Source organism: Sorex araneus, chromosome 2 (assembly GCF_027595985.1).
Source record: "Sorex araneus isolate mSorAra2 chromosome 2, mSorAra2.pri, whole genome shotgun sequence".
In the NCBI taxonomy this organism is placed as follows: Eukaryota; Metazoa; Chordata; class Mammalia; order Eulipotyphla; family Soricidae; genus Sorex; species Sorex araneus.
In genome coordinates, this window is record NC_073303.1 from 262,257,964 (window position 1) to 262,395,766 (window position 137,803).

The following is a 137,803-nucleotide window of genomic DNA, read 5'->3' on the forward strand; positions in this document are numbered from 1 at the left end:
CAGGGCCCCCGCATGCAGAGCTTGGGACCTGTCCCCAGCTCACCCCTGCCTTGAGCTGGATTGTCCCTCAGACACGCCACAGCAGAGAGCACAGACAGGGCCCTCAGCACCACCCGGCTATGCGTCCAGAGGTGAAAGGTTTTCTTTAGAAAGTTCACGAAGGGCTCCTGGTCAAGGCCCGGGGCTCCGAGCCAGGTGACCAGGGCAGAGATAGTGTGGACACCAAGCCCAGCACTGCCAGCTATGTGCTGTGTGACCCTGACCAGCCAGCAACCCTCTCTGGGCGTCCATATCCAGCCCAGCAGGGAGAGCCCAAGGGCAGTGCGGCCCCCTCAGGAGCTCTGGGAGGGGTCGACACGGCCCCTCCTGATGGCTCTGGGTGCGCTGGCTGGTGCAGGCACAGAGTGAGCCGCGCCCGGACACAGGGGAGGGGACTCAGGAGACGCTCCCCACACCCTTGGGGTCTCGACCCGCGCCTGCAAGGACAAGTGAGGACAATCTCTGCCCTGCTCCCTGCCCGGGACCACCGGCCTCCCTGCTCTGCCCACCTGCTGGCGCTGGCCTGCTCTGGCTCTCACTCTCCTTCGTTCCTGGCCAGGAGCGTGCCCAGAAGCCCCTGCACCGCGGCCACACCCTCACTCCCTGCCACGGGTCTGCCCGCAGGCACGGGCACGCTGCGCAGCCTCCTGCCCCGTCTCCCGGGACACACCAGGGCGGGCCTTCACTTTCCCTGCTGCGAGTCTGAGTCACGGCATCTTGGGAGGGGATTAGAGTTCCTGGAAGTCTGGGTGACCTTTGTCCACCCAAGTCGGGAGCACTGACACTCGGGAGCCCCTGTACACCTGCTTGCAAGAGGTAAGGCGTTCGCTTTGCGTGAGACCAACCCGGGTCCGAATCACCATCACCGCATATGATCTGAGCACCAGCAGGGTCACTCCTGAACCAGAGCCAGGAATCGTCCCCACACACGGCTAGCGATGGCAAAAAGTCTAATTCATTCATTAATTTAAAAAAGAGCAAAAAAGAAAACCTTCAAAATAGACCAACCCTTTGGCCCAGCAATCCCATTTGTTGGTATTTCTACAAAGGAATGAAAACAAGGCATCGAAGAGAGGTTTGCAGAGCTGCTCACGGAGGCTTTTTCTCATGAGAGCCAAGGAAATACTGCCGGATGGATGTATGGACAGGTGGATGGGTGGGTGGGCTGACGAATGGATGGACGTGTGCATGTGTGGGTGGGTGGGTGGATGGGATGAATGGATAGGTAGTTGGGTGGGTGGGTGGATGGACGGGTGGGTGGATGGATGGATGGATGGATGGATAGGTGGGTGGGTGGATGGGCGGGTGGACGGGTGGATGGATGGATGGATAGGTGGGTGGGTGGATGGGCGGGTGGGTAAATGGATGTGTAGAGGGAATATGTACGGATGGAAGGGTGGATGACTGGGTAGATGGATGGATGTTAAAAAGGCAGTGTGCATGTATGTGTGTGTGTGTGTGTGTGTGTGTGTGTGTGTGTGTGTGCAGGTGCGCGCACACACGCATACACTCTGGGAATCAACAGTAAAGAGGAAAGCAACCTGGAATGAACCTCGAGGATGTGACCAGTGACACAGGGCAGCAATGACCGCATGGACGGTGAGAACCCACACGTGTGAGGGTGTGCATCAGACGGCCCGATGGAACGAGGACAGGCCTCGAGGCTTGGCCCTCCACACCCGCACGTACAAGCACCCTGATGTTCCTGGGTTTGGTTTCAGTTTGGGAGCCTCACCTGGCAGTGCTCAGACCTACTTCCTGTTCTGTGCGCGTGGGACCCTCTCCGTGTTCTCTGGGAGAACACGTGTTCTATGTGTCCTATGTGGAATGACGGGGCTCCACTTCTTGCATGCCACGCGTGTGCTCAGCCAAGCAGCCAGTTTTTCTCATGTGTCTCTGACAGGGAAGAGAAAGCCGGAGCATGGCTGTGGCCGCAGAGCCCGTCCCTCCCCACACCTGCCCGGCGCCGGCCACACACACGTCCACACAGGCACAAGGGCATACGGCGCTCCCTGGACGTGGCCAGGGCTCTGTGGGCTGGCTGGGACTTCCGAGCTGCTCGGAAGGGCCGAATCGTTACCCACTAGAGCCACGGTCTCAGGACCCTCAGCGCCCCCAGCACGGTGTCTCCGTGGCCACGGAACCTGCTCGAGTGGGAGCACCTGTGGGCTTCTCTTTGTAGACAGAAGTCACTGTCACTGTCAGCGGCCAGTCTCAGGGTGAGAGCAACGGTCCCTCTCCGGCCCAGTGTGTCCTTTCCCTACACTCTGCACAGCCCCGCAGCGGCTGGGGGCGGGGAGCCGACAGGGCCTCAGGTCCCCGCCGTCCCCTCATCGCATCATGCAGTGCAGCCCAGGAACCAAGCTCAGGGCCTCTGGCTGGCCGTGGGCACCTCTCTGTGTTTTGGGTCACTCCCACCAGTGCTCAGGGGACTTGGGGTCTCTCGGGGGTGGAACCTGGATCCCTCCCAACCCCCTCAGGTGCTCGCTCAGGCGTCTCCCAGCACGTGCGATGTCTGGAACCATGGCTGGTGGGGTCATGACACCGTGAGAGAAAAGCCACACAACTGACCGTTAGACCCGCAAACTGAATTCTGGGGGGGAGGGACTCCCAAGCAGTGCTCGGGGACCCAGGGGCCCGGCCACGATGCTGGTGCCCTTCACTCAGAAACAGCAGCACTGCTCGGGCGCCACCGCCACGTGGGGGCAGGGGTCACCGGGTCTCCCGGGCAAACTGTGTCCCGGGGATGCAGCTGGCTCTGCTCTGAGCCCCAGCCCTGGCCACACTGTGCTCCCCTGAGACCCCCAGGAGAGATCCCTGAGCACAGGGCCAGGAGTAAGGGCTGAGCAACGCCAGGGGTGGCCCCCAAAGGGAAAAAACCCACAGTGGTTTGCCTGGGGACAAGGAAGGGGCAGGGGCCGGCGGGGGGGGGCTATCAGTGGGGGGGGCCGGCAGGGGCCTGTCAGTGGGGAGGGGCCGGTCGGGGGGTCTGTCAGTGGGGAGGGGCCGGCAGGGGGGCCTGTCAGGGGAGGGTCCAGCGGGGGGGGCCTGTCAGTGGGGGGGGCCAGCGGGGGGGGCCTGTCAGTGAGAGGGGCCGGCGGGGGCCTGTCAGACAGACCCCGCTGGACCTCTGGCACCACCTGTCCTCCCTAGCACCGCCGGGTCTGGGGGTGCCCCCGGGAAGCCCCACCCCAGAGTCCTCGTCCCCTCTGCCCGAGCTCGCCCGGCAGGACACTCCCCTGCCGGCTTCCGCGGTGAGTCGAGGCTGAGCCGGGGAGCGGCTATGTAGGCCGCTGGGCCCCGCGCAGGCTCCCGGCCCAGGAGACGGGCAGGAAAGTGGGGCAGGAGCAGAGGGGCACGCGGCCCGGCTGCAGGCTCTGGGCGCAGGCCCCGCGCCCGCCTGCCAGGCTGCTCTCTCTTCCCAGCCATCCCGGGGGGACCGTCCTCGGCTCTGGTCAGGGGGCCCCTATCCAGCCAGGAAATGACCCCCTATGTGTCTACTGGGGGTGTCTAGGGCCCAGCCTGTCCCTCTCAAGGCGCCCAGGGAAGGAGCACACAGGGCGCCAAGACCGGCCTCAGACCCTGGGCCGGGGGTGGGGTGGGGATGCGTGCCTGGATTCCTCTGGGTTTGCAGTTTCCTTTTTGGTCTCACCCTGCAGTGCTCGGGGCCACTTTTGCTGGGAGAACCATGCCGGACAGGCAGCCCACCCCACCCGGCCGGCCCAGCCCTGCTCCTCCTTCCTCCCTCCACCCCCACCCCTCCTTTCCCCACCCCTCCTCCCGCTACTCCCTCCATCCTTTCAACCTTCCTTCCTCCCCCCTCTTTCCCTCCGTCCTTCTTCCTGGCTTTGGGGCCACCCCAGCTGTGCTGCCCCCACTCTGGTTGGCTGGGGGCTCTGCCGAGAGGCCCCAGGCGCCACGCCCACTCCAGGCCTGCAGGCCCTTGCCCCAGCTTTGTGTGTTTGCTTTGGGTAGAGGGCCACACCCAGCAGTGCTCCGGGATCCCTCCTGGTGTCAGAGACTGAGCCTGGGGGGCCCCTGCATGGCCACGCCCTCCCGCGTCCTGGCCCTCCAGCCTCGTCCTGGACTCTGAAACAGACCAGGATGCAGACGCCAGATGGAAACGCCGCCCTTCGAGGCGGGCACAGGAAGGCTGCGGATGCCGAAGCAAGGAGAACACGTGTCTGGCGGACAGAACGCACACAGGGCGCGATCTCGGCCTGGAGCGCGGCCCTGGCAGGAGCTCGGGCTCCCACGCAGACGCGGCGGAACCCCCGTCAGCCCCGACACTCAGCCCAGTGCCGCCCAAGATTGCAGGCTCAGGGCCAGAGAGGTGGCTCGGGGCTACCGTCCTGCTCGGGTGAGGCCGGGAGTTTGACAGCTGGTGCTGGGAGGGCGGAGCCGGGAGGGCACAGCCGGGAGGGCGCTGGCCTTGCACGCGGCCCACCCGGGTTCGATCCCCAGCATCCCGTAGGGCCTTCCCAGTCCTGCCAGGACTGATCTCTGAGCACAGAGCCAGGAGTACCCTGAGCACTGTGGCCAACACGGAGGGGAGTGGGGGAGGGGGCTGCAGCCCCTGGGGCCAGGGCACTGCCTCCTGGAGACGGAAGGTAGCCCAGGTGACAGGGGCCACCACACGAGAAAATGGCCTGAAGATGCTCAGCAGGCGACCCGCCCCCTGTGAGCTGGCACAGTTGCAGCACATCCCGGGGAGGCTGAGGCTGGTTACCAAGGGCAGGCGGGGCGGGGGGCAAGGGCGGGCGCAGGGGCCAGCAGCTCCACAGCCCCCAGTGTGCTCAGGCTGACTCCAGGCTCTGTGCTCAGGGACCACTCTCAGTGGGCGCGGGGGAGCGGGCGGAAGCTGGGGCCCTGCATGCCACGTGCTGCTTCTCCACACACACAAATGCACAAGCAGGCAGGCACAGAGAAGCTCACTTGCACACACGGGTGAACAGACGTGGGCGACAGTACACTGGGGTTTGCCCTGCACCCCATAGGGACCCCGAGTGCAGGAGTTCCAGAGCCAGGAGTACAGCCTGAGCACTGCTGGGCGCGGCCCCCTCACCAAACAGTACAGATGTGCATGCACACGACACGTGTGCGCACACACATGCCGCAGGTGCACACACGTGCATGCACACGGCGCTTCGACCGGGTGTCCCTTCCTTGTGTGAGGCGTCTGGGAAACACCCTCCGGAACACGCTGCCCATCCCAGCCCTCCCCGCACCGGCCGGCTTCTGGCAGGGGACCAGCCCCGGCCGTCCCTGCCCGCACTTGGCTGACCACGGCCTGTCACGGCCCCGGCCACCACTGCCCCCAGCGCCCCTGCTCCGCGCTGCAGGCTCCGCTCCTCTCCCGGCCTGGGGCGAGCGGCCCCTCCTTGTGCTCCCCACCCAGGCTGTGGGGTTCCATCTGGAAGTTTCCAGGAAGCGGGAGGCTGGGGGTGCTGACCACAGCAGGGCTGCTGCTGCCTGAACCCCCTAAGCCACTGGCAGGCCGGGGGCCCCACCTCTGCACAGTGCTCACAAGAGCCTCGCTCCTCCTGTCTCAGAAGGTCAGACGGAGTCAAATCTCGACGGCAGCTATGTCCTCACACTGAGGCCTCTGGGAACGAGGGGCACGGAAACCGAGGGCCGAGGCACAGGGCTGGGCCTGGCCCCGCCCACACCCACAGGGCTCCCACCACCACCAGGGCCGGCGGGACTCACCGGGCAGCAGAAGGGGGCAGGACGGGCGCCTCCGGGCTGGCCTGCAGCTCCTTCCTAGGGGGCAACGCCGGCCTCCCGGGCCCTGCCAGGGCAGCGGAGGGCGCAGCCTCGCGGGAGGCTGGCGTGGGGCCCAGCACGGGAGGCAGCCTGCGGCCAGCACCTGCAGGACATGGGGTGTCCAGGCCCCGGCGTCAAGGCCGCAGAGCGCTGGGGACAGCGGCCAAGGCAGCTGCCTGCTGGCACCCGCCCTCACGGCACTGCCCAGGTCACATGGTGGCACATCCCCTCCCAGAGCGCCACCCGCGGAGAGCAGAGCGGCCACTCATTGGCTGGGTCCGGCCCCCCTCTCCACCTGAGAGGTGAGGAGCAGCCGGGAACTCAGGAGAGTAAACAAACCCAGCCCAGGGGGGGCACCCCGCAGAGCCCCCTGCTCCGAGCAAGTTCCCAGGGCCTGGGCTTCCTGCACCAGTGGGGGGTGGGGGCAGAGGCTGCGGCTGCCGGGCCCAAGTCACTTCCTGCCGCTGTCTTCCTTCCCCTGAGGGCGGGGCCCCCAGCTCTGTCTTTCCACCCCTCAAGCCCGGCCTACTGACCCACGGAGAGTGTCTGGGCCACGTGCCGCGGGCCACGGGCCTGCCAAGAGCCCCCTCACTGCACACGTCCCGCCCCCACCCCCCACCCCCACTTCCGGCCCGCTCACCCCCTCCTGCTTATTTGCATTTCCTGGTCTTTGTTGTTTTCTTTGGGATCACACCCAGCAGTGCTCAGGGCTGACTCCTGCCTCTGTGCTCAAGGATCCTGCTGAGGCTCCTGTGAGTGCTGGGCTTGGGACTGGGCCCGCCGTGGGCCAGGCGGGTGCCGTGACCCTGCACTCTCTGTCCTCAGCCCTCAGCTGCCGCGGCCGGGGATGAGGCCCGCGTGTGTGGACGGCGCGTGGGTCTCGTCCCGTCGCCACATGCCAGCCCCAGCACAGAGCCAGAGCCCCGAGGGCTGGAGAGAGTGCGCAGCCCCGGGCGGGTCCTCGGCGCGCGGCCCCACGAGCACTGGGCAGCAGGGCACCTAGGCTGGGGTCTCTGAACGCTCGTCCCACTGGGCCACGCGGTGGGCAGCAGTCCTGGGCCCCCCTGGCCACAAGACCAGGAAGCCAGTCACCGCTCAGGGTGCCAGAGGCCGCCGAGGGCCGGGCCGTGGCCGCGCAGGGACGGCCGCTGCCAGGAGCTGAAAGGAACATCCAACGGATTCGGCTCGTGTGTCCAGGTGGCCAGCGGCCTGCGTCCGTCCTTCCTGCCCTTCCTCCCCCCACTCCTTTGTTTCTTTTTGTTCGTGCGTGGGGGAACACTGGCAGTGCTCAGGGGACACTGCAGCACTGGGGACACAGCCGCATGCAAAGCCAGGGCTCAGCCCCAGCCACGTCTCCAGCCCCAGTGCTCACATTAAAAAGGGAAGAAACATGGCCCATCACCTCCGGGCGCAGTCAGGAAGCTCCTGAGAAGGGCTCAGGGAAGGGGAGAGCCCGCGGCTCTCCTCCGGGAGAGCTCTCAGCCCTGTGCCCCGGGAGGCAGGAAGCCTGGCAGTGTGAGGGAGGCAGAGCGGAACCCACCACAGACCCCCAGCACGCGTGGGGCTGGCGTGACTGGCCGTGCTGTGAGGCCTGGGGATACACACACGGCAGGGCCGGGCCCTCACATGCGATGAGGAGCACTCTCAGGCCCAGCTGAGGGCAGCTCCTGCACCGATCAGGGAGGTCCTAAAGGACAGGGAGGGCTCTTGCCTTGCATGTGGCCAGGTCTGGTCCCCCGGCAGCCCACACGGTCCCCCAAGCACTGGGTGGTTTCTGGGTGCAGAGCCTGGAGTAAGCCCTGAGCATCGCAGGATGTGGCACAAAAAACTAAAAGCAAAAAATCCTCCCGGGTGGGGCTATTTGAACAGGGCTTTAAGGAGTGTGTAGGAGCCCACAGGGGGAGAGGGAAGGCTTTGCAAAGGCAGAGCAGAGGCAGAGTTCCCAGGCATTTCCGTAACAATAAGCATTAAGCTTGTTCTGGGAACCAACTCTGGGTGAGGCTCAGCTCCTCGCTTGGGGGGGGGCACCTCCTTGCCCCCTGGAGGGGTGTGGTGCTTGGGGCTGAGTGCTCAGGGCAGCCTGCCCAAGCCGATTTCCTAGGAAGACTGAGCTGGGGCTCGGGCCACGCCTCTTCGGAAAGCCCAGCTTGGCCTGAAGAGGTGTGGGGGGCAGGCGCCCTGCGGGCCCAGGGAACAGAGGGGAGGGCCGGGGGGCCTGGGGACCCTCCATGCCCAGCTCAGAGGGAAGGTGGCAGGCTTGGGGTGTGGGTGGGCAAGGACACAGTGGAGGGATGGGCTAGTGTCCCAGGGGCCCGGCCTTCCCGGCAGGGCCCGGGGCCTGACCAGAGCAGGCAGGACTGCCGGGTGACCCCATCTGACAGGGCCCTGTGGCCAGGGGTGGGACAGTGGGCTACCAGTCCCAGGGCAAAGGTCAGCGTCACAGTCAGATGGCAGAGGCTGCACGGCAGATGGCATAGGCCACGCCCTGCATCCCCACGCATTCCTCACCCCACCAGTCCCCCGGGGGCCTCCCTGGCTCCCGCTCCAGGCTCCTGACCCCTGCAGGGCTGGGCTCTCGGCGGGGTGGCAAGCAGGGAGCCTGATCCCGGAACTGCACAGCCCCACCCCCAGCCTCTGCTGGAAGAGAAGGGGCCCCCAGACACCGTAGAGAGGGAGGGTGCTCCCCTGCGTGAGGCCAAGCTGGGCTGATGCCCCAGAGGGTCTCTGGGCCCGCCAGGAATGGTCCCTGAGTGAGTCCTGAGCACCGCAGGGTGCCCCCCTCACCCCCCCGCCAATTAAATACAAGAGGAGCAGCGCCGGAGATAGGAGAGAGGGCGCTGGCCTCGAACCGCTGACGCGGGGCCTACCCCCGGGCACCGCCGGTGTCTGCCGGCCACTTGCAGAGGGACAGGCCGGGGAGGGGCGCTCTGAGGGGCGGCAATGCGGCCGATGGCACCCGGCCAACACCGAGGCCCCGGAGAATCCTTAGTTACCCGGGCAGGGGGGCGGCAAGGGGGCTCCTGAGTGCCGAGCGCTGGCAGGGCCTCACACACGGGCCGTCTGCGGATCACAGCGGCTGGCTTGTCGCAGAACACACTGAACTCTCCTCCCTCGTGCCTCCGCTCCAGGGGTTCTCTGCCAAGAGCCGCCTCCCACTCACTGGGCCGAGGAACTCTCCCCCCAAGGGCCCCTCCCGGGCGACCCCAGGGATCAGCCCCCCTGGGTGGACCGTGGGCTCCTGAAACAGCCATCAGAGGTTGCAGCTCTGGGGAGAGTCGGCCCGGATGACTCGAGCACAGACTCAGTGCACGGGCGGATTTTAAATGACTTTCCCCAGATGCCTGGCTCCAACAGCGAAGAGTTTCAGAGCCCAGATAAGTCTGTAAGAGGAACTGACCCAGGAAGGAGGGGGAAGGCGGTCACGCGGCAGCCGGGGAAGCCGGCACAGCGAGATCAGCCTGTGGACTGCACCCGGGAAGGGAGCCTGCACAGAGGGCAGTCAGCTGACGCCCCCACCCCTGTGGGGCCTGCGCTCTCCTACTTAGGGACCCTCTGAGGAGAGGCTGGGTCAGGGGAAGGGCGGGAGACTGCATGGGGGAGGTGTCCCAAGAGAGAATGTGCTGCTGGATGACCCAAGAGGAGGGGGCCAGGGGGAGAGTGACCCGGCATAGTGGCCTGGCTAGCACCATCACAGGCCAGCACGCCGCTCCGGGTGGCATGTCCATGGGACCTGGCCCGGCACCTTCCAGAGCCACCAGCCTCAGAACAAATCTCCTTCCCCACCTCCCGCGTGAGGGAAGTCCCCAGGTCCTGGGGCAGAAGAGCAGGTGCGAGAGGGTGCTGGGCTCCCCCCGCCTTCCTGCAGCCCTCGGCAGCCCCTGGACACTGGCCAGTGCCCCTGCTCCCGCTCAGCCTGCGCAGACGTGCCCTCGGGCAGCAGGAAGCGTGAAGGACTGACTTTCCATCAGGTACGGGACAGGGCTGCCTGTCCCCTGCGGGAACTACCCTGAAGACCCCCGTCCTTTGCTCCTGCAAGGTGACTGACTGCTCCTGACCCTTCCGGGCCCCACACTGAGCCGGGATCGGTTCCACCACCGCGAGCGGGGACGATGCCTTGGGAGAAAGGGGGGAGGGAGGAGGCTGGGAATGTCCAAGTGACAGGCTTGGCAGGTCCGGGTGACAGTGGCCGGAGGCGCACCCCCCCAGAGGCACCCACATTCCTGGAAGCAGCGTAACTGCGGAGCTGGCTGTGCCCAGGAGACACGTGTCTGAGCTGCAATGCCAGTGCAGCACCAGCACTCCTGCAAAGCCCCTCGAGGGGCCCGTTGTGACCCCCACCGTGCCCCGCGCCTGGCCTACCTGACGGCGGGGAGCGCCCGGGCCCGCCTCCTGCTGTGGGCAGCGCTGATGGGGTGCCTGGCTGGGGGCCGCCTTTGTGTGCACGCGGCCGGCATGTGGGGCCAGAGAACCGGCTGGACTGCCCGGGCCCTTCCTGTCCTTGGGAATCCAGCAGAACAACACCAGGGGCTGGGCGTCCCGCCCCTGCTAGCGCAGGGGAGAGGGGGAGAGGGAGAGGGCACCTTCAATGCCACCCCCAGCCCCAGCAGCGCCCTCAGCTGCTGCCAGCCGCAGGCACCCCCTCACCCCCTTCTGTCCCCAGGCATGTCGTGCTGCCTGAACCCAGGTCCCTTCCTGTTCCAGGTCTCTTCATCGGGGGTCAATGGGCCAGCGGCCGCAGCTGCCCCCAGGGCATTCCCTCCTCAGGCCATCAGATGGCCAGCCTGCAGCGTCTGCCCTGTCAGGATCACGTTCGCCCCCACAGACAAAGCAGCCCACTGTCCCCCAGAAAACTGGCACTCCCCCCAGCTCCAGTGCAGACCGGAGTAGGCCCTGAGCACTGCTGGGTGCAGTGCAAAGATTAACCAAGACGCACACGCATATGCGAATAAAAGGTCAACACAGGATTCAGCGGATATCCCTGTCAAATTTTAGTAGCACTTGGATGTCCTCGATTCTATTGCTTTCCCCCCTGGAATGGAAACAGGAAGGATATGCTTCCCTGTGCCTCAGTTTCCCCAAGTCTCTGAGCCCAGGAGACCCTATGTGGTGCTGGGGATTGAACGCGGGTGGCCAAGTGCAAGACGCGCGCTCCTGCTGTCCTCTCTCTGGCCGGCCCCACCTCAGGGTCAAGGCACAGATACCCGAGGGCAGCCAGCTGCAGGCAACAGCGTCTCCTTCCTGCGGGATTCGGGTGTGGGATGGCGAAGACAGAGGGCGCGGGTATTTGTATATTCAACTCTGTTTTTGATCGTCGAAGGCCCGGGGAGCTGGCTCAGGGGCTGTAGCACGTGTGCTGAGTACAGGAGCCCCGGTTCCGTCCCCAGCACCCCAGAACACGGTCCCCAGACAGTGCCAAAGGTGTCTGTCCAGGAGGAACGCTCCCCGCTGGGCCGGCTACCCCTCACGCCAGCACAGAACCCTGAGAAGAGCCGGAGCAGTCCACTAGGACAGTCCAACAGTGACGGCGGCTGACCAGCAGGTGGCATCAAGCATCCTGGACACGGAGCGGAGGTGCCTGGAGCAGGTGAGGGTGAGGGGTCTCCACGTGGCCCCCGGCGCCCTCCAGGACCAGTGGGAGCCCTAGGCCCCTACCGTGAGGTGCAGCGGTCTGTCTGATGGCCTGGCTGGGGCCAGGCCCTGTCCGTGCAGGATCTGGCATGCTCTGTCCTTCGTCTGCTGCCTGGCGTCTCTCCTTCCAGCAAGAGACATACTGCCCTGAACACACCCTCGCTCACTGCCAGGAACCGGTTCCCGGAGTCTCTTCTCTGGATCTGTTAACGAGTCTCTTTAGATGGTGCCGGTAAAGATCCCAGTTGCGGGGACAGAGGTGTCCAGGCGTCTTTCCTGTGTCAGCTGAGCCAGGGGGGCCAGGAGCGGTGAGCGGCAGAGGCAAGAGCACCGAGAGGGCGAAGGCGGTCCGACGGGCACCTGTGAAGCCAGAGGATACCCTGCCAGCTGCTGAGTTTGTTCTCGGGACCCCAGCATCCCGGAGCTGCAGACTCGCCTTCTTGAGGCGAGCACAGGCAGCGGCGAGCAGGCGGTCTGGAACCCTCCGGGGAGTTCTTCCCGCGCACTCGGGCCGCAAAGCCAGGCCTAGGGCAAAACTGCGCGCTCTGCCAGGCCAGAGCGAAGCGTCCCACCAACCCTGATCCAGAGCGAACGGTAATTCTCAAAATTTCCAAGAAGTTTCTTTCCAAATAATTTATTAGTCGGAACCAGTGGGCAGAGCCGGGGGACCTTGAGGTCAGCGCCACGCAGAGGCGGCAGCAAACGGACGTCCTGGGCACGAGCTCAGGCATTCGGCTGGGCGTCCTGGATGAGCGAGAGCTGCAGCACGGGGAGCAGCAGCTGGAGGGCGTCCTGGACGTAGGAGGCGCTGTTGGAGGCCTGCGGGGCAGAGGCAGGGGCTGAGTCTCTTCCAGGGGAAAGGGGGCTGCTGTGTGGGGCACGGGGGGAGGCGGGGCCTGGTCCCGGAGGCCCGTGGCCTAAGCCCCGCAGGCTGTCCACAGCTGCGACTGCTGCCCACCTGGCAGTGGACCTCCACCAGAGCAGCAACAGAGAGCCGGTCACAGCTCAAAGGGCCACCTGCAGGCTTGGCACTCGGGAGGCCCAGGGCCCAGGTCCACCCTGCTGGGAGCAGCCCCCGAGCGCCACCAGGTGTGGCTTCAGAACAATACCACCAAGAGTCACGTCGAGGACAGAACGTCCAGTCTCGACCCCCAGAGTAGTGAGGACGGTGGCTCTGCTTCACCCCACACAGTCAGAGATGGGGGTCCGAGACATGGGGCACCTGCCCGGGTGGGCGTCCTCCTCCCGGGGCAAAGCACAGCAAGGAATTCAAGGCGTGTTTCTCTTGTGATGACTGCAAAAGCCTTTGGAACAGGCCAGCAGTCCAGGCTTTCTGGTTCCTCTATGAACCAAGCCCACCCAGACTTAAAGGGTTCAGACAGGTCACCCAGCACCCCGGTGGGTCTGCACAGCACAAGTCCAGAGTTCTCACACCGGGGCCAGGCACCGTGTGAACACAAATGAAACAGACCCGGGCCCTGCGTCCTCGCTCCCATGGACTCAAGCTGCCCACCTCTTTGAATCCACTGGACTGATAAGGACATGGACTCCCAGACAGTCCTTTGACAAAGCGAAGCGAGTTTCTGGCTTTGCGAGGAAAAGAGAAAATGACAAACTGTTCCATCTTACTCGGTAACAGCCGTCAAGCAAGCTCCCCTGGGGTGGAGAGACAGCACCACAGGTAGGACCTGCAGTATCTGCATCCCACAGGGCCCTGAGCACCTGCTCTCCCGGGGTGGAGAGACAGCACCACAGGTAGGACCTGCAGTATCTGCATCCCACAGGGCCCTGAGCGCCCGCCCAGAGTAATTCATGCAGAGCCAGGAATAAGCCCTGGCACATCGCTGGCTGTGGCCCACAAACAAAACCAAAACTCACGTTCTGTAGAAACTCTGAGAGCAAAGTCTGCGAGCCCGGCTCACCCCAGACAGCACTTCCTGACAGAGGTCAGCGCCAGCCCCAGGGCCAGGCCAGGCCAGCACCTCTCCCAGCCCACACTGCCACTGCACACCCAGCTCCAGCTCCCGGCACGCACGGCCCAGCAGGCATCCTCACGGCGCAAAAGCCGAAAGGCCAAAGACAGAGGCTTCGGGAGGGATCAGACCTGGAGACTCCAGTCTCAGACTCACCTCCAGAAACACTGCGGTGATCAGTGGGTTCAGGACGTCAGCCTTTTCTTCCACCTGGAGTCAAGGACACGGCCGAAGGGGAGGGCAGCGGGTCAGTCGCCCATGTCGAAATACACCCACATAAACACACTTGCACAGAACCACACTCATACAGAATCATACACACCCACACAACCACACTCACACACAGAACCACACTCACACAGAATCATATACACCCACACAACCACTCACACAAAATCACACACCCACACAACCACACTCACGCACAGAACCACACTCACACAGAATCATACACACAATCACACTCACATAGAATCATACTCCAAGAATCACTCACAGACTCACACAGAACCACATACATTCACAAAGAATTGGTTACATAGAATTAGTCACACACATCACACAGAATCATTCATACAGAATTACATGAATCAGACACAATCATACCCACAGATTCACACACATAATCATACTCACAGAATCATACACATACAATCACATATACACATTCACAGAATCACACTCAGTCACTTACAAAATCACACACACAATCATATATTCACGCAAAATCACTCACAAAGAATCACATATATTCACTCACACAACAGATCCTAGAGTCACTTATACAGAATCACTCACACGTAACCACACAGGCACAATCACAGAATCAATCACAGATACACAGAATCCTACATGGAAAAATTCTGTGGAGAAAACATCTACCTATCAAAAAACTATACAAATGGGACCAGAGAGATAGCACAGTGGAAAAGGCGTTTGCCTTGCATGCTGCCAACCTGGGTTTGATTTCCGGCATCCCATATGGCCTCCTGGGCACCGCCAGGAGTCATTCCTGAGTGCAGAGCCAGGAGTAACCAACCCCTGAGCATCGCCAGGTGTGACCCAAAAAGCCAACCCCCAAAAACACAAAACCATACCCAAAAATATAAACTACTCTCACAACTGAGTGGTACTAAAGAATAAAAGAAACTGAAATAAATGACAAGTAATATAAATACTTGTAAAATAACAAAAACCAATCCAGCTAAAGACAGACAGGCAAAGGTCTTGGAGGATGTTTCTCTCAGGAAGACAAACAACTGGCCAGCAAGGCCCTGAAACGGTCAACAGCATCACTGGCTGTGGGGGAGCTGCACACCAGGCCCCAGGGTAAAGGAAAAGGCGTGCAGAGGGTAACAAGCGGCGCAGGCTGTGGCCACACGGGCGCCCTCTCGCACCTGGCCTGCCCTGTGACCCCAACTGTCAGCAGAAACAGGCCCCAGGGCAACAAGTGAGGGCCCCACCGGGGGAACCAAGCAAGCCACTGCGCAGGGAGGGCGGGCTCGGGAGCGGGGCCTGCGCCCGTGAGAGAAAGCTCCTCCTGCCTGCTCCCATTTACATGAAACAGCCCGGAGAGGCAGGTGGATCAGGGCGGCCGAGAGCCAAGAGTGCAGAGAGGGGGAGAAGGGAGACAGCTGACAGGATGAGTCTAAATTTAGATGGTGGGGAGGGGGTGCAAATCTCTACAGAGCCCTGGGTGAGGCGCCAGCAGCGGGCCAACTCCGGGCTCGGAGCTGTTTCGAGACAGGCCGCGTCCTTACCCCTGCAGCCGTCAGGCGGGTGGAGAACTCCTTGGCCAGCGAGGACAGCTCCTTGCACAGGACGACCGTCAGCCTGGGGAGAGGGCACAGGTCAGGGGCACCCAACGTGCCTCTCGCGCTCGCTTCCGGCCTGACAGCTGCATGGAGCTGTGGCCAGAGGAAATGAAGGGTGACGGGGGCCGTCAGGGGAGCGGGCAGCTCGGACCGTCTCCCGCTCCCCGAGGCGGCAGCATGGGGCCACACGCAGACATAAGCTGGCACCGTGTGAAATCCGGGGAACGGCTACAGCACTTTGACCTCTGAGAGACGCGGGGTCCCTAAAAGATCCCACTCCACTTACAGCAGAAACAAAGACACCGACATTCGCTCACTGGACAGGTCCCAGAGTCCCCTCTGCGCCACGTCAGAGCGGAGCGGATCCAAATACGGGGCCAGCGAGCGGCGGGCCCTGCTCCAAAGCCCTTAGTGGCTGAGCCGAGTCCGGCTGCCTGGACACATCCCTGCCCTGCCGCTGCACACGTGGGGGTATGGGATACTCAAGAATGGAGGGATGAGGCACGCGTGGACATGTGCAGACAGACACGGGGACTCGGCCACGACACAGCTGCACGCGGGCACCAGTGCTCACGCGTGCACAGGAGCCTGGGCTGGCACGGTGGGCTAAGAAGAGCATCAGCATCCAGGGGAGAGAACACGGGAGCTGCTGCCCAGGGGAACCTGAGCTCAGGCGGCAGGCAGGCAGGCAGGCAGGCAGGTAGGCAGGTGGTTACTGCTCTGCGTCTGTCTCCTCATCGGAGGGCTGGGCTGATGCCAGTGTCAAACGAACACGACCGACGTCAGTGCCTGCACAAGCAGCACCTGCGCTACTCCTAAGGAACCTGGGCCTCGGGCGGGCGAGAGCTCAGCAGCTGAAGGACTCTGAGTGGGGGGCCCAGGCTGCACGGTGTGGCCCCAAAAACCCAGAGAAGAACTGTTTCACTAACGATAAATGTGGTTCCCTTTAAGGCGGTAACCTGAGAACTGGTGTCTGCAGTACAGGCCAGTCAGGAAGAAGCTGAGGCCGGCCGAGGAGAAACCAGGCCCTTCGCGCTCCACAACCCACACCCAGAACGAACACCCTCTGCGCTGAGGAGAGTCAAGAGCCTAGAGACACTTGGGGAGACTCATGTCACTTACTGGGACAGGGCTTTGCTCCTCTCGAGGGCGGTGACTTCCTGCTTCCCACCGTGCAGAACCAGAGCGGCCGTTTTGTGGAAGAGTTCAATGGAGCAGGCTGTCAGCTCCGCAAGGCTCCGGATGGCAAAGGCATGAATGTCCTGGCCGGAAAAGCCAAAAGAAATATCAGGGAACCAGGCACTGGGCTTTCACCCGGGAAACACCCCTCCTCTCTTCTCTCCCATGGAGGGTTGCAGGCATGCAGAGGCTGACAGAGGTTCCCTGCAGGCAGGTGGGCAGCTTCACCTCCATGCAGGCACACACACGCTACACACAGGTACGTATACACAGACGCTCATACAAACACGCATAGGCACACACAGACACAGACACATACATACAGACACAAACACACGGACACATAGACACAGACACCACGAACACACACACACACACAAACACATACAGACACACAGATATACAGAGACACATATTCACAAGCACCACACATACACACACACACACACAGAGAAATGGTTGCTGCTCTTGGTTACCTCTATGGACACCTCAGGGATCTGCTCCGTTTTCTCCGTCTCCGGCTGTCTTTCTCCGCCCTCCTCGGCCGGGGCCGGGGCCCGAGGCATCCTGACCCACTCGCAGGCCGTGTTTCTCGCCTACATCAGACAGACGAGAGGCATCAGCAGGTGACTGTGCCCTGCCAGCCTCAGGCAAGCACCTGGCACTTGGTCTTCCTGCTGCCCCTCTGCTGCCCAGCACTGAACTGACCACTGACGCCCCACGTACTCACTCCTCAACCTTCGGGTCCTCTGGCCCGTGCAGAGTTCATAGCGTGTCTCAGGCACACTGACACACGCATGCTGGGATGTAGGAAAAGCCAGAAATTGATTTATCCAGATCAGAAAAGAAAACTGGCCTGAGAGAAGGCCAGTGAGAAGAGAGCGAAACTGACGGCTGATGCAGAGAAGAGCTGAGTGGAAAGAAACCTCAGGCTCAGCTGCTCCTTACGCGAAGCCCCGAGGGAACCAGCCAAGCCCGCGAACAAGCCCATCTCTCTCCACGCAAGCTCCACGGCCACAGCAGGCGCCACAAGAAGTGCCTCAGAGACAGCCGCTGAACCGCTGGGGAAGGTTCTTTACTGGGTGGCCTGGTCCACAGAAGCCACGTCCTTGTCACGCCCAAGTCCCTAGCACCTCGCAACATAAAAATCCTCAACACCAACAGTCAGGGATGGGGCCTCTGTGGGACCACTGCAGCGGGGAGGACGCAGCCTTGCACGCAGCCGAGCTGGGTTCAAGCCCCGACACCCCACTGGTCCCCCAGCTCTCCCGAGTGAGCCCTAAGCAGCCCTTGGGTGTGGTCCCCCAACTAGTAAGTCAGCACAAGCACTCACCCAACCCCTACCTCGCAGGCAGAGAAACGGGGGCACAGAGGAAAGGGGAGGCTGGGAGTTTAAGGGCCCGCAAAGCCCAAACAGCCTTGAGAAATGGGCAACTCAGAGGGGTGAGATCCCACTTACCTGCCCCCCACCTGTGAAACAGAGGCCCAGGGCGCCTAGGCCACGGGGTCTGAGGAGACCCGGCCCAGCTGGGGTCTGCCAACACCCCACAGCCCCCCCCCCCCTCCCGGGGCCACATCCCCGGTCTCGGCACAGGAGGGAAAACCGCACCTGGCGGAGCTTACCCTGGTGAGCTTCTCTGGCCTGGAGGAGACTCGCAGCTGGGAAAACAGCTCTGTCACCTCGCGGGTGAAGTCCTCGTCTCCTAGGACAGAAAACCACAGGAGGCCCGGGAAGCTGCAGACGGGGAGCCAGGCTCCAAATGGGCCAATTGGGGCGACTTTACCCACCACTGCGTTGGACCATCGGGTCAAACGTCAGAACAATTTTCCAAAAAGCCAAGTCACATCTCGGTCTTACGGTACAGAGGCTGACGCGTGGCCTCCCAAAGGGGCTCCAGGGAACCCGAGGGTCTACACACCACACCTGGGGGCACTGCCGTCGACGGACGGCGGCTCCATGTGTCCTGAGGGACCAGAGGGACTCTTCTATCGGAATGGTCTCTCACACACACGTACACGTGCACACGGACACACACGCACATACAGCATGCATATGCGCACATGCATGCACACACACACTATCACACATTAGCATTCACACACACACACGCACAACCCCCCAGTTAGTTCATGTTTATCAAACAAATATTTCCAGCAAAAATATTAAGGTAAAAACAATTCAAACTTAAAACTCATTTCCCTCCAGTGACTCTTCACTTCCTGATTTTGTAGGCTGAATGCCTCCCCGTCCCTGGCCTGCACCAGAGGCCTCTGAAGGAACCGTGACGCAGGACAATCCTGTACTCACTGACTTCCTGATTTTGTAGGCTGAATGCCTCCCCGTCCCTGGCCTGCACCAGAGGCCTCTGAAGGCACCATGACGCAGGACAACCCTGTACTCACTTACTTGGTTGTTTTTTGTTTTGTTTTTTCCCTTTTTGGGTCACACCCAGCGATGCTCAGGGGTTACTCCTGTCTCTGCACTCAGGAATTTCTCCTGGTGGTGCTTGGGGGACCATATGGGATGCTGGAGATCGAACCTGGATCGGCTGTGTGCAAGGCAAATGCCCTCCCCGCTGCACTATTGCTCTGGCCCCTACTCACATACTTGGAAGGCACAGAGAGACGCAGCTTAGATGATCTCATCACGAGGAAGAAACTTTAACCAAAAATGAAGAAAAGAGGGCCAGAGCAATAACACAGGGGGAGGTCACCTGCCTTGCACACGACCAACTCAGGTTCTGTCCCAGCACCCCATGGGGCCCGAGCACTGCCAGGAGTGGTCCCTGAGTGCAGAGCCAGGGGTCACCCTTGAGCCCAGCTAGGTGTGGCCCCAAAAGAAAACAAATAGAAGACCAGTGTGGCCTCTCTCTGACCACTGCAGGAAGAAGGCAGTGGACGCCTGTGGAAACACAGGGGTCTGGGCAGGACACGTGGGGCCTGGGCAGTGATGGTCTGTCTTACCTTTCCGCTCTTCTTCCTCATCCTCGCAGAAGTCCTCCAGGGAAAACGCTTCTTTGAGTTGCTCCAACTCAAGCTTCAGAGTCTCTGAGTCCTCTCCACGCAGAGAATTCAGGATAGATTTCACCTAGACGGACAGGACACCACAGTTCCATGCTATGGATGGAGGATGAAACAGCCATCCTTGGAGGGATCCCGCCAGGAAGGAATCCTGAGTGCCACTGGGTGTGGCCCCAAACAAAACCAAGCCGTCGAGGAATCAGGCCGAGCCTCAGTCTAGCATGAGACAGGGTGCCGCCGGGCATGTCTTTGGAACAATGTCCTCAGCGGCCCGCCGCCCCCGGGGGACACTTCATCCCCAACCACGCCGTGCAGGGGGGTCTGGCTCCAATCACCTTCACTTCGCTCTCCCGGGAAAGCATCTCCAGGGCCTCCAGATGTGAAAGGCCCTGGAACTCATCGAAGAGTAGCCCGTAGTGAGTCCTCCTGTCCGTGTCCACGCTGACCTCCCCGGCCGGTCGGAGCTCTTCATTCTCCTTCGCCTCCCGGAGAACCTGACAGCGAGAAGGAAGAGTCGGGAACAGCAAGGAACGAGGGCCCTGGGGCTCGGCCAGGCCTGCGAACAGTCGGGGCACTGTCCTTCGAGCTGGCATCGGACCCAAATAAGGAGGTCAAGAGCCCTGGTCCTAGAATGGACAAACTGGGGACAGGAGGGGGCACCTCTCTGAAGCAAGCAGGCAGGTGGCCAAGAGGGGGCCCAGACAGTGTCTGGCAACCCGGGCTGTGCTGATTGCAGGCTCTACGGGAAGGAAAGAAGCAGCACACAGGAACCTGAAGCCTTAAGGCTGCCACTGCCACAGGAAACAACGCGGAACCAAGGAGACCACTACCCACATCACTGACAACCCCAGACCCCCACCCACATCACCGGCCATCCCAGATCCCTGCCCACATCACTGACCATCCCAGGCCCCTACCCACATCACTGATCATCCAGACCCCTGCCCGCATCACTGACCATCCCAGGCCCCTACCCACATCACCAACGACCCCAGACCCCTACCCACATCACCAACGACCCCAGACCCCCACCCTCAACACTGACCATCCCAGATCCCTGCCCACATCACTGACCATCCCAGACCCCTACCCATAACACAGATTATCCCAAACCCCTACCCACATCACCAACCATCCCAGACTCCTACTCACGTCACCGACTGTCCTAGACCCGTACCCGCGTTATTGACCATCCCAGACCCCAGCCCACAACACTGACCATCCCAGACCCCTACCCAGAACACAGACTATCCCAGACCCCTACCCACACCACACCACATCCTAGACCCCTATCTGTGTCACTGACCATCCCAGACCCCTACCCACAACACTGACCATCCCAAATCCCTACCCGCAACACGGACCATCCCAGACCCCTACCCACATCATCAAGGACCCCAGACCCCTACCTGCGTCACTGACCACCCCAGACCCCTACCCGTATCACCGAGGACCCCAGACCCCTACCCACAACACAGACCATCCCAGACCCCTACCCTCAGCACTGACCATCCCGTTGGAGGGTCCTGAGTAATGGGAAGCGAACACGAAGGGCAGAGCCAGGAGCCGTGCAGGGGAAGCAGACCCGTGCATGCAGGCAGCCTTGGCCCCACCCCCCCGCACCATGGTCCCTGAGCACCATGGGGTGCAGCCCTGGAGTCCCGACACCTCCTGGAGCTGGAGGGCTGGAACACCACCACATCCTGTCCCTACACCGACAGAACCGCTGGCTGAGATGGCCGAGACCAACGGGAAGGGTCCCAAGGGGTGTCCGTCCCCTGACCCCACACCCACGCTGGGGAGATCAAAGCAGACACAGGCACCTGCGACAGTGTGGAGTTGCGGTACATAAGGCCCTTGGTTCTCCGAAAGCCGGGGTCCCCTTCAGCGATGACATCCATGGTCTTCTTCCCAATGAACTCCAGAGCGTCCAAACCCCCACTGATGACGCTCTTCCCCTGTCGGAGACACGCAGCCTCGTCAGCACTGCAGGGACCCAGTGGCGTACTGTGACACAGAAGAGCAGGGCTTAACCAGGCCAGGGACGAGCAGGGACGGGAGCAGCTGAAAGTCACCCGCTGCTCGGGGACACGAACCGGAAAGAAGTGATGGGGCCAGAGCAAGAGGACAGAGGACAGAGGGTACCTGCCTTGCACACAACCCTCTGGGGCTTGATCCCCAGCATCCAATATAGGCCCCCAAGCACCGCCACGAGTGGCCCTGACTGCAGAGGCAGGAGTAACCCCTGATCACTGCCAGGTGTGGCACAAAAACGAAAAAGAAGGAAAGAAGAAAGAAAAGAAAAAAGAAAAGGAAAAGAAAACCTAGAAGGCAGAAGGGCTCCAGGAAACAGACACCTCCTGAGCCCGCCATGGCTCCCCCCTGGCTCCTCACTCAGACAGGCAGACAGGGCGAGGACATGCGAGGGTGGCATTCGGCACGGCTCGACGGAAGGTCACCCGTGGGGCATCACAGAGAATATACTGCACAGACCAGACCAACAGACCTGCGCAGAAGGGCCCCGAGACAGAGGAGGCGTCACTCAGGACAGCAGAGGCAGACAGAGGAGGTGGGGAGGGTCCCGGCAGTGAGCCCCCGCTCACGGCCCACCTCCCCACCTGCACGCCCTACTCAGGAACAGAACGGGCAAGTGCAAGCCAGCCCCACATGAGGGGCGCATTATGCTTCCGAAATCTTTGTTTTTTGGGCCACACCCTGCAATCCTCAGGGCTCACTCTGCCTCTGTTCAGGAATCACGCCTGGTGGGCTTGGGGGCCACGTGGGGTGCCGGGGACTGAAGCCAGGTCAGCAGCATGCAAGGCAAGTGTCCCTGTACAACGCTGCACTGTCACAACAGACCAAAAAACCAGAGCTTATAAGTGCTCCTATTCATCTACAGTTCTATGGGTATCACAGACGAAGCAGACGCCCCCTTCGCCCGAGAGACGAGGAGGTAGCTGTGACGCGGGAACGTGCTGTCCACTGCCTTAGGGATCCCCGGCCCAGACCGCTGTAGTCCGCCTCAAGCCCCACTTAGCCCTTTACAGTGTCCAAGAAACCTGGGAGCGTCCCCGCCCCCATGGAGGGTGGAGCGTCAAGCTGGGGGGACACTCACTGTGCTCTGGACGGCGGTGGAGATGGTGGAGAACATGCCCAGAGGCCCAGCCGCGGGGGAGGAGCTTTCGTTCTCTTTGGCATCCAACCCACCTACGGGAGGGAACAAGCGAAATGAAGAGGCGCCGCCTGAGTCCTGACCGACGAGGATCTATAGCCACTGGGTCTATAGGAACTTTTGTCTTTTAGGCCACCCTGGGCAGTGGCCAGGGCTTACTCCTGGCTCTGAGCTCAGGAATCACCCCTGTAGGCTGCGTGCCAGGCGAGGGTCCGACCTGCTGTACGGTCACTCTGGCCCGGACCTGCCCCCGTCTGTCAGTTAGACTCTGCTTCCACAAACAGAGACTCGGCCCTTTTCACTACTTGGCGCTATTTGCTTCTTTAAAACCACTCGCCTACTGAAACCGAGACAGGCAGCTTCTTGACACCATGTAGGCTCAAAAACGTCAGTAGCAGCGCTGGGGACAGCTCGGTGACATTAGTGATGCCAGACCATCCTCACCAGCCTCCTGTCTGCTGCAGGGCGAACACAATTGGAGCCCGAGGACCTGAGCCCCAAGCTAGGCCGCGGAGAGGTCTCCGTGTCGAAAGGACAGTAGCGATGGGGAGGAAGGAGCACTTCCACCAGTGAGCACAGATGCGTGAGAGGCAATGCTGCAGTGAGGTACCTGACATCCACTGGGCCAGAGAATCAGCACCAACTCGCTTCAGTGAGCCACTCAGGCACCTGCAAACTGCTGCTCCTGGAGCACTTGCGAACAAGGGGAACGCTCTCACTCCTACAGCAGTTCTGCCCGTGAGCAAGGAACACTCTCACTCCTACACCGTGTTCTGCCTGTGAGCGAGGAACACTCTCACTCCTACACCGTGTTCTGCCTGTGAGCGAGGAACACTCTCACTCCTACACCGTGTTCTGCCTGTGAGCGAGGAACACTCTCACTCCTACACCGTGTTCTGCCTGTGAGCGAGGAACACTCTCACTCCTACACCATGTTCTGCCTGTGAGTGAGGAACACTCACTCCTATACCGTGTTCTGCCCGTGAACGAGGAACACTCTCACTCCTACACCGTGTTCTGCCCGTGAGCGAGGAACACTCTCACTCCTACACCGTGTTCTGCCTGTGAGAGAGGAACACTCACTCCTACACTGTGTTCTGCCTGTGAGGAACACTCACTCCTACACCGTGTTCTGCCTGTGAGCGAGGAACACTCTCACTCCTACACCGTGTTCTGCCTGTGAGCGAGGAACACTCTCACTCCTACACCATGTTCTGCCTGTGAGTGAGGAACACTCACTCCTATACCGTGTTCTGCCCGTGAACGAGGAACACTCTCACTCCTACACCGTGTTCTGCCCGTGAGCGAGGAACACTCTCACTCCTACACCGTGTTCTGCCTGTGAGAGAGGAACACTCACTCCTACACTGTGTTCTGCCTGTGAGGAACACTCACTCCTACACCGTGTTCTGCCTGTGAGCGAGGAACACTCTCACTCCTACACCGTATTCTGCCCGTGAGTGAGGAACACTCACTCCTACACCATGTTCTGCTTGCAGCCGTGGAGCTGACAGCCATCACACGTCACAGCGGGCCGCCCCTGCTGTGCTACAGCAGGTCCTCCTGGGTCAACACAGGCTCCAGAATGAAGCTTTCCCTCAGAAAGAAAGCAAACACATGCCTAAAACATTGCAGTACTTTTTATGCCATGACAGACTCAGGCCAGGCTAACTTTCACGGGGTCTTACTTCTCAGGGTCCACCAAGTTGCAGGCAACTTCCACAATCCAATTTCAAGCACTTCTACCGAAGGTCTGTGAGAGTTCCTTCAGAAATAAAACATCCCATCTTGTAGGTGAGGAGGGGAGGGAGGAGCTGCTCAGGACTACGGGACAGACCTCTGCCAGCTAACCCCCACGCCTGCTGCTACAGCCGCCTCGCCGTGCCCCGGCATCAGGCAGCACCGGCAGACGTGCGTTTCCACCCTGGGCCCCAGTCCCAGGTCTCACCGTTTCCACACTGACCTGCAGCATGTTGGGCTTCAGCTGAGAAGTCACTGGGACTAGGGATCCCCAGGGAAGTCTCTGCCTTCTCGATGACACTGGAAATACCTTGTCCTAGAGAAAAGGAACATGCTGACATTTGGATGCCATCGCGGTTATTTACCCAAACTGGGCAAAGCAAGCCCAGGTTCAAACCTGCAGATTTAAAAATCATTCCAGCCTTCATTTTGACCATCTGTAACCAATCTTTGAGACTGCATCCTTACGCAGAATTCTCAACAAAGAATTTTCAATAAAGTTTTAGGTTATCAAGTTCAAGGGTCAGGGAGTTGGCTCAGGTGAGAGCCTACTTAAGTTCGAGCCTTGTTACCATGTGACTCCCAAGAACAGCATGAGCAGGGTCTCAAGTCAACGTCAGAAGTGGTCCCCATAAAAGAAATACAAGATGGGCCAGAGAGAGAGTACATCGGGTAGGACGCTTGCCTTGCTTGCACCTGAGCCGTGTTTAACCCCCAGCTCCACAGAGGGGCCCCTGAGCACACAAGGAGTGATCCTTGAGAGCAGAGCCAGGATTAAGCCCTCAGCACTGCCAGGCGTGGCCCCCAAACAACAACAAAATTTTTTGGAAGGAATAATTTCCAAACACCCATGTTCTCACGAGGAAAAGTTGTCACCTGCAGAGGCAGTATTAATCAAACTATAAAAATGGAGTTTGACGTTAAGCTATTGTCAAACTACAGAGCCTTGAGCTCTGAGTGAATGAGGACGACAGATTAGCTGTGCTGTTCCTAACACAGATCCCAGCATGTGCGCGTACACACACACACACACACACACACACACACACACCACACAGAAGCGAAAGACGGCCTTACCTACTGTGGCTACAGTGGCGGAGGCTGAGGACAGTAAGGACTTGCCCCAGCTGCCCCAGTAGCCCCATCCAGTCAGGGGTGCGTCTCCGGAAACACATTCCTATGTGCCCCAGAAGGCAGAGAGACAAACGAAATTAGGAACATCAGAGCAGAAAGAACATGGATATTAGGTTATTCGGGAGAAATATGGATGAACAGGGGCTGGAGGGAAGGAACTGGCCCTGCATGAGGGTCCAGTGGCCGCAAGCCTGGTTCAGATCCCCAGTACCACACACGGTCCCTTGCGCAGTACCAGGGGTTACTCCCGAGCACAGAGCCAGGAAGAGCAGATGTGGCTCAAACCTCCCACCAACAACAACAAAGTACAGGTGGACAAACGTGGTGTCATTTGGCTGGAGAAGTGCACGCTCGGCTGAGGACTCGTGCAGTCGCAAGAGGCACTGCGGGGCAAGGCCCAGGGCATCTCGAAGCTTCCCTGCATCGGGAGCAGCGCAGGCTCCGTGGGTGCTGCTCCTGGCAGCCTCAAGGCTGGGTGCCATCTGTGCCCGCAGTACCTGAGCAGGGAGAGCGGCGGAAGCCACGCCGTCACCAGGCGGCTTGGACTCAGGTCTTCTCCGAGTGGAAGCTGCGGGTTCTGATCTAGCCTCTGGCTTGGCCCCCTGGTCCACAGACACGGGGTTCTCAGTGGGCTCCTGGTCTCCATCTTCACGGCCAGGGGGGGCTGCCGCCATCCCGACCGTCTCAACACCATCTCCGTCTGCCATGACTAGATCATGGCCTGCAAGGACAAAAGCCTAAGGGCAGTGGCCAGGGCAGATTGCTGGGGAACATCGCTGGTTTAAACTCTCCTGAGAGGAGTGTCGCTCCACACGCAGGCGTAGGGAGTAGCAGAGACAACAGGAACCACCGGTGTGACTATGACCTACAGCACATGTGCAGGACGGAGGACACGGCCCACTGCCCGCCTCTTCCACAGAACATGCGATGTGCAAGTGCATGCACCCGCCCTGCACAGCCCTCACCCACACACCCCTGCACACCTCACCTCACACACCCCTCACCCAGACAGCCCTCACCTCCACACCCCTGCACACCTCCCCTGCACACGCCCCTCACCCCCACAGCCCTCACCCCCACACACCTGCACACCTCACCTGTACACGCCCTTCACCCCCACAGCCCTCACCCCCACACACCTGCACACCTCACCTCACACGCCCCTCACCCACACAGCCCTCACCTCTACACCCTTGCACACCTCACCTGTACACGCCCCTCACCCCCACAGCCCTCACCCCCACACACCTGCACACCTCCCCTGCACACGCCCCTCACCCCCACAGCCCTCACCCCCACACACCTGCACACCTCTCTGCACACGCCCCTCACCCCCACAGCCCTCACCCCCACATGCCGGCACACCTCCCTGCACACGCCCCTCCCCTGCACACCCCACCTGAACACCCCCACCCGCACACAGCTCCCCCACACACACCTGCGCGCCCCGCGGGCACACGCCCGCACTCCCCGTCCACTCCGCGGCACACCGCGGCCCGCCGCCCCGCCCCGGCAGGCCCCCCCAGGACAGGGGCGCGAGCGGGGCCGGCCGGGCCGCGGTGCCAGGCGGACACACCAGCACACGCGGGCGCGGCGGGCTCCGCGGCAGGACACCCCCCTCCCCCGCCCCGGCCAGCGCCGCCCCCGGCCGGGCCGCGTCCTCACCCAGCCGCCGCCGCCCTCCGCCGCTCCGCGCCCCGGAAGTAAACCTTCAGCGGCGCCCGCCCCGGAAGCAGTGCTCCTCCGGGCCGCGCCCGCCGCGAGTCCTTCCGGGTCAGGAGCGCTCCGGGCCGAGCCGGCGCGTCAGGTGAGCGCGGGCGGGGCGCGGCGGCGGGCGGGGTGGGCCCGACTCGAGCGGGGTCCGAGGGGCCGGTCGGGGGCGCGGGCCCGGGGGCGCGTCCTGCGGGGCCTGAGGGGCCGGGGCTGGCCCGGCCCGCCCGCTCGGGCCCCGGGGTCACTTCCGGAGGGACCCAGGGGAGCTGCTCGTGCCTTGGCAGCGGGAGGACTTTTCTGGAAGCAGAGCCGGCCCCTCCCCGCCTGTTGTCCTCCCGTTGCCGCCCGGGCCGTGGACGGAGCGAGGCGGGGGTCTCAGAGTGGGCTCGCGGGGCCCGCGGAACCCTGCCGGGGAGGGGAGAGCCGCACCTGGAGGGCTCCCGGGCCGCGGCCTAGCGAGGGTCTCGCCCGTCGTGCCCCCTCATAAGTGCTCAGCGTCGCAGCTGAACCCGGCCCTGGCCGCAGCGGCCCCGCCCTCTCAGGGCTCGGGTCCGGGAGGGGCTGAGAGCGCGCCAGGGGCCGCCAGGGGGCGCCGCGGCGCGGGAGTTGCCCGTGCTCGTCCGCAGGGCTGGGGTAGGGGGGTGGCAGCAGCTTGTCTTGGTGTGGTTCCGGGGGTTGGTTTTGGTGGTTTTGGGGTTTGGGGTTTGGGGTCACACCGGGCAATGCTCGGGGTTGCTCCTGGCGGTGCTCGGCGGACCCGGTGGGATGCCGGGATCGAACCCGGGCCGGCCGCGCGCACGGCGAACGCCCAGCCCGTGGTGCTGTGGCTCCGCCCCTCTGGGAGCCCGTGTTTCGGGAGCCCTGGAGACACTCGCGTGCTGGACTTGGGGGCTTGGGATTCCTGCTGCCGTCCCCTTGGATGGGTAGTGGGTCGAGACTGGGGGCCAGGCTGGGCTCCCGGGGCCTGCAGACTTTGGGGCCTCGGAGGTCATCAGCCACGACCCTCTTGGCTCAGTGCTGGTCTGGTGGCCCCTGTCGTCCAGTATTCTCCACGCTCTGGAGATCCGTCCCACCCCTAACTTTCCTCCTCAGTGGAAACTTGACGTGCACCCGCCCGTTTCGCAGAGGAGCAGTGTGGGGTGCTCCCGGCCTGGTCCCCCCGATGCGTGGGATGGAGGCCGGGGGTGGGGGGCACTGGGGCTGGGTGGAATCGGAAGAGAGGCAGAGAGTGCCAGACCCTGTGCTGCCAAGCAGCCTGGAGGTGTTAGCAAGTGGCCCCCCACTGCGACTTGGTCCAGCTGCAGAGGCAGAAGTTGGCCCTGCTCCAGCCACCACGGGGTCACCTTCGCCGTCCTAGCCAGCAGCCCCTCATGCCCTCCCAGAACTCGCCTCCTCCAGCCGCCACCCCCATCCAGCCTCCAGCCCTGCGCACCCTCGACCCATTCTCTCAGGGCTCTGTGTCTGTGATGGCAGCCCCTGTGGCACCTCTGAGCACTGTGGGGGCGAGCAGAACTTGGGGTAAGCATCGATGCAACTCTCTTCCCTTAGTCTCATGTCCCGTGGGGAGAGCAGGGCAGGAAATCAGAACCCAGGTAGCTCTGGGGAATTTTGCGCTTTGAACGTAGAAAAAACAGAAGTGAATGGAATTTGGGGATTATGGGCCCGAAAGAAGCCTCGGGAAACTAATTCACCTGGAAGTCCGGAGGGTGTGCAGTGCTCTCTCCGGCTCCCGGCCAGCCGCCGGGCCAGCATGGATGGAGGCCGCCTGTGCCGCTGTGCCAGTGTGTGGGCAGAGGGGACACAGGTGGGCGCACTGTGCCACTCCGGCCCCAACCCTGGCTCAGGGCGTTGGAGGAGGTCCCAGGGCCCCGCAGCCCTGCCCCCAGAGAGCCCGGAGTGTCCACTGCACACGCCCCGAGAGCGAGACGTGCCCGTGTTTCTGAGACGCCTTCGTTCCAGGGTTCCCGTACTAGAGGCGTTTTACCACCAGAAATAGGGGTGGGGGAAGAAATGAAAACAAATAAATCAGATTACCATAGTCACGTAGGCACTTAGATTGGGATATTAATTTGCCTTTTATTCATTATTTTACTCTTTTAAGTTTGGCAATATTTTATATTTGCATTTTTTTCTATTTAGATAATTAAAGCTGTCAATCCCTCTTGCTAATTTTGTGGACGGAGCTAACAATGGTGATTTTACAGGCTTTTGAACAGTGTTTTGTCTTTTTTTTTTTTTTTGGGTCACACCCAGCGATGCTCAGGGGTTACTCTTGGCTCTGCGCTCAGGCTGGGAATTGAACCTGGGTTGGCCGCGTGCAAGGCAGACACCCTACCCGCTGTGCTATCGCTCCAGCCCCAAAAAGTTTTTTTTTAATGATGAAGGAAATATGAAAGGAAAATTCTTTTGTCTCATATTCTTGTCCAAGAGGGACAAGGTTCTAGCTTTCATATTCAATAACTATTTTGGTTTACGTGACACTATTCCTTTTTTTTTTTTTCTTCAGATTTTGGGCCACACCGAGCAATGCTCAAGGCTTGCTTCTGGCTCTGCACTCAGAAATCACCCTAGTAGTGCTTGGGGGACCATAGGGGATGCCGGCAACTGAACCCAGATAGTTTGCCTGCAAGGCAAGTGAACTACCTGCTGCACTATGTCTCCAGCCCCAACAGTATTCAATTTTATAATATTAAAAAAAGCTGGGGCCAGAGCAATAGTGCAGTGGGTAGGCAGATGCCTTCCACGTGGCCAACCAGGGTTCAATTCCTGGCATCCCATATGAGCACCGCCAGGAGTAATTCCTGAGTGCAGAGCCAGGAGTGACCCCTGAGCATTGACAGGTGTGACCCAAAAAGCCAGAAAAAAGCTTACACGTACCTTGGATTTTACATCTGACATTCTTACGTACTCGAGTCCCTGTCCTTTGCTCTTCGTGGCTCTGGTCATGCCGTGCTGGTGACAGTCCTAGTGTGGTTGTAAGGAGAGATGTTGAGTTGTGTGCCATCCAGCCCCTCAGGGACATTGCCTGCCGGCTGGGCCTCACTTTCCTGTGCAGCGCCCCCTGGTGGCAGTGCCGGGCACCCTGCTCATCTCTAGGACACGGCGCTCAGTCTGCACGCCCCTGGCATGGCTCAGCCTCTTTCTGGCTTGCTTTTAGGTGGGTGGCCACGCACAGGCTTCAGGGCGCCCCTGGCCCCGCCACGTTGGGAAAGTGCCCGGCACCCAGCGTGTGAAGCCTGCCTGCCCCATGACGCCCCGCTGCTGCCTCCTCTCCTTGGTACTGAGTCTCGTGCCAGCCACCCTGGCCTTGCAAGATGGCGACTTGGGTCAGACGGCGCAACAGGGAGAGAGTCGGAGCCCTTTCAACGCCTCGTTCACCCCGAGCTTTGAAGTCTCCTCGGGGCCCCCGTCGGGGGATGTTGTCATAGCCAAGGAGGGGACGAGTGTGTCCATGGAGTGCCTTCTCACAGTCGGCCACCAGGAAGACGTCCACTGGTACAACTCCAAAGGACAGCGGCTGGACGACACAGGCAGAGGTAACTGGGCCGGGGAAGTTCAGCCACTCGACTTGTTCTGGGATTTCTTTCCACTTGGTTTGTGCATAACCTACAAGAAATGCCAGGGCAGTCGCCAGGGTGAGGGCTTGAGTGACAAGGCCTGGAGTGTCTGTCCTCCAGGCGGAGCCGGGGGCCAGAGATTAAGGGGGCAGTGGGCTCTTCCTTTGTCCTGGGTGGGCGCTGCCAGGCGGCTCCGTCTCACTGTGCGCCACAGTGCCACTGCACTCTCGGAGACCTGAGCTTTGGCTCCAAAGAATTTGAGGGTGTCGCAGTCCATCCAGGATGTTCTTGACGCGGTCGTAGATCTGCATCTGGATGTCAGTGTGTGGGAGCATGTGCAGGAGCTCTGGAACCCTTCCAGCTCCTTTCTCCCCGCGTCTGGAAGTTCAGTCACACACAGGTGAGTGTGTCTGGTCTCTTGTTTAAACTTTAACAGTCATACAAGTTTGGGGCTGGAGCAATAGCACAGCGGGGAGGGCGTTTGCCTTGCACACAGCCACCGGCCCAGGTTCGATTCCCAGCATCCCATATGGTCCCCTGAGCACCGCCAGGGGTAACTCCTGAGTGCAGAGCCAGGAATAACCCCTGTGCATCGCCAGGTGGGACGCAAAAAAAAAAAAGTCATACAAGGTCTTTTCTTGGACAGAGTTTTATTTTGTTTTGCTGCTTGCTGGGCTTGTGAGCACACTAGAATACTATTTCCTAGCAAGTTTTTGTTAAAACACACATTTGGAAAACTACTTAGCAATTGGTGCACCTCAAAAAGAAACCATGAGGGGCTGGAGCAATAGCACAGCAGGTAGGGCATTTGCCTTGCACACAGCCGATGCAGGTTCAATTCCCAGCACCCCATATGGTCCCCTGAGCACCGCCAGGAGTAATTCCTGAGTGCAGAGCCAGGAGTAACCCCTGTGCATTGCCGGGTGTGACCCAAAAAGCAAATAAATAAATAAATAAATAAATAAAAAGCCATGAGGGCCGGAAGATAAAATAGGGGTGAAGGCCTTGCATGCGGTTAACCTGGGTTGATCCCCAGCAACACATGGTCCCTCAAGCATCGCCAGCAGCAGCCCTGGTGTCCCTCAGGAACCATCGGGTGTGGCCGCCTCTTCAAGAATCCTGCCAAGAGGGCTCCCCAGTCCTCCAGAGCATCACCTGGGAGACACACACACACACACACACACACACACACACACACACACACACACACACACCAGAAAAGCTCTAGACCGTGACGGTTTAAGGTCTGAAGAACAGATTCTGGGGTCCTTACATATTGCTTCCAAGGGGCTCCCTGTCCTTCCTGGAGAGAGGCTGGCGTCCTTACTGCTTCCCAGGGGCTCCCTCTCCTTCCTCGAGAGAGGGTGTGGCTCCATCCAAGGCCTGTGGTTGCGGCTATCAGATGGAGAATGGGACAGGAGACAGGCAGGGCTTCATCTATGAGGTCTGTGCCGGACACTGAACTGACCCTGGGGCTGCAGGTTCTGGGCTTTAGAGGAACAGTGTGGACTGTGGACCTGCTGGGCGAGTCTCGGGTGGGGCCTGGCACTCTGTCTCAGACATAATTTTAGGGTTCCACGTGTGGACTCCTTAATGAGACACCATGGTCTGGCCCACCCATCGGACCACTGTGGATGAGCTGCACCGCGGTTTGGGTCAGGAGGGACCTGCATGGGGACAGCCTCCGGCACTCAGGACTCTGGCGTCTGTCCTTGCTGTTCTCCTCGCAGCTCTGGAAAGCTGCCATCAGCGGCGAGACTTTCACGCGACGGGCTTAAGGCGCATGTTGGTCTGCACTAAGGTTCACAGGCCTTCAGGTGAGCGAGTCTGTGAGAGCCAGAGTCCAGGACAGTGGTCGGGCGCAGGCTGGGTTCCTGAGCCCTCCCGGGTGAAGTCTGGTGGAGTCGCGTCTATGTCCATGGCTCCACTCCCCGCTCCTCTTCCTGAAGTAGGAGCCATAAAATCTAGACAAATTCTGCTGGCATTAGAATGGGTACAATCCAGAGTGCTTGGTAAGTAAAGATGTTTCCACAGTCACTCAGAAGCATGGACTTTCCAGGGCGGAGAGACCTTGTGGGTCAGGCACGAGTAGGGCACGTGTCTCCCTCCCCCCGCACCCCATTCTTGGCATTCACATTTTGTCTTTGATTGGCCTTCAGCACTCAGATAGCACGGGGGTGTCCCCAAATGAGAAGTGTACAGAAGAGCAGGTGGAGGCACGTGGGCAGCGTGCCTTGCTTTGCGTAGTCTTTTAGGTGTGTGCGTGTGCGTGTGTGTGTGTACGAACACAGATGCATACCAAGGCCCAAGCCTGAGCCTTGGATGTTTTTTCGCATTCGTGTTTTCTGAGAGGAGGTTTCCTTTTGCACGGAAGGGAGGCAGCAAGATGTTACTTTACTCACTTCCGAGACTGTCTTTTGGCTTGAACTTCACTAGCTGGCGCAGCAGTTAAGGTCATCAACAAACTTTTGCACCAGCCCTTCCTCCCGTTTGCTCAGGGCTGCTTCATCTTCCACCTGGACAGAGCAGGCGCTCCTTCCTGCCGCGGTGGGCTGGATAGTGCGGGGGGCCGCCAGGCAGAGCGCCATAGACACGCAGGTGCGACAGTCCTTGATGCTGTGTTGTTCTGTTTCTCTTGGATCATCAGGTGGAAAGTGGTTGGTTTCTGATAACTTCCTGAATATCACCAGTGTAGCCTTCGATGACCGCGGGCTCTATACCTGTCTCGTCTCCTCCCCCGCCCGCGCCTCCTACTCTGTCACCCTGCGCGTGGTCTTCACCTCGGGGGACATGAGTGTCTACTACATGGTGGTCTGCCTGGTTGCCTTCACTATCACCCTCATCTTGAACGTCACCCGCCTGTGCATGATGAGCAGCCATCTCCGCAAGACTGAGAAGGCCATCAACGAGTTCTTCCGCACGGAGGGGGCCGAGAAGCTCCAGAAGGCTTTCGAGATCGCCAAGCGCATCCCCATCATCACCTCGGCCAAGACCCTGGAGCTGGCCAAAGTCACGCAGTTCAAGACCATGGAGTTCGCGCGCTATATCGAGGAGCTGGCCCGGAGTGTCCCCCTGCCGCCCCTCATCCTCAACTGCCGGGCCTTTGTGGAGGAGATGTTTGAGGCCGTGCGCATCGATGACCCCGACAACAGGGGTGAGAGGATCAAGGACAGACCCGCCTTGGACGCGCAAGGTGCCGGCATCTACATCATTAGCCCAGAGGTGGGCCGCAGCGAGTCCCCAGGAGGAGACTCGGATGACGGGTCACTGAGTGAGCCAGGCCAGGAGATCGCTGTTCAGGTTTCAGTCCACCTCCAGTCAGAGACGAAGAGCCTCGAGACAGACTCTCAGGACAGCGGCCACCTCAGCCCCCCTGATGATGTGGCGTCCGTGGAGCCAGGTTTCCCCTGCAGAGACGCCACCTGTACCTCCTGCCCGCTTTGAGGCAGCTCACCAGCGGCAAACTGGCCGCGTGCAGGAAGTGACAGGATCGATCATCGCGACCGTCTCCCCCCCGTGCTCCTCTGAAGTGCATTCGTCAGAGGTGAATGTTGCCAAAGTAGCATCAGAATCAGCCTCTTTCCTCTCTGGCGCTCCCAGTCATTTCCCTCCAGACAGCCTGGAGACAGCGCAGTCACGGGCCTCCAGGGCCGCAGCCGTGGGAGCGTGAGTGGCAGCGCCCCTGCTCTCTCTGAGGACTTGTCCTTCCTAGCCCTAAAATGCCCTTTCCCAGCGTCAGCACCTCTGGGTAAGCCCCTCCCGGGGCGCTTGTCTCCCTTGTGAGGGCCCCGAGACGGCCCGGGGCCGGGTGCCACACACTGGCAGCACACAGCAGCGCCCAGGCGCCTCTCTGGACCGGCCTGTGTTCCGTGCACTGTGCCGTGCACTGCTTCCCCGGGGGCTGGGTGCTTGTCTGTCAGCTACCTTCTGTTCCCATTTTCAGACTGGCTGGAGATCATTGAGCTCACTGAGCCGGCAGTGATTTCCAGCCACTTGTCGCAAAGGAACGACCTTTTCTGTGCGTGCATCAGGCCATCCGGGTCTGGGAGAGCCTGGGCTTCAGCATCTCTGAGTAGGATTTCCTGGGTGCCAGGCCCCGCTAGGGAGTGCTTCTTGGAGGCCTGCCTGGGCGTGGGCGGAGCAGAGCGGGCTGCCCACTATTGTGCTCCTTCCTGGCTGGGCTGTGGTATGGGGTGTTTGGTTTCCGAGTGTCTGTGTGGTGGCGTGCCTGCTCCGTGCACGGGCACACACACCACAAAGGACTTGGCCCTCCTGAGAGAGAGCAGTCGCACGAGGTCACCCTGCGCAGGGGCAGTCTCTGTCACCTGTCCGAGCGCCTTCCACCGGGCTACATTGGCTGCTTCACCTGTCATGTCACTGCCCAGGCATTCCTGCACTCCCGGTCACTGTGGGAGACGCTCAGAGGAGAGTCTGTCAGGATTTGAATGCCAGGTTCCACCTAGAGGAAGACAGAAATGAAACGTGTTGGGGCTGGAGCAATAGCATAGCAGGTAGGGCGTTTGCCTTGCACGCGGCTGACCCGGGTTCAATTCCCAGCATCCCGTAAGGTCCCCCAAGCACCGCCAGGAGTAATTCCTGAGTGCATGAGCCAGGAGTAACCCCTGAGCATTGCCGGGTGTGACCCAAAAAGCCAAAAAAAAAGAAACGAGTTGCCAGGAAGAACCCGGGCCTCCCTCATTCCAGCTTCTCAGAAGCCGTTTGTGGGGAGACGTGAGCAAGCCAGTGTGCAGCTGTGTCAGCGCCACGCAGGGAGAGACGCGCCCGCTCCAGAGCCAGACAGAAGCTGCTTATCATTTCTCCAGGGCTCACTTAGGCACCTGGGCTGTGTCTCTGTAAAGAAAACTATTTTCGTACCCTAGGCTAGGAGAGCAAGGGCTCTGAACGTGGAGAATTATTCCAGATCCCAGAACGCTTTTCTGAAACAGTTTCTGTTGAAAAGTTCAATCTTGGGACCAGGGAATAGCACAGCGGGGAGGGTGTTTACCTTGCACACAGCCGATCCGGGTTCCCATATGGTCCACCATGCACCGCCAGGAGTAATTTTTGAGTGCAAAGCCAGGAGTAACCCCTGAGCATCGCTGAGTGGGACCCAAAAAGCAAAAAAAAAAAAGCAAAGTCCAGTCTTCAGCGGCCTTCCCGAGGCCTGTGCCTGGGTGCCAGTGGGAGAGACACAGAGCACTGCTCCGCCTGTGCTCACAGGGGCGCCGGGGCCCGGTGCACACAGCGACCAGCCAAAATCCCAGGAGAGGCCTGTCAGGGTGGGAGGACACTGCAGTGTATATGCATATATAGAGGCAATCCTGGATTAGTTTGAAAACATGACAACAACTGAATTTGGTGTTCAAGTAACTGGTTTACTTTGAATGCTCCAGACTGTGCCATTAGAAAGAGTTAAAGTAGGTCGAAATTTCATCAGCATTGGTATTACTTTTTCTGGAGTTAGTTTTCAAGAGGAATAAAACCATACTTACTAGTATTTTCTTCAACGTAATATTTTTCATACAATTAGTCTCATGACACCTTTTTATAAACGCCTTAGCCTTTGGAACTTGAAGTCTAGTTTTAAAAGTCTCTTGACGGCAACTGTAGTTGAATAATCTGTCAGTTTCATGGTGAGAGAAGATCCTTTCATTTAACCAAATGTATTTTACGTAATTGGGTCATCTCATTTATACATTTTGAATTGTGATTTAATGAACTTTTCTGTCCACATGAAAAGCTGTCTTTGTGAAATAAATCTACCAAGAGCTACACACGGGAACATTTTTACAGATTTCTTGGCAGCTGAACCCAGACCGACCATCACCTCTTGAGCCGACTCTGTCCTCACGAGGCTTCTGCTGAGGACTTGAAACCTTGAAACCTTTGCACGGGTGCTGTGAATTCGTGTCCTCGCTGCTCCGAGGCCGGGACAGCTGAGGCCTGGCTGCCCGGTTGCGTGTGGGGTGCTCCTGGTCCTGGCCCCATGCAGCCTGTCAGCATAGGCCCTGCCTGCCTCCGTCCACTGGCGTCACGGACCCCTGGGCCCAGGTGCTGCCGAGGGGGCCCAGGCCCGTTCCCGGGGATACTCGGACCCAAGCCGTCCCGGTGGTGCTCAGTGACCTCCAGGCCCACTCCTGGCGGTGCCCAGAACCACGTGGTGCCAGGGTGCAGCTGCCCCGCCCATCCTTGCAGCTAGGCCTGCAGAGCCCGGCGTCACCTTGGCCCCCACACCCCAGCCCTCCTCTCTGTCCCCAGCAGCCTCTGCAGAGGCCCAGGTTCTTGGCCTGTTTCACAGGCCTGATGAGGAGGACGTGGTGTCCGGAAGGTCCTAGTCGTGATGAGCCCAGTGTCATGCTGATCTCATTAAAGGTGTTCTGAGTCTGCACCTGCATTTGTCTGAAGTTTGTCTGCAGACCTGTTGTCGTGGGTGGAGCTGGATGGTTCGGGCAGAGTGAATTGGAATTCAGCTTGGACTCCAGCTTCCCTTTTTTTTGGGGGGGGGCACACCCAGTGATGCTCAGGGCTTACTCCTGGCTCTGCACTCGGGAATCACTCCTGGTGGGGCCCAGGGGGCCGGGTGAGGTGCCCTCCCCATCACCCCGGCCCCCACTTCCCTTTTACAAAGACCTCCCAAGTGTTGTGTGTTTTGTGCTGGGAACCGTGCTGAGACGGGCGTCCTGCCCACAGACTGTCACCACTGCGCCCTGGCCTCGGCTCCTGCTTCCTGCCAGTGAGAGCCGAGCAAAAGCCCTGTTCTCTCCGCGCGGTGGGAGCAGAAGGCCCGGGGAGGCCGAGAGGGGAGGCGGAGAGGGCGGCAGTGTGGCATGGCCGATGCCGCAGATGGACGCCGTGCGCTGTGGCAGCCTCTGTGGACTCAGCAGAGCCAAGTGGATCAGCCGTGTCCCACACGACTCGGACAAGGAGCCGGCGCCGTGCTCGCCTGGGGCAGGGGCCGAGAGCCCGGGTGCTGGCTCTGGCGGCCACACTTGGACCAAATTCGGGCTCCATCCGGGTCTGTCTCAGCACACGCACTGGCAACCCGGCCAAGAGCGAGGAACGTTTCTTTCCTCAGTTTCCGTTCAGAGGCTGGCAGCTGCGGCCTGAGGCTGGCTCCGGGTGCTCCTGCCCGCCTGTCCTCCACGCTGACCCTCTTCCACTGGACCCTTCCCACTGAGACGCCACCACCCCAGGCCAGAGGGCTGCAAACCAGGCACAGGAGCCAGACAGCAGCGTTTCACACCCCTCTTACGGGTGTTCTTTTACGGCCACGTATGTGTGCGGTTGGAGCCAGGCTCCAGGGTGGGGTGTGGCTGGCAAGGGTCTACAGGAGCCCGTCCTGTGCGCGCGGGTCATGCTGGGTGGTCCCCGGGAGGGAGAGGATGAGATGGGGATGCTTGGCTGGGTGGGGCACCGCTGCAGGCGGCCCGTCCTGAGGGGACATTGGTGCTCTGTCTGCCGCAGCCGGTGGGCTCAGCCCTCCCCTTTGTCCCACCCGAGGGCCGCGGAACCCGGCCTCCCCCCAGCTGCCTGCACAGAGCTAGCATCCTAACCCGGGAAGGCAGGACAGGCTGCCAATACCTGCCACGCCCTCAGCTCCGGCTCCCACAGGGCAGAAGGGGGCAGCGCCTGCACCTTTGGATCCCGGAAGGTAGGAGCTCGGCTGCACCCCCTGCCGGCAGGTGCCACGAGGAAGGGTGGGCGCCCCGTCGTGTCCTTGCACGATTCAGAAAGGACAAAGGATGGGAGCTGTGGACAGCGTGCAGCCAGGTCACGCTCTCCGGGGCCAGTGTCGGAAGCGGTGCTGGCCTGCGCGTTTGCAAACTGAGTTGCTTGAAGACCCCCTCGCACACGGGCAGAGTAGGGCCAGAGGCTACAGTAAGGTCAGCTCAGGTGGCTGGCCACTTCCAGGCCCCCAGCCTCCCGGAAGGATTGGGGGCCGGCTGTCCACTTGCCAACTGACCAGTGATTTCAATCCATCAGGCCTCTGTAATGGGGCCTCCATAGAAACCCAAAAGCAGGACTCCAGGTGGGCTCACCGTGGCCGTCGGGGGAGATGGTGCACGAGGCTGGACAGGGCAAGCAAGTCCCCTCTTTCCCCGTTCCTGGCAATCGAGTCAGTGAAGGGGCTCCTGGATTCTGCTTGCTGCTCTGTGGTGCACGGGGAGGGAAGGCTGTGGGGACCACAGGTCTGTCGCGGGCAGGCCACCAGCACAGCTCACCTCACCCGGCTGGGCTTGGGAGGCCCGCGGCCACGGCTCTGTCCTTGGAGCCTGAGTGACTGTCCGTGTGGGAGGGCCTCGGGCCAGGGGACCCTTCCACAAGCGCTCTCTCTCTCTCTCTCTCTCTCTCTCTCTCTCTCTCTCTCTCTCTGTGTCTCTCTCTCTCTCTCTCTGTCTCTCTCTGTCTCTCTCTCTCTCACACACACACACACACACACACACACACACGTGGTTCCAAAGCTCCAAGGCCACACCGAGGGCCGCAGACGTCAGAGAAACCTCTCCTGGAAGCACAGTGCGGACAGGGCAGTGGCCGAGCTTCCCACTGACCACGGGCTCGGCCCACTGCAGACCCCAGAGCAGGCCGCCTGGGAGGTTCCTCTCTCCACAGCGAGGCCGCCTGTCCGTCCAGTGCTGTGTGTCCTGAAGCTACAGCCCAAGGAACTAAGCCCCTTCAGAGCCCAGGAATCCCAGTTCCGTCGCTGAGTTTTCGTGTTTTCGCGGGAACCTGTTGACTAGGAAAATGCCTCTGTGCATTCATGGACGCCTCAAGGCGGCGGAGTTCCCAGGAGCCGGGGCTCTGCCCTGCCCCCTGCGCAGGGGCCACGGGAAAGCAGGGGTCAGCGGAAGGAACTCCCCTCGGGCGCTTTCTCCTCCTAAACTGCAGGCCCCAGGGGCCCAGGCCTGAGGCGCCCCTGCTCGCCTGAGCCCTGGGCCCAGGCACCCCTCAGACCCGGCCGCCCAGCCTCTCTCAGCCAGGCCTGTGACACGCTCACGGGGCCCAGGAGCAGGGGGCCAGCCTTGGGTACCCAGCCCAGGCCCGGGCAGGGAGCTGGGAGGCGAGCCCTCCAGGGTGGGGGACCCGGGAGCCCGAGACTACCGCCCCATAGAGGAGTCAGGGAGCTCCCCCCAGCTCAGTGGCACCCCTGGGGCCTGGGAGGGGAACTGCGGCCGCTGCCCAGGCCGGCTTGGTGATGAGGATGGGGAGCAGGAGTAAACCGGCTGCTCACGGGCTCAGACCACGTCTAAGCAGAGGGGAGGCGGCTGCCAGCCCCGCGACCGTCCCCAGTCTCGCCCCGGGCTCCCCTCGTGTTCTTTGCCCGTTGGACTCTCCTGGCCGCTCGGGGAGCAAGCGGGGAGGGAGGCGGCACCCTGTAGCGGGGACCTTCCTGGAGCCCCTTCCTGTAGGGGAGAGACCACAGTGTGTGTGTGTGGGTGGAGGGGGGGGGTTGGCCGCAGCCGCCAGCACCACTTTCGGTTGGTGTGTTAAAGGCCGCCTGCAGGGGGCGCTGAGAAGCTTTCCCTCCGGAAAGGGGGCGGCACCCCGGAAGTGTGGGGAGTCTGTGACTAGCACCTGCGCTGCCCCTCCACCACCCAGAGGCAGCACCCCTGTGACGGGCGTGCACCCAGTCGCGTCCTCCCCACGGGGCGCCTCTGGCCAGCCTCAGAACCAGGGTCCGAGCAAGCCTGCATCTGAGCCCTGGTGATGACCTGGCGCAGAGCGGTGCTTGAGTCTCCTCTCCAGGGGCTCAGGGCTGGTGTGTGTCGTGGGTGAGGGCCTCCTGCCGCGGGGCTGCTTCAGGGCAAGGAAAGAGGAGATCTGTTCCTAAGCTTTACGATTCTTTCCCAGGGCTCCTCCCCTGTGTGCCTACAGCAGATGTCTGTATGTGCATGGCGGTCACAGTCAGAGCAGGGCAGTACTGGGCGGTCTTTTTGCTTATTTTTGCTTGGGGGGGCCACACCCAGCAACGCTCAGGGCTTACTCCTGGCTCGGCACTCAGAGATCACTCCTGACAGGGCTCAGGGGACCCTATGGGATTCCGGGAATCAGACCCTGGTCAGCCGTGTGTGAGGCCAGCGCTCTCCCCACTGTACTATCATTCCGGCCCCCGGATGGTTGTTTTTATCAACTGCCGTGTTTATCATCTCGCTGCCTCACTGGGAACATTGTGAAAACGAGACTTTATCTCTTTCCATCCCCCGTTCTGACCCCAGCACCCCAAACTCGCTGGGCGCCAAGTTGCTGGCTGCATCCTGGGTGGGCGGATGCAAAGACTGTTGTCTGAACTCTTGATTCTGCAGTGGCACACACACACACCGTAGGTAGAAGATAATACACTATCTCCTTGGAACACGGGGAAGTGGCTACAGTGAATGGGAACGCTGAGACTCTCCCACTGGTTCTGAGGGAGGACCGTGGGCCAGTGCTGGGGGGCCTCTGTTTCCCAGCCAAGAGCTCCCGGGCATGGAGCAAGGTGGGAGAAAGTGAAGCCTGCTTGCCCCCAGAATCCATGAATGAGGCAGTTTAGCGAGTCCACTGTCAATGATTTTTATTGAGCAGAAAAAGGCTAAGTGTTTGCGTTTTCCCCCAGTTAATGTCCCCATTGTATGCAAGATTCTTTTTTTTTTTAACAACCATTTTAATGGAAATAGTTTTCAAATAAATGTTGGTGGCACCTCCCCTGGTGACCTGGGAACTGCATCCTGTGTTGGGGGAGGCCCCCCTTTCTTAATCAACCTGCTTCCAGAACGCTTCCAGAACACTCTCCACCCCACTCTTCTCCGTGTAGCCCATGACGTTGTCTCTGTTTTACACAGGTAAAATTATACTGCCTTCCTTTTGTGTGTGTGTGTGAGTGTGTATGTATCATCATCATCCCGTTAATCATCAATTTTTTTTTTCTTTTTGTGTCACACCTGGCGGTGCATAAGGGTTACTCCTGGCTCTGCACTCAGGAATCACCCCTAGCAGTGCTCAGGAGACCATATGGGATGCTGGGAATTGAACCCAGGTCGGCCACATGCAAGGCAAATGCCCTACCCGCTGTGATATCTCTCCAGCCCCAATCATTGAATTTCTTGAGCGGTCTTAGTAAGGTCTCCATTCGTCCTAGCCCTGAGATTTAGAAGCCTGTCTTTACTCGTCCTTCCCGATGGTGCCGTATTGGAGGCTCTTTCAGGGTCAGGGGAATGAGACCCATCATTGTTACTGGTTTTGGCATATGAATATGCCATGGGGAGCTTGCCAGGCTCTCCCATGTGCAAGAAAACTCTCAGTAACTTGCCAGGTTCTCCCAGAGAGAGAACTAGGCTATAAGGTGTTGTGTGGTTGCTTTGCCGGGAGCTTGGTTTTATAGTCTCTGGATGTTGGCCGTTGGTGGGATTACAGGGTGCCGGGGCCAGTCCCTGGGTGTGACCGCCTAGCTACTGGAAAATGGGAAATCTGGGCAGAAGAGGCCCAGTCCCGATCCAATCAGGCTTGGAGGTCTCAGCCCTGGGTCCCACACACCTGTGTTCCTCTGCCGGTTCCTTCATACATGAGGCTCGTCTGAACATGTGGAGAGGGACCTCGAGCATGACTGTGGCTAGGCTCCGGAGGTCTTTAGCTGCGGGAGCTCTGCTCTGGGCGGGGAGGGAACTGAAGCCCACCCCCTCTGAGGGGCCCTGGGAAAGACAGGCACGGGGGCAAGAGACTCTCTGTATGTATATATATATGTATTTGTTTTGGGGCCACACCCAGCAGTGTTACTCCTGGCCCTGCACTCAGGGGTCTCTCCTGCTGGTGCTCAGGGACCATGGGAGATGCCAGGGATGGAGCCCAGTTGGCCATGTGCAAGGCCCTTTGTACTATCACTGGGCCCCTTGGGTATAGATATTCTTATCATTGGACTTACTCTACACACAAGGGACCGATTTCCTGGCCATGTCCAGGGGGCTCTCCACTAGGCATCCCCTCCTCCTGGGGGTACTGGCCGGCCTGCTGTGAGCAGGTTGACCCCCTGCAGCCAGCCTCTGTCGGTCAGTGCTCTAGATGTGCTCCAGCCTTCTGCTCTCACCAACATGTGTGGGACTGGCGTCTCCGGACATAGGTCTGCGTCCAGAGAGCTCGGGCCTCAGGTCCCAGGGTGGCGCCCTCCCCCGTCTCCCCTCCTGGAAAGCCGCCTCTTGGGAGACCCGTCAAGGCAGTGCCGCCCTCGGCTGCCCCGGGTGCCGGCGCTCACCTCCCGGCCTGAGGCTCACCACAGTGCCAGCCTCTGTCCGAGTCCTCCCCGCAGGGCTGCGCTGCCTCCCTGGTGCCCGCCTCAGGCATGCCCTGTGAGGGTGGCGGTGGCGGTGGGGCCACACAGCACAGCCCATGTGGGGAGACAGTCCAGGGTCCCGCTCCCTGACCCGGCAGGTGTCCCTCCCCGGCACCGTGCCTGCTCCCCCGAGCTCCACGGCTTAGCTGCACATCAGGGGCCCAGAGCAGGGCCGCACCCGCCTGAAGACCTTGCCCTCTGCTGGGCGCCTCGGCTTCGGGAGCAGCCGCGTTCTCTGGCGAGCACTGAGAGTGACGTGGGGCTCCGTGGGAGTCACGCCCTCCTCCCAATCTGTGTGAGCCCCTCTGAGCTAGGTCCCCCTGCACTGGCCTGTTCCAAACAGTCATCATGGTGATGTGATGGATCGCGAGTTTGGGGGCTCTCAGGGTGTGACCTGCCATGGTCGGGTCCATCGGGCAGTGTGTAAAAATAAAAAGAAAAGGCGCGGGCGAGGGAAGAGATACCTCACCGCACCGAGCCAGGCACAGGGCCTAGGGCAGTAGCTGTCTCTCCCGCCACCCGAGTTCGGTAGCCTCCAGCCGCTTTCCCACCCCGGGGAGGTTGATGGCGAAGATGTGGCAGGCGAAGGAAGGAACGGAGCCAAGATGGTTGGTCTCACTTGTAGTTTATTCCAATCTTCCCTCTATACACTCTCCTCTGGAACTCTCCCCTACCCCCTCATACAGCTACCTTAAATCTCCCCGTCCCCCAGCAGCCTGGGGCTTATCTAAAGGTGTGGTTACAATCCATAGGGGGTATAGTTCTATCTCTTAGGGGAATGCCTTCACTAGGACAGAATCTCTCTTTCAGCAGGAAGACCCACCCAAGGGCAGAGTCCCATGAATGTGTTTCTCTTCTCCTCAGCCAGCAAACATATAAGAATTCATAATATTAATCATTTTGTATGGACACAATAAGAGATGCATTAAAGCTTATAGAATTGCTCTCCTGGGGCCATCTCAATCTCAGACTACAGTGCTCAGGCCAGATCAGTCTTTCCTATCCCTGGCAGGGTCCCAGTCTCATAATTACTATTGGATCATGACAGCATTTGTCTATGATCAAGCTCTTAACTTATAGTTAAGAATTAGGCACTTTGGCCAGGCCCATCTCGATGCCAGGGTAGCACATAACTCACCGCTTGCCCTGGATCCTTCCCGTCCCACGTCGGGGACCCTACTTTGGGGTGCTAGGAACTGAGGGCAACTGAGGCTTAAGTGGAGAAAGCAGATGCCCAGGAGGGAATATCGAGGCCAATTAAGTCTTAAGTTATAAAAACATAATATTGTCTTCTTGTGTCTATACAAAAAAGACATAGCTTTAAATTAAATTATTCAAAAGGCATAAAGAGGAGAGAAAGGCAATGTTATAATATTCAGTGTCCTAGAAAGTTCTGACCTTACCAATTAACAGAGTTTGATTAAGGGAAGAGCCGATAAGCTGATAGAAATGGTTACAGATGAACAAAGGAATGGGAGTGACTTGGGAGCACTTTGATGGGTGTGACTGATAAACCTAAGCTCCTAGTGGCAAGGGGGAAAGGACAAACCAATGATATCCAACAGGGCAGTCACCCAGCTGGCATGGAAACACAGTTAGGTGGCCACCACCCCAAGCTCGACCGCCAACTGAGGCAGACAGAGACAGGACAGATATCTCAAGGTTTTATCCACACACCAGAATACAAGGGACACATACAAGGACGTGACACTGAGGGTTCACAAGCCTAAGAGACTTGGAGCCTCGATCGCCCTCAGGGAGAAGTTTGTAAGCCCTGTGCCCTGCCTGCATATCTGGGTGCCCCGCCACGGGCCTTCTCCGGCCTCGAGCAAGCAGGCGGAGAGACAGAAGCAAAACACGTTCTGTCCCACCGGCTTGAACCATCCTTGCTTCCTGTGGTCAGAGGTCTGGGTGTCTGTGTCCATGCCGTGGGATCTGGCCTGTTTTCCTCACGAGGTGGTAGGCTCATGCTCCGAGGCACAGCGTGGAGCCTGGGGCCAGAGCCTTAGCACAGGGGAGGGCACTTGCCTTGCACGCGGCCCACCCAGGTTTGATCCTCAGCATCCCATAGGGTCCCCTGAGCACCGCAGGGAGTGATTCCTGAGTGCAGAGCCAGGAGGACCCCCTGAGCACTGCTGGGTGGGACCCACAAAGCAGAACAGAAACAAAACCCAAAGACACCAAATGGAGTCTGGCTTTCCCAAACAGAGTCGCGGTGTTCCTTCCAGACACGAGGGTCGTCTGAACACGTGGGGGACACGGGAGGGCAACACACCCAGCTGAGGGGCTGTGGCTTGGAGGGAACACAGAGGCTGGTCAGGCGGAACCAGGCCTCCTGCCCGGAGATGTCAGGGCAGCTCTGCGGGGACTTCCCAGAGGCCACGGAAGCCACATACGTGTGTGTCTGTATGTGTGCATGAGTGTGCATGTGTGTGCTCACGTGTTTACTTGTGCACGAGTGTGCTTTTCCCCCACTAACCCCCAGGAGCTGAGTCTGATCTGTGCTGAGCCTGCAGGGAAATCCTGCCGGTCTCTCTGTCCCTCTGCTTGGGGGGCGCAGGTGACCCCTGGACACTGTGGGGTGCCCTTTGCCTCTGGGCTGGTCCACGTTGCTTCCCTCACGCCCGGGTGCTGCAGCTGTGCCCTGCCCCCTGTAAGGCGGAGGGTGACGCGAGCCTGAGTCCACCCCCAGGCCCACTGTCACCCTGGAGCACACCTGGGCCTGGTTCTCTGCACACAGGCCCGTCCCCTCCCCTGTGCCCCCCGGGAGGGAACTACGCTGTTGTACTAAGGAAAGCCAATGGGGATCGGGAGCCAACTCCCCCCTCGGTCCCTCCTCCCGAGGCTCCTCTGGTGGTTCTTTCTCCCTCGGCTCCTCCTCCTGCAGCTCCCACTGTGGCTCCTCCTTTGGCCCCGTCTCAGGGCCGCTCTCTGGGACCCAGGACTCCAGGGGCCGAGCTGTGACCCCACTCTCTGAGCGCCTGCCACGACAGCAGGGCACGAGCGACTCACCGCCCACTGCTTTTCGCCTCCTTCTTCCCTGGACAGGTGTGTGCCTGCGAGACCCTCCTTCCCCTGCCACCAGGTGACCTGCCCCAGCAGGGGCGCCTTCCCCACCCCACCGAGCCTGCGCTGAGCCGGCCCAGAGTCTAGACGGGTGTTTCTCACGCGGTGCTTCCCGGAGAAGTGCGGTATTACGCTATTAGTGCTCTACTGCAGATGAGTCTGATCACACCGAGTGGAGCCGCACGAGTTTCAGGAGGGACCCAGGCGGAAGCGCTGAGAAGAGAAAGGAGCCGTGGGAGGCGGCGGGGCCGGGAGCAGGGAGGGGCCTCCAGGAGGGCCCAAGCGGGGACGGAGAAGGAAAAAGGCTGGGAGAGCCTGGGGGCAGACCACGGCACCCACCCAGTGCCCTTAGAGGTCTGACGTGGTTTCAGGCACGATTCTGTGAATCTGGGCCCTGTGTGACCCCGAATGGGCCCCTTCGAAACACCTGATCTCCCTGCAGCAGACAGCGATGGCCAGGCCAAAGGCAGCCGAGGCCACGTTCCTTTTAAATTTAATTAATTAATTTTATTTATTTATTTATTAATTACCTTTTTGGGTCACACCCAGTGATGCTCAGGGGTTCCTCCTCACTCTGCACTCAGGAATTACTCTGGGGGTGCTCAGGGGACTCTATGGGATGCTGGGGATCGAACCTGGGTAGAATGCGTATAAGACAAATACCCTACCTGCTGTACTATCACTCCAGTCCCACGTTCCTTTTTTTTTTTTTTTTTTTTTTTTGCTTTTTGGGTCACACCTGGCGATGCACAGGGGTTACTCCGGCTCTGCACTCAGGAATCACCCCTGGCCATGCTCAGGGGACCATATGGGATGCTGGGATTCGAACCCGGGTTGGCCGCGTGCAAGGCAAACGCCCTACCCACTGTGCTATCTCTCCAGCCCCCCACGTTCCTTTTTAAAAATAAAAATTTGGGGGTGGGGCTAAACCCAGAGATGCTCAGGGGTTACTCCTGGCTCTGCGCCCTGGAATGAGTCCTGGCGGGCTCGGGGGACCCTAGGGAAGGCTGGGGATAGGGTCTGGGTTGGCCGTGTGCAGGGAGGGCGCCCTTCCCGCTGTCTGTCACAGCCCCGTGGCCACGTTCTTTCCCAGCTTCCCGACAGCCCCCACCCCAGACGTCTGTGTCCGGGACTGTCCAGGAGCTCTGCATGTCAGCACCTCGGACAGCGCATGGCCCGTCCCGCCCAGGCCTGGGAATGAGGGGTTCAGAGTGGTCCCAGGGCGAGGAGGGAGGTGCTGCAAGCCGGCCGGGGACGCCTCATGCCGCGCCCGCTCTCCTCGCCCCGCTGAGCAGGCACGTCAGTGCCCTCGGACCAGCGGACGCTCTGAGTGCCGCCCCCGGCACGTGCACGACGCCTGGCTGAGCGAGCAGCATGCAGCCTGTCTGTGGCGGGGGCTGTCCGCCGAGACTGGGCCCCTTAGCCCAGAGCCTTGTTCAGGTCAGCTGACGTGCCGGAGGCACAGCACCGGCTCAGCTCTGTCCAAAGGCTGGCGCCGTGGGCCTGCAGTCGGGCGGGCAGACCCGGAGGCATGGCCAGCCCCCCCGCCACCAGCCAGGCAGCCCTCCCTCCCTCTGCGCCTCTGGGTGACAGCCCCCCTCGAGTCTCGGAACCCCGACATTAGAGAGAGCGCCTGTCCCCGAGCTCCAGCCTGGCACCCACTCCCAGCAGCCCGGTCGCTCCCAAGGGTCCCACGGCCGTCCCCAGTGCAGGCCCTGTGCCCGCCCTCGAGGGCAGAGTGGAGCAGAGCAGGGTGCTGTCTTCTGCCCTCAGGCGTGGAGGGCACTGCCAACCCCTGGCGCCACACAGGGTCCCTCCAGCGCAGCCAAGAGTGAGCCCCGAGACAGCGGAGCCTGGCCCCGACAGGCGGGCGCAGGGAGGGGACACCAGGCCTCCCAGACAGGAGCCGCTGCATCTGCCTGAGGAGCCCGAGTCTCAAAACAGACAGGTCCAGGGGCGATAGCCCAGCAGGCGGGGCCCCTGCCCTGCACGCGGCCGACCCAGGCTGGACCCCCGGCACCCCAGACGGTCCCTCCAGCACCTCCAGGCGTGATCCCTGGCCACAGAGCTGGGTGTGACCCCTGAGAATCACCAGGTGTGGCCCAAAAAGCAAAAAGTAAAACAAAGCCCAGACACACCCACTGTCCAGCAAGGCCCGTGCCGTGGACTAAGAAAGGATGAAAAGACCCAGTGGCAAGTGCTCGGGGGCCCGCGGGGGCAGGAACCAGTGTTTCCCTTCTCTGCAGGGCTGCAGAGCCCGAGGGGTCCTCACCCCGGCCTCACTGTGACAGTAGCTGGTCCGTCCCACTCCCCCCTGCGTGTGAGAGACCCCTGCAGACCTGCTCACCCGAGTCCCCCGCCGGGGGGCTACACACAGGTCACACAGGAGGGGCGTCCTGAAGGGCCGAGTCCCGACTGAGGCCCCCAGGAAGCCCACCGCCCAAAGGCCGAGCCCGGCAGGCGTGCAGGTCTCCGCATGGCTCGCTGGAGAGCACGGGGGCCGGGGAGGACCCCACCCCTGACACCACGGCCGGCAGAGCCCTGTCGGGCCGAGCCCCGAGCTGCAGTGTCCCCCTACCCCCCCGGAGCTGCTGAGGCACCCGGTGCAGCCCCAGATCCCCCACGGGCCATCTGGACACCCAGGGGCACTTTTTCTCTTTATTTATTTTCTGGGATGGGGAGCCACACCCGGCTGTGCTCGGGGCCTGCTCCTGGCTCTGTGCTCAGGGATCCCTCCTGGCGGGGATTGAGCGGCACCGGCCGCATGCAAGGTGAAACCCTGCCCGCAGTGCTGTCTCTAGGGCCCCAGCGGTATTGTTCTTCTTTAAAAAAGAAAATCTTTATTATTATTTTTAACTCCCTGGTCTTTATTATTATTTTTAACTCCCCCCCCCGACACACACACACACACACACACACACACACACACACACACACACACACGAACACACGCGTGGTGTTGGGCATGGCCTGGGCACATGTGTGACACCCGTGTCAGCTGGCCAGGGGGCCTGGAGGTGACAATTCATTCTTTCACAGCTCCTTGAGATCCCCTCAGTGTGTCTCCTCGGCTGCAGCCCGGGAAGGCGGGCAGCAGGCAGGCTGTTGCCATGGAGCGTCCAGAGCCCGGCCAGAGGGAGAGTGAGGTGGGGGAGGGGGCGCCCTGCTCTGCCTGCAGGGGTGACTGAGTTCCCTGCCCGGAGCAGAGCCTGTGGCTCTCTCTCCCTCTGTGGCAGTGCCTGCCGGGCCGGTTTGCTCCTGAGTCGAAAGTGAAGGACGCGGAGAGCTGGGACCGGCAGGCCTGCCCTGAGGGCAGGCGAGTGCAGGGCCGGGTGCTGCGGTCAGCTCCGTCCTGTGCAGATGGCTGCAGCCCTTCCCTTGCCAGCCCTTTGTTATGAAAGCCAGACCACCGCGTGTGTGTGTGTGTGTGTGTGTGTGTGTGTGTGTGTGTTGGTGTGTGTGTGTATTGGTGTGCGCTGAGACGGGACCATCTCACCTGTCACCTGGAGAGACGCCTTTCGGGGAAAGACTCTTGGTGTCTCTGCTGTCGGGCAAGTGGCCAGGGACAGGCGGCCAGAGCTGCCCACACCGAGCTGGGGCGGGGGCGGGGTGGTCAGAGACAGAGTCAGGCCCCAGCCACCCTGACTCGGAATTGGCAGAGCAGGCTGGGGGGGAGCCAGCCCCTTCACGCAGACGGACGGACTGGCAGAGAGGGAGAGAGAAGGGTGTCTGTCAGGCCGCGAGTCGGGGGACGAGTGACTGGCATGGGGACTCCTCGGTGGCAGCGGCAGCAGCAGCGTTGCCCTCCCTGCCCCCACAGCCGTGTACCGGGGAAGCGGACCCCAGGGGGGCCAGCAGCAGCGGGCTCTGCGGGCCCTCACTGTGAAGGGCCACGTGCTGGAGGGCTCCAGCCACCTGGGGTCACTTGGCTTCTCTCCGTGCTCCTGCAGACAGCCGTCCCCCTGCCTGTCTCTGACTTCGGCCCTGCGTGGGGCAGGTGCCAGTCTGCCGTCCTCCTCTGCACAGACGGGGCCCCATGCCAGGGGCTCCCCCGGGAGCAGCTGCTTCTCTCTGCTTCTCCCAGGAGGTGAGGCCCCGGGCCTCCACCCCTCCTCCCACTGACTCCCCTGGGGATGCCCCCACCAGCCTGCCTGCCCGCCTCCCGCCGCCCGAGCTGCAGACTTGGTGCAGGGGCTCGGGCCTGGCAGGTTGCTGGCCCTGGTTCCATCCCTGGCACCTCATAGTCCTGAGCCCTGCCGAGTGTGACTCTCCCCCGCCCAAGCACAGCCCCACCAAGCAGGGTGGGTGCCGTTGGGGAGAAGGCAGGGCCCCCACGAGGCCGGGCTGTGCACTTCCGCCCCCGTGTCCCGCCCGCGTGCTTGTGGACCTGACTCTTCTCTGTTCCAGGGTGGGCACTGGCCCACCAATTCCTGCTTTGGCTCCTGGTGCCCAGTGCTCTGGGGTGATTCGTAAGGGGCTCGATGAAACAGTGGCCACGTCCACGCTCTGCTTTGGAGACCACTGACGGGGGGCCCGTGTGTCTGAGGGGCTGTGGGCGGCCCTAGAGCTGGGGAGTGCAGAGGGACACCTGGGAGTCGGAGGCCCCCCGCTCCGAGGGACAGGTGCTGGTCGTGGTCCTGTCAGGTGCCCGAAAGCCAGACCTAGAGCCAGACTGCAGCCACAACAGGCCGCAGCTAATGATAAGTTTGACCTGCAATTTCTGGTAAACTCCCAGTCGAGTAGCATGTTGCACTGTTGTCCCATTGCTCATGGATTCGCTCGAGCGGGCACCAGTAACATCTCCGCTGTGAGAGTTGTTACTGTTTTTGGCATATCGAATACGCCACAGGGAGCTGGCCGTGCAGGCGGGGTACTCTCAGTACATTGCCGGGCTCTCCGAGAGGCCCAGTGGAGTACCTTCCCCAAAGAAGGAACTGCCAGATTATCTGACTGGCATGAGGGGTCACTATGTCCCTCGTTCAGAACCACCACAAACTGACTGTTATCAAATGTTGACTAATCGCTGACAGCTGTTGCTTGATCACGGCTCTCATGGTGCTTGCTCAACCTCAGAACCTATAAGCTGCTTATACTCGGAGGTTGGGGTCACTCCCAAGAGACCATGTTGTGGGTGATAGTTGGCCCCAGATAACTGTAATAAAACTCTTTTGCACTTGCATTATGGTCTGTGACTCTGTCTGTTCACACCGTGACCCGAAAACATGGGTACAACATTCCCAGGGTGAGAGCCAGGCTCCCCTCTGCCGGCACACGCACCAGGACACATCACCGGGTCCCAGCAGAGTGCCCGGTGGCCTCTGTGGGTGGCTGGGTGCTGGGCTGTCCGTCTGCGCCCTGAGTGAGCATGGAAAGAGCCTGGGATCTGAGCAGGGGCCGGGGGGCTCCTGGCACAGCCTCCCAGAGCCTGTGCCCTTGCTGACCCCAGAGAGATGCGCTTACCTGTGTGTGCTTCTCCCCTGCATCCCATCCTCACCCTTCACCTCTACCCAGCACACACACGTGCACGCGCACGCACAAACACAGATATGCATACACACCCACAGTCACACACGTGCAGTTATATACACAGTCAGATACATACAGACATACACACACACACACACACACACACACACACACACACACACACACACACCCCGCAAAGGCAAGCCCCTTTGTTGTTGCGGCCTGCTCACGCGCTCTCCCTGCAGGCACCGCTCCCCTCCGCCCTGGGCCTGGGCCACCGAGAAGCCGCCTGCGTGCCCGTCCCCCTCTGTCCAGGACACCCTGTCGTCCTGACTTGCACTTGACTGCAGCTTGAGCTGGGGGTGGCGCCCCCTCGTGCCCTGTGCCAAGGACCCTCTGCGCCACGCCTCTGCCCACGGGGTCCTTCTGTGTTTTTTTTTTTTTTTTCCCTTTTTGGCGTTTTGGGCCATACCCGGCACTTACTCCTGGCTCTGCACTCAGGAATTTCTCCTGGTGCTCCGGGGACCCTAAGGGGTGCCGGGGATCGAACCCGGGTTGGCCGTGGGGAAGGCAGACACCCTACCTGCTGTGCTATTGGTAAGGGCAGGTAGACAGGGAAAGGCCCTCGGCCATGAAACTTCGGTCAACCAAATTTCTGGCAAGGAAAGTTCTAAGGTTGATCCACCCTGTGGATATGGAGAACAAGACCGATAAGACCTTCAGCAGACCCTGAGGAGATTGGACCCTCCCCAGAAAGGAAATCCCTGGAATACCCTCGGATGCGGTGCATCCCTTAATCTCCCCAGGAAGGAAATTCCTGGAATACCCTCGGGTGCATCCCTTATTCCGATTAACTTGAGTGATTCAGCCCAGGGAATTCTCCACAACGTTCCTGACCAAGACAATGGAGAAGAGCCTATAAAACGCAGTCCAAAGGCCCAGGCAAGGCTCTCTCCGCCCTCAGGGAAGCCCGAGTTCTTTCCAGCGCCTTACTCTCTCACTCTCTTTCCCCCTCCGCACCTTCAAAAGCCCTCCAAATAAAATCTGTTTTACTTCACTCCTTGTCTACTCCTGGAATTCTTTACCTTTTTTTTGGGGGGAGGGGTCACTCCTGGCTCTGCACTCAGGAATTACTCCTGGCGGTGCTCAGGGGACCATATTGAGGTAGGCAGGTAGACAGGGAAAGGCAACAAAAGTTAGGTCAATAGAACTTCTGGGAGGAAAATCCTAAAACTGATCCGCCCTGTGGATACAGAAAACAGACCTGATAAGACCCTCAGCCGACCCTGAGGAGGTTGGACCCTCCCCATGAAGTTCCTCAAACCCTCCGACCTCTCCCTTAATCTGGTTAAAATGTGGTCCAGCCCCGAGAAGACTCCAGAACTTCCAGATCAAGACAACCAGAGAAGAGCCTATAAAAGACACCTTGAACAAAGGAAGGGCGCGTATATGCTGCCCGAACCACGTGCTGCTTGCACCCATATGACCGAGCACGTGTCGCCCGAGCACATGTGTCACCCTAGCACATGCGTCGCCCGCATTTCCCTCTTGAGATGTGTACTTTCATGCTTCTGTGTCTAGTGCTAGGATGTATGTAGGGACTCTCTCCGCCTTTGGAGAAGCCCGTGTTCTCTTGAGTGCCTTACACTCTCCTCTCTCTCTCTCTCTCTCTCTCTCTCTCTCTCTCTCTCTCTCTCTCTCTCTCTCTCTCTCTCTCTCTCCCCTCCAGACCTTAAAAATCCTCCAAATAAAATCTATTTATTATTTATACACTGCTTGTCTACTCCTGAAATTCCTTTCTTCGAGGCAAGACAAGAACCCAGTAACCTGGGTCCCGGGTGACAGAAGAATTGGGGAGAAAGTGACCGTCTTTCTCCTCCCTGCTTCACATAAGTCACCTGTGGGGCCCACCGACATCAATATGGGATGCTGGGAATCGAACCCGGGTTGGCCACATGCAAGGCAAATGCCCTCCCCGCTGTGCTATTGCTCCAGCCCCGGGAATTCTTTTCTTGAGCAAGATAAGAACCCCCAAAAATCCTCGGTAAGACCTGGGACTGGTTTCTCCTTTCCTGCAAAAAGCAAATCCTCGCTCCAGTGTGGCTCCCCAAGAAATCGGGTGGCGGGGACCAACTCCCGTGGCTGGCAGACCAAGCGGACCTCAGGTGTGGCCACCTGGTGGGGCTGTGGGGGGCTCAGGCCCATGCCTCAGGGGCTGTCGAAGGCTTCCCCGTCCTAGTCTCCCCAGAGGCAGGTGGGAAACGGTGACCCTCCTTCTTTCCGCCCCCTTTGGGTTCTGTCCCTGCCCTCCTCCTGCTGTCTGACTGGGCTCCTGCGGGGCCCAGAGCGGGGTCTCTCAGCAAGCTGGGCCCACCCTGCTCCCTCCGCGGGAAAGGAAATGAGCGTGCGGGCACGTGTGTGGAGGCTCGTCCCCAGAACCCTCCTCACTCCCCGGCCTCCTGCGCCTAGAGGAGCAGCGCCGGCCAGAGGCCCGAACAGGCGCCGCCTGGAAACACTTGTCCCGGGGCCCTGCCCTGCGCAGTCCCCGGATCCGGCCTGCCAGCGTGGGGTCTTCGGGCCCGAGTGCCATCCTCGGACCCCCCACGGCTGAGCACAGCCCCAGAACACACGTGTGGGCCACCCACGCTCTTCCCAGAAACAGCAAGGCCACGGGAAGGCCAGGAAACAAGGAAACACAAAGGTTTGGGTCAGAGTCAGCACCACTCACCTCCAGACGCAAGCCCCCCAGTCCAGACCAGCCCAGACCAGTCTAGATCAGCCCAGACCAGCCCAGACCAGCCCAGACCAATCCAGACCAGTCCAGACCTGTCCAGACCGGCCCAGACCAGCCCAGACCAGCCCAGACCAGTCCAGACCGGTCCAGGAGGCTGTTTCCTTCCCTCCTCACCCAGACTCCAGCCCTGACCGAGGTCCGCAGGGCGTGTCAGGACCATCTCTATGGGCCAGACCGCCCCTTCCTCTCCGCTTCTCCGTGCGTGGGGGTAATATTTCTCAGAGCACTTATTATGAAAGAAAATGAGTCATTCCTGTAACAGTCTGCCCTCTAGTTGGTGCCTGGTGTATGGTGTGACGCCGGCAATCACGGTTATTAAGGTAGAATGACGGTGAGAACGGTGTGATCGTGGCGATGACAGTGACGCGGTGGTGGTGGTGGTGACCTGTGATACGCACAGCACTTCCGCGTGGACTTGTCCCCCAGAGACCTGCCTCAGAACTGTCCTTCACGGACCCCGTTCTTTGCTTAGCTTGGGGACCATGCCCAGCGGAACTCAGGGCCTACTCCCGGCTCTGCACTTAGGGGTCACTCCCGATGGGCTCGGGGGCCATGGGGATGCGGGAATAGAACCTAGTCTGGCCATGTGCAGGAGAAGTGCCGTCCACTGTCCAGTCTCAGATCTGACCTCACACTCGGGCCACCCTTGACTGCACGGCAGGACCTCTGCGCCCGAGAAGCAAGTGCAGTCCCCTCCACGTCCTGTTCTCTGTGAGGCCTTGGGAACCGAGAGCTGCCACGGGCTCCATCCGCGGGGCGTCCTCCCGCTCCCACCCTGCACTTCCTGGCGTGCCCCCTCCCGCTCCCACCCTGCACTTCCTGACCGGCCCCTCCCGCTCCCACCCTGCACTTCCTGGCATGCCCTCATCCTGCCCCATTAGGCGGCATCTCCATAGCCAGTCAGGACCCTGTCCTGCCCCGAGAGTTCCAGCTCTCTGGACAGAGGCTGCTTTGAGAGTGGGTGTCTGAGCCACGGGACCAGTAGCCCATCCTGAGACTCTGGCTGTGCTGTGGAGAAAGAGGCTCGTTTTCAGTGCTCAGCTGGTGCCCCGGGAGCCCGGGTCTCAGGCTCAGAGCTGCCTGGGATGAGGCGGTGTAGCAGAAGCAAACCGCAGGCAGAGCTCAGTGCCGGCGAGGCTCTCGCTTTGGGCTGTGGATTACCCTCGGCCTTCCGGTCCTTCCACTCGTGCCTTTGTTCTTTCTCAGACACATCCCGCACCCACCACCAAGGGTGCCGCTGACCATCCGCCGGGGAGCCAGAGGACAAAAGCGTCGTGAAGGAGGTGGTGCAGGAGGCGCTTGAGCCCTTCTGTGTCCAGCAGTCGGGGGCAGACAGACTGACCGGCCCTGTCTCATCTGCCCATGCTGGCTCCCACCACTCCGCCTTGCTCCCTGCAGCCACTCCCACAAGCCCTCACCGACGGGCTCCTCCTCCCAGCTGTGCCTCCGGGGGCAGCCCTGGCCTCACACTCGGGCTCTCGGCCCTCGCTCCGCCTGCAGTGACCACGCCTGGTGGGTCCCTGAGAACCCCAGGACAGGTCCCCCTTCATGCTGAGGGATGCGTGCAGGTTCCGAGGGGCCGGCCCCACCCGGCCGTGCTCAGGAACCGCTCTGGGGTGCCGGGGGTTGGACCTGGGCTCTGTGTCCCTCCCGCTGTGCTCTGTCCGGCCCGGGCGCCCGCCGCGCTGCAGTGACCAGGCCAAGGGCCTGTGCGTCGGGCATCTACACAGGGTCTCGGCCTCGGCATGGAGCCTCCCGGGATGTACTGCGTGTGGGGCCCGTGTGAGGCCCCGTGGGGCCCCGTGAGGCTGTGAGCTGTCTGTGCGGGGCTGCTGTCTGGGGGCAGGTGCCAGGGCCCTGACCTGCACCCTGCCCGGGGGCCTGTCCTGGCAGGACTCGTGTCTCCGGGCCGCCATGCGAGGTCGGGGCAGGGCACAGGCCAGGTCAGATGGTCCCTGGGCAGACTCGCTCCCCGGGACCAGGGAAGCCTGGGGTGGCGTGGGAGACCCTCTGGCTCAGCGACTCTCCTTCCCTCTCAGACGTTCCATCAGCCCAGGACGGCTGCTCAGCGCTGACCCTGGAGAACGAGCACTGAATCGGAGCAGCGCCTGGCCAGCCCCCAGCCCCTGCAGGCCCAGGACACTCACGCCACGGCCCCTCAGGGCGAGTTGGGGCGGGGCGGGGGAGGCTGCTGCGGGTTCCCTCTGTGGGGACCCCTGGGTGGGCAGCCTGGAGGGGTGTCCCAGGTCATGGCAGGGTGGGGGGTGCGATCCCTTCTCACCCGGCGCTGGGACAGCAGGAAGGGGGCATCCCGGGAATGGGGGCACAGGACAGGCAGATGGAGGGGGGAGGCCGGGGACCTGCAGCCCAGGGTGAGGACCCCCGACCCCGCATCAGAGCCCGGCCCGGCCGTCCAGTGTAACCGGAAACGAAGCTTCTGCCTGGCGCTGCCCTCCCGTGGAGTGCCCGTGCGGAGTGCTCTGGGTAAGCTGCGGCTCTGCCAGCTGGCCCGGCGCTGTCTGTCCGTCCATCCGCATCGGCTGCCAGAGCCTCACCCCGGGCCCCAGAAACGCTTCCTAAGAAGGAATGGAGGGAAGGAACCGGTGGAGGCGAGGGCTGGACCAGCACACGGTCCTTCTGGAAGGGGCTGGGGGCCCAGGTGTCAGGTGGGCCTGAGATGGGGCAGGAGCAGGCCCAGGCCAGGCCGCCTTGGGACACGGGTGCAAAGTGTGCCCTGCTGCAGGATGTGCGCAGGGAGTCGGGCCCCGGCCTCAGCCCCCGAGAGACTGTGCCTGCCCCGCAGACTGAGCTCCAGGCTGTGGGACGGGCGGGGCAGGCGGCTGCAGGGAGCCGCGGCAGAAACCCTCAGCGTGTTGCACGGGGCCCTCGGGGACCCCAGCACGGGGGTCCATTCCCAGGTGTCCGAGCTGACACACGGGCAGGGCCCACTCGAGGCCAGGCGTCTGTCCAGCTGTTAGCTGGGGGGTTAGCGTGTGCGGGAGGCGGGCAGTCCCCGGGCACCCGCCTGGCTCTCACCGGGCTGGACAGACTCACCCCCTCAGTGCTCTGTGGCTCGCCCTCCTGGGGTCCCCTGAGCCCAGGGCGTCTGCTTCTCCGCGCGGGGACAGCCCGGCGGGTGGCCCTGCCTTTACTGGCTACCCGTCCCCCCACAGCCCTCCCGGCTGGACTCGGGCTTCGAGGACAGAGGCAGGGCACAGCGGCCTGAGTGTGTCCCTGCGGGGTGGGGCCCCTCTGCCACCCCACACGAGGACCCAAGGGGGCAGCCGAGGCAGGGCAAAGGTCAGACCGGGGCCTGGTGCTCCGGAGCCCCCTCTGAGTGCCCCTCCACCCAGCTCAGTCGGGGGCTCCCCACCCTCCTGCGGCTCCAGGGCCACATCCACTGCTGGGGGCTGCTCGCGGCTCCCACCCCTTCTGTCCTCAGGGCCAGGGATGGACTCCGTGGGCCCCGCCCCCAGGCCCACTGGTACCACCCGCCTGGGAGTGCGGAGGCACCACCTGGTGGGCCCAGGGGACGTCACCAGAGGAAGACACCCGGGGGAGGGGCTTCCGGCCTGGGCGGACCCTGGGGGGCTGCGCTGGTTGGTCTGGGGGGCGCGGGCGGGGAGCTTCCGACAGGATGGCTCTGGCACAGCCCGTCCCGTGCGGCAGGGGGTGCAGACCCGCCCCTCCCCCTGCCCGGGGAGGGCGCCTCGCCGAGCCGGTGAGGTCACGGATCAACGCGGCGCCGGCCCGGAGGAAGCAGCCCTCCCCCGCTGGCTCAGAGACAGCAGCCCGGGAGTTCTGGAGAACTGCCTGGAGGAGGTGGCAGTCCCCTAGCCCGCTGTCGCCAGACAAACAGCATCACCCCCTGGGGGCCGCCTAGGCAGGGGCCACCGTGTGTTCTGAGGAAGGCCCTCTTCTCTGCTGTCCACCAAGCCCCCAGGAGGGGAGCTCCGGGGAGGGGGCCGGGGGGGACAGCCGCCAGAGGGGTCGCTCGGGCCGGGGCCCGCGCCCGAGGCTGTCCAGGCACTGCCCGGGTGCCGAGCCCACAGACAAGGCCCCGAGGGGCTGCAGGGGGCCGCGGGCGGTCAGGCGCGGACAGCAGCCCTGGACACCAGCCCCTGGACACCAGCCCCTGTCCACCCGCGCGCTCAGAGCAGCGGGGTCGGGGGGCGCCGCCGGGGGTCCGAGCAGGGCGCGAGCCTGGCGCGGCTCCGCTCAGCCGTTGGCGCCCGCCGCGCGGGGGGCAGAGCGCGGGGCGGGGGGCGCGGGGCGCGGGGTGCGAAGGCGCTGGGTGGGTGGGGGCCCGGCGCATCTGTGGCGGCGGGGCGCGGGGGCGGGGCCGGCGGCCTCGTTGGCGGGGGCGTGGCCGGCGGTCTCCTTGGAGGCGGGGCGGGGCCGGGGGCGGGGCCGGCGTCCTCCGTGGCGGCGGGGGCGGGGCCGGGCGGGCGGGCGCCCCCTGGCGGCGGCGGCGCGCGGCGGAAGTGCGGGCGCTGGCGCGGGGCCGGAGCGGCGGCCGCGGGCCGGGCGGGCACCGGCCCGATGCGGCGGCGGGAGAAGCGGCTGCTGCAGGCGGCGGCGCTGGTGCTGGCGGCGCTGGTGCTGGCGCCCAACGTGGGGCTGTGGGCGCTGCACCGCGAGCGGCGGCCCGACGGCTCCCCCGGGGCTGCCCCCCGGCAGGTGAGTCCCCGCCGCGGCCCCGACCCCCGGGAGCGCCCTTCTCGGCGCGGCGGGCGCGGGCGGCCGAGAGTCCGAGCGGCCCGAGCGGCGACCCGGCTCTCGGGGGCCGCGGCCAGGCTGGACGTCCGGCGCCCGCCCGGCCCGCCCTTCCCGCTCCCGGCGCCAACTTGCTGCGGGTCCGGTTTCTCAGCCGCCACCCCGCCGCGCGCCGCCTCGGAACCGCGCAGCGTGCGAGCGACGCGTGTCTGAGGGAGGGTCAGCCTGTGCTGTGCGGGCTGTGTCCTGTGAGGGCTGTGTCCTGTGAGGGCTGTGTCCAGTGTGAGCTGTGTCCTGTGTGAGCTGTGTCCTGTGAGGGCTGTGTCCTGTGAGGGCTGTGTCCTGTGAGGGCTGTGTTCTGTGTGAGCTGTGTCCTGTGAGAGATGTGTCCTGTGTGAGCTGTGTCCTGTGTGAGCTGTGTCCTGTGTGAGATGTGTCCTGTGTGCACTGTGTCCTGTGTGAGCTGTGTCCCGTGTGAGATGTGTCCTGTGTGAGCTGTGTCCTATGAGAGCTGTGTCCTGTGTGAGCTGTCTGTGAGAGTTGTGTCCTATGAGAGCTGTGTCCTGTGTGCACTGTGTCCTGTGTGAGCTGTGTCCTGTGTGAGATGTGTCCTGTGTGAGATGTGTCCCGTGTGAGCTGTGTCCTGTGTGAGATGTGTCCTGTGTGCACTGTGTCCTGTGTGAGCTGTGTCCCGTGTGAGATGTGTCCTGTGTGAGCTGTGTCCTGTGAGAGCTGTGTCCTGTGTGAGCTGTCTGTGAGAGTTGTGTCCTATGAGAGCTGTGTCCTGTGTGCACTGTGTCCTGTGTGAGCTGTGTCCTGTGTGAGATGTGTCCTGTGTGCACTGTGTCCCGTGTGAGCAGTGTCCTGTGTGAGATATGTCTTGTGTGCACTGTGTCCTGTGTGAGCTGTGTCCCGTGTGAGATGTGTCCTGTGTGAGCTGTGTCCTGTGTGAGCCGTGTCCTGTGTGAGATGTGTCCTGTGTGCACTGTGTCCTGTGTGAGCTGTGTCCTGTGAGAGCTGTGTCCTGTGTGAGCTGTCTGTGAGAGTTGTGTCCTGTGAGAACTGTGTCCTGTGTGCACTATGTCCTGTGTGAGCTGTGTCCCGTGTGAGATGTGTCCTGTGTGAGCCGTGTCCTGTGAGAGCTGTGTCCTGTGTGAGCTGTGTCCTGTGTGAGCTGTGTCCTGTGTGAGCTGTCTGTGAGAGTTGTGTCCTATGAGAGCTGTGTCCTGTGTGCACTGTGTCCTGTGTGAGCTGTGTCCTGTGTGAGCTGTGTCCTGTGTGCACTGTGTCCTGTGTGAGCTGTGTCCTGTGTGAGCTGTGTCCTGTGTGAGCTGTCTGTGAGAGTTGTGTCCTATGAGAGCTGTGTCCTGTGTGCACTGTGTCCTGTGTGAGCTGTGTCCTGTGTGAGATGTGTCCTGTGTGCACTGTGTCCCGTGTGAGCTGTGTCCTGTGTGAGCTGTGTCCTGTGAGAGATGTGTCCTGTGTGAGCTGTGTCCTGTGAGAGATGTGTCCTGTGTGAACGCTGTGTCCTGTGTGAGCTGTGTCCAGTGAGGTCTGTGTCCAGTGTGAGAGATGTGTCCTGTGAGGGCTGTGTTCTGTGTGAGCTGTGTCCTGTGAGAGATGTGTCCTGTGTGCACTGTGTCCTGTGTGAGCTGTGTCCCGTGTGAGATGTGTCCTGTGTGAGCTGTGTCCTGTGTGAGCTGTGTCCTGTGTGAGATGTGTCCTGTGAGAGCTGTGTCCTGTGTGAGCTGTTTGTGAGAGTTGTGTCCTATGAGAGCTGTGTCCTGTGTGCACTGTGTCCTGTGTGAGCTGTGTCCTGTGTGAGATGTGTCCTGTGTGCACTGTGTCCCGTGTGAGCTGTGTCCTGTGTGAGATGTGTCTTGTGTGCACTGTGTCCTGTGTGAGCTGTGTCCCGTGTGAGATGTGTCCTATGAGAGCTGTGTCCTGTGTGCACTGTGTCCTGTGTGAGCTGTGTCCTGTGTGAGCTGTGTCCTGTGTGCACTGTGTCCTGTGTGAGCTGTGTCCTGTGTGAGCTGTGTCCTGTGTGAGCTGTGTCCTGTGTGCACTGTGTCCTGTGTGAGCTGTGTCCCGTGTGAGATGTGTCCTATGAGAGCTGTGTCCTGTGTGCACTGTGTCCTGTGTGAGCTGTGTCCTGTGTGAGCTGTGTCCTGTGTGCACTGTGTCCTGTGTGAGCTGTGTCCTGTGTGAGCTGTGTCCTGTGTGAGCTGTCTGTGAGAGTTGTGTCCTATGAGAGCTGTGTCCTGTGTGCACTGTGTCCTGTGTGAGCTGTGTCCTGTGTGAGATGTGTCCTGTGTGCACTGTGTCCCGTGTGAGCTGTGTCCTGTGTGAGCTGTGTCCTGTGTGCACTGTGTCCTGTGTGAGCTGTGTCCCGTGTGAGATGTGTCCTGTGTGAGGTGTGTCCTGTGAGAGCTGTGTCCTGTGTGAGCTGTCTGTGAGAGTTGTGTCCTATGAGAGCTGTGTCCTGTGTGCACTGTGTCCTGTGTGAGCTGTGTCCTGTGTGAGCTGTCTGTGAGAGTTGTGTCCTGTGAGAGCTGTGTCCTGTGTGCACTATGTCCTGTGTGAGCTGTGTCCCGTGTGAAATGTGTCCTGTGTGAGCTGTGTCCTGTGTGAGCTGTGTCCTGTGTGAGCTGTGTCCTGTGTGAGCTGTCTGAGAGTTGTGTCCTATGAGAGCTGTGTCCTGTGTGCACTGTGTCCTGTGTGAGCTGTGTCCTGTGTGAGCTGTGTCCTGTGTGCACTGTGTCCTGTGTGAGATGTGTCCTGTGTGAGCTGTGTCCTGTGTGAGATGTGTCCCGTGTGAGCTGTGTCCTGTGTGAGATGTGTCCTGTGTGAGCTGTCTGTGTGAGTTGTGTCCTGTGAGAGCTGTGTCCCACGTGCACTGTGTCCCGTGTTAGCGGTGTCCTGTATCCGGGGTGGCATGTTAGTCCCTGAGTCCGATGCTTTCCCCGACAAGGCCCACACACGTGGCCCCTGAGTGCTGCGGGCGGGTGGGCCTGGGGACGGGTGGCGGCGGCGCTGGGCCTGTGTCTCGTCTAAATGTCTTGGTCACTTGGAAGAAGCCCCGGGTGCTGGAGCCTGGGATGAGCAGGCCTGAGGCCTCGGGGCCTCCTCAGGCCTGCCCCCCTGCGTTGCGCCTCGTCCGCATTGCCCGCTCCCTCTTCTGCGTCCTGCCGTTGGCAGGGAGCCCCGCCACACGCCGAGACACCTGTGCCCCTCGGAGCCCCGCCACACGCCACGTTCCTGTGGCTGTGTGTGCGTGCCCGGACTGACCCTCTGGAAGGTGGAGCCCACGGCCCACCTGCTGCCCACTCAGCGGGTCGCCGTCACATCTGCGGTCCTGCTGTGCCCCGAGGCTGCCTCTCCTCCTGCCACCCAGAGGGAGGTCAAGGCTGGCCGCCGCCGGGCGTGCCTCCCTGGCCAGTGCTCACCTGCACGCTGGTCTCCAGGGCCGGGCCAGTGCGGGCAGACAGGAGGGGCCAGCGCGTCTCTGGCTCGGGGAGGCCGTGGAGGCGGGAGGAAGGAGCGAGGGGGTGTGGGGTGTGGCGTGAGCACCTTCCTGCCGTCCAGGAGCCTCTGCGGCGGGCGCGGTGCACTGTCCCCGTCCCTCCCGTGGGGCTCGCAGCCGGTGCTCGCCCGCTGCCACCCTGCCACGTGCTGCCAAGTCCGCACACAGCCCCTTTGTTCAGCGCCTGCAGATGCAGGTCCTGGGCCTGCGCCCCGGCCCTGGCCACGGCGTCCATCAGCTGGCCCTGGCCGGATGCCAGCCCTCCCGAGGCCCCTGTCAGGGACGCGCCGCGCCTGCCAGGCCAGGCCGCCCCCAGACCTGGGATGTGCTCTGCGCCCACAGAGGACGGGAGCCGCCTGGCGGTCCTCCTGGTGGGAGGGACTGTGGGGCTCCGGACTGGCCCCGGGGGACACAGCTGTTCTGGGACCCTGAGGGGCATTGCCTGAGGGTGGGCGCCCCCCCGCCCTGTGGCCCTGCGCGGCAGGAGCCCCTGACGCCCCGCTCCTGAGCCTGGCCCAGGGGCCTGTCGGGACACCACTGGCCCGCGCTGCTGGCTGGAGGACTTGGCTTCAGAAGGACACTCTCCTCTCTCTCAGTCTTGCTCGGGGCCCGGTTCTCCCCCACCCACTTCAGTGCTGGACTTCGGGAGCAGAGACCTGAGGGCCCTCCCCTGCCCTGAGCTTTGCTGTGTGGCCTCAGGAAAGCCCACTAGCCTCTCTGGCCCTGGGTCCCGGCAGTGTGGGGGCAGGGGGGGAAGGGAGCTGGGAGTCTGAAGTGGCTTCCTGAGGGAGGGCGCCCCTCGCAGGCAGCCATAGGGCCCCCCCCCCAGTCGGTCCTGTGTGACGGTGACCTTGGGCCGGCCCTGCACCCCCTTCTCGGCTCTGGCTAATGCGGGCACACACCCTGGCAGGGCTCAGGGTGGCGAGGATGGGGCGGGGGCAGCGGGGCGCAGAGACCCCTGAGCTCACTCCCGGGAGCCCCGGGGGCTGCAGGTGGGGTCCTGGGGGCTGCTCGGGCAGGTGGGAGGGTGGGTCCTGCTCTCCTGCGGGGGCGCCTGCCTGCCTGTCTGGCTCAAGCCCGGAATCCCCGCAGGAAGGGGCGTGGGCGACCCCTGCCCCCTACCCCCGCCCCCTCCTCCCGCGCCTCTGTTCCTGCCATCTGGACCGTCCGCTTAACCCCCAGGACAGGACCTACCTCCCCCACCCATCTTTAAGCAATTTTTTTTTTTTTCGGTTTATTTTGCACTTTCATAGATACCCTCCCCAGGCCCTATCCTTTCACAGCGGGGCGGGTGGGCTCGTGCCACTCGGGGCTTCCCCAGCTCCCTCCCAAGGGTCCCGGTCTCCGAGGCACCCACAGGCTCCAGGAGGGGCTGCCGTGGGCATGTCCCTGGGGCCCAGGTCCTGCTGCAGGTCCTGTGGGTGTGGCTGCTCCAGGGTAGCAGCCAGCCAGTGCCCAGTCCAGAGGTGAGTGCTCAGCCGCACCCTCCAGCCGTGGGCCTGCCTCCGCCAGCCACGTCCCTCCGAAGGGCAGCGGGCCCTCTGCCGCTCGCCGAGAAGTGGGAGGAGCTGGAGGTGATGGCCCCTCGTGGCATTTTACTTGTAGTATTATGGACCATGCCGGGCTGTGCACAGCGCTTCCTCCTGGGCTCCTGGTCTGTGCTTACATCATAGCCATGGGCTCAGGGGGACCCAGGGGGTGTTAGCAGTGGAGTCTGGGCCGGCCTCCCCGCTGTGCTGCCTCCCCCGGCCCAACTGTGGGGTCTTGTAGGCCCTGGGGGTGCAGGTTCTGGCTCTTCCCTAGGCAGCTCCCCTGTTCTGCCCCTCTGGCTAGGCTGCTGGGCTGTGCCCGGCCTGTCCTCCTCAGGGTCCAGCTACTGCGTGGGTCAGCCTCAGCCCTGTGTTGTTCGGGGAGGGCCCTGATGGGCTGAGGGATGGAGGCCATGTGGTAGCCCTGGCCTGCTGTGTGCGGGTCCCGTCCCTGGCTGCCTGTGTGTGGGCCGTCCCACGCCCTGGTCCCTGGCTCTCTGGTCCCTGAAGCAGGGCCGGGGTGTCCCCGGCGTCCTGCCTTGGAGATGGCCCAGGCCCTCTCAGCCCCAGCCTGCCACATTCAGGAAGTTTTCTTGGATTGCTCGAGCCCCAGGAACTCGATTTCACCATCTGCCCACTCTCTGAGGCCCCAGGGAAGGCAGGTGGGTCCTTCCTGTCCTTCCAAGCCTGCTTCCCTGCTGCATGGCCCCCACCTGGTCCTGCTGGTCCGTCTCTCTGGGGTCCCAATACCCCGGTATGTTTTTAATTGAATCGCCGTGAGAGACACAGTTACAAGATCGTTCCTGATTGAGTTTCAGTCATATCGTGTTCCAGTACCTGTCCCTCCACCAGTGTACGTTTCTCACCACCGCTGCTCCCAGCTTCCTGCCTGCACCCTCCCAGCAGCCTGCCTCTGTGGCAGACCCCTCTCTGTCCCTCTCGCCCGGTGCCCCCCAGCACCTCCACCTCTGGGTACACCCACACACTGGCTGCCTCCTTGACTGCAGCTGACTGCCCGCCCTCTGCGTTGGTCCGTATTTGTCCAGGATGTTTGCTGGTGTGAGCGAGGCAGCGCCTGTGGGTGCGTGGGGGGCCACAGTCCTGAGTAATGGCGTTTCTGAAGTTCTGGGGTGCCGCACCCCCGGGGGCCAGTTAAGGACAAACTCCAGGGCATGTGGTTAGAAGGTCTGAGAAGGGCGTGCAGGCGTGATTGGGGAGGGGGCTGTGCCGTACTCTGGGCATGCTTTCCCAGAGTGTGTGTGTCTAGGGTTGGGCTCTGGGGCCAGCGACACCCAGGCTGCATGTCACACCAGCTGCTCAGGAACCGGGTCAGGATCTGGGTTGGCACGCTGGCACTCTCTGAAACCGCCTGCCCTGGGCTGTGCAGATCTGGGCTCCGCGATGGGGGACTAGGGGAACTCCAGGGAGGCCCAGAAAGATGTGTCTTGAGTTCTGGTGTTGACTCTGAAGCTTCCTGTTCACTGTGGGGAGACAGGGCGAGGCCCAGCAGGTGCCACTATCTGGCAGCCTGGGGAGTGGGGGCGGGCATGCCATCTGTTCTCAGCAGAGCTTTGCACTGGTGGCGGGCACCCCTGGCAGGGGCCGTGTGTGAAACTACTTCCTGCTGTCACCACCCCTTGGCACTTGCTGAAACTCAGGGACCCCCTGGGGCCGTTCCACCCAGCTGCTGGCAAAGCTTGTATGCATGTGTATGCATTGTGTATTTGCATGCCTGTGCATTGTTCATGTGTGTGCACATGTGCTTTGTGCATTTGTGTGCATAGGTGCGTGTGTTCACAAGTATGCATTGTGCATGTGTGTGCAATTTGCATGTGTGTACACGTATGTGTGCATTGTGGAGTATGTTTGCGTGTGTGTGTGTGTGTGTGTGTGTGTGCACAGCTGCCGTGTCAAGGTTTCCACAGTGGGGACCCAGACTCTGTGCTCAGAGTGGCACATGGGGTGCTGAGCATCACACTGGGGATGCCATGTGCAAGGCTTCCTACTCATTTCTGGCTCCTGGGGGTGCTCCATCCAGGCTCTTGTGCTTTGGACTGGGGTCCGGCACTTGCTGGGCAGGCGCAGGGCCTGCCGCCTCTCCTCAGAGACCCAGGAGCACGTTCTCGGCTGAGCTCAGGCCCTGCAGGCTGGAGCCCTGGTCTCCCCACATGTGGCACAGGGCTGGGAGTTTGCCCCCAAGTCCAAAGCACAGACTGGCAGCCACAGAGAGCCTGGCCTCAGCCGCCGCTGTCCTCAGGCTGGAGACGACTATTTCCCGGGGGGGTGCAGGGCGGGACCACGCCTGCCTGCTGCCGCTGCCATGACGCCTGTTTTTATCCAGAGGAGGCTGTGGAGATGCACGGCAAGCTGGGAGTGCCAGGGGCTGCCCCAGGAGTGTGGGCGCCGCTCGCTCTGCACAGGACACAGGCCAGGAGGCAGGGGAGTGGGACAGCAGCCGTCCCGCTCAGCCAGCCTGGAGCAGTGCCTGCAGAGGGGGCCCCACGCTGCACCCAAGGGTCACCCGGCTCAGGCCGGAGCTGAAAAGAAGTCAGCCCTGGCCTCTCTCCAGGGCCCCGGGTTGGCATTGTCCAGCCTTGCAGAATTTCAGAAGGCGACGTATCGTGAAGTTAGCGGTTGTATTTCAAGACCTGTCTGAGAGCACATGGACTTCCCTGCAGGGGGACAGCCACAAGGCCCTGGTGAAGGAAGGGGAGCTACAGGCGGTGCCGAGCTGCGGCCGCCCCCGGAAAGGGATGTATGTGCTGCTCGCCTTTGCAGCCGCCTTTCTGGGTTTTCTCCCCAACCTCAGTTTGGGAATTTCTCGTAGGTGGGCGTCGGCTGCAGGGCGTGGTCAAGGGGAGATCTTTGAACTTCTGGGGTTCCCTTCCTGCGTTTCTGTCAGTTTCTCTCAGCTTCTCCATGCCTGCTGGAGCTCCCCCCTCCTGAGGGGCTCAGACAGCATCGGTGCCAGTTAGGGCCTAATCCAGCCTCAGTTTCAGGCTTGCGAAGGGCCCAGCGTCATGCTGTGGGGGGCTGCTCCGGGGTGATACAACTAAGTCACATCCTGGTGAACTTCGACCCGCCCTGCAACCTGCCTGCTTTCACCCACACTGCCGGCTCCAGCTGGACATGGACTGGGGATAGGAAGGGGGGTCTCCTCCGAGAGGGCTCAGTTCCTGCAGCTTTGATGCTTACACAGAGAACTCTGTGGGTTGGAAGGAAGGCAGAGTGGGGTCTGGGAGGAACTCCCAGCATACGACCCCGTTTGTGCGTGCCCGCCCCCACCTTTCCGCCAAGCCAGAGAACGAATGCCCAATGCCTCAGAGATATTCCAGCGGAACTGCCCTCTGGGTCTGTCCCAGGATGTTCTGGCCCCAGGCTGGCCTCCAAGGGCAGGGTGGACCTCGTGAGTCAGTGGCAGGTGAAATGGGGCTCAGGTCCTGCTCAGCCGGTTGCCTGGGGGGCACACACCCATGCCAAGATCTTTGACTTGGACAAGAGATGGGCACTGGGCCTACTCCCTGAGTGCGTAGGCCCTGGGCATGCTCCTGTGAGATGGGCACTGGGTGCACTCCCATGAGACGGGCCCTGGGCACGCTCCCTGAGTGCATAGGCCCTGGGCGTGCTCCTGTGAGGAGAGGGGCCCTGGGTGTGTTTAATGTGGTTTGAACCAGACTTGACCACGTGTCCCCACTGGCCTCTGTCAGTGGCCGTGGTGGCATGACCTTCTTCCTCCCACACTGCCCTGAGTCTTCATGTTCACTCCAGGCCCGCCCCCCCAGAGCCACGCTTGCTTTTCCCATCAGGACTCCTGTGGGGCCCAGAGACGCAGCGACCACAGGAATGCAGCCTGAGGTCTGGCCAGGATGGCGGGACTGGGCTGATGGGCCTTGGGGCGGGAGTGGATGTCCAAGCCTGTGGTCATCTGCAGACCGTGCTCCCTGCAGGGGCCTGTCTGCCCGGCTTCCGGCCTTGCCTCCCCTGCCAGCTTGCCCCGCTGCAGGAATGGCCTTCTCACACTCAGTGCAAGGATGCTGGCACTCCGTCTGTCTCAGCAGGCGGACAAACTGTTGGTGGTGGCTGACTGCCCCGTCTTCACACCTCTCCTCACTGCTTTATGCCTCTGCAGAAGCTTGAAGGCGAGGCCATCCAGGAGGGCTCCCCCTTAGCCAGTGTGACTGGGGGTGCGAAGGTGACACTGGTCAGGCCCCCTGCATTGCCCCTGCTGTGTGAGACCTACTTTGTTCCCCTGCTCTGAGCACCCACGACCTGTGGTGTGTGCCCTGGCTGTGGGGGAGAATACTGCACATGAGGCTCTCTGTGGTCATGAATTTTGTTCTTAACTTTATACCTGAGAAATGGGAGGGAGGGCGCGTGTGCAAGGTCACTGTCATTGTCATCCCATTGCTCATCGATTTGCTCAAGTGGGCACCAGTCATTACTTACAGTAATAAGTCTTATTACTTACAGTAATAAGTCTCTCCATTGTGAGACTTATTATTGTTTTTGGCATATCGGATATGCCACGGGGAGCTTGCGAGGCTCTGCCGTGCGGGCAGGATACTCTTGGTAGCTTGCCGGGCAAGGTATGGGCTCAAATTTGTGGCAGACTGCCAAATTGTTTTTTTCTGGTCTGATTCCGTGGAATTGGTCCTTTTCTGGAGCACTGCTATGATTTTGGAGCACTACTGCGATTCTGGAGGGTCACACCCTACAGTGCTCAGGCCTTACTCCTGACTCCTTACTCCTGACTCTGTGCTCAGGATCATTATTGACAATTTGGGGAACCATGTAGGGTGTGTGCAATTGAATGTGGTTGGCCATATTAAAGGTAAGCACCCTACCAGCTATACTACTGCTCTCGCCCCTGAAATTTACATTTCTTGTGAGCAACACGTTTCTCACATGCAACTTATTTCGCATAGGAAATTTATATTTCTCACATACAACTTACATTTCTCACTGGAAATATACATTTTTCACACTGCAACTTACATTCTTACTGTAAATTAACATTCCTCTAGGAAATTTACATTTCTCAGTGCAACTTACATTTCTCACATACAAATTACATTTTTTACATTCAACTTAAATTTCTTAGCTTACATTTCTCACTGCAACTTGCACTTTTAACAAGCAGTTTACATTTCTCACAGGAAATTTACATTTCTCACACACAATTTACATTTTTCACAAGCAATATACGGTTCTGACACTGCAACTTACATTTCTCACTTGCAGCTTACATTTCTTATGGGTAACTTATATTTCCCTCATGCAACTTATATTTCCTCACACATAAGTTATATTTCTCACGCTGTAACTTCATTTCTCACACTCAAATTTACCACATGCATCTTACATTTCTCACACTGCAATTTGCATTCTTCACATGCAGTTTAAGTGTTGACAGGAATTTACATTTCTCAGATACATTTCTCACAAGAAAATTATATTCTCACATGCAAATTTGTATTTCTCCCATGCATTTACTACTGTTATTTGTGACTTACACTTCTCACAGGCCCCTTACTTTTCTCACATGAAATTTACAATTCTCACAGGCAAATTACAGTTTCAACTGTAACTTGCATTTCTCACAGGAAACTTACATTTCTCACACTGCAACTTGCTTTTTTCAGACAACTTATATTTCTCATTGCAGTTACATTTTTCACATGCCATTTACATTTCTCACATGCAACTTATATTTCTCAAAGGGAACTTTTATTTCTCTGATGAAATTTACGTTATTGGAACAAGGTTTTTGAAAAGGAAAGTGATGGTCAAACGGTTACATGAAGCTTCCAACATGGGAAGAGATGTTTTAATAACACTAGTGATGTTAGGGTGGAGCAGATCTCTGCCCACGGGAGGCGCGGAGGAACAGGCCGAGACAACTCTTTCTGCAACAGCAAGGGGATTTATTCAGACCAGCATGCTGGGGCTCTCACTCAGCTCTCACTCCTATGCAGAGGAGGGTTAGAGAGAGAGAAAGAGAGCCCCGTATACAGAGTTCAGGCTCTTTTTATACACCTTAGTAAATAAGATTACTTTGATCATTATTCTCATTTTTCTCATTTTTCCAAGGTTACTTTGATCAACATCTTCATTTTTCCCAGGTCACTTAGATCAATATCCTCATTTTTCGGAATCAAGGGAGGGTCATCAGTGACATTCTGCTTTGCTAGAGTAAATTTCGCCATATGTCCGTGCCTTTCCTGGGCATTACCAGGCGTCTGGGCAGTTTCATTTCCTGAAACAGGTCCTTGTTTTGTGTAGCTTAGATCATACTGCAAGGTATTGTTTTACAGAGATTGATCAAGCAAGTTAGCAAGTTACAGAAAGCAATCAAGCAAGTTAGCAAAACATTAACCCAATCCTTTGCTGCTACATGGCCCAAACCGTTCAGTGAAAGCCATCTTTCATGGGAAAATAAGGGAATTTCTCAGAACTGTACTTTTTATGCCATTAATGAACCTAGTGGAAATCTTGGGCCTCCTTTTCTAACACTTGTTCAGCATCAAGGAACTTGCCCGTGAAAGGATTCACAGCTTGGCCTCATGCAAATGCTCAAATGCTCAAATGTTCAAGGTATAAATATCTATTGGTTCTTATTGATAGTTCAGTGGATGGGCAGAAGCTTTTCTAATCTGTACTGAGAAAGCCAGAGAGATGACTTGGTGTTTGTGTCCTTTAGAATCTGGACACAGGTGGGGCTGGAGTGATAGCACAACGGGTAGGGTGTTTGCCTTGCAAGCGGCCGACCCGGGTTCAAATCCCAGCATCTCATATGGTCCCCTGAGTACCATCAGGGGTGATTCCTGAGTGCATGAGCCAGGAGTGACCCCTGTGCAATCCTGGGTGTGACCCAAAAAGGAAAAAAAAAAAGAATCTGAACACAGGAAGTCATTTTCTATCAACTATGGGTGAGTCAGTTATTCCTTTCTTTGCATTATTTTTATGAATTGAAATGGGTATGGTATTATGTTAAGGACTGAAGGGATAGCACAGCAGGTAGGGTGTTTGTCCTGCACGCAGCCGACCCGGGTTCAATTCCTTTGTCCCTCTCGGAGAGACCGGCAAGCTACCGAGAGTATCCCACCCGCACGGCAGAGCCTGGCAAGCTACCCGTGGCGTATTCGATATGCCAAGAACAGTAACAAGTCTCACAATAGAGATGTTACTGGTGCCAGCTTGAGAAAATCGATGTACAATGGGATGACAGTGTTACAGTGCTAAGGTCAATTTACATTTCTCTCAAGCAGTTTATATGTTTCAGTGGAAATTTATATTTCTCACTGGCAAGTTAGATTTCTTACAGGCATTTATATTTCTGACACTGCAACTTACATTTTTTTACAGGAAATTTACTTTTCTCACAAGCAACTTGCATTTCTCACACATTTCTCACATGCAACTTATAATTCTCACAGAAGATTTTATATTCTGAGAAGTGTATATTTTAACATGCAATTTACATTTCTCATAGCAACACATATTTGTCACACTTCAACCTAGGTTTCTCATAGTAATTTATGAGATTCTCACAGCAATTTATAATTCTCACAAGCAAATTACATTTTTCACAGAAAATTTACATTATCAGACTGGAACTTGCATTTTTTTTTTTTTTTTTTTGCTTTTTGGGTCACACCTGGTGATGCACAGGGGTTACTCCTGGCTCTGCACTCAGGAATTACTCCTGGCGGTGCTCAGGGGACCATATGGGATGCTGGGATTCGAACCCGGGTCGGCCGAGTGCAAGGCAAACGCCCTACCCACTGTGCTATCGCTCCAGCCCCTGGAACTTGCATTTTTCACATGCAATTTATATTTCTCAGAGGAAATTTACATTACTCTCACATAACTTACAAGCTCACATGCAACTTATATTTCTCACAGGTAGTTTACATTTTTCACACTGTAACTTGAATTTCTCCCACACATTTTATATTTTACAAAGTTTTGTTGTGAAAAATATTTGTATTTTTTCACAAGCAACTTAACATTTCTCACACACAACTTACAGTTCTCACAGGCAATTTATATTTCTCACAGGAAACTAACATTTCTCCACACAATTTATGCTACAGTGCAACTTGCATTTCTCACTTGCAGTTTATATTTCTAAGAGCAAATTTGCATTTCTCTCACTGCAACTTGCATTTCTCACAGGCCATTTACATTTCTTTCACAATTTACATTTTCATAGGAAATTTACATTTCTTGAAGGCAATTTGCATTTCTCACACAGGGGCTTAACATTTCTCACAAGCACCTTATAATTCTCACAGAAAACTTACTTTTCTCAAGGAGAGAGAGATTTACATTTTTTTTGTTTTGTTTTGTTTTTGTTTTTTTGGGTCACACCCGGCAATGCACAGGGGTTACTCCTGGCTCTGCACTCAGGAATTACCCTAGCGGTGCTTAGGGGACCATATGGGATGCTGGGATTAGAATCCGGGTCGGCCACGTGCAAGGCAAACGCCCTACCCGCTGTGCTATCGCTCCAGCCCCGAGATTTACATTTTTTCCCCTCTTTCTTTCCTTCTTTCTTTCCTTCCTTCTTTCCTTCTTTCTCTCTTTTTCTTTCTTTCTTTCTTTCTTTCTTTCTTTCTTTCTTTCTTTCTTTCTTTCTTTCTTTCTTTCTTTCTTTCTTTCTTTCTCTTTCTTTCTTTCTTCCTTTCCTTCTTCCTTTCCTTTCTTCTTTCTTTCCTTCCTTTCTTCCTTCCTTCCTTTCTTTCTTTCTTTCTTTCTTTCTTTCTTTCTTTCTTTCTTTCTTTCTTTCTTTCTTTCTTTCTTTCTCTTTCTTTCTTCCTTTCCTTCTTCCTTTCCTTTCTTCTTTCTTTCCTTCCTTTCTTCCTTTCTTCCTTCCTTCCTTTCTTTCTTTCTTTCTTTCTTTCTTTCTTTCTTTCTTTCTTTCTTTCTTTCTTTCTTTCTTTCTTTCTTTCTTCCTTTCTTCTTTCTTTCCTTTCTTTCTTTCTTTCTTTCTCTCTCTTTCTTTCTCTCTCTCTCTTTCTTTCTTTCACTCTTTCTCTTTCTTCCTTTGTATAATAAGTTTTATTTGGAAATTTTGAGGAAGCAGGGAGGGAGAGTTAGAGAAGAATATAGCAGAGAGAATGCAGGCTTCTTATTTTTTTTTTTAATTTTTATTTTTTAAAAAATTTTATCACCATGTGGAAAGTTACAGAGTTCTCAGGTTTATGTCTCAGTTATACCGTATTCAAACACCATCCCTTCACCAGTGCCCATATTCCACCACCAAAATCCCCAGTATACCCCCCGCCCCCCACCCCAACTGTATAACTGATGAATTTCACTTTATTTTCTCTTCCCCTTGATTACGTTCCATATTTCAACACAAAACTCACTATTGTTATATCCCCAAACAAGATAACCCTAATAAGGAGGCATTTGATAATTAGTTTTCCATTAAAAGATTGTATGTTTTCAGGTTTTAGAAAAGGTCGAGTGGTCCCTAATCCTGGAGCCGTGTTAGTTGCAGAGAATGCAGGCTTCTTAGAGTGTAGAGAGTATGAAGGTATGAAAGTCTACATCTCAAGAAGGGAGATGTGGACAATATGTGCAAGAGCACCACGGCACAGGCAGCACATAGCCAGAAATTTAGTATTTCTCACAATTTACATTTCTCACAAGCAACTTCTATTTCTCACATACAATTTAAACTTTTCACAAGCAGTTTCCATTTCTCACAGTGCAATTTTCATTTCTTACAACTTAAATTTCTCACATGCAGTTGCAACTTTTCTCACAGGAAATCTACATTTCTCACAGGCATCTTACTTTCCTCACAGCTTACATTTCTCAAAGGTAATTTACATTTCTTACACTGCAACTTACATTTTTCACAGGAAATTTACATTTTGCACATACAATTTGCATTTCTCCCAGGCAGCTTTCATTTCTCACAGGCAATTTACATGTCTCACACATAACTTACATTCTTCACAAGAAATTTGTATTTTGGGGGCTAAGTGATAGTACAGTGGGTAGGGCTTTTGCCTTGCATGCTGCTGACCCGGGTTCCACCCCCAGCATTCCATATGGCCCCCCTGCACTGCCAGGAGTAATTCCTGAGTGCAGAGGCAGTAGTAACCCCTGAGCATGGCTGGGTGTGACCCAAAAAGGAAAAACAAAAAAAGAAATTTGTAGTTTTGAGGGATTGAGCCATAGTACAGCCAGGCGCTTGCCTTGCACATGTGGCCAGCCCTGGTTCGATCCCCTGCATCCACTATGATTCCCTGAGCTCTGCCAGGATGTCATTCCCGAATCTAGAGCCAGGAGTTACCCTAAGCATCTCCAGGTCTGACCCAAAAAGTGAAAAAGAAAAAAAAATTATATTTCCCGCAATTTACGTTTCCCACACAGTTTGTATTCTTGCCAAAAATTACATTTTTGGGGGGTATGGCAGGCCTTTGTTTCCTCTCTGTGGCCACTTTGTATCTCTAGTGGGGCGTCTGTTAATTTCTCTCATCAGTTTTCCAAGTGTTTGTCTTACTGCTACTGAGTTTTAGGAATAGTCAGTTTTCCTTTTTCTTTCTTTCTGTCACATTCTGTGATGTGCATCTGTTGTCTGACCCATGCCTTGTGATTCAATTCTCCTGCACGTAGTTGTGTTTTGTGGTCATGTCAGAAGTACCTAATAGAGGGGGCAGAGTGATAGTACAGTGGGGAAGGCATTTACCTTCCACGCGGCAACCTGCTTCGATCCCTGGCAACCTGTACGGTCCCCTTGGTGTCGGTGGACCCCACAGGTGACTTAAGTGAAGCGGGGAGAAGGATGGTCTTTCTCCCCATCCGCCTCTGCCCCCCAAGGGCGGAGAGAGCCCCTACACACTTCCCAGCATTAGACACAAAAGCATGAAAGTACACATCTCCAGAGCGGAGATGTGGGCAACATGGACTGGAGTGCCACGTGTGCTCGGCCACACAAGCGGCATATGGGCTCCCGCAGCAAAAGTGTGCCCTTCCTTTAAGGTGGCCTTTATAGGGGTTCTCCACCCTGTCCCCACGTGGGGCTTCTACCTAGGTCAAAGTCCATTGCTAAGGAGGTTACCAAGGGGGTTGGGAGTGGTAATTCCTTTCCTGGTCTTTTGTTTCTGCAGGAGCTTCTCTGGGTCTGTTGCTGTAGATAGGTGAGGGTCTTTTCAGGCCTTAGTTTCTATTTTTCCTGTTTTCTGCTAGGTTGGCTTTTGCCATTGTCTTGGGAGGGACCTTCCCTATACTGCCTACTTCACCCTGAATGATGAGTAACCTGTGAGCATTGCCAGGTGAGAGCCAAGAAGCAAGAAAAAAAAAATAGTACCTAGTAGAGGGGCTGGTGAGATAGTGCAGTGGGGTGCTTGCCTTACGTGGCCACCCGGGTTCAATCCCCGGCACCCCATAAGAATCTCCGAGTACCTCCAGGAGTAATTCCTGAGTGCAGAGCCAGGAGTTAATTGCCCCAGAACATTGCCAGGTATGTTCCCCCCCCCACCACACACACACACAAAGTACCTAGTAGAATAAGGTGCACTTGAGGTTCCCAGGGATGAGGAAGACTTTGCATGTTGAGCAGCGTTCACTTTAAGACTGGGTATGGTCGGGGCTGGAGCTGAAGGTCTTATCAGGTCTCTGCTTTTCGTATCCACAGGGTGGATCAGCCTTAGAATTTTTGTTGACCTAAGTTTCATTGCCAAGGACCTTTTCCGGTCTATCTGCCTACATCATAACGACGCTGTAGATAGGGAAGAAATGTTGACACTGTAAGGGGGGGGCGATCTAACTATGTGGAGGAAAGAATGATGCTGTAAAGCAGAGAGCCCTAATTGTGCTGGGGAGGAAATAACCACGCCGTAAGGATGAGGACGAGAACGGGATAAACGGTCCCTGCCTACCAACCAGCCCGGGGCCCTGTTTCTCCGTTCCCCCATTCCCCGTCCTTCGTCCATCCGTCGCTGTGGGCCGGCCAGGGAAAGTGTTCTCAGCCACCAAACGCTCGCATCCTGCGTGCCCACGCTTTTTGAGACTCGCAGAACGTCGTGAGCATTTGTGACTCCAGCCCCGACATCTCAGGCCTTTCCCACGGTCGTTCCTTCCTTCCTGCTGGCTCAGCCCCCCACTCCTGCTTCCGGGCCTGGGGAAGTCAGTCAGGGTCATTACCCTAAGAGAAACGCGCCCTGCCCCTGGCTGCGCGGGAGATCTCAGTCTCTGGTCCCGGCTCCACAGTTTGGTTCTGAGGGGGATCTTTGAAGACACCTTGGTGGACGTTCAGTCTCAGGTGGCGAGTTGCACGTGTTTGAAGCATGTGGTTGGGGGAGTTCTGACACGTGGACACTCAGGCAACATGACCTCGCCCCAGTTTACCCAGGCCCCCCCGCCCTTCCAGCCCTTTCTCCACCACAGTAGGTCAGCGTTGCTTCTCCTAGACTCTGAGGCCAGCCGATCACGGTGTGTGCTCTGTGCTCCTGCCGTTTCCTTGTTTGTAGGCCACGCCCAGTGGCGCGCAGGGCGCTGGGGGGACGGGCTGGCTGTGGTGAGGTGAGTGCCTTAAGCCCTGGACTCTCCCAGGAGCAGGTGGAGCCGGGATCTCAGTGCTGAGCGAGCCCGGCCTTGTGACGGCTGCTGTCAGGAGCCTCCCGCTGCATGTGTGTGTGCGTGTGCGTGTGTGTGTGTGCGCGTGTGCAGGCATGCACACTGCCCTCACCCTCTGCACCGGCTACCCCGGCCCTGGCCGACACGAGGCCCCAGGCGTGTCATTGAGAAACTTGTCTCTGGCTAGAAGCGGCGAGTCCTTCTGGTTCTCCGTGTAGCCCGTGTCAGACATTTGGCATCGGTGACCTGCCACCGCCACTAGCCAGCACTGGGAAATGCCCCTGATGTGTGCTGGGACCGTCCGGTTCCCGCCTCAGGAACATCCTGGTTAGCCCCGGCGCCTGCGCAGGGGTGGGGTGGGCCCGGGCGGCCGGTGCTCTTCAGCACATCATGCAGCAGGCAGAAACGCGACTGTGCCTGCTGCTCGCTGCGGCCGTGGGTGAGGGCACGTGCAGGCAGGCGCGCCCCACATCCTCTGGGTTGTGCGGAGCTGTGACCACCCTCCAGCCTCCCGCACACAGCTGCCAGGCGCGCCTCTCACCACGCTCCCCGTCTCCCGCTGGTGCCAGGAGTCTGGCGCTGAGCCCTGGGACGCCACGGCACGGAGGACTGGCCCAGCTGTCTGGGCAGGGGGCTTAGGGATCGGAGCCCGTCCGTGGTTTGGCTGCTCGCAGCCGCCCCTGCTGGAGAGGCCCAAGGTGACCCACTGACAGGCAGAGCTGTCTGCGGCCCGGACCCCCTCACTGCCCTCCCCCACCCGCTCCCAGGACGGACCTAGCAGGCAGACCCCCACAGCTGCAGGATGCATGCCTGACACCCCCGGGGCTCTGGTAGGGCGGAGGAAGGAACTGGAGCACCCTGAGGTGGAGCTGTGTGCACCAGGGCCCCTGGCTCCTGCTCCCTCCCCAGCGCAGGGCCCCTGGGATGGCTGAGCCTGGTGTCCTGCTGTGTCCGATCCCACCTGTCCCGGGGCTGTGGTCCTCATGGGATGATCCCACTGCCCTCAGCGTGGCTGCCGCCCCCCAGGCTGTGGGGGTGCAGGAACCTGGCCGCTCTGTGGACCCACCTGCCCCGTCTGGGTGTGTCTGATTTCTCTGGGATGGGTTGGACACATGGCGGGTGCCCCCACCCCGTGGCTGGGCCCTGCACGGTGGCCCTTCCCCCTCTGCCGGACGGGCCAGGTGTCTGGTGGGTGTCACCTTATGTGGCAGGAGCAGACAGGCCGTCAGGGTGGCTTGTGCCCCCCCAGGGCGGGCCTGAAAGGCGGGTGTCACACACAGACAGGCCCACGAGCCCCCGCTCTCGGCTCATCCTGAAATGGAACCTTCTGGAGGGAGGACATGGGTCTGAGGGCATCTCCCTGCGAGCAGAGCGGACGGTGGGGAGGTCCCGGCTTCCTGTGGGCCCCTCCAGGGGGTGCCCAGAAACACTTGGGAGGTGGACACGGGCCTGGCCGTGAGGTGCTGGTGGCATCAGTCCCAGCCCTTGAGCCCCCGCTGGCGCGAGCCCTCCCTACAGGCTCCCGGCTCCGATCTCTCGGGCCGCTCACTGCCCGCCAGAGGAGGGACTGTGCCAGATGGGCAGATGTGTGGCCGGCAGCAGGGAGAGAGTAGAAGGACGGACAGGCAGATGGACAGATGGGCATGTGAGACCCAAGTGAGCATTATCCTGTTTTTTTTGCTCTTGAGAGAGGGAGCGAGAGGGAAGGGAGAGGGAAGAAGGGAGCTTGGGCGTTTTCTCCAGGGATTAATTACAGTGCAGGTCGCTGCCTCCAGAGGCAGAGAAGTAGCCGGAGGCCTTATGCCCTTCAGATGATAGACACTAAGGGGACATCTTGGCTTTCTCTCTGCTGCGTAAAAGGCCCTTTAATGAGCTTCCACACCAGCTAATGGCCTTTCCTGAGTGGGCGGGCTGCCAGGCAGCTGTCGGGTTCCTGGCTGCCCACACGTGTGGCCAGGCAGCTGTCTGGTCCCTGACCGCCCACACGCGTGACCCAGCAACTGTCAGTGCCCTTGACCGCCCACATGTGTGGCCTGGGCAGCTGTCAAGGCCCCTGACCGGCCACACATGTGACCCGGCAACTGTCGGAGCCCCTCACCACCCACACGTGTGGCATGGGCAGCTGTTGGGGCCTCTGATGGACCACACACGTGACCAGCCAACCATTGGAGCACCTGGCCGCCCACACGAATGGCCAGGTGACTGTCCAAGCCCCTGACTGACCATGTGCAGCTCCCGCCATGGCCTTCACCCTGACTTGGCTCGTTCCTGGCCACGAGAGGCGGTTTTTCGAGCAGCAGCTGAGGGGGCAGGAGGTGGGTCCGGTCGGCCGCTGAATGCCAGGGTCACCGGTGGCTGGAGCAGAGCAGTCCCCCTGCCCCCTATGCCCAGCCTGGCAGTGTGACATGCATGGGGCACGCATGTGGCTTGTGTGTGTATCGGGAAACACGTGCTGGCAGCTGGAGTCCAGCTCCAAGGTGGGGCTCCAAGTGAGTCGAGTGCGGGAGCCTCTGGCCAGGACCCCGGCATGCTGACGGCCCACATCTTTCTCCGCGACAGTTCCAGGCTGGCCTAGTGGCCGTCAGACACGGGGTTAAAACCCCAGTGTGTCGAGTGCCTCTGGGCGTCGGGGTGCACTCAGCTGCTCCACACCTGTTCCTCACTGGCTGCTGAGTGGCTCCGCGCCCTGCCACCCTCTCCCCAGCCTGGGGCATGTGGGTCCCTGTCCATCTGTCTGTCCACCTGTCATGGGGACAGTTGCGGCCTGGCGGGATGACAGCTGCGGCTCTGGAGCTGGAGCTGCCCGGCAGTGGGGTCAGGAGCCTGCGGCGGGACGCAGACGGCCGTGGGCACAGGCTCCACCCGGCTCCCTGTTCAGTTGGAGCCGCTTCTTGGCTGAGGAACCAGAGTGACATCCCCTAGGCCCGTGGTCTCCCGTGGCGAGGAAACTCTTGTCCTGTGGGCAGCTGGGGCTGGGTGGATACGCAGGAGCAGGTATGAGTCCAGGATGGGGGGTAGACACGCGGGAGCAGGTGTGAGTCCTGGGGGGATACAGGCGGGAACAGGTGTGAGTCCTGGGGGGTACAGGCGGGAGCAGGTGTGAGTCCTGGGGGGATACAGGCGGGAATAGGTGTGAGTCCTGGGGGGTACAGGCGGGAGCAGGTGTGAGTCCTGGGGGGATACAGGCGGGAGCAGGTGTGAATCCTGGGGGGATACAGGCGGGAGCAGGTGTGAGTCCTGGGGGGATACAGGCGGGAGCAGGTGTGAATCCTGGGGGGATACAGGCGGGAGCAGGTGTGAGTCCTGGGTTGAGAGGGACACGTGGGAGCAGGTGTGAGTCCTGGGGGGATACAGGCGGGAGCAGGTGTGAGTCCTGGGGAGATACAGGTGGAAGCAGGTGTGAGTCCTGGGTGAGGGGGAGCAGATGTGAGTTCGGGTTGAAGGGGACACACGGGAACAGGAGTGAGTCCCGGGTTGAGGGTGTGGGCTCTGCTCCCTGCCGCCCCCAACTACAGATGCCCTGAGCAGCACCGGGAGGTCAGGCCCATCCCTGGCCCTTGCGCCCCAGCTCGGGCTCAGCTGTGCCCTTTCCTTCTCTCACGGTTGTCCGTCTGTCTCCCAGGGTTCGCACGCTGAGCGGAAGACGATGGGAGCAGGGCTGGCCCTGAAGGACTGGCACGACCTGGAAGCCATGAGGGCGGACGCGCTGCGCGTAGGTAGGCACCCGGGCCTGCTCCCACATATGTGTACGCACCAGACTGTGGTTGAACATGCGTGTCCATGTGTGTGTACCGTGTATGTGCCTATGGTCGAACAGATACATGCATGTGCGTGGTTGAGTGTATCTGAGTTCACGTGTGATTATGCATTCATGTGTATTGTGTATCTACGTGTGTGTGTGCGCTCGAGTGGGTGAACATGTGCATGCATGTGTGCTTGTGTGGTTGGGCTGTGTGCCCTCCTGGTTGAACATGTGTGATCACGAGGTTGAATGTATGGACCTGTGTTCAGGCATGTGTGTGCTTGTGTGGGGTGAACATGTGTGTGCATGTGTGGTTGAACATGTGCGATCACGTGTGGTTGAATGTATGAACGTGTGTTCAGAGGCATGTGTGCTCTGGTGTGTAGTTGAGCATGTGTGTGTGCTCTGAGTGGGGCTAAACATGCATGTACATGCATGTGTGGGTTTCCCAGGTGTCTGCACCCCTGATTCTTGCCCCCCTGCATCTCACCTGCTTCCATCATGGTTTGCCCCCCATTTGTGGGTGACAGGAAGCGTCTCTTCTCACAGATGTTTCAGCACTAAAACCAGAACTGTCAGCGCCTGTGCCTACATTTATTGGACCCACACTGGGCACAGTGCCCGGCCAGTGCCTGAGCCCCCGTCAGGGACCCATCTTGGAGTCAGGAGGTGCTGGGCCGGCCACAGCAGAGTGGGGCAGGACTGGGTGCTGTGACTTGGAGAGCAGCCCGACCTCCCCAACCTCAGTTCCCGCCGTCTCTGGACCACTTCCTGCACCAACAGCCCCAGGCTGTGGTTCTTTAAAGTGCGGCTGAGGGGCCGGAACAATAGCACAGCGGGGAGGGCCTTTGCCTTGCATGCAGCGGAACCTTATGGTCCCCCAGCACCGCCAGGAGTGATTCCTGAGCACAGAGCCAGGAGTAACCCCTGTGCATCGCTGGGTGTGACCCAAAAAGCAGAAAACAAAGTGCGGCTGAGGGGGACACTTGGTGTCTGGGTTGCCAACGGCCTCCCCAGACCCCGCTGCTCACTGGGCCGTTGACTTAGCAGCGAGGCCGGAACCGAAAGAGCTACTGGGGCTGTGGGTGCTGATGAGGAACCTGAGACGGGCAGCTGCGCTGGGGTCCAGCTCCCCACCAGCCGGGCAGTCTCACCTCTGCCCATGTGACGATTGCAGGGCCCGGCGAGCAGGGGAGGCCCTACCCCATGACGGACGCCGAGAGAGTGGAGCAGGCCTACCGGGAGAACGGTTTCAACATCTACGTCAGCGACCGGATCTCCCTGAACCGCTCCCTCCCGGACATCCGGCACCCAAAGTGAGTGTGGGCCTGCAGCCCTGGCCCCTGGACACAGTCAGTTCCTCTCTCGCCCCCAAGGAGTCTCACCTGTATCCCAGAGATGGCCGCCTGTCCCTCACCCCACCACCCACTGACTCCCTGCTGGCGAGTCTCTGCCTTCGCTGTCCCCTCCCCCAGGCCTCTGTGAGGGGCCTCACAGTGCCGGGCTTCTGGGTTGCACCTCCACCTGGGTTGTTGGAACATGGTCTGTGGCTCCGACTGTAGATGCGGGTTATTGGAACACGAACTGTGATTCCCGACTGTCAGTGTGGGTTACTAGAACATGGGCTGTGCTTCCGACTGTAGATGTGGGTTATTGGAACATGGACTGTGATTCCTGACTGTCAGTGTGGGTTATTAGAACATGGGCTGTGTGGGGCTGGAGAGATAGCACAGCGGGTAGGGCGTTTGCCTTGCACGCGGCCGACCCGGGTTCGAATCCCAGCATCCCATATGGTCCCCTGAGCATTGCCAGGGGTAATTCCTGAGTGCATGAGCCAGGAATGACCCCTGTGCATTGCCAGGTGTGACCAAAAAAAAAAAAAAAAAAGAACATGGGCTGTGATTCCGACTGTAGATGTGGGTTATTAGAACACTTAGAACACGGACTGTGATTCCCAACTCCCAGGCTTCTGGCTTCCCTTTCTGATATTCTCCATGGGAATTGCCTTTCAGAGGGTGGTGCCCACCTCTGCCCACACAAATGGGGGCCAGAGAGATGGTCCAGTGGGTGGGGCATTTGCTGTCTCATCCACTGGCCCCACGGCGGTGTCCTGCACTAGAGAACTCGGGTTCCCTCCCTTGCCCTCTGAGTGGCTGGTTCTGGGTCAGCATGGACTTGGAGGGGCTGGGGTGCCCCCTGGATTCTGAGGCTCCTCACAGCACAGAGCTTGCTGCAGCCCCTGTCCGGGGCCCCTGGGGGCCATCCAGCGTGCCGGAGGGGCTGCTGGGCCCTCTCCCAGGGGGACCCGGGTCGGCCAGACCTGCGCAGCAGCGGGGGAGGGGCCGTCCCCTAGGCCCAGCTGGGGGCCAGTGCCAGGGGCCCAGCCCGCCTCTCACTCAGCCCTGCCGTTCACCCACAGCTGCAACAACAAACGCTACCTGGAGACGCTGCCAAACACCAGCATCATCATCCCCTTCCACAACGAGGGCTGGTCGTCCCTGCTGCGCACCGTGCACAGCGTGCTCCGCCGCTCCCCGCCCCAGCTGCTGGCCGAGGTGCTGCTGGTGGACGACTTCAGCGACAGAGGTGACCCCGCCCCGCCCCGCCCTCAGCCATTCTGCGGGGGCTGCTCACCGCTGAGGAGGAGCCTGGGGCCCGCCCCTCGCGGTGCCCCCTCCCCTCTGCTTGGTCCCGTCAGCACCAAGCCAGGGTCTCTGGGCCCAGCTCCGTGCCGGGGGCCCCCCAAGGCCCCAGCAGCAGAGACATTTCTGCCTGGGGGGCAGCACGTGACCCTGCCCCAGGTTCTGCTGCAGAGTGGGTTTCTTCAGGGTGCGCTGGCCGGGCGAGGGGAGGACGGGAGAGGGGCCTCTCCGGGCGAGGCCACCTGGGCTGCTCTCACCCCCAGCTGTGGAAACCAGCAGCCCCAGAAGGGCGGGAGAGGTGCAGGCTTGGACACGCCCCTCCTGTCCGCAGCAGGCGCACACGGAGTCTCTTCTGAGATGGGGGCGGCCAGGCTCTGCAGATGGCCGGGCCGGGGTTGGGCCGCGTGTCCTCCGAGTTGGGGTGGCCTTGGGGAGGCAGCTGCAGGCCCGGACACTGCTGCCCAGTGGCCGTGGATGCTGTACCTTTGGGGCCCCGTGCCACTGTCCGGCCTCGGAGCCTGCCCACACACATGCACACCGCCGCCACCACAGCCGCTCACGGCCTGGCCGTGTGTCCCAGAAACCTTAAGGCCCACGCTCCTCCCTGTGCCACGCCCACGTTCAGCCCATGGGCCCGTGCCACATCCACGTCCGGTGAGCTGTGTCAGAAGAGACGTGGCACAACCAGGAGCCACGATCTGCGGCCACCGTGACCGATGCAGGTTACACGAGTCTGGCAGCCGCCGGGGATCCTACTGGTGTAGCTCTTTCCTTCACAGCTGGGTAGAGGCCAGAAAGGCCTCGAGGGGGAGACCTCAGCTCCGCTCCGACACTGCCTGGCCCGAGTCACACCACCCAGTGCTCTTAGACCTCTCCTGGAGACCAAAACGAGAACAGACTAAGGGCCAGAGGAGTGGTGCAGGGATGAAGGCACCGGTTCAATCCCCGGCTCCACATGGGGACCCCCAATCACCCTTGGGAGTGGCCTCTGAGCACAGAGCTGAGAATACCTCCGAGCACTGCCAGGTGTGACCCAGAGTACTGAGCTCGGAGTATCCCCAAGTGTGCCAGGTGTGACCCAGAGCACTGAGCTGGGAAAATTCTGACCTTCAGTGGTTAGGGCTTTGCTCCCGGGGCCGGGACCCATGTGAAGCCGGTTGGGAGGATGTGACTCTGGGACCCAGGGCCTTTCCTGGCGGGAAACACTTCCAGCAACGCTGGGACTCTCGGGACAGCTTGTGACTGCAAGGAGGTGTCCTCATGCAGGCAGGAAGAGGTGCGGGTGGCTTGGCTGCAGCGCCCCCTGGGGGCAGGTCCAGGAATGATAGCTACAGGGTGAGGGGTGGCAGGGAGCCACCTCCTGCCCGTGCCTCCAGCCCAACAGGGCCCAGGTTCCTGCTGCCATGTACATGGGGGTGGGTCCTCGCTGACCCTGCAGCTCCCCCAGACAAGTGCTCCTGCTTCTCCTGCCCCGCCTGCTGGTGGGGCCGAGTGATTGGCTGATGCAGACAGGGAGGCAGGCGTGCAGGTGAAGACCAGCCCGGCCAGCTGCTCGCCCTGGCAGGTCCTTGGTCAGGGCCGTGGGCCGTGGCGCCCACCCCAATCACCCCCACCCCTGCCTGTGCGCTCCAGGACCCGGGGAGCAGGCTCGGGGCATGTGGGCAACCCCATTACACGTGAGCTAGCGGAGCGACTGCACCCACCAGACACCCGGGGCCCGTCTGCAGCATCCCGGAAGCCGGCTCCCAAGTGGGCCGCACAGTGCACGTGGAAGGAGGGGCCTGAGCAGCTGATGCCCTGCCCCTTTGCGTGCCCCCAGAGCACCTGCAGAAGCCTCTGGAAGACTACATGGCACAGTTCCCCAGCGTCAAGATCCTCCGCGCCAAGAAGAGGGAGGGGCTGATCAGGACCCGGATGCTGGGGGCCGCGGCCGCCACTGGTGACGTCATCACTTTCCTGGACTCCCACTGTGAGGCCAATGTCAACTGGCTGCCGCCCCTGCTGGGTGAGGCCGGACACGGGCAGGTGGGAGGGTGGCCGCTGTGCTGAAAGGTGGGCGTGCATGGGGCCCCGTTTCCTCGGGGCTTCGGAGATGCCGGACACGTGCTGGCAGAGGGCGTCACTGAGCCCACCCAACCCCCCTGACAGACCGCATTGCTCGGAACCGCCGGACCATCGTGTGCCCCATGATTGACGTCATTGACCACGACGACTTCCACTATGAGACGCAGGCCGGGGATGCCATGCGGGGCGCCTTTGACTGGGAGATGTACTACAAGCGCATCCCCATCCCCCCCGAGCTGCAGAAGGCCGACGCCAGCGACCCCTTCGAGTAAGTGCGGCTCCCACGGGAACCTGAAACACGTGTATAGAAGCAAATGCACTCATGTGCATAGACACGCATGGTATCACGCATAGATACCATGCACTCATGCTCACATGCATAGACATATATGCACTCAAATGCATAGACACGCATGCGCATGCACTCATGCTCACACACTCAGACACGCATGCACTCACACATCCAGGGCCGCTGCTCTACTTCATACTTACTGGGACCTTCCGGTCCAGCGAGGACCTCACCCAGCAACCCCCAGATGGGGACACTTGTGACAGAGGCTCCTTGGGGCCTCGTATCTTCACCTGCCCCCCTACCCCCGCAGGTCGCCCGTGATGGCCGGAGGGCTGTTTGCCGTGGACCGGAAGTGGTTCTGGGAGCTGGGAGGGTACGACGCAGGCCTGGAGATCTGGGGCGGGGAGCAGTACGAGATCTCCTTCAAGGTGAGGCTCCCCTCACCCTCAGACCGGCTCCACCTCCCGGGCCCCTTCCTCCCATCGTTACAGTGGATGGGGGACTCAGGCCAGGAGGGCCGCTGCATGGGGGAGGGTCCTGCAGCCGCCCCCTTCCCCTGGGGACTCAGCAGCAGGGGACTGGACAGTGCAGCCAGCGGACACGAGGGCCCTTCCCGGGATACCGCGGGGCCTCAGCCGCTGTGTCCGCCCCTCCTGCAGGTGTGGATGTGCGGGGGCCGTATGGAGGACATCCCCTGCTCCCGCGTGGGCCACATCTACCGCAAGTACGTGCCCTACAAGGTGCCCGCCGGAGTCAGCCTGGCCCGGGTAAGCCGTGACGGGCAGGCACGCCCAGGGACAGCGGGGCTCAGTCTCGCCCTCTTGCAAACTCATTGGGGCTGATCTTTCATGCCTCCCCCAATTTGCTTCTCCGTGGGGCCCTCCCCCACGCCTTGAGAGGACTCAAGGTGCTGATCCCCAGCACTGCATAGCACCCCAGCCCGCCAGAGCCCCGAGCCCGCCGGGAGCATCACCGGGGGTGGCCCCCAAACAGAGAATGAAAGAGAAGCCCTGCCGGGCACCCGGTGGGCTGGGCGCTCAGCCTCCGCTGTGTCTCGGAATACGAGGCCCTAAGCGGTGGTGCTTGGCCACAGCTGTGACCGGTGCACTCCCCCAGGCAGCTGCCCCCTCCCCATTTTCCACTACCCAGGCACAGAGTTGACTCCCCACCCCAGTCCAGGCAGAGCAGGGTGGCCGGGAAGGGAGAGCCACGCTGCCCTCTAGTGGCTCTGGGTTCCAATGACAGCCCTGTGGCCAGGACCATCAGGACGTCCTGGCCAGAGGCCCCGGGGCAGCCCCCGTGTCTAGGAACCGTGACACCAAAGCCAAGTCGCTGGTGGACAGCCACAGGCCCACGAGGGACAGCTGCTGATCGTGACGACGGGGCAGTTCAGGACACAGTGCTCACCAACTGCCCGGCCACAGCACAGGGAGCAGGGCCCGACTACCTGGGGACCCTCAGAGACACGGGACCAGGCGGACTTGGGGTCCTGGTCCAGGGAAAGCAGGACTCAGACAGGAGTGGGCTCATCTGGGGCACACGTGGGCCTGCCCACGCTGCCCACACACACTCCCTCACCAGGACCCCACTTGCGACCCCCAGGGCTGCTGGTGGGACGCGGCCTTGCAGAGTGTGGCCAGAGCTCAGGGCTGGAGGGACCCAAGCCCAGTCACACGGGCTTCGGCGGAGCAGGAATCACTGGGCGGGCCCGCATCAGGCGTGGCTGGGCCCAGGGGCCAGCGGAGGCTCTGGCCTGTCCTCACAGCCTTCTACAGGGTGGCCCTGTCACCCGCCCGGCCATCCCAGCAGGAGCAGGGCGAGTGGCAGCCCACTCAGCAATGCCGCTGATCCTGATCGGCCAGGCCGTGGTCACGGTGCACTGCGGGCCAGTCCCTACGTCGTCCAGGCGCCCGTCTTCAGGCCGCGTGGGCCGAGGGGGAGGCAGGGACGGGCCCTGAAGGACAGTGGGCTGGGCAAGGGCCTGTTTCTTTCCTCTGGCCACAGCAGATAACGCTGGGGGCTGTTTCCTGCAGTGCCAGGGGCCAAGCCCAGGGCGCCCTCACCCCGGGCAGGAGGCGCCAGGCCCCTGACTCTCCCGGCCCCATTTTCCTGACTGCAAGTTGCGGGGACCTTCCTGCACGCACCAGCAGTGAACAGAGACGCTCCAGGCTCAGCAACAAAGGCGGGTGGGCGGGGGCTCCGGGGGGCTCGGGGCAGCCCCGGGCCGGCCAGGACGCTGGGCCCACCGCTCCTGAGCCCGGCCCTGCCTGCGCCCCCAGAACCTGAAGCGTGTGGCGGAGGTGTGGATGGACGAGTATGCCGAGCACATGTACCAGCGGAGGCCCGAGTACCGGCACCTCTCGGCGGGGGACGTGGCCGCACAGAAGCAGCTCCGAGCGCGGCTGGGCTGCAAGAGCTTCAAGTGGTTCATGACCGAGATCGCCTGGGACCTGCCCAAGTACTACCCACCCGTGGAGCCGCCCGCCGCCGCCTGGGGGGAGGTGAGTAACCGCGGGACACAGGGGACACGGCAGGCGGGCGGCGGGGCTCAGGCCCTGCCCAGCCCCACACCCCCGCTCTCTCCCCGTCCATGCAGTTACGCAACGCGGGCACGGGGCTGTGCGCGGACACCAAGCACGGGGCCTCGGGCTCCCCATTGCGGCTGGACAGCTGCGTGCTGGGCCTCGGCGAGGCGGCCTGGAGCAGCATGCAGGTGAGGCTCCTCGGAGACTCGCCCCCCTGCAGGTCACAAGTGACTGGTGGCCAGTCCCGTGGCCAGTCCTGTGTCCAGTGGCAGGGGGGTCTGTGAAGGGTTGGGAGGGTGTGCAGCCCCAACCTCGGTGCTGTCCCCCCTGAGGTGGACTCAGATTGGCGGGGCGTAGTGTCCAGGCCACCCCTCGCCCAGCCCCCACGGCTGTGGGACACAGCCTGACCCAGCACATGTGTCCAGCTGTTCACGCTCACCTGGAGGGAGGACATCCGACCCGGGGACCCCCAGCACACCAAGAAGCTCTGCCTGGACGCCGTGTCACACATGAGCCCCGTCACACTCTACGACTGCCACAGTATGAAGGGGAACCAGCTGTGGAGATACCGCCCGGTAAGGGACGCGGGCTCTGGTGCAAGGGCGTCTGCGGGCCCCGGGCAGCCCAGGCTTGCGCTCGGTCTTCTGGGCCATGTGACAGCACCGGGGGAAGGCACTGGCCTTGCTTGCGGTGATTCCTGTGCCCTGCCAGGAGCCCCAGGCACATAGCCAGGAGTCAGCCCTGAGCACAGAGCCAGGAGTCAGCCCTGAGCACAGAGCCAGGAGTGACCCTGAGCACAGAACCAGGAGTCAGGCCTGAGCACAGAGCCAGGAGTCAGCCCCGAGCACAGAGCCAGGAGTCAGCCTCAGGCACAGAGCCACACAGAGCCAGGAGTCATCCTTGAGCACTGCTGGGTGTGACCCCAAGCCAAGAACCTGCCGGAAATTCTGGTTTCCCATGATCTGACCTCAGTGGGCAGATGCACCCTTGAGGGGTGAAACCCCCTGAGGCCAGTGACAGGCACTGTGAGGTCACATTGTCCGCGCGTCCTTGGGTGCAGTGGGGCCGTCTGGGGCACTGGGTGCAGGAGTGGCCAGATGCCCGCTGTCTGCAGGACAAGAGCCTGTACCACCCGGTGAGCGGCAGCTGCATGGACTGCAGTGCGGGGGACCGGCGGGTCTTCATGAGCGCCTGCGACCCCTCGTCTCCCACCCAGCGGTGGCTGTTCCAGTTCACCAACGCCACCGTCCTGGGCCAGTTCAGCGGGTCCTGAGCCGCCGCCTCTGCCCCATCCGCCGGAGGGGCTCCTGCAGGTGCCCCCGCTGCTTCTCAGGGCTGTCCCCACACCCTGGGTCCTGGGGAGCCTCCGCCTCCACGGAAGAGCCCGGCGGGGCATCCCTGTGTGCCTCTTCCTGCCTTCCCCCCCCCCCGCCTCCCCCTGCCTGACCGGCTCTTCCCAGCCTCAGAACAGGAGCTGATACTCCCCCAAGCCCTGGGGAACTTGGGGGTCCCAGGAGAAACTGTCCTGTTGCAGGCTAAAAGGGGCCCCTTTTGACAGGGGCTGAGCCTTCCTGGGTTGCAGGCCCCAGAAAACAACTGGAAGAGGGTGCAGGGGGGACACCTTGGGGGCAGCTGCACAGGACAGACCCCCCCCCCGCCCAGCACAAGCCTGGCGCTGCCCCCACATGTCTGTGCCTGCACGTGGGGGTGCCCTTCCCTGTGGGAGCCGCAGGGTGTAGAGCGCACTGTCCAGATAAAACGCCGGTGCCTTTCTGAGAAGAAGCGCAGCTCTGCACAATCCCTAAACTTGAACCATTTCCTAGTGCCTTGCTCAACCCGCGGGGGGCTCACGTCAGCGCCTTTGCTGGGTTTATGTTCCCAGGGGCTGGGCCCCGCCCTGACCACAAGTCCAGATGGACCCCGGCAGGGCCAGGCCCTGCGAGCAGCCTCCAGTTTACTTTTCACCCGACTTTGCACTCTGAGACGGGCAGGCAGCCTGCCGTCCCCACTGCCGCTCCGGACGTGTGGCCCCCTGTCCCCAAGTCTGTTCTGAGCCTGAGCCACGGCGACGTGGCCCCCACCTGCCCTGGTCTCTGCTCATCCACAGGAATGTGGGGGCTCTTCCCGGCCCCCGCACTCTCCTGCCGGCCTCTGCCCCCAAGTCTATGAGCGGGGCCTCCTGTGGGTGGGGGCAGGTGAGCCCCTTCCAGGTGGCCTCTCTGTCCCTCCCGACTCTGGCATCATCTCCGTCCTGAGGATCGCTGCCACCTCCGTCCCCCGGGACACCGAGGACCTCGCGCCTCCTCGCAGGGCCCCACGGACGCCTCCAGTCGAGACACGGGCTCTTCTGCCCTGTGACCCATGACCGTGCTTGAGTAAACGTCCAGTCTCTGCTTGAGTAAATGTGGTCTCCGGCTCCTTCCTTGCCCAGCAGCGCACCTGGGACCGCCCCCCGCCCACCCCCCACACCTAGGCAGGGCCCCCCTGGCAGAGGGTGGGGGCGGGATGACCCTCTGGCAGCCTGAAGACCTGGCAGGTGAGCCCCCCGAGACGGGAGCAGCGTGGGCCGGGCCCTGGAGGGACTCGGTGCCCCACCCTGGCTGCTGCGGACACAGGAGGTCAGGACGTGGGTGACTGCCACCGAGAAGGGGCCTCTGGGCGCTCACCCAGGAGAGGTGCTGGAGCTGAGGCGGGCACCGTGGGGCTGGCCAGCAGAGGGCGCCGTGGGCTGGGCGGACTGGGGAGGGGCTGCAGGTGGTCTTACGGAATCGGAGGGGACCCCTCTTCCTGGGCACCTTCCGTGCCCACGGGACCCCTTCCCTGCCGCGCCTTCTGGGTGAGCGGGCATCTCCACGCGCCCCGAGGGCTGCCGCAAGGGGGCGCTAGACTGAGGGAGCCGGGGTCCCCACAGTTCCGGCTCTTGGCCCGACACTCCCCACGGAGACCCCATGGAGAGGCCGGCCCCCAGCACACACCCCTGCCCCGGCCTTTTATAAAGCTGTTGGACCTGAGTCGCAGCTTTGATCACCGGCTTGGCCAGGGCCCTTCTGTGCCGTCTGGACCCCAGCACCCCCCCTTGCTGGGTGTTTTCAGGAAGCCCCCAGGCAGCCAGACTAAGGTCCCTGTCTGGGAGCCGGGGTGGGGGCTCGGGCTGCTCAGCTGCGGCAGGCGGCCCTGACACACAGCCCACCTGTGTGGGGTGCTGATTCTTCGCTTTTGCTTTGGGGTCACACCCACTAAGGGGACTTGGGGCTTGGTGCTCCTGCATGCGAATCGTGTTCCAGCCCAGTGTCACTTTGGGGCGCCTGGGTCACTGGGGTGGGTGTGCCCAGGGGTCACTCCCAGCGGGGCGCAGGAGACCAAACTGGGGTCCCGGTTGAACGCCTGGCAGGAGGCTTAGAGCTCCGGGTCGCCTGTCCGACCCCTGCCCTGCGGGTGTGGCTTAACGCGCAGAAACGCTTTCCCGAGCACCAACCCTCCCGAAATACTGATCAGAGACTGTCGCGCCGAGCGCAGAGCGCCCCGAAGTAACGTGAGCAGCTGCCGGACAGCGGGTCCGAGGGCCGGGCAGGGCTCCTGAGGCCGCTCCAGCTGACCTGCATCCTCCGGAGCGGCGGGAGCGCCCCGGGCCCGGCCCCGCGCCCGCCGCGCCCACTCGCCCAGCGCAACCGGGCGCCGGAGAGCGGCGGCTGGGCGGCCCAATGGGGCGGGCCAGCGGGGGCGGGACTTCCGCTGTCCGCGGAGGGCGGGGCGGGCGCTGCGGGCCGTGAGCGGGTCTGGACCCCGAGGGCCCCCGCAGGGCTGGCCGCAGGGCGGGGTCTGGGCCTCGCGGGTGGGGGGCTGCGGAAAGGGCAGCAGGGACGCCCCCCGGGCCCCCGTCCCCAGGCCCGGAGCGGGCCCGGGAGGGTGCTGGGGGGTCGGCGGCCACGGACACACAGAGACGCCTGAGAACGCCCGAGCCCAGCGCAGAGTGGGGGCTGGCGGCGCTCGGTGGGCGCGGGAGGCCGGTCGGGGCCCACCAGCAGGCGGCCCGGGGAGGGACACGGGAGGCGTGGGCCAGGCTGGTGGGGGCCCATCACCTCACAGACACACGTGGGGGCCCATCACCTCAGACACACGTGGGGGCCCATCACCTCACAGACACGTGGGGGCCCATCACCTCACAGACGCACGTGGCGGCCCATCACCTCACAGACACGTGGGGGCCCATCACCTCACAGACGCACGTGGCGGCCCATCACCTCACAGACACGTGGGGGCCCATCACCTCACAGACGCACTTGGGGCCCCATCACCTCACAGACGCACGCGGGGGCCCATCACCTCACAGACGCACGTGGGGGCCCATCACCTCACAGACGCACGTGGGGGCCCATCACCTCACAGACGCATGTGGGGGCCCACTTACCTCACAGACGCACGTGGGGGCCCATCACCTCACAGACACACGTGGGGGCCCATCACCTCACAGACGCACGTGGGGGCCCATCACCTCACAGACACACATGATGGGGCCCACAACCTCACAGACTTCCCGGGAGGAAGCCGAGGCACGGGCTGGGGTGGCTCTCTGCAAGGCTGCCTTCCCTGGGCTGTTGGCAAAGGTGGAGCCGGGATCGCTGAGGCCTGGCCCTCCCCGCGGAGGGCGCCCGTGCCGGGTGCTGGCCAGTACCAGGGCGAGGAGCCTGAGGCTGCGCCAGGCTGCCAGGAGGGGCCCCATCCTGGAAAGCCCCTGAGGTCGTGGGGGCACGACGCCCTCTGGGGGGTGGCCGGCCCTGCCCTGCAGCCTCGGGAGGTGGCCTGGCTCAGCTGCCCTGACCGGCCGTGTCCCCACAGGGCCGTGCTGCCAGCCTGCCCGCACTGTCCCCTCTGTGCAGGTGGCTCTGTTCCAGCTCCAGCTAACGCCCTGCGCCGCCACAGGCTGCAGACCCGGCCGGGCTTCAACAAGGCGCAGCGGGCAGGAGGAGGTACAGCCCGAGGGAGCCCCTCCAGACTCCGCTGCCCCCACGTCCCCCCGCCCATCCTTCCCTGCCCCCGACCTGGAGGGCCCCTCCTCTTGCTTTCTTCGCTTCTGTGTTTCGTTGGAGAAAACCCACCACTCGCGCTAGCTCTCGCTGTCTGCCCACAGGCCTGCCGGGCCTGGTCTTCCCCAGCAGGGTCTGGCGCCCCCTCTCGCCCTCCCTCGGGCGGTTGCCATGGGCCCGTGGGCGACCGAGGGCCTGCGGTGTCAGAGAGGGCTTGGAGTGACTTAGAACTCACTGCGTCAGGTGCTCCTGTGGGTTTGAGGCAGTTTGGGGGTTTTCGTTTGTTTCGGTCCATGCCCAGTGGTGCTCAGGGACCCGTCTTGGCGGGGCCTGGGGGACCGTAAGCGAGGTGGGCCGAGTGCGGGGCAAGTGCCCGCCCAGCTGGACAGTTGCTCCTGCCCTGAGCCACGTTTGGCCACACCGAGACCTGGTTGGCCATAGTGGCTGGGGGCACCCGACGGGCAGTGCCTGGATGCGGAGACCATGTGGCCAGTCTCCCTGACCTGCACTTCTGGGACACCCGGGTGAAGGAGAGACCCTGGCTTGCTCCAGCTACTTGGTGAAGGGCAACCAGGGCCGGCTGGACCCGCGGGCAGAGGGTGGCAAGGCCGAGTGACCGGCTGCTCCCTCCCTGTGGGCGCGGCTGAGCCCAGCTACAGGCCAGGAGGCGACAAGGGAGACTGGCCTCGGGCTGCCATGGGGGGCAGCCTTCCTGCCCCACCAGCGCCCTGAGTGACAGACACACCCCTATGGGCCGCCTTGGGGGCAGGAGTCCCTGGTCAGCCGGGGAGCTCAGCCTGTGAGCGTGTCTGCCCCTGGCCGGGAAATGGGTGAAACGATGTTTTCCCAGTCTCCGGGTCCTTACTCGGGGGTCCAGCTGCCCCGGGCCCTGTCCTTGCAGCAGCTCGGAGGGGCCCAGGACATGCAATGAAAGACCTCGGGCGGTGACGACTCACCGGGCGGCCCCTGCCCTGCCTGACTCGGGCCCCCGTGCGGGTGCCGGGGTCCCCTGCTGCTCCCGCGGCTATGGAAGGCCGTCACCCCCTGCAGACCTAGGAGCCGCTTCCCGCCACGGCCGCCAGGGGGCGCCTCCCCCGGTTGGTGCGGGCCCCAGGGGTGCGGCAAGGCGGGGTCTGGCCTTTGGAGGGTGGTGGGAGACCCTAGGGTCCCCCAGGTCCAGCCTCGGGCTTTCCTGGCATCAGCAGGCCTTTGGGGACTCAGCCAGGGACGAGACCGACCTGCCTCCGTTTCCCCGCAGCGCTGCTCCCTCGGGGTCCCAGAAAGGCAGGGTTCCCTCCAGGCTGCCCAGGCCCCGCCCGCACCTCCTGCCCCACCCCCGGGCTGGGGTCTGGGACAGCCTGGAGGCCCAAAGCCCGTGGAGAGCCCTTGGGCCTGCAGGCCCTGCCCTGCTGTCATAGCCGGGACGGGGCTCCAGAGGAGAGGGCCCAGCCCTGCGAGCACAGCAGGAACCGCCCGGGAGAGCGGCCGTGGGCTCCTCTGGACGCTCACTGTGGACGGGCACCTTGTCTGGGTTCCCCAGCTGCGGGGGCAGAGGGGGCGCAGAGCCCAGCCCCGCCGGCCCAGTTCCCTGTTTGTACGGGATGTTTGGGGTGGGGGGCGCAGGGCACAACCCTCTGAGCGTGGTCCGGCTCCCCGTGGGCCCAGGGCAGAGCAAAAGGGAGTGAGGACGTGCAGCCGCCCCCCCCCCCCCCCCACACACACACACACACGCCAGGACCAGCCAGCGGCCCCCGCAGCGCTGCGGTGTCTCTCCTGCTGCCTGCCTCTAGGGACCCTGGAGGGTCCCGCTGAGAGGGGCTGTTAGTGACAGACCCGAGCCAGTCCCAGCCCCACCCCTTCCGCCAGGACTCGCCCTTGAGTGACCTTCAGTAAAGCGGGACACTAGAGGCGGCTGAGGCGGCTCTGACCTGGGAGCTGGGGGTTGGGGCTGGAGTGACAGCACAGAAGGGAGGGCGTTTGCCTTGCACGCGGCCAACCCGGGTTCAAATCCCAGCATCCTATATGGTCCCCTGAGCACCGCCAGGGGTGATTCCTGAGTGCAGAGCCAGGAGTAACCCCTGTGCATCGCTGGGTGTGACCCAAAAAGCAAAAAAAAAGGAAAAAAAATACCTGGGAGCTGGGGGCAGTCGGCTGCTCTCCCAGGAGTAACAGGAGGGGCTGGAGCTCTGGGCCACGGGCAGGACTGATTCCTGAGTGCAGAGTAACCTCTGAGCGTCGCTGGGTGTGGCCCCCAAACCAAAATAATAATAGTGCTAGAGGCGGGAAGGGGAGGCACATGTAGTCCCGTTGCTGGTCAGCGGCGATGCAGTGGACACAGACGGCCGGCGGGAGGAAGGCCAGCGGCACCCCTCCTGGTGCGGGGCGCGGGGCATGGGGCACGGTCCTCCGGAGAGGCGCCAGTTCATTTACCGCATTTTCAGGGAAGCCGGCGGGAAGGGACAGCGGGACAGCGACATTGGCTCCCAGCTGCCCTCGCTCCGGGAGAGCCCTGGACCCCTCTCAGCTCCCGGTCCTCCCATCCTCCCATTCCCCCTTGACCCTTCTCCCCAGGGGGAGAAAGTGGTACTTGGAAAGGCAGCGGCTCCAAGGGCTCACCAGGCGGCGTTTGCTCGGACCCACCAGGCTGGGGCGGGCGAGGGCATCTTGACGGCGCCCCTGGGAATTGACTCCCTCCTGCCTGGCTCCAGGGTCCTGAAGCACCGGGCTCCGGGCAGTGTGCACTGCCCCAGACCCCCTGCCCAGAGTCCAGCCAACTCGGTGACCGCAGGGGCCACTGAGGCCTCCTGCCTGTGGGTTTCGGTTCGCTTCCTCCCGCACCTCCCCTGCACGCCGCGCTCCGCTCCGGGGCGGTCCGAGGGCTGCCCCTGCATCTTCTCCTGCACACAGCACTACCTGGCCGGGAGGAACGGTCTCCCTCGCCCGCCGGGACTCGGTCTGTTTGATTTGGCGCCGACCAAAGGAGAAGCAGGGGCGGGACAACCCCGCAAAGCCCGGAGCCTGGCTGGGGGGACTGAGGCAGAGACACAACACAGGCGCCGCCAGCGAGTCCAGAAAATGTTTTATTAGTCAAGAGCGTAGATACTGCTTTGGCAAGGGGGTTAGTGAGTGGCCCTACAGATTGAGGTAGAAAGAGGGGGCGCGGGCGGAACAGTGCCTGAGCACGGCAGGCACTTCAGATAGGTAGTTTGAGACATAAAAACCCTCCATGGGGAGTTTTTATTTGCAAAGGCAGGGAGGGAGGCAGGGAGGCAGGAAGGAAGGAAGGAAGGAAGGAAGGAAGGAAGGAAGGAAGGAAGGAAGGAAGGAAGGAAGGAAGGAAGGAAGGAAGGGAGGGAGGGAGGGAGGGAGGGAGGGAGGGAGGGAGGGAGGGAGGAGATGGAGGAGGAGGAAAGTACAGTAGTCAGGCACTTGCCTGCAGGAGACGACAGTTCAGTTCCCGGAACCACTCATGGTTCTCCACGTACCGCCGGGAAAGTGCCCTGGGCCAGAAGGAAGGCTTGAGCACTGCAGGCTGTGTCCCAAATTTTTTTAAGATGAAGGAAGGCAGGAAGGCAGGAAGGAAGGAAGGAAGGAAGGAAGGAAGGAAGGAAGGAAGGAAGGAAGGAAGGAAGGAAGGAAGGAAGGAAGGAAGGAAGGAAGGAAGGAAGGAAGGAAGGAAGGAGACAGAGAGGGGCGAGAGCGGGCAGGGTGTTCACCGTGCAGGCAGCCGACCTGGGCTGGATCCCGGCACTGGCACCGGCAGGAATAACCCCTGAGCATCGCTGGGTATGGCCCCCAAACAAACAAAAAGCAGAGAGGGGGGAGGGAAGGAGGGAGGGAGGGAGTGAGAGAGAGAAGAGAGAGAGAGGGGGAGGGAGGGAAGGAGAGAGAGGAGGAAAGTTTCCCTTGGAACTACATGGGAAGTGCAGCGAGAAACAGTAACATAAAATAACTCCAATAGTCGTTTGAGGGCAAACCCACGTCTGCGCCTCCCAGGGTGAGTTCCGGAACCCGGGCCGGGCGCAGAGCACTTGTCCCTCTTACTGCGGTTCAGCTGGGCAGAGGCGTGGCGCTGGTGCTGGAGCCAAGGGGAGGAAGTGGGCGGCGGCGGCTGAATTCGCCCCAGCCGGGGTGTGGGTGCGGCCCGAGCGCTCCAGGGTCCGGGCTCGAGGGGCAGGGAGGGAGCCCGGGACGCGGCCCCCTGTCCTGCTAGGAACTCCTCCTGACATTGCACGTGTGATCCGAGCGTGGACGGGCTCTCGCCGCTCGCGTCGGGCTCACTGGTTGAGCTCCAGCGCCCAGACCTGCTGAGGCCAGCCCGTGCGGCCCTTGAGCCGCTTCTCCCCGGGGCCCAGGCCGGCGGGGAAGCCTTCGTGGCGCGGCTGCGGCGGCGGCTGCCGAGAGAAGACAGAGAGGCTGAGTCTCGGTGGCAGGAGCGGGAAGGCGGGGGTGGGGCGGGGGTCTCTGACTGAGCACCAAGCTCAAGGAGCAAACGGAAAGGGAGGCTGGAGCGAGCGGGCACTGCCCGCTGCCCCTCACACCCTGGAGCCGGCCCCCAGCGTCTGGCCCCAGCACCGCGGGGCCTCAGAGAAACCAGACCGGCAGTAAGCGGTGGGTCCCGTGGGCGCACCATCGGTGGGACCCGCCTTGCGCTCCTGGCACGGGGCGGCTGCTGAGGCCGGCGGTCAGGTCTGGGGGATTTTCTCTCTGGTTCCTGCGGGGCCAGGACACTGGGGCACTCGGTGACTTCATGCTGCCCGCTCCCCAGTGCTCTCCCTGCGGGTCCTCCTCGCCTGGGGAGGGCTCCCCACCCCTGGGCCCTTGGCTCCTTCTCGGGAGGACCCGGGTGCATGGAGGTTGGTGACTCCTCACCCAAGGCCCGGGGGAGGCTGCTTTGTCTTGTTTTCGTTGGGGGCCACACTCGCCTGGTTCTGCACTCAGGGTTCATCCCTGGCAGTGCTGGGGGACCATATGGGGCACCTTCCCGCCGCCTATGCTCCGGCCTCAGGGGAGACTGGCGCACGCCCCCTCCCCCGAGGTCTCCCCACTTCCCCCGTGGGGGCTGAGGATAGCAGGGTGTGTGTGTGTGGGGGGTGCCGGGAGAGGCTCTCCCTGCCTCAGTCCCCACTGCCTGCTCCCTGCTCTGCTCCCGGCTCCTTCAAAGACCCACAAAGCCTGAGGGTCCCAGGCCCTGGCTCTTTGTCGGGAGGGTGGGAGCTGATCTTCTGTGCCCGCCCAGCCTTCCGTTCCCTCGCCCGTTCCCTCGCCCAGAAGACAGGTCGGGGCGGCCCCAGCACACGAGCAGCCACCCAGCCCCGCTCTGGCCTGGCCGCCCCTTCTTTATTTCCTTTTCTTGCCTTCCCCCCCCACTTTTTTTTTCTTTTTGCCCAGGGAGGGGCACACACCTGGCAGTGCTCAGTGGCTGCTCTTGGCTCTGCACTTAGGAATCACTCTGGCAACCATAATGGGATGAAACGGGTCAGCCACGGGCCAGGCAAAAACACTCTACCTGCTGGACGATAGCTCGGTGCCCCCCCATGCCCTCTTTCCTTCCGCTCTTTACCTGCTCTCCAGGAGCACCAGAGTGGGAGCAGAAAGCTATACTGTGCTGACAAATTCTCCCCCCACACTCCCTCTCTTGTTTTTTTTTTTTCTTCTTTCTTCTTTGGGTAACACCCAGCAATGCTCAGGGACCATATGGGATGGGATGCTGGGAACTGAACCTGGGTTGGCCGTGTGCAAGGCAAACGCCCTACTGGCTGTGCTATTGCTCCAGCCCCCCCCCTCTCTCTCTCTGTCTCTCTCTCTCTCTCTCTCCCCCTCTCCCTCTCTCTCCCTCCCTCTCTCTTCCTCTCTTGTCTCTCTCTGCTCCTTTTCTCTCTCCCCCTCTCTCTCCCTCTGTTCTCTCTCCCTCTGTCCCCTCTCCCTCTCTCTGTCCCTCTCTTCTCTCCCTTCCTCTCTCCTCTTTCCCTCTCTCTCTCATTTATTTATTTATTTATTTCCTTTTGGGTCACACCCAGTGATCCAGCGATGCTCAGGGGTTACTCCTGGCTCTGCACTCGGGAATTATTCCTGGCGGTGCTCAGGAACCATACTGGATGCCTGGGATTGAACCCGGGTTGGCCTCGTGCAAGGTAAACACCCTCCCTGCTGTGCTATCACTCCAGCCCCATCTCTCCCTCTCTTGTCTCTCTCTCCTCTCTCTCTCCCTCTCTCCTCTCTTCCTCTCTTTTTTTCTCTCCTCTCCCTTTCTTTCTGTCCCTCTCTCCCCCTCTCTCCTCTCCCTTTCTCCTTCTCACCCTCTCTCTCTCCTCCCTCTCTCCCTGTCTCTCTCTCCTCTGTTTCTCCCTTCCTCCCTCTCTTCTGTTTCTCCTCTCTCTTCTCCCTCTCTGCTCTCTCCCTTCCTTTCTTCTAGAGTTGGCCCATAGCTGGTGGTGCACAGGCCTCACTCCTGGCAGTGCCGGGACCCTGTGTGGTACTGGGGGTCAGACCCAGAGCCTCACCCCCTGCGCTGTCTCTCTGTACTTTCTTCTGTTTGCTTATAGGCCCACACCCCGCGGTGCTCAGAGGTCACTTCTGGCTCTGTGCTGGGGGACCATGTGGGGTGCCCGGGTCAGGCCAGCGCCCTCCCGGCTGCAGTGTTGTCCTGGGCCCCTGGTCCTGCTCTCACGCCCTCCGGATCACTCTGGAAAGATTATTTACTCTCAGCCCCTAAAACACGAGGGTTCCTAGTTACCGGGGACTGAACCCACGTCTCCAGCCCCCAGCGCCCCGCGGGCGCAGGCCGGGCACTCACCAGTTCGCGTTTCCGCTTGCTCTCGCGGCCGCCGTCCGCCTTCTTGAGCTCGGCCTTGAAGGCCTCGGGGTCGCCGGCCTGCGCGTCCTTGGCGAGCACGTCCATTAGGTAGGCGATGTAGCTGGTGGCCAGGCGCAGCGTCTTGATCTTGGAGAGCTTGGTGTCGGCGGGCACGTTGGGGATGCACTCGCGCAGCTCGGCGAAGGCGCTGTTGATGCTCTCGGTGCGGCGCCGCTCCTTGCGGGGCCCCGCGCCCTTGCGGCGGCCCAGGCGCGCGGGGCTGGGCGCGGCCCGGGGGTCCCCGTAGGCCGCGGCGGCTGGGGGCGGCGGGGCGTCGGCCGGGCCCAGCAACCAGCCCTGGAAGTAGGGTCGCTCCTGGTGGCAGCGCGCGGCGGGGCCGAAGAGGAAGGGGTCGTGGAGCGCGGGGAGCGCGGGGTGCGGGTGGTGGTGGTGCGCGTAGCTGCCCACGAGGCTCATGTTGGAGCGCGCGGCCCGCGCCGCCCCGTGCGCCCCGACGCGTCGGGGAGCCAGACCCGGCGCCTCCCGGGACGGGCTTTATACGGCCGCGGCTTTGATGTCAGCCCGCGCCCCGCCAATGGCGCGGGGCCGGGGGGCGGGGACCCCCACCGCGCCCCTCCTCGGGAGGGAAGCGGCGGTGCAGGCGGCCTCCTCGCAAGTCCGCCCCACCCCCATTTTGACGGGGAGGGAAACTGAGGCCCGGGATTCAGACGCCGCGGTCCCCGGCCCGGCCAAATGGCCCCTGTTGGCCCGGGCTGCCCGGCCCCAGCCCGCGGGGAGGGGGCGGAGCGGGGCGCGATGCCCGGGGTCCCCTGCCCTGGGGTCCCTCCCGCCGCTGAGGTCCGCGGGGGGTTGGCGCCTCGCGCCGCCGCCCTCACACCTGGGCGCTACGCCCGCCCACCTGGGCCAGCGCCGCCCGCGGACCTCGGGCGGGACGCGCAGCAGAGGCGCGACGCTGGGGCCGCGTCGGGGAAGCGCCCCGGACAGCGGAGGGCCAGGGCCGGGCGCCGGGGAGGGGAGCCGGGGTTCCTGCCTGGGGCGGCCGGGCGCGCCTCTCCCTGCGCCTGGCGCCAGCTGCTCTGGGGCCGGCCCAGCCCGGCTCCCTCCGCAGGGGCGCGGGGCCCTGCAGTGGCCAGTGGCCCGGACTCGCCGGCGCTTACTGCGAGGAGAGGAGCCTCAGGCGCCCAGGCTGGTCCCACAGCAGCCACGGGAGCACACCCCACACGGCGCGCGTGACAGGTACACACAGGTGCGCCCCCCAGGTATATCCAGGTGTGCCACACAGGTATATTCAGGTGTGACCCACAGGTGCACACAGGTGCGCCCCACAGGTATATCCAGGTGCTCCCCACAGGTACATGCTCCCCACAGGTACGCACAGGTGCGCCCCGCAGGTGTATCCAGGTGTGCCTGTGTGCACAGGGCCCCACCCAGTCTGTGCTCCTGCCTGCACCCCAGCTCTCAGTCCCCCAGTCCCCCATTCTCTGCAGATGAGAAGGGCAGAGCTGGGGGCCCACAGCCCTGGTCAGCCCCTGGCCCTGTCCCCCAGGCACAGACCCCAGCCGTGCCCCACGCCCCAGGGCTCCCCAGCGCCTGTATTCTCCTGGACAGGCTGGACCCCCTGTATTTGCAGCTGGACGCCCAGCTGGGGGCTGCACTTCAGCGCCGGTCACAGTCCCCGAGAGCCCTGTGCTTGGGCAGCCAGGTCGGTTAGAGTGATGTGCTCCAGCCAGCTGCCCTGGCCCCCCTGCAGGCTTGGGCTCCCCATTTCCACAATGGAGTTGGGGGCATACAGGGTCCCCACAGGCTGGCTCAGGGTGGGCTGGGGGAGACAGGGACCCTCCCACCCCTGCAGGGGCTGACTGGCTCTCCCCCACTGCTGGGTTGGCGTGGCCAGGCAGAGGCCGTGAGGGGACATGGTTTGGACTTCAGGTCAGGGATGCTGTGGGGACACTTGCCTGCACCTCCGCCTGACCCCCGGCTCTGCTGCCCCTCCCCAGTGAGCCTGGTGGGGGAGCTCAGCCGGCCTGGCTTGCCCTGGCCCGGAGGGATGGAGGGCAGCTGGTGGCCCAGCGGGGGCCGTCTGGTGGCACCTCCCTGTCTCCCACCCCCTCCTGCTTGCTCCTCTGACCGGCTCACACTCGCCCTAGGGGCTGGAGGTGGAGTGTACAAGGGCCCGCTGCCCGAGGCGGTCACCTCCTCCCACGGGGCCCTCGGACCTGGACCAAGCCCGTCCCTGCAGGTCCTGCCGTGCTGTGACCTTGACGCCAGCAGCAATGCTCTCCGGCCCCTCACCGGACCCCTTATCTAAATAGGGCCCTAAATCAGGCGGCTGTCAGGCCCGCGTAATTACAGGAACTCCATAAAAAGCCGGCTGGCCGCCTGTTTATATTAGCGCCGTGTAAAATATTCTCGCTGTCTTGGGGGGAGCAGCGGTAACGCGCCATAAATCACCGGTGTGGGGGACTTCGTGAGCTTGAGTGGACAAATCCCTTAAACATTTCTCTGTGCAGCTAAAATCAAACACCGAAATCCCATGTTTCCAGGGCTTTCCAGCCCGTCCAAGGTGGACGGAGGCCTCTGGCGCCCCAGCCCCTTCAGGGAGATGGGGAACCCCAGGTCAGGAAGGGGCTCTCTCTCCCCACCCCCTTAATGGGAAGGGTCTGATCAGGGGAACCACTGGAGCCGCTCGGATCTGCTCTCCCGCCGTGCCCTACCGGGCACTGTGTGGAGAGTTCCCCGGACGTGTTCTAAGTTGGGGCTCTGGCTCCGTTCAGGGGCCCCATGTTACAGGTGGCAAAGCAAAGGTTGGGGCCACAGGAGGCAGTTCCCCTCACACAAGCCCAAGCGTCCTCTTAAGAAAACCAGAGGGCTGGAGCAATAGTGTTTGTCTTGCATGCGGCAGACCCGGGTTCGATCCCGACATCCCATACAGTTCCCCAATCCCTGCCAGGAGTGACCCCTGAGTGCAGAGCCAGTGCTGAGCTGACTGCCAGGTATGGTTGAACAAAACAAAACAAAAAGAGAAAGAAACAAAGAGAAAAAGGGCGCTGGGGAGGGCGGGAGAATACATACACTCCGAGTTGTTAGCAGCCTCCAAAAATATAAAATCTATTTAAGGCAATGCCTTGCTGCCCAGTGGTGAGAGTAATGTAAATCACAGTCATGGAAAAAGAATATTTCCCGTGTCTTCCCGCCGGCGGCCCTGGCCGGCCGGACCTGAGGATTCAGGAGACAATTAAACATCTCCGAGCGCCCGCGTTCCTCCCGAAAGCGGGAGATGACAGCGTGTTTACAGAGTCTCTGTCGCCCGAGCTGCCCCGGTGCGTTCGTCCGCGCGTGTTGACGGCTCTCCGCCAGGCGTCCGGCCTAGACAGCTCGTCTGATGGAGAAACGGATTTATGTGAAAAATCGTAACTCAGAGTTTTGGTGAAAACGACACCCAAATTTATGGGCGCGCTTATGGGGCGCGGCGGTCGTAAATCAAAAAAAAAAAAGAAAGAAAGAAAGAAAAAAAGAGAAAGAAAAGCCAAAGACATCGCGGCCCGCACTGCCACGTCCCGCAGCGGCTCCGGGCGGCGCGCGCGTGTCCACCCCCGTGTCCGGCGCGCGCGGCCTGGGCAGGTGGACTGCACTCGCGGCGCTTTCGCCCAATCAGGCCGTTTCCGGGCAGTTTCGGGCGGTGAGTGTCGGGCCGCGCGCTCCGCGCCGGGAAGGGCCGCTCTCGCCGGGAAGGCTCCGCTCGGCGCCCGGGTCCGGTGGCTCCCCAGACCCGCCGGCGCGTTTCTCTCGACCCAGCGGGAGACCCGACCCCTGTCCCCGCCGGGGTCCGCACCACACACTGCGCTCCGGCCACGCGTCCCGGAACGCGCGCCAGCCCGCTGGAACGGGGCGCACAGGCCCTTGGCGACCCCCGCTGGCCGCGCGCAGGGGACCTGCCCCGAGAGCCGACCCCTGTCCCCGCCGTACGCAGGGGACCCTCCCCGAGACCAAACCCCCGTTCTCCAGCCGCGCACAGGGGACCCACCCCGAGAGTCGACCCGCGTTCCCCGCTGCACGCAGGGCACCCGCCCCGAAACCAGACTCCCTATTCCCGTCGCGCGCAGGGCACCCAACCCGAGAGCCGACCCCAGTTCCCCGGCGTGGCTGTCGGCCGCGCCCAGGCCCCCACGCGCTGGTCCCACACGCTCCGGGCCGGGCTCCGCGGAGGCGCCCGTAGTGCCAAGAAGTGCCCTCGTGCGCGGGCAGGAAAGGCTGTCGGCGGGGGTCCCAGGCCTAGGGCCGGTGAAGAGGGACAGAAGCGGCCAGTCCCGCCCGGCCTCCCGCGGGCCGAGCTCCTGGAGCGGGACCGCTCTTGGGAAGGGCCGGCGAGGGGGCGAGCGGCAGCTAGGGCAGAGCCTCGGCGCAGGCGCTGGCTCAGGTCTGCAGGGACGATCCTCCTCGGGCTCCCCAGGCTGGGGAAATTTCTTAGGCGTGTTTAGAAACTGACCACCCTCCGGTCCCCGCTGGAGACAGAACCAGCCCGCGGCCCGGGGAGTGACCCCCAGCGCGGCCCCGCTCTCCCCACACAGGCACCGATAAACGCACGCACTTTATTGTTATTTAGTTGTCGCTTTCGCACAAGCAACTGTAAACGCACTTTATTGTTATTTAGTTGTTGCCTTGGGGGCAGCACCCAGCGGTGCCCTGCGGCTCCCACCTCTGGCTCTGCACTAGGGACCACTCCTGGCGGGATTCAGGGGACCTTACGGAGTGCCAGAGGTGGCCCCCGTTGGCCGTGTGCAAGGCAAGACCCTGCCCGCTGGACTATCACTCTGGCCCGTAACTACACTTAAAGGAGAGGAAGGAAAGGTGGGGGCTCTGGGCCTGAGGGGCTGGGGTCCGACCTCTCTCCTCTCCGCTCTTCAGATTTGCACTTGAGTTTCTTCTCTGGGCGTCTTTGTTTCCAGTTTGGGCAGGGAAAGTCCTTCCTGTAGAAGCTGGGGAAGGGCCCGGGAGCCCAGGGGGCTTGGGGGTGGGCGGGAGGAGGGGGCTTCTTCTGCGGGGTGAGGGGAGGCAGCTTTTGTGGGGATGAAGAAAACAGAGAAGGCGGAAGCAGAGACGCGGTCTGGTCCCTCCAATGCTAAAGCACCTTCTACAGACTCACTGTCCCTGCGGCACTGAGGGTGACAAAGACCCGGGAACCCGCCACCCCCCCCCTCAGACCCAGTTGGAGGGGATGATATTCCTGTTTCCACCCCCCCAAAAAAAAAAGAAAGTCTCCACACAAAGAACATCAGAGGTGGCGGCGGGAGAGAGCAGAAGAGAGTCTAGAAACCAGAGCAGAAATTAATTCAATCAGCCCGGCTCCCTGCCATAAATTCCGCAGAGGAAATCGAGTTTCTGCGCTTGTGGCTAAGTCCGAGCTGTTGACGAGCCCAGGAGACTCTGATGGGTCCAAATGGATCTGTAGGGCCCCCGGCAGGCACCCCGCCACGGACACACACAACACACACGCCACACACACGCCACACACGCCACACACACGCCACACACACACACACCACACACACACTACACACACCACACACACACCACACACACCACACACACACTACACACACCACACACACACCACACACACCACACACACCACACAACCACACACACCACACAACCACACACCCCACACACACTACACACCACACACACGCCACCACACACACACCACACACACACCACACACACACACACTACACACACCACACACACCACACAACCACACACACACTACACACACGCTACCACACACACCACACACACCACACACCACACACACTACACACACCACACACACCACACACAACACACACAACACACACACCACACACCACACACACACTACACATGCCACACACACCACACACACACCACACACATACCACACACACACTACACACACCACACACACTGCACACACCACACACACACCACACACCACACAAACCACACACACGCCACCACACACACCACACACATCACATACACCACCACACACACCACACAGGCCACACATGCCACACATGCCACACACACACCATACACACGCCACCACACACGCCATACATGCCACACCCACACCACACACACTACCATACACACACCACACATCACACACACACATGCTACCATACACACAACACACACATCACACACACACTACACACACGCTACCATACACACACCACACACACACACACACACACACACACACACAGGTCCCACGCTGGCTCTCTCGAGGGCGTTTGCCAGGAGCCAGAGGAGGCTGGAGGAGCAGAGCCTCCCTCTCCCCTCCGGGGGAGCTGGGACCTCTGTGCCGAGTCTGGGCGCCGCAGACCCCTGCAAGTACTTGCGCGGTTGGTAATGGAATATTTCTCCCAAACAGCCTCTGCCCCCGCCTCTCACCTGCCATGTTTCTTGTTGTTTAGCTTGAGATCTGACAGGTGACGAGATCCTGGAAGGCGGGGGTCAGAGGCGGGGGCGGGGGGCTCCTCGGGGGCTGCTGGTGCAGACCTGGGGCGGGGTAGCTGGACCCGCAGCCCAGGGGCACGAGTGGGCCACGGGGCTCAGGGGCCACCTGGCGGTGCTGGGCTGCTGCAGGCTCGCGCAGCCGCCTCACCCCTGCCCGCTCTCCGCCCTTCTGAGGAGACAGGGCTCTTGCTTTCTGCCTAGAGTGTGACAGGAGATTCCCGGGTCCTGCCCGCTGAGCTGACATACACCATGAAGTGCCCTCTGGGGACGGGGAGGAGCCCTGGACACTCCTGCGGCTTCATTCATCTGCATTCCCAGGGCACAGGTGGGGGTGGCTCAAGTCACTGCTGGGTCTGGGGCCATAGCACAGCGGGTCGGGCATCTGCCTTGCACACAGCTGACCCAGGTTCGATCCCGGAGCACTGCCAGGAGTGATTCCTGAGTGCAGAGCCAGGAGTAGCCACTGAGCATTGCTGCATGTGGCCCCCAGTCAAAACAGCAAGAACCTCTGCTGATTTGCGGGCACTTGTTCTGGTCCCAGGGTGGGGAGCGTGCAGCGGGCCTGACCCAGGAGGTCTGTGAGAATGGGGCTCCCTAGGGCCCTGGGAGGGGCTGGGGAGGCACAATCAGATCCTTTTCCTCAGCTGGAGAGAGCACGGCTGGCCCGGTTCCACCCCGGGGACTCCAGGTGCTCCTGAGTGCAGGGCTAGGAGTGATTCCAGAGCACGGCTGGGGTGCCCCATAGCCAGAAAGGGAGACAGACACGCTCCTCACTGTCATTGGGCCGTCCCTAGGAAAGCTGTGGGTTTACTGTGGGAAATCAGGACATTTAGATTAAACCACCAGAGGGAGAGCGAGAGGGAGGGAGGGAGGAAGAGGGAGAGGAAGAGAGGGAGGGAGGGAGGAAGGGAGAGGGAGAGGAAGAGAGGGAGGGAGGGAGGGAGGGAGGGAGGAAGGGAGAGGGAGAGGAAGAGAGGGAGGGAGGGAGGGAGGGAAGGAGGGAGAGGGAGGGAGGGAGGGAGGGAAGGAGGGAGAGGGAGGGAGAGAGGGAAGGAGGGAGGGAGGGAGAGGGAGAGAGAGAGGGAGAGAGGTAGGGAGGAAGAGGGAGAGGAAGAGAGGGAGGGAGGGAGGAAGAGGAGAGGAAGAGAGGGAGGGAGGAAGAGGGAGAGGAAGAGAGGGAGGGAAGGAGGGAGAGGGAGAGGAAGAGAGGGAGGGAGGGAAGGAGGGAGAGGGAGGGAGAGAGGGAAGGAGGGAGGGAGGAAGAGGGAGAGGAAGAGAGGGAGAGAGGTAGGGAGGAAGAGGGAGAGGAAGAGGGAGGGAGGGAGGAAGAGGGAGAGGAAGAGAGGGAGGGAGGAAGGAAGAGGGAGAGGAAGAGAGGGAGGGAAGGAGGGAGAGGGAGAGGAAGAGAGGGAGGGAGGGAAGGAGGGAGAGGAGGGAGAGAGGGAAGGAGGGAGGAAGAGGGAGAGGAAGAGAGGGAGGGAGGGAGGGAGGGAGAGGGAAAGGAAGAGAGGGAAGGAGGGAGGGAGAGGAAGAGAGGGAGGGAGGGAGGAAGAGGGAGAGGAAGAGAGGGAGGGAGGAAGGAAGAGGGAGAGGAAGAGAGGGAGGGAAGGAGGGAGAGGGAGAGGAAGAGAGGGAGGGAGGGAAGGAGGAGAGGGAGGGAGAGAGGGAAGGAGGGAGGAAGAGGGAGAGGAAGAGAGGGAGGGAGGGAGGGAGAGGGAAAGGAAGAGAGGGAAGGAGGGAGGGAGAGGAAGAGAGGGAGGGAGGGAGGAAGAGGGAGAGGAAGAGAGGGAGGAGGGAGGAAGAGGGAGAGGAGAGAGGGAGGGAGGGAGGGAGGAAGGGGAGAGGAGGAGAGGGAGGGAGGGAGGGAGAGGGAGGGAAGAGGGAAGGAGGGAGGCGGGGAAGGAGGGAGAGGGAGGGAGAGAGGGAAGGAGGGAGGAAGAGGGAGAGGAAGAGAGAGAGGGAGGGAAGGAGAGGCAATGCATGCACATGTCCTGACCCTACAAGCTCTGATGTCCCCACAGGTCCTGGCCTCCTGCCTCAGCCCCCCCCCCCCCGTGGCTGTCCAGCTCACAGTGGGGGTCCCCGAGTTTCTCTGCGCCAGGGGAAATGTAACTGCGCAAACTCAGGACAGACTGTGTCTTCCCGCCTCCTCCCACTGCTGGCTGAGAGCAGTCAGGTGCTCCTGACCCACCCCCGCCGGCCTTAGGGTCTGGAGTGGGGCACAGGGTCCCAACCTGGGGCCAGACGGACAGCCTGCAGGGTGTCTGGAGCAACCTGAGGTGGCTCTGGACATAGCTCCACTGCCGGTGGCGCCCCCTGCAGGCTGGGCCATGCAGCCACTCCCCTCCCACCCAGACCCTGTCTCCTCCCAGGCTGGGTCCCCTGGGGAGGGCCCACCTGCAGGGCTCTGCTCCTCTGGGGCGGAGATAGCACTGGGCGGCGGGTACCGGCCTGCACCCCCAGCACTCAGGCCTGAGGTCTCTGAGCACCGCTGGCATAGCGCCCAAACGCCAGGAGCTCAGATGGGGTCTCGCCCGGAAGGGTCTGAGGGGCTGGCAGTGTGTTTGGGCCCCAGCCCCGGCCACCCACGTTCACTGCAGTGGCCCCAGGTCTGCTCTGTCCATCAGTGGGAGGGAAACCTGCTACCCCGGCCGGACCAGCCACCTCGGAGTGAGTCTGGGAGGAAAGGAACGTGGACAGGAGGGGCCCCGGAACAGCAGCTCACGGGGCCGCTTTGTTCTAAGAGCCACACCCAGTGTCACTCTCGGTGCTGAGGGTCCAAACCAGAGACCCTGTGGTCCAGGTCCCTGTGCGGGTGTTACAGGGGAGGGGCTGGTCACACCATGCAGTGCTCAGGAGTGCCCCTGGTGGTGCTCAGGGGAATCACCAGCTTGGACAGGGCGTGTGTGTTTGTGTGTGTGTGTGCGCGCGTGCATGCATATGTGTGCACATGCATGCGTATGTGTGTGCTTGAGCGTGTGCATGAATGCATGTGTGCACGTGTGTTCATGTGTGCATGCGTGTGTATGTGCATGTGTGCGTGAGTGTGTGTGCGTGTGTGCATCTGTGTGTATGTGTGCATGCGTGTGTGCTCATGTGTGTGCGTGTGTGTGCTTGTGAGTGTGTGTACGTGCGTGTGTGCGTGTATGCAAGCATGTGTATGTGCTTGTGTGTGTGCTCATTAGTGCATGTGTGTACATGTGTATGCATGTGTGTGCTCCTGAGTGCATGTGTGAGCGTGTGTGTGCATGTGTGTGTGTGCTCGTGAGTGCATGTGTGTGTGCATGTGTGTGTGTCTCCTCTCCCCCGCCCATCCACTGTTCTTCCTCCAGCCTGTGAAGACATTTTTGCCTTTCCTCAGTTTCCTATACTTCATGTTTCTCCTAGCCTAGGACTCCCCGGGGGCGCCTTCTCAGCCCCCCAGAGTCTGAATCTGAGTCTGTAAAGTGTCCCTGGGTTCCTGTACCCGGAACCCCCGGCATCACCGCCCGTGAGTGCTGAGCCCTGAGAGCCAGCCTGTGGCAGGCGGGTGGGGGCACAGTGAGGGGCAGCCCAGCTGCTCCCAGCACAGTGCTCACGCACCAGTGCTCGTGCCGGGGGCATAGAGTGTGCGCTCCACACTAGGCTCCAGCCCCCCACCCCCTCCGCACCCCCTTCCACCTGAAGGGGCCCAGCTGAGCCTTGGTAGGGTGCGGCCTTGCACGCCTTCCCCGCACCTATAGGGGCCCTGAGACCCGCCAGGACTCAGACCTGAGCATCGCCGGGTGTGGCTCGAAGCCAAACAATACCCGAGTAAGCCCAGGGCCAGGGGCAAGGAGCTGCTGGAGAGGCTGAGGGGTTGTCACGTGTCCACATGTGTGTCTTTGTGCGAGAGTGTGTGTGTGTGTCTGAGTACAGGTCTGTCTGTGTGACAGGGTGTGTGTGTGTCTGAGTATATATGTGAATTTGTGTGAGTGTGTAGTGCTCACTCATACATCCCAGTCTCGGCCCTGGTGGTGCTGTGTGACGTGGGGCAAGCCCACGCCATCTCTGGGCCCGTGTTCCTGGACCTGGGAGGGAGGTGGAGGCCTTCGGACCCCCACCCATGCCCCCAGCCCATGTCGCCGGGAGTGGGAAGTGGACGTGGCCGACTCCCATCTCCAGGGCCCGGCTCTGCGGGGGGAGCGGGTGCTGGTGCCCCACTGGCGGGTGTCCTGCAGCCTCTGTTCTGTCCGCGTGGCCCGAGCAGCAGATCCCACAGCGTGAGGCGGGGTGGGGGGCGGTCGTGTGCCTCTGGCCCCTTCTGCTCCCCCGCCCAGAGGTGGGGTGTCCCGCGCTGTGGCCCACGGCCCCTCCCCAGCCACCCGCCAGTGTGGCCCCGAGGGCCCCGCCTTTCCACAGACCTGGGGAGAGAGGGAACACCAGCGCAGGGAGGGGGGGTGCAGGCTGCGCTGGTGCCAGGCCTGGGTCCGATCCCCTGTACTGCAGCCGGCAGAGCCCAGCCTGACCGGACCCGGAGGCTGGGGGGGAGGGAAGCAGATGAGGAGGGAGGGGGGAGGAGGGAGGGGGGATTGAGGCAGGGAGGAGGGGTGGGGGAGGTGGGGGGAGGGAGGAGGAAGCCGGGGAGGAGGGAGGTCTGGTCCAGTGACTAAGCGCGGCCCTTTAAGGAAGTGAAGGCTCTGGAAAGTTTGTGTGTTCTGAGCACTGTGGGGCGGAGCAGCTGTGAGCACACATGCACTCACGTGTCTGCATGTGCTCACGTGCGCCTGTCTGCCTGTGGGATCTAGTCGCAATCATGTGTGCCTGTGTCTCTACACATGCACGTGTGTGCACATGTTTATGTCTGTCCACACGCATGTGTGCACACATTTCTGCGTGTGCATGTGTGTGCCATGGGCAGGCTCAGGGTTCCCTGGCTCTCAGGAACCACTGCGGGCGGGGGTGGGCCGGGCGAGCGTCCACGGCCTCTGCGGGTCCCAGGCCCCTGTGCCCCCGCCCCTGCCAGGCTCTTCTGAGTGCCCAGTGGGGGGGCTGCCCCCGCCCTGCAGCCTCCAGCCCCCTGCAAGGGGGGTGCATCGCTGTGGGCTCGGGATCCCCGCCCGCAGGGGCGAGGCCGGCCCCGTGCCCAGACCCAGGCAGGCTTTACAGGGTGCTGGCGGTGGGAGGCCAGGGGTGCTCCCCCCGAGGCGCCCCTGCGCCCACTGGCTCGGACCCCAATTGGGATGTTCAGTGGCCGGGGTCGTGGGCCTGGGCTGGAGTGTGGCCAGGCTGAGGGGGTCAGCAGGGGTCTTGAGGCTGCGAGGGCCCGGCCAGCCCCCGCCCCGCCCCGGGGCCTCCTGGGCACCGGCTGGGAGATTCCTGCTGCCTGACTCGGCTGGGCTGGGAAGGAGGGGCCTGGTCTGGCCCTGCCTTATCTCCAGACTCCCTTATCTGCTCGCCCATCTGCGGACAAATGGCCAGCTGGCTCCTGGTCACCGCCTGCAGGCCGCCCTCTCTCAGGCCTGCGTCTGGCAATTTGGGCTGGAGCCCGAGGTGGGGGGTCTCCCCATGCAGGGGGCCCGGCCCGGCCCCGCCCAGAACAAGCCGCCTGGACATTCCAGGGCCGGGGGGTCGGGTCTGCAGGCCCCTCACTGCCCGTCACAGAGGTCTGGCCAGGGGCCCGGGACAGGGAGTGGAGGGGAAACTGAGGCTGGCGCACGCCTCCCCCGGCTGTGGTTTGCTCCCGGAGACGCCGGCCGGGGGGCCCTCTCTGGACCTGGTATCTGTCCTCGCCATCAGATGGGGAGGGCTGGGCGGCCCCAGGGCCAGCAGGAGCACTGGGCACTGCCCAGCCCCTGCGCCACCTCTCCCCGTGCCCGGGCCCCTGGCGTGGTCAGGCAGGGTGGCCGCTTCCCGCACAGGGCAGAGCAGGGCCTCTTTTCCTTTCAGTATTCGGGGAGTTGGGGGCCCCCTGGCGGCCTTCCCGGGACTCCATGACTCCGTGACTCCGGGCGGGTCTGGGGAGCATCTGGGGAGAGCAACCCGGCAGGATCCCTGGCTCAGCCCACCCACTCCTCCCCCCCCTTTCCTCTCTGCAGATTCGTCATTTTGTTTATTTGATTGTTGTCGGCCTGTGCAAGGCAAATGCCTCCCCGCGGCGAGGGGTCAGGGGATAGAAATACACCTCAGTGGAGGCACCAAGTTCACTGAGAAAGGCACCAAAAAGGGAAGGAGGAAATAGCGAAATACAGAACAGCCTTCCAGGTTTGATTCCTCCGCCCCCCCGGAGAGCCCGCAAGCTACCGAGAGTATCGCGCCCTCACAGCAGAGCCTGGCAAGCTCCCCGTGGCATATTCGATATGCCAAACACAGTAACAACAGGTCTCACAAGGAGACGTGACTGGTGCCCGCTCGAGCCAATCGATGAGCAACGGGATGACAGTGACAGTGACAGTGATTGTTGTTGTTGCTTTTGGGCCACACCTGGCAGTGCTCAGGGGTCTTCCTGGCAGGATTGGAGGACCCTGTGTGGTGCTGGGGATCAAACCGGGCTGCCCACCTGCAGGGCAGATGTCCCCGTGCCGTCTGAGGTCACTTCGGGGTGACTCCCGGGCAGGCTCAGGCCCAGAGGAGACTCCTGGCACCGCCCAACCCCGGGACCATGGGAGTACTCGGGGGTCCGTGTAGCGTCAGCACTCGAACCCAGCGCCAGAGCCCTTTGAGCTCCTCCCCAGACCCAGAGACCATTTTAGGGGTGCAGGGCCCAGTAGCCCTAAAGGGGTGGCTCCCCGACAGGCCGGGGGCCGTGCCCGTCTGAAGGAGCCTGTCAGACACTGTCCCGGGAGCGCGACGAGGCCCTGCTACCCCCACTCCCAGCCACAGGGGGCGCTCGCTTGGGGTCCTGGCCCAGGCATGGGGCTCTGCCGCGCCCTCCCCACTCCGTGCAGGGGTGTGGCAGGCCTGGTGGTGGCGGGGAGGGGGCACCCCTCACCAGCCTCCTGCGGGAGTCGGGGGTCGGCTGGGGCGCAGCTCCATCAGGGCAGCTGCTTCCTGCCTGCCCGCAGATCTCAGCTCCGTCTAGAAGCTTCTAGAATCCACTCCTAGAATCCAGCTCCCTCCTGACACCCTGCGGTCACCTTCCCGCTGCCGAGTGCCCCGGCTGCATCTTTATCTTTCAATTTCCACTGCGACTTTCATTACTGTTTCGGGGCCACACCCAGCGATGCTCAGGGATGACTCCTGGCTCTGTGCTCAGGGCCCCACGGGGTGCGTGCGAGGCCAGCGCCCTGTCCACTGAGCTCTCTCCGGCCCCTTGGTCTCTATTTAGCCAGTTCTCTGAGGGCCACGCCTGTGTTGTGCCAGGGCCCCGCAGTGAGGTTTGCCCCGTGCTTTGGGGCTCAGGTCTGGCCAAGGCCCAGGGGCCACAGAGGCACTTCAGCCCCTGCAGGGGCTCCAGCTGGGAGGGGGCAGAGTGTGGAGCTCAGGCCCGGGCTCCAGCCCACAGATGCCCGCACACTGAGCTTTGCTTGTTCATTGTGGGGTCGGCCAGCCCCTGGCCAGCTGGAACCCATGTGCCCCTCCCCCACCCCCTGCAGCCTTCTCTGACGCCCACGCTCCGGGCACCATGACTGGGCAGGACTCAGCTAGGGTTAGGGTTAGGGTCAGGGTCAGTGTCAGGGTCAGGGTCAGGGTCAGGGTTAGCTGAGTCCTGCCCAGTCCCCTGGAGCCTGCCCAGTGCTGGGTCCTGCCCGAGGCTGGCACGGGCTGTGGATCTGGGCAGGTGCCCAGGGAGGAATGAAGGAAGGGACCAGAGTGGGGGAAGGTGTGCACCTAACTCCCTCCGGCCTCAGGGTGATCCACTAGCCAGTTGTGTACGGGGTCCACCCACCCAAACCTTCACCCACCCACCCATACCCTCATCTGCCCACCCGTACCATCACCCGCCCACTGATCATCATCCATGCATTCATCATCCATGCTTTCATTCACATATTCACCCTCCCTCCATCTGTGTATTTATCATCCACCCATCTACCCACCCATCCATCCACCCATCTACCCACCCATCCATCCACCCATCCACCCATCCATCCACCCATCCACCCATCCACCCACCCACCCACCCACCCATCCACCCATCCACCCATCCACCCACCCATCCATCCATCCACCCATCCATCCATCCCCCATCCATCCATTATCCACCCATCCACCCATCCATCTACGCATCCACCCATCCATCCACCCACCCACCCATCCACCCACCCATCCATCCACCCATCCATCCACCCATTCATCCCCCATCCATCCATCCATCCATCCATCCACCATCCATCCATCCATCCACCATCCATCCATCCACCATCCATCCATCCATCCATCCATCCATCCACCACCCATCCATCCATCCACCCATTCATCCCCCATCCATCCATCCCCCATCCACCACCCATCCATCCACCCATCCATCCACCCATTCATCCCCCATCCATCCATCCATCCACCATCCATCCACCATCCACCCATCCATCCACCATCCACCCACCACCCATCCATCCCCCATCCATCCATCCCCCATCCACCACCCATCCATCCACCATCCACCCACCACCCATCCATCCCTCCATCCCCCATCCATCCACCCACAACCCCTCCATCCATCTAGCCATTCAAGCTCCCAGTCCTCCACCTGTGCACGCACGTACTCGGCCCCCATCCATACACTCACCCATCCCTGCATGCACTCGGCCCCCCATCCCTGCACTCATGCATCACAGCACCATCACTGGGCACGCCGTCACCAGTCCATTCCTCCACGCACACACCCACCCACCCACACATGTCCCTCGGGGCCTCCGGCTCTGGACATGGACTCCATGTCTGGCCGGGTCAGGCGTGACTGGTGTCCGGGCCTGCCCTGTGCCCGGGACGGGAGAGACACGGCCTGGCCTTGGCTTCCAGCCCCTCACGCCCACCCCTCCCGGGCCCCCCCACCCCGGGCACACTCAGGGCCTGTCTCTCTGCAGGGAAGGGAGCCCCTCTGCTGAGGGGGGTCAGAGAGGCCCGGGGCACCCCAGGAGCAAGCTGCGAGCACCTGTGGGCGCCCGGCCCCTCCCCCGCCCAAGCCCCCTGCTCCCACAAGTCCAGAGTGTGGCCTGCCCAGTGCTTCGGCCCAGCCCGCCTGAGGTGAGTCCCCCAGAGGCCTCTGGGAGCAGGGGGCGGCTGGGCCCCTCCGGCCCATCTGGACAATAACAGCTTCTGTCTCCAGCCCATTCCTCGGCTCTGGCAGAGCCCTGGATTATCCTGGGGTGGCAATTAGCCTGATAAGGGGATGACCTCACCCGCAGCCCCCGGCCAGAGCAGAGCCGCCAGCCCCCCGCAGGACCCCCTCCAGGCCCCCGGCGTCCACCGCCAGCCCAGGGTTCGGTGGGGCCTCCCACGGTGCCTGGGGGCCGCGGGGAGACTGAGGAACGCTGGAAGGCCTCCCTGGCATGAGACACCGCTGACCCCCAGAGCCAGAGGGCTGGGGCCTCTTCCGGAATGTGCCAGAAAGATTCAGAATCAGGGCAAAGGGCACGGGGCTGATCGTCCGGCAGACCGGGAGTCCTGCAAGCCCCCCAGGGCCTCCCACGACACAGGGGACGCGTGGCCGGGGTCCGGGACACGGGTGCACGGGGAGTGAGCACCAGGACCCAGCTCTGTCTGACTCACCTGCCTCGGTGTGGCTGGGCTGTGTGCCCACTGGCAAGTGGCCAGACCTCTCTGAGCCCTCTCCCCTAGCCCAGGGCCGAGGGTCAGTCCCTTCAGCACACCTGTTACAGGACCTTGATTTTCCAATCTGGAAAAGGGGGTGATGAAAGCTGAGTGACCAGGGCTGGTGATGACCAGACGTACGGTGCGTTCAAAGGGCCCCTGTGGGCGGGGCTAGTGTGGGTCCCCACAGTTTCCTCCTCCCCCTGGGGTGTCTCTGCAGCCTGGCAGGGTCCCCAGGCACCTGGGGCCCGACCCCCACCCTCAGCCGCGTGCAGGGCCTGGTTCCCGCTGGGAGGGGCAGAGGTACTCAAGGAATGTTCCAGAACTCTGGGTCCCCCATAGAGCTTGGACCCCGCTGGACCTGGGTGTGATTCCCACAGCCCCCAGCAGACACACAGGCGCCCCCATGTGCACTTGGGGTGCAGGGGGACCCCGTGACCCTGACCTCGGGCGGGGTCAGCTGGTGCCAGGGGTCTGCTGCTCGTTGGCTGTGCTCAGAGCGGAGACCCCGCCACAGGGGCTCACTGAAGACAGGCGCGGGGGCGGGCAGCTGGGAGCAGGAGCGGCCACAGGAACTGGAAGCTGGCCTTGACCTGTGACCCTGTCCGGAGAGCTCGGGAGAGCAGCAGGCCCGGCCACCGCGGCCAGCACAGGTGGGCCCTCCAGGCGGCAGGGGCTGCTGTCCTCTTGCTGGGCTCCCGGGCTGCAGGAGGACAGTCTGGACACGCACAGACTGACCTGCCGGCCTGTGCCTGGGGCTGGGCGGGCACCGGGCCCCGACGCAGCTGCTGGTGGGGAGGGGGCAGTGCTGAGCCCGTGGGCGGTGCCTGTGTCTTGAGTTCTGCCTGCCGGGGTGGCGGTGAGGGGGGGTCAGTAGGCGCCGTCGGGGCGGGAGAGAGGGCAGCAAGCGGGTCCCCTCCCCGGAGCCCCCAGGAGCAGTTGGAGGGGGCCAAGGAAGCTGGCAGGGCAGGAGCAGGCGGGGGACCATCAGGGCCAGACCGGGGGTCCGGGTTCCCTCCCCGCCAGGGTCAGCACACAGCTCTGCGGCTGCGGCCCACAGATGGGGCCACAAGGCAGCCCCAGGGCAGCGGGGGCCCCACCCCACACTCCCACAGGACCCTTGGGGAGGGTGACACCTCGCGGTGGGCAGGGCACGGCCTGGGGCTGGGGTCCTGCCAAGCCTGGTCCCCGAGCACAGAGCCAGGAGCAAACTCTGAGCTCCGACGGGGAGGCCCAACACCGCCACCTCACTCCCTGCGAAAAAGAAAAGGAAGATCAGGGCGACGGAATAGTGCGGAGGAGGGCCGGCGCGGTGGGGCGGCCGCCTGCCCTGCTCGCAGCTGACCGGCGCCCCTGCCTGCCCCCCAATCGAGGGCTCCACTCACTGGAGTGGGGACACGTGCATGGGGGCAGGGCTAGTCGGGGGACTAGCGGGGGCTGGAGAACAGCAAGCAGGGCCTGCACACGCCCCCCCACCCGTCCGATCCCCGGCGCCCGCCTGTGACCCCTGAGCACCCCAGGAGTGACCCCGCGTGCAGGGCGGAAGTGACCCCGCATTGCTGGGGGTGGCCCCAAACAGAGGGGCCAGCCACACCCGGGGCCTGTGCAGCTGCGGCCTTTGTGCTGTGTCCAGTGGCGGCCTGACTCGCCCCCCACCCGCTGGAGACCCACACCGTGCCCCGGTTCTCCTCGGGTTCGGGGCGACCATCCCTCGCTTCTGGAATATTCCGCAGCCTTGCGAAGACACTCCAGCCCCGACCTGCGCCCCCTCTCCGTGGACGCACCTGCTCTGGCCCCGCGTGGAGACGGGGCTGGATGTGGCGTGTGACCCCGAGTGTGGCGGGCGCCCCGCGTACCGCCCGGGTCACCCCTCGCCGTGCCTCGGCTTCCGGCACTGGCGCTTCTCTTGGGGCTCCCGAGGACTCGAACCCTCGTCGGGCTGTGCAGGTTTACTTTGTACGGGGACATTCCAAGCCACGCTCGGGGCGCTGAGGGCCCAGAGCCAGGGTCACCCCCTGCTGCTCAGGGTGGCCAGGCTGCCCCCAGCCATGCATGACCCAGGACAGGCACCTGGGCGAGTGACCGGCCCTGCTGTCCCGCCCTGCTGTCCCGGCTCTGCTGTCCCGTCCGGTTCTCTCCTCCCTCCTTCCCCTGGGCGCTGGAGGGTGGGCGGGGGCACAGGCCGTTGGTGGTGGTCTCTGCTGCTCACAGGACAGCACCCCTGCACTGTGGCACTCACAGACGCTGCAGTGCTCCTGGGGCCTGAGTGGACGTGGCAATGGCCTGAGGCTGGGGGCTGGGGGCGCAGAGAGGGCAGGAAACAGCCAGAAGGGGGGGCGGCCAGTGCAGAGGCTGTGGCAGCCCCGGCCAGCGTGAGAGAAGCCGGGACCCCCGTCCCACCCAGAGCAGGTGCGTCTCTTCCCTCCTCCCGGCCCCGTTCAATCCCCAGCACCATATGCTGCTCCGAGCACTGGTAGGGCTCGCTCCTGAGCACAGAGCCAGGAATAGCCCCAGAGCGCTACAGGGGAGGCCCCTCCCCCATCACACACACACACACACACACACACTCTAGATTTTTATTTCAGCACTGTAGCACTGTTGTCCCGTTGTTCATCAATTTGCTCTCCCGGGCACCAGTAACGTCTCCATGTGAGACTTGTTGTGACTGTTTTTGTCATATCGAATACACCAGGGGGAGCTTGCCAGGCTCTGCCGTGCGGGCGGGATACTCTCAGTAGCTTGCCAGGCTCTCTGAGAGGGAAGGAGGAATCAAACCTGAGTCGGCCACGTGCAAGGCAAATGTCCTCCCTGCTGTGCTATCGCTCCAGTCCAGATTTTTATTATTTTATTTATTTATTTATTTACTGTTTTGCTTTTTGGGTCACACCCGGCAATGCACAGGGGTTACCTCCTGGCTTTGCACTCAGGAGTTACTCCTGGCGGTGCTCAGGGGACCATATGGGACACTGGGAATCGAACCCGGGTTGGCTGCGTACAAGGCAAATGCCCTACCCGCTGTGCTATTGCTCCAGTCCAGATTTTTATTATTTTATTTTATTTATTTAATTTTTGCTTTTTTGGTCACACCCAGTGACGCACAGGGGTTACTCCAGGCTCTGCACTCAGAAATTACTCCTGGCGGTGCTCCGGGGACAATATGGGACGCTGGGAATCGAACCCGCAAATGCCCTCCCCGCTGTGCTATTGCTCCAGCCCCTTCTCTAGATTTTTAGGGGGCCAGACAGTACAGTGGTCAGAACATTTGCCTTGCATGTGACCAGCCCGAGTTTGCTCCCCAGAACCCGGTGGCCCGCCAAGAGCCTCCAGGAGTGATCCCCGAGTGCAGAGGCAGAAGCAAGCCCTGAGAATCGCAGGAGGTGCCCCCAAAGCTGAACATTTTAAAAATAAAGGAAGAGGGAAAAAAATCCAAAAAAAGGTAGAGGCAGCTGGTGGGTGAGGGGTGTGCGTGTGTGTGTGTGTGTGTGTGTGTGTGTGTGTGTGTGTGCGGGGTGGGGGGGGCGCTCTCTGCCCAGCGTCTCTCCCTCAGGGGGCTGTTTCCCTGAAAATGCTGGCGGGACTGTGGGGAGTGCACACTGCACGAATAATATAAATAACTCTCGAGGCTTCAAACATGCCACCTCAGATGTATGGCGGGAGATTAGGGGTTCCCTGGCTGCAGCCCCTCCATCATCCCGCTCAGGCTGCGCGGAGCCCAGATCAATGCCTGGGTGTGGGGCAGCCGGCACGTGACCAGCCGCAAATCCCGTGCTCTGCGGGTGTTTACACATTCCTGGTGAGAAACAGTTTACATTCTGGGCCCTGGGTGCTTCCTAAATCAGCTGCTGCCGCCTGGGGCCGTGGAGGTGAGAGGGGCCGAGGCCCCCACCCCGGGGCTGGGCTGCGCGCGGGGCCGCCCTGCACCCCCACTCCCCGGCTCTGCTCTTCCAGGTGGGCCCCCCACGAGGCCAGCACGGGGTGGGGGGGCCCTCTCCGCGTCTGTCGCCGGCTGGGGCGCAGGGGCCATCAGGAGAGGGTCCGGCCTGCCGGCCTCTGCGCTGGGCCTGGCTGAGTCCGAGAACCTCGTGGCCCAGAGCGGCCCCCAGGAGCCCACGGCGCCAGCGGCTGGGGCTGGCCCCCTCCGTCCTCCTCCCTCGGCGTGTCCACCCCACCCCGCACCCTCGAGCGCCCTCACTGCCCACCCGCCCCGCACCCACGGCCTCAGCCCTGGCCTTTGGAGCTGCCTGGGCGACTCCCGGGAAGGAGGGGGAAGGCGCGGCCACCTCCAGCCCTGATGCTGCGGTTCCCAGTTAGGATGCTGACCCGCATCCCTGCTGTGATTGGCTCTGGGACGTGCGTGTGACCCGGCGCCAGCCAATGAGAGCCCAGCTCCTTGCACGCGCCCCGTCTGGAGCTGCTTGTGGGGCCGCGTGCGGCTTTCCACGAGCTCCACACCCCTGGCTTTTGGTTTTTGTTTTTGGACCACACCTGGTGATGCTCAGCGCTGAACTCCTGGCTTGGTGCTCAGGGGTCACTCCTGGCGGTGCCCAGGGAGTGTCTATAGCACGCGAGGGATCGAACCGGCAGGGTAAATGCCTCCCCGCTGTGCTGTCGCTCCAGCCCCAACTCTGGGGAGATTGATCCCGCTCCTCGCAAGGGTAATGGGTAAGAGTGCCCCCCCACCCCGTGCAACAGGTGGGAGGGGCGCCCCTCGGAAGGCGTGACCTTGACCCTGGCAGAGGGAGAGAGACTGGGTCCACTGGCTTTGTCACTCTCAACTGAGAATGAGCAGGAGGAACCCGCCCCAGTCGCCCGCTGTGTGGTTAGGCCTGCTTGGGGCCACGGTTACAGCAAGCGCCTGGCCCCCCTGCCTCAGTCCTGACTGGTTTCGTGTCATTCTCAGTCGCCAAATCCCAGCAGATCCAACTCCAGACCCGCCTGCTGGGGCGGCCACAAAGGAAAGATTATGCAGGGCTGGGAAGATCGGACAGCGGGGAGGGCCCCTGCCTTGCTCTCGGCTGCCCTGGGTTCCATCCCTGACGTCCCATGTGGCCTGGTGCCCTTCAGGACCACTGACCTTGCCTGGTGCTGCCCGGCCCCCAGCCGTGGGGGAAGCGGGCAGGAAGGAGATCTCGCCGTGGTACCTGACTCCTGGTCTCTGAACCCATCCCAGAAGCATTCAGGCTTCCAGGAGGGGCTTTGCAGGGAGCGCGGCTGTGTGCAGGCGGCCCTCCCCGGCACTGACTGGCCAGTGTGCCCAAGCCTCCTCAGGCCCTGCCGCCCTCCCCAGCCCCTGCTCCACTGCCCTGCTGCCAAGGTGTTGGGGGGGTTTCCGTCTGCAGTGAATGTTTACAGCTTACTCGAAACCCTTAAAAATAAAAATCCATCATAAACTGACAGATCCTTAAATCTGACTGTGCCCGCAGTGGCACCTTGCTCTGAGGCGGGGCTTGAAGGGTTTCATCCAAACCATATGCCCCCCCCCCCCAGCTCAGCTGCCTCTGAGGAAGTGCTGGAGGAGAGGCAGGCGGGTGGCCCAGCACCGCTCCAGGGCAACTTGTCACAGGCCCCTTCAGGTTACTCCGCTGGAGGGGGGCAGGTCCTGAGTTTCTTTCTCTACATTCAGACATCATGAGCTTCGGGTTTGCTGGATGGACGAATGGACGGGTGGATAGATGGATGGATGGATGGATGGATGGATGGATGGATGGATGATGTATGATGGATGGATGGAAAGTGGATGGATGATAATGAATGATGGTTGGTGGATAGAGAGATGGGTGGATAGATGGATGGGTGGATGGATGGGTGGATGTGTGGGTGGATGTGTGGGTGGATGGGTGGGTGGATGGGTGGGTGGATGGGTGGGTGGATGGGTGGGTGGATGGGTGGGTGGATGGGTGGGTGGATGGGTGGGTGGATGGGTGGATGGGTGGATGGATGGATGGGTGGATGGGTGGATGGATGGGTGGGTGGATGGGTGGGTGGATGGGTGAATGGGTGGGTGGATGGATGGTGATCCCTCCCTCTCTCACCCCCCTCTTGCCTGCTTCCTCTTTCTCTTTTCTTCCTATTTGGTGTTTTGGGCCATGCCCAGCAGTGCTCAGGGCCTACTCCTGGCTCTGCGCCTGGGGGTCTCTCCTGGCATGCTCAGGGGACTGTATGGGGTGCCAAGCCCGAACCCCACGGGCCATGTGCAAGGCCAAGCCTTCTGCTGGCTGGCATCCCGCCCCTGTGGTGAGGACATGACTTGACGGTCACTTCCTACTTCCCAGCAGCCCTAATTCAGTCATGCAGGGAAACACGTCTCTGTGCCCGCCCCCTGTGCCCGGGTGCCAGCGGGGAGCAGTGTGTGGCCTCAGGCCCAGCAGGCCGGCGTGGGGACTGACTCGGCCTCGGCTCACACAGCCGCTCTGCTGAGCTTCTCAGAACCAGGTCGGTCCGCCCTGGGCTCAGGTGAGGGTCAGTGGCGGGGGAGGGCGTGAGCAGCAGCCCCAGGAGGGACTTCTGGGTGCCCTGTTCAGACAGACCCTGCGCGACCGTCCCTGCGTCCTTCTGTCCGTCCCCACCTGCCTGAGGTGTCTGTGGCTCCCCTGGGTGGCTTTTCCCTGACTAGAAGAGGACAAGGGGGAAGGGGAGTGGCCTGGACACCCTTGCCGGGGCCGGCCTGGGCCTTCTGCGTCTTATTCTGACATTTCCCAACAGTCAGGTGGAGTGAGCCTCACTGGTCGTGACTCCCGGGGCCAGTGAGGCTGAGCTGCCCCGGCCAGGCTGGCGTGGGGGATGGAGCCCGCTCCCGTCTTCACTCACCCGTTTCCCCTGCTGTGAATCGCCCCCTGGTGTCTGGGCGTTTGCTGCGTTTCAGCTTGGGCCACGCCAGCCAGCCCTGGCCCTGCCCAGGCGGGTTCCTGAGGCTGCGTCCCCCCCACCCCCCGCCCGCCCTTGGCCCCTGCAGCCAGAGCCCCGAGAGGCGTCTTGAAGCCCCCCAGGCCCGGGGGCCTCCCGAGTCACAGCTCCTGAAACGCCTATTTGGGAGATTTAAGTTCCTGAGCTTGAAGCACATGGGCCACATTTGCCTTTAATTACATGGGCTTTGGTGCACACTGGCCCCGGGCTGGCCAGCTGCACCGAGGCCTGGAGGGGCAGCCCTGGGTGCCCACCCCCACCCCGCCTTTCCCCTGCTAGTGGGACGTGATGCGGTGGTGCAAGGTTTGGCCACGCCTGGCCCGGGATGTCTGCAGCAGGGCCCTGGCTGGGCCCCGGGTCAGCCTGGGCTGGCAGGGGCGCTGCCTGGTTCATCTGTGTCCTGTCCCCCACGTGTTGGTACCATGTGGTTTTGCCAGGCTCCCGCGGTCCTGGCCCTGGGCCGAGAGGGTCCCAGCAGAGCCCGGCTCCGGGGGGCTCCCGCATCGCAGCCCAGGGCTGGCAGCCGGGACGAGTCCTGGTCCCCCGGGTCCAGACCCAGGTGCCTCCTCGGGACCCGGGACCCGCCCGCAGGCAGGCGGCTGGAGCCGGGCGCCCCATGCTGTTTGGGGACCGGGTCTCTTCAAAGTGACGCGTCCGAGACGTGCCAGGGCGCATTAGCCGCTGCCGGCCTGATCCAAAGCACGGGCACCGGGTAATGCAATTAAGGGCGTGCGGCCTCCGCCAGGCTGGCCGCCTGCCGTCCCAGGCCGCCCCCAAGGGCCACCGGGGAGGGTGGGGGTCTCAGAGCCAGCCCGGGGGAGGGGAGTGGTCGCTGGACTCTGGGGCAGCCGGGGCAGCTCCCCAGACCGGGGACCCGCAGGGTCACCTCTCGGGCCTGGCGCCTGGGTCCCTGCGGCAGCCCTGGGTTCTCCCGGCCCAAGCTGGAGGCCGCTGGACGCCGTCCTGCCTGTGTCCACCCCTGCCCCCAGGATGCTCCCGGGGAGGTGTCTGTAGGCCCCAGGACTCGAACTCTGGCCTGCGGGTCACGGGACCCCTGAGCACCCTGAGAAACCCAGGGACCCCCCTTCACCCTGCAGGGCCTCCCGAGCACTGGACCCCTCCAGCCGCAGCCTCCCCCTCTCTGCTCCCCCTCCCTCCTCCTCCACATCTCTGCTCCCTCCCTCCTCTTCCTCCTCTCCCTCCTCCTCCTCTTCCACTTCCTCCTCGTCCTCATCTCTATCCCCCTCCTCCCCCTCCTCCTCTCCCTCCTCCTCCTCTTCCACTTCCTCCTAGTTCTCATCTCTATCCCTCTCCTCCCCCTCCTTCTCTCCCTCCTCCTCCTCCTCCTCCCCTCCTCCTCTCCCTCCTCCTCTCCCTCCTCCTCCCCCTCCTCCTTCCCCCTCCTCCCCTCCTCCCCCTCTTTCCCCCACCTATCCCTAGTCCTCCCCCTCCTTCCCTCCCTTCACCTCCCCCTCCTCCTCCCTCTCCTCTTCCCTCCTCTCCCTCCTCCTCCCCCTCCTCCTCTCCCTCCTCCTCCTCCCCATCTCTGTTCCCTCCTCCTTTCTCTCTTCCTTTTCCTCCTCTTCCTCTTGTTTTTGTTTCTGTTCTGGGGCCACACCCGGTGGTGCTCGGAGATCATTCCTGGCTCTGCACTAAGGAATCCCTCCTTGTGGGGCTTGGGGCCCACAGGGGGTGCTGGGGATTGAGCCCAGGTCTGTGTGCAAGGCAAGGGCCCTGCCTGCTGTCCTATTGCTCCGGCCCCTCCTCTTCTTCCTCATCCTCACCTCCTTGGAAGACCCCTGAGGAGCTGCAAGGCCCCTCCCAGACCCCGAGGAAACCCACAGCCACCTGAAGGTCAGAGCCAGCCCCATAGCAGCTGAGAGCAATTGTCTGGCATCCCGGGGACCCCAGGACTGAGCCCTGAGCACAGAGCCAGGGGTCAGCCCTGAGCACAGAGCCAGGAGTCAGCCCTGAGCCCCACTGGAACTCGGGGGCCTGCCGGGCCTGCCCCTGCCCCCGTCATGGACATCTCCCGAAGACTGGGACCGGCTGGGTGACTGTGGACGACCTGTGGGTCACGTGGACGTGGCAGAGCCCGGAGGTGCCGGGAGGAGTGTGGGAAGCGCTGGCCGTGTAAATCTCGGTGGCAGGGCTTTGAAGTCCCCCCAGGGACAGCTGCTCCTCCTGTTATCGCCGCCCCGCCCCCGGGCCCGTCCAGGCCAGGACCGGCTGCTCTGGGGCTGATAAGGGTGATGGATGGGGGTGGCCTGGCTCCTCGAGCAGCCTCCCCGGGAGGGGCGTGGGGGGGGGGCGGCCCTATCTGGCCGGGCTGCGAGCCTCAGCACGGGCGCCTTGATCTGCCCGGTGTCGACAAGGCCCCTTTCAGCATGTGGCCAGCACCAGCCCGTCCCCTGGCCGGAGGGGACAGAGGCCCACCCCCTCCCCTGGCCGGGCGTGGGACAAGCGTCTCGAATAGGCGCGTCCTGGGAAAGGAGAGATCCCCGCCTGTCCCGCGCCCGGGGAGCCCAGGGCTGGCCGCGTCTGCCCCAGAGGGCCAGAGTTTCCGCAGCTCTGCGCTGGCATCGCCCGAGTCAGAGGCAAAGCTCGGGCTGGTGTGAGCTGCAGCGGGGAGGGCGCGCTGGCCGGGCCCTGAGCTGCTCCTGACCCTTCTCCCAGTCCTCCGCTTCTTTTTCTTTTCCTATTTTTTTCTTTTTTGCTTTTTAGGTCACAACCGGCAATGCACAGGGGTCACTCCTGGCTCATGCACTCAGGAATCACTCCTGGCGGTGCTCAGGGGACCGTATGGGATGCTGGGATTCGAACCCAGGTCGGCCGCATGCAACGCAAACGCCCTACCCGCTGTGCTATCACTCCAGCCCCTATTTTTTCTTTTTAATTTTTTGGGGCCACACCCAGAGGTGCTCAGGACTCTGCACTCGGGTCACTCCCGGCAGGCTGGGGGACCACCTGGGGTGCCGGGGATCAAACCCTGGTCGGCGTGTGCAAGGCGAGCTCCCCCATATATCGCTCCGGCCTCCGTGGCTTGTTTTCAGCGTGGACGTGTTGCTGGGTGCTGGGTGACAGGGCGTGGGCCTGCCCTTGGTGTCTGGGTGATGCTGTTGACCGTGGGCACATCTGCACCGCGGCCCGGGAGAGGGTGTAGCTGACCCTGTTCGCCCCCGGCCCCTCGTCTGCGAGCCCTGAGCCTGAGGAGGTGGCAGGAGCCTGTGGGGGGCGGGGGGCTCCCCAGAGTCTGGGTTGGGCTCGGGGACCGCGGCTGCCAGTGTCGGGGGCTTTGCCCGGCTCTGGCTTCCAGCGGCTGCTCAGTGACTCTCGGGGAGCTGAGGTGGCTAAGCCCTGCGGGGCCCCCCCCATCTTCCAGCCTCCCCGTGGCACTGCAGGATGGAAACTGAGTCACAGGCAGGAAGGGTCACCAGGAAGCTGGGCAGTGCTCTCTCCACAGTGCTCCCCTAGAAAAGGGGGCGAGGGGACGGCCCTGAGCCCCCTGAACCCAACTCCTGGCGTGGGGGTCCCTGCCGACTCGGAGGAGACCCCTGGCTCCTGCACTCTCCCCCATTTCCCGCCCAGCCGGGGGTCTAGCATTAAAGAGGCCGTCCAGTCCGTGCCGGCCCCCATCCGGTGGTCTTGGGAGCTGGACTCCAACTTGCCCTGAGCACGGCAGAGGCCCCGCCCGGACTCCGTGCAGACCCACCTCCCTGCTGCCTGCCCAGGGCTGCTCCAGCCGGCACCCAGGGGCGCCCTCTGCCCCGTGTCAGGCGGTGAGTCAGCGCCAGATACCATCTGCCCCTCCCAGCTCTGCACTCCTCAGGGCGGCTCCGGCCCCTGCGCTGTCCCCCGGGGCCCAGGACGGCCAGCCCTTCCCAGAACAGGCCTGGCCAGGAGCCTGCGGGGGGGGGGGGGGGGGCAGGGGGTCTCACGGGCTGGGCTGGCAGCCTCAGGCAGGTGGGAGGTGGGGCCACACGTGTAAAGGTCCGTCCTGGACACGTTCAGGTCAGGTGCAGAAGGCTCAGGCCCGGCCCATCTGCCCAGGCAGGACAGGATGTGGCGTGTGGGGCCTACAAGAGGTGGGTACAGGGGTGGTAGCACCCCCCCGCCCCGTATCTCCTCTGCGGGTGCAGTGCAGGGTTCTGCCTGACCCTCCCCCGACCCCTCCCTCACACACCCGTGTACACACGTGCTCACATATGCTCACATATGCACACATGCGTGTTCACACATGCACACAAACGTTCACACATGCACACAGACACACACAGGCACATGTACCCACACACACAACATGCATGCTCACTGGCTTCGCCTGAGGCCCCATCTGTGTGTACCCAGGTTTCCTTCACACCCTGAGCCGGCTTCCTGGGCAGGGGGCAGCGCTGGGGGACCCGTTCCTTGCTCCACTGCCTTTCCCAGAACTGAGCCCGAGGACTCCAGCAGCGCCTTCCCCTCCCTCTGGGCCGTTTTTCTCCAGGTTAAAACATTCTCTCCAAAATATGTGGTCTGAGGACTCGGTAGACACGAGCAGTCCTTGGCGTCAGCGTCTGCTTCTGTGCTCCTGTGGCTCGCTCCCACCCACAGGCACACATACTAACCCATACCTTCACACACGTGTGTGCACCACACATGTTCATGCCTTCACATTCACAGTCACACAGTCCTTTAGTGCATATGCATCCACATACATGTATGTACATACATGACACACCTGTGTTCACCTGCACACACATGCAGACACGTACATTCATGTAATGCATGTATTCACATGCACATGTGCACACATACACACATGCACAATTCACATGCATGCACACGCATGAACCTGCCTTTTACATACACATGCATGTACACATGCACACACAGAGGCCGGTGTTCTGATGTCTTTATGCACATCCTGTAGTGAGTGGAACGGTCATGGCTTTTGTGTTTTGAGGTGCCAGGGATCGAACCCAGGGCCTCACACGTGCAGGGTAAAACGTCCACTGATCCGCGCCCCAGAAATGGGCCTTCCTGGCGTGCGTGTGCTGTGATGAGGGCGGCTGAGCTCCCGTCCTGGCACCTGGCGGGCGTGGCCGGCTGCCACCGTCCCCTGCTGACCTCCAGCAGAGGCCCCGCTGCGCCCAGGGACGCCCTCTTCTGAGCCTCGCCCTCGGGGCCGCACCCCTGCTCCCGGGTATCTGGGGCCTGCGGGCTGCCGGGTGGTGACTCAGGTGCCAGGCGCATCCCGCCACCGCCTGCAGCTCTGCTCCCTGCGGTGCCGCTGGCTGCCGTGTGCCGTGTGCCGGCCGGCGAGTCGCTCGCGTGCCTCGTGTTCTGCCCCCTCCCCGTGGACATGCCTGCTGGGGCGGGCCCGGCCACCTGGAGACTCCCGGGTGCGTGGGGTGGGAGAGTGGACGGACAGGTGGGTGGCCGGTGGGCGAGTGGATGGGGGGGGGTAGACGCTGGCTGGGCGGGAGGTTGGGCAGGTGGATGGGGGGGCAGGCGATGGGCGGGGCGATGTGGGTGGCAGACGACAGGGGGCGAGGGAGGAGGACGGCCCAGGGGTGGGCAGGTGGATGGGGGAGGGCAGGTGAGGGGCAGACGATGGGCGGGGGCGACGTGGGCGGCAGACGACAGGGGACGAGGGAGGATGGCCGGATGTGCGACTGCAGCTCTGTGACAAGTGCCGGGTGCCCTGCAGTTCCGCCCCGTTATTCCGCACTCGTCTCCCTGGGGTGGGCGCAGGAGCCCGCAGGGAGGGCGCTGGGCTGGCCCGGGTTCAACCCTGGCACCCCGTATGCCCCGCACGGCAGGAGAGGGCCCCGAGCATCCCGGGTGTGACCCGGAACAACAGTTTCCCTCGCTCTGTTCTCGTCAGGGGGAGGCTCCGGGGAGGCCTGTTCCTCGGGGGGCTTCCCGGATCCTCTGCCCTGTCCCCATTTCTGGTAGAGCAAATAGATCCTTCTAGAGCGTCCCCTGCACTCCCTGCCCAGACAGCAGCTTCTGCCTGTTTCCAGCTCCTGCCTCTCGGACCTCACCCTGCCTCCTCCCCCCCGCGCTGGCATGCTCACACATGCCCAAGCACTCACACGTATGTGCATATACACACGCACTCATACACATGCACTCACACGTGTACTCAACATGCACTCACACATGCATCCAACATGCACAGTGCATTTACACATGTGCACCCATGCACTCATACCTCACATGCACCCACACACATGCACACATGCACTCACACTCACACATGCACCCACACATATACACATGCATTCATACCCCCCACACCCCCACACCCACACACATGCACACATACACTCATACATGCACCCACATGTGCACATATGCATTCATACCCCATATGCACCCACACACGTGCACGCATGCACTCACACACATGTAGCCACACATGCACAGTGCACTCACGCACCCGCACAGCTGCACTCACACGCACTCACACGTGCATGCATGCACTCACATGCGCTCACATGCCCTCACACATGCGTGTATTCCACATGGCGTCTGCTGCTGTCTCGAGGGGTTTGCCTTGCTGTGCCCCTGTCCCCAGTGGCCCTGTCCCCTCCTCGGAAAGGCGTGTCTGCAGGGAGAGGAGGCAGCTTATCTGGGAGCAGGGGCAGGATTAGCGCGCCTGGCGCCCGCTCTCCTGCTCACGGCAGCTGGCGCCCGGCTCTGAGCTGGTTCCTGGTGTCTCCGAGCACGGAGCCAAGTAGCACGGGAGGGAGGAGCCGTTCCCGGGACCCCCGGCCAGCGCGGGCCGTGTTGGCGGGCACCCTGCTTGCTGGGGTGGCTGTTCCTGGGCCAGTGGCCGCTGGGGGACAGCCCCGGGGAGCCCTCCCCGCCCTCGGGGCCTTTGAAGTCCCCAGGGGCCCGGGGTGATAAATGTCCGGCCCTCTGGGTTATGACTTGCTGCCAGCGTTGATGTTAACCACCATGCCCCGGCCGTGTCTGAAGAAAGTGGTTAAATGCTGCGGCTGATGGGGAGATAGCGCGGGGCTGGGCGTGGGGGCTCGGGCCTGTTTAGTCTACCAATCACCGCGGTGACACGGAGTCTGGCCCGGCGGCCTGGCCCGGCTCCCCGCTGCCCCTCCCTCCCCAGGCTGGCGTGTGCCTGCGTGTGCCCGCCCTGCCCATGGGGGACTGCGTGTGCCTGCCTGTGCCTGCATGTGTCTACGTGTGCCTGCCCTGTCCATGTAGGACTGCGTGTGCCTGCGTGTGCCTGTGTGTGCCTGTGTGTGCCCGCCTGTGCCTGTATATGCCTGCATGTGCCTGCATGTGCCTGTGTGTTCCTGTGTGCCCACATGTGCCCATGTGTGTCCGTGTGTGCCTGTGTGTGCCTGCGTGTGCCTACATGTTCCTGCGTGTGCCCGCATGTGCTTACCTGTGTCCACGTGTGCCTGCGTGTGCGGCCTCCGTGTGTCTTGGGACCAAGTCAGAGGAAGCTCTGCACACCCCCCTTGCCCCCCTCGGCCCCTCGGGGGCTGGGAGCCGGCCGGCCTCTGCCTGCTGCTGGCCGTCGGGAGGCTGCGCGGGGGACGCTGAGGCCCGCCAGGAATGTCCTCCCGGACTCAGGCATCACCCGGGGCCGCTGCCGGTGGATGACCGCGTGTCCGGGGCGGGCAGGGACTCCAGCCTGGCTGCTCGGGCGGGTAGCCGGGACCCGGCATGGGGGTGTGTTGGGGGTCTCTCCCCAGATGGAAGCTGTGCCCTTCAGCACCCCATAGTTAGTCAACGCCCAGGAAGTACTAGTACCCCAGTAAGTACTCGGACCCAGTGACGCTCAGGAGGAGCACCCAGGGTGTTACTCAGGGTGTTACTCAGGGTCACTCAGTGTGTTACTCAGTGTGTTACTCAGGGTCACTCAGGGTGTTACTCAGGGGTTACTCAGGGTTACTCAGGGTGTTACTCAGGGTTACTCAGGGTGTTACTCGGTGTTACTCAGGGTGTTGCTCAGGGTCACTCAGGACCTTGAGTACTCGGGCCCCTGTGTGTGCCCACCTCCCTCTCAGGGGCACAGCAGGGAGGCGCCTGCCCTGTGGCCCTCAGCTCTGCGGCATCCCAGGCTCTCCCCCCTCTCCCCCCGCCTCTCAGCTGAGCCCCGCAGGCGCCTCTGGCTGCGGTCCAGCTGGGCAGTGTCCAGGGGCGGCCAGTCTGGGGGCGGGGCCTCCCCCCAGCACGCCTTCCTGCCGCACCCCTACTTTTCCCAGGGCAGCCTCGGGTGAGAGGGGCCCCAGGTGCTGCTGGAGCCCCTGAGGCCGGGGCTACCCAACCGGGATGCGGGTGTGGGGCCCACCCCAGGGACCTCGCTGGCTCCCAAGGGTGGGCGGGTCTGGGAGGCGGGGCTCCGGTGGGCGGCTCCGGTGGGCGGGCTCCGCCGGCCTGTCCATCCCTCAGCCGGCAGCGGGTGGGCGCCGGGCGTCCCAGGGAGGGGCTGTGGGGGCTTCCCAGGGTGTCTGCGGGGACGCGGGGGAGCCCAGGACCCGCCCTTGTCCCAGCAGGCCGGGGCTGCCCCAGAGCTGGGGGCTCCCGGCGGCCACGCGGGCCTCCAGCGCCACCTGCTGTCCCAATGCGGAACGACCCCCGGCCTGGGGGCGGGTGGGGAGGGGGCGCCCAGGGCCTTGGCTGGGCCTGGGGAACCGGGGCGGGGCTGTGCGGCCCCAACCCAGGAGACCCCCAGGCGCCACCACACTGGCCACTGGCCTGGCAGGGGATCCCGGGACCACGTCCCCACTGTGTGGTCACTCCAGGGCCAGGCTTCTCCCCCTGGGGAGGAAAGACAAAGGCCCCTCCCCCCTGCAGCCCACACTGGGGACACACACTCTGAGCTGTCACACACACGCTCAGCACCGCACTGCACAACCACACACGTGCACACACACGCACACACCACTCATGGCACACACACAGCACATGCATGGACACACACTGCACACGCATGCATACACAGCACTCAATGCACACACAATCACTGCACACATGCAAACAACTCACTATACACACTACACACACACTCACTGCACACATATGCACACACATACACAAGTACAACAGTCACCACACATGTACACACACACACACCAGTCACTGCAGTCATCACACATGCACGCACACATCCATGCACCACACACAGACTCACATGCACTGTACACAGTACACTGCACATGCACCATGCAGTGTACATATGTAAACACCATAACATGCACACATGCACGCACACACCACACATGTATCACACACAGACACACCTGCACATGTCACACTACACCATAGTGTATACGTGTACAGACCACATGTGCTGCAGGACTACAACAGGCACACAGTATGTACACGGGCACGTGTGCACCCCACACCTGTGTATACACTTGTGTCACGCATGCAGGCATGTACTGCAGGCCACACATGCATGATGCACACACCCCAGGCATGTGGCATGCCACAGACCTCGTGTGCAGCACACAGCACATACTGCCTCATCCATGAACACGCGTCACACACGCAGTCCCATGGGCTCACACGGGGCTCTGCAAGCTGCCGGGCAGGGGGTCCAGGCACTGTCCTGGCCACCCCAAGGCCCCTGCCCAGCGCCTGTGCAGTGGGTCTGGGGCACGCTGGGCCTTGCTCTGGCCCTGGCACTGGCTTCCCTGTCCCGGGAGCTTCTGCGGCAGCTTCCTGCCCCTTCCTTGACGTGTGTGTGTTTGCACTGTGTGTGTGCACGTGCACGTGTGTGTTTGCACTGTGTGTATTTGCACTGTGTGTGCGTGTGTGCGTCCGTGTGTTTGCATTGTGTGCGTGCATCTGTGTGTGTGCGTGTGTGTGCACTGTGTTTGCACTGTGTGCGTGTGTGTGCACTGTGTGTGTGCACTGTATGCGTGTGTGTGCAGTGTGTGTGTGTGTGTGTGTGTGCGGTGTGTGCATGTGCACTGTCTTTATTTGCTGATGGGTGCACCCTCTGGGGGTGCACTGCTGCTGTGTAGCCCAGGGGCCTCCTTCACGGGGCTCTCAGCCGCCCGCCCCAGGGAGGAAGCGGGAGAGAACGGCGAGGGCCGCACCCCCTGCCCTGCCCAGCCCCTGCCCGGCCCAGCGCCAGGCCCCGCCCAGGCGCCTCTGGGGAAACAAACAACAATAAAACGGGAAAGACCCGCCTGAGGGCCCGAGGGCGGGGCTGGCCACAGCTTCAGCCAATTAACATTCCTTTGGGGCTTGCCCCTCCCCCCGCGGCACCTCGTACAAGTCTACGGGGCAGACGCGGGGCTCGCTGCCCTGCTCCAGCGCCCCTCAGGAAGGAGGGCAGGGCCGGACCCGGTTCCCGTGGGGGATGCTGAGTCCTTCCCGCCCCGCCTCCCTGAACCGCCTCCGAGCTCAGCTCCGGAGCGGGAGCGGCCGCAGGGCCTGACCCCTGACCCCAGCCCCGCCCGATCGCACCATCGCACCTGGCCTGTGCTCAGAGACCCGCGCCACGTGGGTGCCGGGTTGGTCGAGTGCACGGCAAGTGTCTTCCCGCTGCCCTCTCGGAGTGTGAGGGCAGAGCGGCTCTGCTCACTGCGGGGTGCTCCCTAGCCGGGTGTGGGGGTGCTCCCCAGATTCTGGCTCCCCGTGGATTCTGCTGCTCAGCGCTGGGCAGGGTCGTGTACCCCAGTGGCTCATGCCTGAGTGTGTCACTGTCACTGTCCTCCCGTTGCTCACCGATGTGCTCGAGCGGGCGCAGTCACGTGTCCATGTGAGACCTGTTGTGACTGTGTTTGGCATATCCAATACGCACGGGGAGCTTGCCAGGCTCTGCCGCGCAGGCGCGATACTCTCGGTAGCTTGCCGGGCTCTCCGAGAGGGACGGAGGAATCAAACCCGGGTCGGCCGAGTGAAAGGCGAACGCCCAACCGCTCCAGCCTGAGTGTGGCTCAGTGAACACGAATGCGGCGGCAGGGCAGGGCATGAAGGGGCCACAGCCAGTGGTGCTGTAAGACAGTCCCCACAGGGAGAGCTGGACAGCGAGGAGCAGCGGGCGGTTCTCCTGGGAGGGGGTGGGCACCCTGGGCACAGAGCTTAGGGCTGTGACTAGGGTCTGAGGCAGCCTGCGGGTGGCGGATGGAGGCTGCTCCTGTACTCATGGCCCGCGGCTGCTGCTGGAGAGCCTGCCATCACGTTTCTATTCCAGGCAGAAGGCAGGAAGGGTGGGAGGGCAAGGGCGTTCTCCATAACCCTCCCTGCACTTTGCTTTTGTTCAGGCCACACCTGACATTGCCCAGAGGCTCCTCCTGGCTTAGTGCTCAGGGGTGGCTCATAGTGGTTCAGGGCACCAAACCCAGACCTGCTACGTGCAAAGCACGTGCTCCACAGCCTGATAGGGCAGAGGACAGGGGCTGGCCTCACCTGCGGCAACTCTCCAGTGGGTCCCCCGAGCCCCCAGGAGTGATCCCTGAGTTCAGAGCCAGGGGTCAGCCCTGAGCACAGTCAGGAGTGATCCCTAAGCACAGAGCCAGGAGTGATCCCTGAGCACAGAGCCAGGAGTCAGCCTTGAGCACAGAGTTGGGAGTCAGCCCTGAGCACAGAGCCAGGAGTCAGCCCTGAGCACAGAGCCGGGAGTCAGCCCTGAGCACAGAGCCTGGAGTCAGCCCTGAGCACAGAGTCAAGAGTGATCCCTGAGCACAGAGCCAGGAGTGATCCCTGAGTTCAGAGCCAGGAGTCAGCCCTGACCACAGAGATGGGAGTGATCCCTGAGCGCAGAGTCAAGAGTCAGCCCTGAGCACAGAGCCGGGAGTGGTCCCTGAGCACAGAGCTGGGAGTGGTCCCTGAGCACAGAGCCGGGAGTCAGCCCTGAGCACAGAGCCGGGAGTCAGCCCTGAGCACAGAGCCAGGAGTGATCCCTGAGCACAGAGCCGGGAGTCAGCCCTGAGCACAGAGCCGGGAGTCAGCCCTGAGCACAGAGCCGGGAGTCAGCCCTGACCACAGAGCCGGGAGTCAACCCTGAGCACAGAGCCGGGAGTCAGCCCTGAGCACAGAGCCGGGAGTCAGCCTGAGCACAGAGCTGGGAATGAGCCCTGGGCACTATTGGGTGTGGCCCAGACACAAACAGACACCTGCGCGCTCCAGCGCACTGAGCTTCCTGTCTGTCTGTCTGTCTCTCAGAGCCCTAGCCGGCTCACAGGAGGAAGAGCCAGTGGCCGCCGAGGCCAGCAGCAGGGCACTACGGGGGAGGCGGCTGCTGGACAGGTGTCAGCCTCGTCGTGCACGTGACCCAGCACCACCGGCGTCGGCCCCTGGTGCGAGCCCTGAATGGCCTCGGCGAGAGGAGCCCAGACGGGTGAGAGCCACGAAGCCGATGACCCTGTGGACATGCTGAGCCCAAGGTAGGAGGGGCCCCTCCTGCAAGGCCCAGTGTGGCCAGCAGGTGGCGGTGTTGGCCTGCGGCTGTGGGAGGCTGCAGGTTGGCCTGGTTGCCAGCAGGTGGCGGTGTCAGCCTGTGACTGTGCGCCCCCCCCCAACCCACGGCTCTGGGCCCAGGGAATCTTTGTTCTGTTCCGGCACCCCCAGCCCGCTTGCTGGTCCACGTGCTGTGCCTTGCCTCTGCTGGGGGCGCGGCTCGCGGGCGCCTGGTCCCCGTCTAAAGGCACCTCTGCTCCCCGGTCCCTGGTGCCGGCGGGTTCCCTGTGGCTGTCTCGGGGGGGCCTGGACCTGGGCTCTGAGCAGCGCGGACTCTGGCCAGGCTGCTGGGGGCTGCGGGGGTGTCCCCGGGGCAGCGGGCAGCGGAGCTAGGTGAGGTGGCCCACCCAGGGCCCACCCTCCCGGCCTCCCGGGCCCACTCTGCCTCTGGGGCCATGGGCAGCCGGGAAGGCCCTCGGGCCAGCCCCCAGCTCCTTGTTGGGGGGGTCACACCTGGCGCTGCTCAGGGGCTGCCCCTGGGTCACCCCTGGGAGCACGGGGAGCCTGTGGGCCCAGGACAGAGCTGGTGGCCCTGGGCAGGGCCAGCGCCTCCTGCTGTCCCACCGGTCAGCCCCTGCTCGACACTCCTTGCCTCTTCGTCTTTTTAGCAGGGGGAGAAGCCTTGTGCGTCTGAGAAACCTGCTGACGTGCAGCGTCCCTGTGGTCCCCGTCCCTCCCCCGAGCCCGCCCGTCTCCCTCTCGGAGCCTTTCTTCTGGGCCTCGCCCGGCACCCGGTGTTGGCGGGGGCCCTGGGGGTTGGTGTCCCAGCCTGGGGGGTTGGGCACGGGGTCCCCTCCGTGACAAGGTCAGTGAGAATCACCGGGAGTGGCCAGTGCGGTCAGTGGGAACTGGTCTCGTGCCTCAGCTGCGGTGACACCGGGGTGGGCCAGGTGAGGAGGGATCTCTGCCAGGCAGGGGGCCGGGCTGGCCCGAGGGCACCGTGGGGCAGACGGGACCTCAGGGTCTCTGAGAAGGGGGTCGGGGCCGAGAGGGTGGACAGCCCCTCAGCTTGGGGGATCTCACCCACGAGGGTGACTTTTGTTGAGGCAGGTGGGGTGCACAGAGCCCGTGTGAGCACCCCAGGGTGCTGCTGGCGTCACCCAGAGCCTCTCAACCCTGCTCTTCCCACGTGATGAGAATTTAGGAGCGACTTTTTTCTCATGTTCTTTTACTGAGTTTTTACGTATCTGTGTGGAATTGTTATATGTGACATTTTTCTGTTCGGCTTTACAGATTAAAAGATGTAAGTGCTTCTGCATTATTCTGGGCTTTTTATAAACACGCTGTCTCACGTCTCATGATACTCTGTCACGGGACGTGCCGGGCTATCCCTTAGTGCAGAGAAGTCTATTTGATTTTAAACTTTCTATTTATAACAAACGTGATTTGCTGAACATGTATGTGGGTATATTTACATTTCTATTTAGATTTGTCTGGGAAAATTTCCCCAGAGTAGAAATACTGCACCGAAGTATATGAATAAATGAAAGAATTAGAGATCTTTGGAAACTATTGCGAAGTCGCTTTCCAGGAGGGTGTTCCCGCTTTCCCGGCCGCTGACTGTGTGTTCCCCTGCGTGCCCGCCCTGTCCTGATGAAACCAGCACTCCGACTCACATGAAATTCCAATTTTCATGTCTCCACTGGCTCGGAAATCCAGGAGCGTCCGTGTATGTGCGTGTCATCTCAGCGTCTCTCCGAGTCACTGGCCGATCGTCTCTGCTCGCATCCCGACGCCCCCTCACTGCGCGTCCCCTGGGAGGGCTCTTACCCCCCCCCCCCGCCCCCAGGCCCCTGCTCCACGCAGGCACCGGCTTACAGAGTCGTCTCTGACACAGAAGCTTCAGGCGACCAATTTCCCAACCCGTCCCAGCACCACGCGGCCTCAGTTTCCGTCCCACCCCTCCAGCCTGCCCCCGTAGCAGCACGGAATAATTCATGTTACAGTGCTCGCTACAGCCGAATGGTAAACGGAATTATCAAGAAAGATTTGCATAAGAAGGTTTGTGAGAATGTCCCGTCTCGCAGTGGTGCGACCCAGTTGCCGTCGGAGTCCTGCTGAGCTGTCTGCCGCTGGCCGGGCCCTGGGGTCCTGGGCCGGCCTCTTTCCCTTCTCACGGCTCTGCCCACACTGGGCTCTCGGACTGCGGCTTGGAGGTGTCTGTGACGCTGTGGGGGTGTGGGGCAGCTGCGGGGGGTCTGCAGTCCAGGGGGGGTCTGCCCGCCCCCTCTGAGGAGGCCCCAGAGTTCCCAGCCCGAAGACCGTGTGCCGGGGTCTTCCTCGGGGTCTCTGCTGAGATCAGCCAGTGCTCGATGCCGCCCCCGGGCTGGGTTTGTGTCTTTTGGGTTTTGTTTGTTTGGGGGCTCACCCGGCTGACTTGTGGCTCTGCATTCGGGGCACACTCCTCTGGGGCTCG

At 62.0% G+C, this 137,803-nt stretch overlaps 4 protein-coding genes across 6 annotated transcripts; 2 read left to right on the forward strand and 2 right to left on the reverse strand.

The window, feature by feature from the left end:
• Positions 1–10,769: 10,769 nt before the first annotated feature.
• Positions 10,770–27,212, reverse strand: FAM114A2 (family with sequence similarity 114 member A2). Of its 2 annotated transcripts, none has more exons than XM_055125331.1 (14): positions 27,132–27,212; positions 25,964–26,187; positions 25,410–25,509; positions 24,556–24,648; positions 22,536–22,627; positions 21,244–21,378; positions 19,756–19,914; positions 19,364–19,487; positions 18,023–18,102; positions 16,876–16,995; positions 16,343–16,482; positions 15,167–15,239; positions 13,563–13,616; positions 10,770–12,252 (listed from the first exon to the last, which is right to left on the reverse strand). In XM_055125331.1, the coding sequence occupies exons 2-14, from the start codon at positions 26,171–26,173 to the stop codon at positions 12,157–12,159; spliced, it is 1,476 nt and encodes a 491-aa protein (XP_054981306.1). In that variant the 5' UTR covers positions 26,174–26,187; positions 27,132–27,212; the 3' UTR covers positions 10,770–12,156. The 2 variants fall into 2 exon arrangements, with proteins under 2 accessions (XP_054981306.1, XP_054981305.1); XM_055125330.1 differs by lacking the exon at positions 27,132–27,212 and adding an exon at positions 26,905–27,117.
• Positions 27,213–27,218: 6 nt separating this feature from the next.
• Positions 27,219–37,124, forward strand: MFAP3 (microfibril associated protein 3). 2 transcript variants are annotated; one of them, XM_055125332.1, is made up of 3 exons: positions 27,219–27,273; positions 30,337–30,715; positions 33,384–37,124. In XM_055125332.1, the coding sequence occupies exons 2-3, from the start codon at positions 30,427–30,429 to the stop codon at positions 34,178–34,180; spliced, it is 1,086 nt and encodes a 361-aa protein (XP_054981307.1). In that variant the 5' UTR covers positions 27,219–27,273; positions 30,337–30,426; the 3' UTR covers positions 34,181–37,124. The 2 variants fall into 2 exon arrangements, with proteins under 2 accessions (XP_054981307.1, XP_054981308.1); XM_055125333.1 differs by lacking the exon at positions 27,219–27,273 and adding an exon at positions 27,342–28,697.
• A 21,723-nt stretch (positions 37,125–58,847) lies between these two features.
• On the forward strand, positions 58,848–90,390 carry GALNT10 (polypeptide N-acetylgalactosaminyltransferase 10). The gene is made up of 12 exons (XM_055126579.1): positions 58,848–59,043; positions 80,351–80,444; positions 81,648–81,786; positions 82,890–83,056; positions 84,932–85,117; positions 85,261–85,444; positions 85,779–85,896; positions 86,128–86,235; positions 87,748–87,969; positions 88,065–88,181; positions 88,419–88,568; positions 89,108–90,390. Exons 1-12 carry the CDS (start codon positions 58,906–58,908, stop codon positions 89,264–89,266), a joined length of 1,782 nt encoding a protein of 593 aa, XP_054982554.1. The 5' UTR covers positions 58,848–58,905; the 3' UTR covers positions 89,267–90,390.
• A 6,904-nt stretch (positions 90,391–97,294) lies between these two features.
• On the reverse strand, positions 97,295–100,290 carry HAND1 (heart and neural crest derivatives expressed 1). Its single transcript, XM_004611492.2, has 2 exons — positions 99,814–100,290; positions 97,295–97,399 (listed from the first exon to the last, which is right to left on the reverse strand). Exons 1-2 carry the CDS (start codon positions 100,288–100,290, stop codon positions 97,295–97,297), a joined length of 582 nt encoding a protein of 193 aa, XP_004611549.1.
• Between the last annotated feature and the right edge of the window lie 37,513 nt (positions 100,291–137,803).

What these genes read in the sequence shown, in the direction of transcription:
- MFAP3 (XM_055125332.1), top strand. Translation starts at nt 30,427, where the DNA reads ATGACGCCCCGCTGCTGCCTCCTCTCCTTGGTACTGAGTCTCGTGCCA. An exon ending in GCTGGACGACACAGGCAGAG is followed by an intron (nt 30,716 to 33,383) that starts GTAACTGGGCCG and finishes TTGGATCATCAG; the next exon opens with GTGGAAAGTGGTTGGTTTCT.
- GALNT10 (XM_055126579.1), top strand. Translation starts at nt 58,906, where the DNA reads ATGCGGCGGCGGGAGAAGCGGCTGCTGCAGGCGGCGGCGCTGGTGCTG. An exon ending in GGCGGACGCGCTGCGCGTAG is followed by an intron (nt 80,445 to 81,647) that starts GTAGGCACCCGG and finishes TGACGATTGCAG; the next exon opens with GGCCCGGCGAGCAGGGGAGG. An exon ending in CCGCCGCCGCCTGGGGGGAG is followed by an intron (nt 87,970 to 88,064) that starts GTGAGTAACCGC and finishes CCGTCCATGCAG; the next exon opens with TTACGCAACGCGGGCACGGG.
- HAND1 (XM_004611492.2), bottom strand. Translation starts at nt 100,290, where the DNA reads ATGAGCCTCGTGGGCAGCTACGCGCACCACCACCACCCGCACCCCGCG. An exon ending in GCAAGCGGAAACGCGAACTG is followed by an intron (nt 97,400 to 99,813) that starts GTGAGTGCCCGG and finishes CCGCCGCCGCAG; the next exon opens with CCGCGCCACGAAGGCTTCCC.
- FAM114A2 (XM_055125331.1), bottom strand. Translation starts at nt 26,173, where the DNA reads ATGGCAGACGGAGATGGTGTTGAGACGGTCGGGATGGCGGCAGCCCCC. An exon ending in CCACCGCCGTCCAGAGCACA is followed by an intron (nt 21,379 to 22,535) that starts GTGAGTGTCCCC and finishes TGTCTCCGACAG; the next exon opens with GGGAAGAGCGTCATCAGTGG. An exon ending in GCAACTCCACACTGTCGCAG is followed by an intron (nt 19,915 to 21,243) that starts GTGCCTGTGTCT and finishes TCTCGCTGTCAG; the next exon opens with GTTCTCCGGGAGGCGAAGGA.